Source organism: Peromyscus maniculatus, chromosome 1, assembly GCF_049852395.1.
Source record: "Peromyscus maniculatus bairdii isolate BWxNUB_F1_BW_parent chromosome 1, HU_Pman_BW_mat_3.1, whole genome shotgun sequence".
Taxonomy (NCBI): domain Eukaryota; kingdom Metazoa; phylum Chordata; class Mammalia; order Rodentia; family Cricetidae; genus Peromyscus; species Peromyscus maniculatus.
Genome location: NC_134852.1, coordinates 185,134,019 through 185,278,197, shown reverse-complemented (window position 1 = coordinate 185,278,197; position 144,179 = coordinate 185,134,019). Strand labels below are relative to the sequence as shown.

General features: G+C 43.6%; 1 protein-coding gene and 2 long non-coding RNA genes across 4 annotated transcripts; all 3 read right to left on the bottom strand.

The window, feature by feature from the left end:
• Positions 1 to 32,893: 32,893 nt before the first annotated feature.
• LOC121825913 (uncharacterized) lies at positions 32,894 to 58,453 on the bottom strand. Of its 2 annotated transcripts, none has more exons than XR_013048144.1 (3): positions 57,535 to 58,453; positions 54,966 to 55,138; positions 32,894 to 33,550 (listed from the first exon to the last, which is right to left on the bottom strand). It is a non-coding gene; the product is annotated as an uncharacterized LOC121825913 (long non-coding RNA). The 2 variants fall into 2 exon arrangements; XR_006068284.2 differs by having other exon boundaries at positions 54,974 to 55,138; positions 57,535 to 58,451.
• A 3,467-nt stretch (positions 58,454 to 61,920) lies between these two features.
• On the bottom strand, positions 61,921 to 65,968 carry LOC143270954 (uncharacterized). The gene is made up of 2 exons (XM_076562357.1): positions 63,399 to 65,968; positions 61,921 to 62,973 (listed from the first exon to the last, which is right to left on the bottom strand). Exon 1 carries the CDS (start codon positions 64,336 to 64,338, stop codon positions 63,838 to 63,840), a length of 501 nt encoding a protein of 166 aa, XP_076418472.1. The 5' UTR covers positions 64,339 to 65,968; the 3' UTR covers positions 61,921 to 62,973; positions 63,399 to 63,837.
• A 47-nt stretch (positions 65,969 to 66,015) lies between these two features.
• On the bottom strand, positions 66,016 to 142,022 carry LOC121825902 (uncharacterized). Its single transcript, XR_013048143.1, has 8 exons — positions 141,686 to 142,022; positions 129,444 to 129,573; positions 129,140 to 129,286; positions 121,090 to 128,734; positions 83,486 to 83,639; positions 81,847 to 81,948; positions 81,625 to 81,692; positions 66,016 to 70,232 (listed from the first exon to the last, which is right to left on the bottom strand). It is a non-coding gene; the product is annotated as an uncharacterized LOC121825902 (long non-coding RNA).
• Positions 142,023 to 144,179: the final 2,157 nt, after the last annotated feature.

The window sequence follows — 144,179 nt, the reverse complement described above, 5'->3', positions numbered from 1 at the left end:
CAGGAGCCTATGATCAAGGTGCCATCAAGATGGCTTTCTGGTGATGGTTCCTCCCTTGGCTTGTAGATGGCCAGCCCTTCACTGTACACTTGACTAGCTTTTCCTCTGTGCTATATCAAGGGGAAAAACAGAAAAAACAGGAAGAGAGAGAGCATGCTCCCTAGAAGGCCATCCATCACATTGAATTAGGACCAGACCACACACTTATGAATTCATTTAACCTCCTTAATTATCTCCTAAAGTCCTTATCTCTAAATACAATCACATTGAGGGTTAAGACCTTGTCATGAATTGCAAATGAGATCACCCATATAAAGAATTTGAACCAAGAAAGCATCCTGTGACTGACTGTGATTGTGCTAATTGTAGTGGTTGCTGCTGGTTCAGGAGTACAAAGCATCATCTATCCAAGATGGCCAACTGACTGATTGACACCTACCATGTGAGAGAAGTTTGCTGAATAGGACCTAGGGAAGAAAGACACAGAATCAGACCCAGACAGCCAGGTCCCAGGAAGTAACAAAGGAAGATGCCATGTTAGGCTATAAGGAAGAGATGGCCATAGAAAGGAAACCAGGTCGTCTGTAATGAAGGAAATAGCATGCACTGATCCAGAGACAGAAGAACAGCTCCCATTTATTTAAGACTTAGTACATGTGAAACACTTTCTTTTTTAAATTTAATTTTAATTTTTTATTTTCTTGAAATTAAAAAATGATTAAATCATTTCCCCTTCCCTTTCCTCTATCCCATGTAACCCCCACATTGATTGTTCTCTCTCTCTCTCTCTTTCTTTAATTGTTGATACAATATGTGTGCACATGTATATTCCTAAATATAAACACTAACTGTTTAGTCTGTATAATTTTACTCATATATAAATTATTCCAGGGCTGACCACTTGGTATTGGATCATAAGTTGGGAGCCTCTTCCCTGGGGAAGACTATCTCTCCTGCTCCCAGCATTCCATAGTTGCCTATAGTTCTTTGTCTGGGGTTGAGGCCCCATGAGATTCTCCCTTCTTCATTAGCATGTCTATTGCCGTCATCCTCGTTCAGGCCTTGTTTTGGTAGTCATGTTCACGAGACTTCACGAGTGCATCTTCTCTGACATTTCTGGAAGACACACTCTCACAGAAAACTTCCTGTTTTTCTAGCTACAAACGTTCCACCTACTCTTCCTCTATGACCCCTGAGCCTTAGGTACAAAGTTGTATTGTGGATGTATCAGTTGGGGCTGAGCACCACATGGTCATTTGGTCTCCGCAGTTTGGTCTCTTGTGGTTTTCTGTCATGGTCTCTATCTGTTGCAAATGGGGAAAAGTTGATGAGGGGTAAGACCTACACATATCTGAGAGCATAAGGACAAATGTTTAGAGTGTAGTTAGGAAATAAAGTGTCAGTTGTAGCTTCTTTTCCAAGATCCATAACTTCACTAGCCCTGGGTAGTTGGCTGTATTTACGGTACCAGGAGTGATTTCTCGGGACTGGTTTTAAGTTCTATTAGAGAGTTGTTGGTTACCACCAAGGTATGCACGCCACTCCTGCACCCTTAGGGATATGGGGCCATGCCACTCATTGCTGTGGTTCATAGGCATCATAGCTGGGTAGGACTATTGGTTGATTCCCTCCCTTGGAAGCTTGCATGGTACCTTTTTGCACCATGAAAACTAGTCCTCAGAGAGGAATGATTAAGGGCAGATCCAGCTTCAATCCTCTGGGACTTGGGTCTGAAGGACATGCTGCCATCAGCAGGAAGGATTTGTCTTCAACCTTGGAGAGACTTCCGAGGGCAACAGCCATAATGTTTGAGGAACCTCTTGGACAGCACTGACTGGCAATTCAATAGGGGGTATCTCATGCCTAGTAGTGGGGTTTTTGTTAGAAAGTCTATGGCTCTCAGGTGAAGCATTGGCAGCCAAAATGGGAAATTTTCATTTAAACTATATATACATACATAGTTATATGTGTATTTATGTATGTATTACAGACTTACTTGTATTATATGCAATTTTAGGTAAATAGATTTAAAATATGGTTTCTTATGACTTTTCAAGCGTTCTTACTGTTATTTTACCCTCCATCTTCTGTATTTATCTCCCTCCCCTTACCTAACTAACCACAACCCCCCATTTTTCCCATTTCCTTCCTCAAGTTGTTTGTACCCTGCTGTTTCCCCCTCTATTGCTCCTCCCCCCATGGTGTCTTTTCACTGTCCTGATTTCTGCAGTTACTTCAAGTTATATACCTCTCATCTAAAGGTTTGGAGCTAGGAACCTCAAATAAGAGAGAATATATGACATTTGTCTTCCTGAGTCTGAGTTTCCTCACTCAATATGGTCTTTTCTAGTTCCATCTATTTACTTGCAAATTTTATGATTTCATTTTTCTTTACAATGGAAAATGCATATTCCAGCATATATGTACCACATTTTCTTGACTCGCTCGTCTGTTGTTGAAGGACACTTCGGTTGTTCACTCTCCTAGCTATTGTGAGTTGAGTGGTAATGAACACAGCTGAGCCTTGTCTCTGTCACATTTGCGCTCCAATAATGCTCTCCCAACAACCTCAATACGTGAGGGAACAAAAATTCCGAGAAATTAAGTGACCTGACCACAGCTGCACAATGATGGACAGAGGCTTGGCTTAATTTCAAGTTGTATCCCAACTTAATCTCACATACAAGTTTGGTGCTGTAAACATAGAGACTGGAATCCATGTCTGTTCCCTAGAGTCATCATTAACTAGAAAGAAGAGCTAGCCTCCATAGCAACAGGCTTTGGGGTGGGGAGTTGTCCAGAATCGGCTCTCATGGCAGTCTTTAGAGGCTAGAAAACCATCTACTTCCCTATAAACACAGTAGGCTGACAACTACTATACAAATCAATTAGAAACCAAGAGTAAGGACATTGTACCAGTTAGTTATTGCTGCATAACAAGAAATTGGCTCTAAAATTTGGGGAGTTAAAACAATAGCCACCTGTCCTTTCTCACAAATCTACAAGTTGGATATATCATCACAGCTAGGCCCAACTGAGTGTCTCTGTCTACAGCTGTATATCTGGGTGCTCTAAGTTCCTTACAGAGCCATCTGGACCTCTGGCTGAAGGGACTCAACTATCTAGGGAAGAAGACCAGAGTGCAAAACCGGCATGTGGCCACTGCTGCCCACGCTCTGTTGGCCAAACCAAGCCACAGGGCCATGGGGAATGAGCTCTGCTGTCTTGAGGACTCTAGTGGTACATGGCAAAGGATGTGGATGAAGGAACTACTGAAGAACCAAAGCCAAGATTTCTGTCTACCAAAGACATTTTCTCATGGAAGGTTGGTTACATAAAGCGGGTGGAGTGGGAAGAGAAGATCTATAAAATCCCACTAGCTGTCAAAAGATTTGCTACAGAGGACTTTGTCTAGGAATAAAACACCACATTTCCTCATTTCTCCAACTGAGATAATGAAGGACAAGCCCTCCCACCCTCCCACTTCCCTCTTCCTTTTCCTTAAAAAAGTATACAAAATTGTAGGATGCCAAACATTAGGCAAGCCCGGCTATAAAGAGATCCCTGAGTCTCCAAAGTTCAGCTGTCTACAAAAGTAGCATTTGGCAAGTCACCGAAAAGCTCTGTCCCTCTGCATTTGGGTCTCATAGTCTCCAGTGATGTTTGACCTACACATCTGATTTATAAACACAGACAGCAGCCTTGCTGCTTGACCAATAGGAATGAATGTTCTAAGCAAGCAGAAACGAAAGTCTCTAGAAACATAAATCAGAAAGCACTGGGGCCGAACTGTATTGCAGAAAGTCAGGAGAGGTCTCCAGAGGCATGGGATCCCTGAATATAGCCGTATTTACTTTTCCTTGTGTTGGCTCAGCCATTGCAATGAAGGAGTTGTTTTTATTGGGGAGGTATAAACTTATTCATTTTAATTTTTATTGTATTAAACTGGGATATATACGGCCATTTTCATTCAAGTATATCATTATTTTGAGCATCACCCTTACCCCCTTTCTCACTACCCTTCTCCCTCCTCTCTGTTAGTGTCCTTTGTTCCCCTAAAGAGTTTCACTTCTACATTTGTGTCATATATATAGGACCACAAATGACAGAAAATATAGTATTTGACTTTCTGAGACTGATTTAATTGGCTTAAAATACAATTATTTCCAGTGTATCTATTTTTCTGCAAATGACATAATTTCATTCATATTTAAGACTAAAAACACTTCACACACATATGCACACACAATTTCTTTATCCATTCCTCTGGTAACAGGCAACAAGATTAGTTCTATAACTTTCCTATTGTAAGCTGTGCTGCATAAACACTGAGATGCAAGTTTTTCTTTGATATGTTGACTTGTAGTCTTTTGGATAAGTCACCAAGAGTGACATAGATAGGTCTTATGTTGGGTTTGAGTTTGGTTTTTTGTTTTGTTTTGTTTTGTTTTTGTTTTTCTGGGGGTAACCACTAAACTGATTTTTATAGTGACGGGACTAGTTACATTCACACCAGCAGTGTATATTAACTCCTATCATTCCACATCCTCATTGGCTCTGGGTGCCATTTGTTTTCTTAATGACTGCCACTCTGATTAGGAAGAGATAGAATCTCAATGCAGTTTTTCATTTGCATTTCTCTGATGGCTATCAAAGCTGAGCATTGTTCCATAGGTTTATTGTCCATTCCTACTTCATCTTTTGAAAACTACCTCTCCTTTCATTAGCCTTGTTGGGTTATTGACTATCTTGTTTAGCCTTTTTAGTTCTTTCTATAGTCTAAATACTAGTTCTCTACTAGATGGATAGCCAGCAAAATTTCCACATCCTGTAGACAATGTCTTCACTCACGTAACTGTTGCTTTGCTGTGCAGAAGCCTTTTAGTTTCATGAATCCCCGCATGTTGATTGTTGGCTTTATTTCCTCTCCATTAGAGTCCTACTCAGAAAGTCCCTGCATATGCAGATCTCGTGTGCTTTCCCTGTTTTTTTATAGGAGAGTGTGGGGTCTTAGAGTAAGATCTCTGATCCACTCGGAGTTGATTTGCATACAGAGTAAGAGACAAAGACCTCATGTCATTCCTCTACCTGTCCATAGCCAGGTTTGCCAGGATCCATTGTTGAAGACATTATCTTTTCCCAGTGTACATTTTTTGGCATCTTTTTCAAAAACTAAGTCTATGTGGGTTTATATCTAGATTCTCTCTCCTATTGCACTAATATAACAACTGATTTCACGCCAGTATCATTCTGGGATTTATTATTATTATTATTATTGTAACTGTAGTAACTTGAAATTAGGTATTGTGATACCTCCAGCATTATTCCTTTTATACAGAATTACTTTGGCTAACCAGGATCTTTTGTGCTTCCTTATAAATTTTAAGATTTTTTTTTCTATTTCTATGAAGCATCTTAATGGAGACCTCCTTGACTTTGCAGATCACTTTTGGTAATATAGCCATTTTCACAATTCTTAATTCTTCCAATCCATGAGCATGGGAGGTCTTTTTATTTTCTATTATAGCATCTTCTTCAGTGTTTTAAAGTTTTGACTGTAGAGGGTTTTCACTTCCTTGGGTAGGTTTATTCCAAGGTTTTGTTTTATTTTGTTAGACAGTCATGACTAGGACTGGTTCCCTGATTTCTCCCTCCACATACTTGTTACTGTTTAGAAGGCTCTGGGTTTTCCATATGTCAACTTTGGATTCTGCCACTTTGTTAAAGTGTCTATGAGATTGGAGGTCTCAGCATCTCTCACATATAGAAACACACTTTCTGAAAACAGAGATACTTGGACTTCTTTCTTCCTATTTTTATCTCCCTCTTTGTCCGAAGAATTGAGGACACACAGTTCCAACGGAAACCGGATTGTCTATATACCCCTTGGTATCGTTTTGGTTCTGCTTTGTTCAGACAGCTCCACAGTGCCAATTTCTGCAATTCCTAAGAAGTAAAGAAAGAAACTCTTTCGAGGGATCTACGCAGCATGTGGGCATCCTCCTATTCCCAATTCCTTAAGCAATAGGAAATCTTTCTGTACCATGGTGCACAGCCCAGTATCCAGATGCCTTCCCAGCCTGGATTGCAAGCCCTTTCAAATAGCAAGTGCATTGCACATTGCTGCCACATGATGAAGGTAGAAAAAATTTTTTTTAAAAAAAATGCATTCTCTCCACAGGAAGCGTTGGCCAGCTACCGAGGGCTTCAGGGCTCTTACCGGTTTAGTTGCATTTCAACTGGGAAGTTAGGGGTTAAGGGTTTGGGCTTTGCTTATAAAAACACAGACCTAAATCAGATAACTAATTTAGAAGCAATTGCAATGCACTTTACTCTATTCTTTTGCCAAAGATCATCTTATCATAGCTTGCTTTCCTCTTTGGTCTTTTCTTTTAAGTCTCAAAAATATCTTCTCTTGAGCCAGGAGAGAAAGTAAGCATGCACCCTGCACACTACAAAAGGGGGTGATGCATGAACTGGGTACCCACATTGAACAAAGGAGAGTCTGGGTTTCATATCCAGCAGGCCCCACAAACTTACTCAAGTCTGCCTGCTCAACCTCCCAGTCTATGGGGATATTTTCCCCCCATGAACATATGGACTGTGTTAGTGTTTAGTTTAAAAAAGAAAGAAAGCAAAGCTAAAGTCCAGTCCTTTTTATTACAGCAAGGTCTGCTTCCTTTTTTGTGCTAGTTAGTACAGTATACGTGGTTATATGAAAATAAACAACCTTAACATAATTAAGCCCTCCTGTCTAATGCAGTATTCTCAAGCTCTACAGTGAGTGCCCAAATAGCCCAGATGTATCCATCTTCCCCTGCACAACTGAACAGCACTTCCCTAATAATAGTCTTTGGTTGTCCCTTTACATTACATGGCTAATGGTCTATTTCCAACAGTACTGTGAGTGAAGTCCATTAACTATGCCTACTTTTCAGGAAGTATGTCCTGCTACCTTCCTTTACTGTGAGTTCCAAATGACGGACACACATCCTGTAAGTTAACAAAAGAGACGAGCTACTGGAGTCAGTGAAAAACACTAGAGACCTCTAGATCCATGCTTCTAAACCAGGAGTGACTTGGCTGTCTGTGTTTCAGAGTGTCTGGAGACATTTGAGTTATCAATATTGCAGGGTGGGGTGGCAAGGAAGAAGAGTGACGCTGTATCTGGCGGTTGGACAGTGAATGCTGCTACACCTAGTCCCATACACAGGCTAGCCCTCCACAACAAGAACTCCCTTGGATGAACTGTTAGCCATGAAGAGACTGAGAAATCCTTATAGAGATTCTGCTGAACTTCAAAGGAAACTCGGGCAATTTATGAGCATCACCATGTGCCCTAAGGATACAATGATCTCTGAGGATGAAGAATCTTGATTGCCATTCTCAGACATGTTTACACTATTCCATGTTTGGTAAGCTCAAGGAAAGAAAATCACCTATGTTTGTAAAGCAAATACCCCAGAGGAGACTAATTATGATGAATGCAAACTAAAAAGCATTAGTAGATGTATGTACCCTCAATTCTGACACTTTAGAAACCTCACCATAGTGGATCAATGTGTTGAATTCATTTTAAAAAAAAAAATTAGTACAGATGTATGATGTTTTAACTTGTGGCTGAGAAGTGTGATTAAATCAGCACACTTCCCACCCTCAAATATATTAGTCTCTATGGGAGGATGAAGAAAATGGGCCTGACTGCCAACTCAAATTTTCTAAATAAAATAGTTTTATTTGAGGACCCTTTATTTATCTATTTTCAATAAATTGTCCACGAATATTTCGTTAGGACCCGGGTATTATGTATATGTGCACTGTGTATGCAGATGCACTCACCCACGTGTAAGTGTGGGGAGTCCCGGGGTTCATATAGCATTTCTTTCTGTATTGGCCTTCCAACTTCCTTTTAGGAGCAGGCTCTGTCATTGAATCTGGAGCTTGGCGTTTCAGCTGGACTGGCTGGCCAGTGAGCCTCTGGGGTCTGCCCCACAGTGTGGTTACAGATGCCCCACCACACTGGCTTTTACTTGGGCGTGGCAGTTTCTTGTGTTTTCACAGAGAACATGTTACCTACTGACTCACCTCTCAAGCCCCAGTTGGTACTTAAATATTTTAAAAACACTTTCTGTGGGCTGAGTGCCGTCCTCAATACTTAAGAAACATTAATTCACTTGATCCTCATACCGTACCTATGAAGCAGATATTATTGTGTGTTTGTGCGATTTTTGAAACAGGGTCTTGCTCTGTAGCCCAAGCTTTAATATAACTTATCATCTTTACTTTACAGATGAAGAAAACTGAGGTGAGCGGCAGACCTGCCGAGGTCATTCTGCAGTAAGGTTTCATGGTGTGTAGTTTTTGCAACTGATATATAAAGCCAAGGTTCTCGACCTGTGGGTTGCGAACCCTTTGGCAAACCTCTATCTCCAAAAATATTTACATTACAATTCGTAACAGTAGCAAACTTACAGTTATAAAGTAACAACAAAAATACTTTTATGGTTGGGGGGGTCATCACAAAGTGAGGAACTGTATTAAAGGGTCTCAGCATTAGGAAAGCTGAGAACCGCTGATATCGAGTATTGTATAGGAAACAGTCCCCAGACAGGCTGAAGAAACCTGGATGGAGTCAGGTTCTGTTTGGAAAAATCCCTTAATCAGCGTGTGCTTATTCTAGGCACCCCATTGACATGTGTTTCCAGGCTGTGGATCCAATAAAGTGTTTTGTTCAAACGATCTGGAGGCAAAGGTAGGAAGAAGAGCGTCCTGGGCTGAGAGTGCCACCTCAGACACTGCAAAAACAGAGCACATATTAAGAGATGGTGTGTCCTCGGGTATAGTACAGACACAGTCAAGACCTGTAGCCCCAAGGGGATTTAGAGAGTACAGCTCATGCTTCGCATTTTAAGCACAAGTGAGAAAATGGAGCCTGAGACAAAGTCTCCCTGAGAGCTCGCAGAGGTAGTCGGCTCCTCTTCCTTCTCCTGATGTAGATATGTCCCTCCTTACTCTATCATTGCTCATCCTGAAGACTGAACAAGTCACACCGTGCTACCCTGAGAGTGGAAACAACCAAAGTCACTCCCTATTGCCAGCAGTGACCTTGAGAAGTCCACAAGCACCCCACCCCCACCCAAGCCATCTTCCAGCTCGACTCTCCAACCCCGGCGTTTGGTTTGCTTAAGTGAGGTGAATACTTTTTTTTTTTTTTCCAAGACAGGGTTTCTCTGGGTAGTTTTGGTGCCTGTCCTGGATCTTGCTCTGTAGACCAGGCTGGCCTCGAACTCACAGAGATCCGCCTGGCTCTGCCTCCTGTGTGCACCACCACTGCCCGGTGAGATAAATACTTTTTTAAAAATATATATGTTATTTGAGAGAGAGAGAGAGAAACAGAGAGACAGAGAGAATGCATAGGGTGTCTTCGGAGGCCAGAAGAGGGCAACAGATCCCTTAGAGATGGGGTTATAGGTGTTTGTGAGCACCCTAATGTGGGTGCTGAGAACCAAACCCCAATCCTCTGAAGGAGCAGCAAGTGCTTCAAACACCGGGCCATATTTTCAGCCCCACAACCACTTTCCTAAAGAGCAAAGTACCCTTCATCCCACTGAATTCTCTGGGTTGATTTTCACTATTTAAACCATCTTTAATCCATATATGAATCCAGTATCATGGGTTACATGATAAATAAACTCAATTTTTATTTGTCAAAAAAAGAATTAAAAGTAAATGAAGGTATTTAGGGAAAAAAAAAAAAAAAAAAAAAGAGCCTGGTAGCAAAGTACAAGTTCCAAGTCTTTAATTTCTCCAAAATGCTCCTGCTTGCCATGGCGGGTAGATGTACTGTACAGTGCTCTGCTGAAGAAGGGAGCTGCTAAAGATGAGCACCCTTTGAAGGTTAGTGTGGGAGGGAAGACTCAGGAGCCACCCCACAGCTGCAGAATCTGCCAAAGTCCCTGGAAAAGTAGCATAAATCCTGCCCCCACACATGTCACTGTCGCTGAGCCCAGGCGCACCAGGTCTAAGAACAGGAGCCCTCAGAGAGAGCTCCTGACAGTGCTGTGTGTCCTCCTCCAAGCCCTGGATCAGGCAGGCAGAGAGGAGCAGGTCTGCCGCGGGGCCCTGAGAGCTTTCCTCCGGCCTGGTCCAGACCCTGATGCTACCAGACGCCTGTTTCCTGTGCCGTGTGTACAGCTGCACACCACACAGCAGGCACAGCTGGCTTGCTTCTCCCCAAAAGGAAATGCAGCTAAGAGATGAGCTTTCTGGACCATGAACCCTGATCTAAGGAGATGGAAAATAAGCAAATACAGATATGCATGAGCGCACGGGACAGAGGAAAGGAACTCAGGAAGGATCAAGCAGGTCAAGGAAGCAGCCAAGTGCTTAGAGCGTGCAAGGGAAGTCAAGAACACTCACAAAGAGAGAATCAAAAGGGTAGTGTGGAGGATGACGAGCCTCAATATTACAGCATGCTAGAGAAATTCCACTTTGTTATGCATAGGCTCATATAGCATTTTTTGATGAACCCTAAGGGGCAAACAGAGTTAATCAACATCCAAGTCCCACCTCTTCCCTTAGGAAATCCTGCCTAACCTCTCTAATTCACAAGGACCTCTCCTTTCTGTGTCATGCTCTTGAATGGTTTGCCTACTATGTTCATTTGCCTGTCTATCTGCTTTTGGGTTGGGGGTGCTGCATGGGTGCCGGTGCACAGGTGTAGAAGTAAGAGGACAACTTTCAGGAATTCTCTCCTTCCATCATATGGGTTCCAAGTATCAAAGTCGGGTCATCAGGCGCACCCACAAATGCCTTTACACACTGAGCCATTTTGCTGGCTCCGTCTATGTTTATCTTATATGCTGAACTGGACATAAGCAATTTGAGTCAGGTCAAGGGATGCACTAGAACACCACAGCCACAAGTTCAGACCGTGCCTCACAGTCTCTGGCGGGCTTCCAACAGCAAAATGGAAAGAGAGTCAAAAGTCCAGGTAGGAGACGTTGAAAGAATGAAGTGGGTCCTTTAAGTCAGCTCAGACGTGTGAGCCTGATAGGGGAGTGTGGTGGAAATGAAGCAGACTCAGAGGGCAACGTATCAGAGAAGCTGAAGAGAGAAAACCACACAGCAGGAGCCGCAAACACAGGGCCAGTGTTAGGGCAGAGCAGGGATGTTCGCTGCTCTGACCTTACTCATTTGGGCTTATTGTGTGACTTTCCTAGGGAGATGTGAGAACACATCTCTTCAGCCCAGATAGGGGAGTCAATGACTGCCCAAAGACATGATTCCATTCAAGTCTGGCTTAGTGAACCATTAAGTTGATTGTGGTTACTCTGGGAATATGGCTTGGGGGATACTCACAGAAGCACCGATGACTCAAAGACGGGTGAGTCCCCTGAAAGCCCACACCAGCGTGGATGACAACTACCAACCACCTTAGCCCTAGAGTCCCCTGCAAGACTGACTCTGAACCCTGGATGTTTCAACAACTTCCTAAGCCTTATAAATTTCATTTGCTTTTATTTCTTCATGTGTGCACATTTGTACGTTTCCATGTATAATGTTTATTTCTTGAGTCTTCCAAGCCCGTCTCCTCCCTCTAAAGAGTGTTTCAATTCCAAGAAAAACAATAATTCAACAGCAGTAGCTGAGCTTCCCGCTGTCACGGAGTAGTCCCTGGCCCCCCAAAGAAGACAGATTTTGGCTACGATATTTTGAAAAGGAGTACTGTGGAAGTACAGTTAGTATTTACATTTTCCTACCATCCTTGACTGGGATAGCTGAGGGATCCAAAGAATGGACAGAAGAATATTCTGACCTTTGATATCCTTCGAGGTGCAGTGTAAGGCAGTGTGAACACTGGGGGATAAGACAGAAGTGACCCCTGGCTTTACCAAACTCTCCACTCAGCCTGAAGATATCTCTTCTTTCTATCTCCCTGTTCCTCTTCCTCATCCCCTCGTGCTGTCTTTCCTACCTATCTTTCTTGTTTTAAAGGAGTAACTTCCATAGGTTCAAGTAAAAGCCCATCATCTATTTCCTATGTAGTAAAACTCTGCTATATCTCAGTAGAGACCCCAAAATTACTCTTCTATAGTGTTCAACATAAAATATGTAGAATAAAAGAACAAGCTCTTGGCTCTTTCAAAATTACAAATCTCAATAGTTGTAAGATGACTTACTTATGAAAATAGCATTTGTGTTAGCCTCCCTTAGTCTGTATAATATTATGAATTAATATCTATTTCATATATCTATCCATAAACACACACACATACCATCAATGGTTCTCTTGATATCTACAGAGTGTACACTAACATCGGAAAAGCTTAAGATGTCAGAACTTTATGCTCTCATGCTGGTTAACCCTTTTGCCAACTCGACACAGACTAGAGTCATCTGAGAAGAGTGAACCTCAACTGAGAAAACACTCCCAACAGAATGGCCCGTAAACAAATCTGTGGGGCATTTTCTTGATTGATGATTGATATGGAAGAGCCTGGCCTACTGTGAACAGTGCCATCCCTGAACTGGTGGCCCTGCGGTATATAATAAAGAAAACTGAGCAAGCCAGGGGAAGCAAACCAGCAAAATGGCATCCTTCCATGGCCTCTGCTTTAGTTCCTAGCTTAAGGCTCCTGCCCTGCTCGAGTTCCTGACCTGACTTCCCTGCTTGATGGAATGTAAGCTGTAAGGGAAAAGAAACCCTCCCCTTCTCCAAATCATTTTTGGCCATGGTGTCTTTACCACAGCAATAGAAAGAAAGCTAAAGCAATGCTCTAGAGCATTGCGATAAGAAAACTGACTTTTGGCTATGCGTCCAGTCATAACCAATCAGATTATGAGCTAGACCTTATCTCTGAAAGCCACTGAGAAAGGAACAGTGCATGAAGACCGTTTTAAAACTCTAAATTACAAGTGAGACCCTGGAATCTACCAAACTCCAGAGCTTTCAAAGAATTGTTAAGAAAGACTGTAAGTGTGTCATCATAACTAATGACACAAGGTCAGACGATGCTAAAATACACTGTTCTTCCTAGCATATTGTTCAGCTGGGGACTCCAGGCATAGTGCCTATTGTGTATTTCCTAGAAATGGGAGCTAGCTTTTCGAAAAGCTAAATAATTCATTTTACAATAAGCCCCCAAAGGCACACCAGCTAGCATTTAGACTAAATATGTGCGACGTCACCCACAGCTGCATTGTCTGGACAGTTTACACAGGGCTCCCCCTCAGTGTGAGTGCTCTTGGGGTCCAGTCCAAAGGCAAGCTACCGAACCACAACCTCTGTCTGACAACCCCCTGTGATATAATAGTCTGTGTGGGAACCCTCATTGTTTGAACAGCCACTGTAACATAACACATTTAAGATCAGAAATGTCCTATGAACAACTTAGTAAAAATAAATAAATAATTTTAAAAAGCTCTAACATTGTCATAATGAGAAGGGATATCATACCTGAGAAGTTTATAAAAATAAACAAACAAACAAACAGAAGGAAGAGAATGAGATCCACTGAGTTCTCAGTGAGCTGAAGTGAATTTCTAAATAGCTTTCAGATAAAGAAATAGCTGAAATGTTTTCTTGGTTTTTACTTCTTTTTTTAAATAAGGGTTACATAAGGCCATTTTTGCCCACATGTATAGACTACCTTAAGCATATTCTTTCCCAGAGATTTTTTTTTTGAGTGAAGAACATTGCATGTCATGTAAGAGCCAATATTGCAAACATACAATCTTTGGTTTTATGTAAATTTAATTCTGAACATCCATGAACACAAAATATGCATTGTTAGTGCAAATGTCACTATTGTCTGTGTGAAGGACCCTGGGCCTAGCAGTGAGAAACTGAAAAATAATTTGGATTGGGGAAAAGATCACTCAGAACTACTCGGAGTCTCTCAGAATGAAAAGTTATTTCAACCCAGCTTGTGTTGGCCTAGGTAAGGAAGGGTACAGTCTGGTAGGTAATACTTCCTTTATTCTCAATGTTTTAACACACAAAGACTCATTTCTCAGTCTCCTTTAGCATTAGCTCAGGGACACAACCTGCCCACATGTTACAGGTGTGAAACCAGGAACACATCATCTGACATGGTACAAGCAGAGAAAGCAGGGTAGTTCATCAGCTCTGAACTGCTTCTGCCTGCTGGCCACCTCCCTACCAAGGGGCCAGAGATAACAGCACCACCTCTGAATCATCTTTGAGGAGCAGATGTCTGTCCTGTCTCAAGCTAGGACACCACCACCCTCAGAACGTACTGGGCGAAACCAAATGTTGAACCCAATCATTCTCAGGCAGTTTTCTCCAGGCTCCTTCTATTAGGCAAGACTCCAATTCCCACATAAATGCTCATTGCCACAGCAAAAGATTCTGGAGCCTTGTGACGTTTGTGGGGTGGTTTCTCCCCATAAAGAGCACACATCAGTGTTCCACCTGCTGAAGGACCAGGCTCTGTAGATACACATTTCCTAGCCCCAGGAGGGCCTGGTGAGGCAGCTACCAGTGTTGAGTGCTCAGTGTGGTCAAAGAAGTTTTGTTCTTTCCCACACAGAGTTTGCTTTGTGTCATTGCTTTCTATTTTAGGACATGGGTGTGCTTACATTAATTTGATGATTCTCTCTAGAAGGAACACATGGAATGTGTAATACTGCCTTCGTTCTTAACAGCTTCCGTAAAGTGAGGCTGCTGGGTCCCCTACTATTCCCAGAAAAACGGGGGTGGAACATTCTGGGATTTATATCTTCTTTTTTGTTTAAACTTTTTTTTTTTTTTTTTTGCCATGGAGAAATCTCTATATAGCATTTTCCAAAAGGGTTATAGCCAAGAACACATCCTAAACAGGAAGTGTTACATGTGTTACCATTTAGCATTGATATATCACTTAAACACGCGAGTAGTTAGAGTGCACTTCCCCCCAGCAGTGTGAACTCATGCACATGGCCCTGGACAGGTGTCTGGGGTTCACCTCCTAAGCACTTGCCCATTGTAACCTGGATTGAGTTCCACAAAGAGGGAAGAGATGAACAGAGATGTAAAATCACTTTCTTGGAGGAAAGCAGGATAGGAATATGTGCATTGAACAGTGAGGCGTGAGTAATTGGAGAAGCATTTATATGCTATGTCGCTGACGGTAGACATTAACTCCATTCTGATGGTTTTTTAAGTGGTGTAAGAAGGACTAAGAATGTAGCTCACTTGGCAGGACCCTTTCCTTGCATGCAAGAAGTCCTGGGTTCGATCTCCAGTATGTCACAAATCAGATATGGTGTTACACACCTTTCATTCTAGCAATTTAGTTCTTACATCCCTTTAATTCATATCTTGCAGGCAGGAAAACCAGCTGATCAATGCCATCCTCACCAAATAGCCAGTTCAGGGCCAGTCTGAGATACATGAGACATTGTCAAAAACAAGATGATATGAGTAGACCTTACCTTGACTGTTCTGATAATGAATCAAGAGTGGTCTACTAGGAAAGGGTAAAAAGATGGAGAAGGAAGGGTGAGAGAGGGTAGCAGGGACCATAGATGTGAGAAAGCATAGTGTCTACATGTATGGGAACATCATACTGATGTCTATTAATGTGTATAATTAATTGGCAATCATAATTATAATAATAAAAGAATAGTCTTACAACATTCTCTTTTATCGCCCTGGATTGCTTACTTGATTTCTAGCCTCTGCTCCTCTATTAGAAAGGGCTGGGTTTGTTTCAAGTCTGTTTAAATTTCAGCTTATGTCTGCAGGCCAAATTGAAAAGTGCGCTCATTTCTTTTAACAGCAGATTTAATTTTACTTATTTGCTTTCCTTATCTCCTCTGGTCATCACCCATGATCTCTGGCTTCTTTCAATACGCAGTTCAGTAATACTTTCCAGAACAGAAGAGACGGTCTTCCTGGAAATATTAACAGACCTATGGTAAGAAATGATAACTCCATTAAAACTATGTGGACAAATCGAGATCATTGTGATATTTGTCAGGGTGCTTGGCAAAGTTTTATTCTAAAAGATGTTGATTTAAATTATATTGGTTTTGAAGGTCAATGATGCAGTGACATGGTATTTTATCTTTCCGTGTTACTAACAACTATCCACATTACTTCCTCTCTCTCTCTCTCTCTCTCTCTCTCTCTCTCTCTCTCTCTCTCTCTAAGTCCTTATGCTATATCAGGTCTTGAAATATCTATGATAATTTTGACACCAAAATATTTGATCAATTCATAGGGCTTTGTCATAAAATGAGTTCATTAGATTTTTAAAAAATAGTCAATTTACAGAAGGTCCTTAGATCACAAACTTGGCCAAATGAGTTGTAAAAGGTGCATTGGAATCAGATCACAAAGACGCCAAGATGATGGTGAGGAGTCCAGCAGATGTCAAGTAGTAGAGTGTGACAAGCCATTACAAGCTCTGGAGCAGAGGTAACATATGCTCAACTGTGCTAGTAAAATGACCAAACCTTTGTGAACCATGACTCAAACTCGATAGTGACATGACAGAGACAGGTGAATGACCATTGAAACTGGCTCTGTGAGTGACCAAAGGAAAAAAACAATACTTCCAGATCTTCCTTCCCAACATTTGTTCGGGTTTTTTGTATGTTTGTTTGTTTGTTTTTGTCTTACTTTAGTCAAAATTTGACAATCTGTTTTTATGTATGGCAACAATATTTCTAATTACCTGATGCTAATCAGGGAATGTTTAAACTCTAATTTCTCCCTTACATTGCCTTAAAAAAGAACTCAGGCAAAGCACCAATGAATGAAGAATACAGGGTTGGTGGAAACACTCTAATCATCTTCCTGGACTCTGAGCATCTGTGCCTCAGTCTCCAACAAACTACTCAATCAATTAAGACCCATAAAACCTGGGGACCACAGAAGAGTACTTCCCAAAAGCATTCCAGAGTCAAGCTTGAGAGAAAAACTTTGATCCCACTAGATTAGCTTGGAGTCAGATACACACACACACACACACACACAGAGAGAGAGAGAGAGAGAGAGAGAGAGAGAGAGAGAGAGAGAGAGAGAGAGAGAGAGAGAGAGAGAGAGCTATCTTATCTCAGCGGACTAAGGCTACATACATAATACAATAGTAGTTCTTGTAAATATGTGGAAAGACTTGGTAATCACACCCTTACCCTTACAGCTCAGTGGTCTATACAGAAGATGAGGCAGAAAGATTGTAAGAGCCAGGATGACAGACGACTTCAACACAACAGGGCAGATGGACATATGAACTCAGAAACTGACAATATGCACAAGCTCAAACCTGCTGTGGGATGTTCTGTATGTCCTGTGGGAGCCCTTCTTGGGTTCTTTGTGGCATTACCCAGCAGGTCCGCATAGAGGATGATTAGGACCATGGGCCTGAGTGCAGGTGTCTGAGATGGTCTGCACTTGGCTGTGCTGGGGGATGGTCTGTATGTCAAGTTGTTCTGATTGATCAATAAATAAAACCTGATCGGCTGTGGCTAGGCAGGAAGGATAGGCGGGACTAACAGAGAGGAGAAATAAAAGGACAGGAAGGCAGAAGGACTGACTGCCAGATGCCGCCATGACCAGCAGCATGTGAAGATGCCGGTGGGCCACCAGCCATGTGGCAAGGTATAGATTTATGGAAATGGACTAATTTAAGCTATAAGCACAGTTAGCAAGAAGCCTGCCACGGCCATACAGTTTGTAAGCAATATAAGTCTCTGTGTTTATTTGGTTGGGTCTGAGCGGCTGTGGGACTGGCGGGTGACAAAGATTTGTCCTGACTGTGGGCAAGGCGGAAAACTCTAGCAACACAAACCAGACAAAATCCCACTATAGAGGAGGGCAGGTGGGCACAAAGTACCACCTCCTAACCAAGGAGCTAATCATTGGCATTTGATTGCTGCTACATGAGGGAATGTCAGATCTCTTCAATGGAGTGACACCTGGTATACTGACTACACTCCAGGGCGGATGCTATATCCAGGAGTAGTTGACCAACACAAGTTGGACTCCATGAGTCTTCTGTTTTATTTTGATATGGGGGGGGTCATTAGGGTGAGTGGGTAGGGAGTTAAGGGAGGATCTGGGGGAAGTGGAGGAGAGGAATGATAATGATCAAATAAAATATGAGATTATCAAATAATAAATAAAAACATTAAAAAAGAAAGGGAAGGGAAATGTTTCCCTTTTGGAAGGAAAAATAAAGGGCAAGGGAAGGATAAAGGAAAAAAGGAAAGAATGGGAAGGATGGGAAAAAGGAAAGGATGAGAGAAAAGGGAAGGGTTTTTTTTTCTGATTGTTCCAATCAAGCCTTCAGAAAGACACACACTGATTGCCCAGCTCTACTGTCTTCCCAATAAGGGCCCATTACTGAAGAAAATAAAGATCCTCAGCAATGGGTCCTTATTACTGGAGGAATCAGAATGCAAAAACCATGCTTCAAGAGGTAAAATAACTTGCAGACAATCTACACTAATTGTCTCCATGTGTTACAGGAAGTGAGCAAACCAAGGTGGTTGAGCAAGGCATCATCAAGGAGCCAAAACTTGAATAAGGCCTTCAAGGAAGCACAGCTTTCTATTGGGTAGAGAAAAAGAGAACGTGTTTGGGGTATGAAAAGCTCCAAGCACAAGCTAGTAGCTCTCTCTCTTTCTCTTCTCTCTCTCTCTCTCTCTCTCTCTCTCTCTCTCTCTCTCTCTCTCTCTCTCTCTCTCTCTCTCTCTGTAATTGGGGGAGAAAAAGTGAGAACAGAGACAAACAAGCCTTACTGCACACTACTTACACGTAATTCTGATTTTGTAAATTATGTGTTACGTCAGATTCCCCAGACTTCCAACACTTAATAAAAGAAACACTGGAATGAGTCTATTTTGTAACATGAACAACTTCTTAATGTGACTACTCTCTGTGTTAATGATTCATAGCTTCAGCTATGGTATTTTAAACCCTAATCCTCAATGCATTCTGGATTTTTTTTAAGTGATCAGCGTGTGTCTCCAAAAAAGAGTAAACACCCAAAATGTTAAATATGTTATCTGAAACCTAATGTTGTTTTAAACTTAAACCATCCTAAACATGAAAGATGAGAGTTGGTTCAGAGCTGGGAACACAGCTCTGAACATCCGGTACATCCGGTCACCTGGGGTGACACTTTTTCTAAACCTCTCATTCCCATTAGTCTTGGGGTCAACAATTTTGAGTTCTGCTGTGGTCGAGTGTATTTGTGTACAGTGACCCTTGAGGTTCATAAAAGAGGCAGCTCACTTCTCACCAACTCTGACTAATGTACATGGAGAGAACCCCATAAAATAAACATACTCCAAGTTGTTTGCACAGTGATGGAGATCCCCACCCGCTGCCTCCCTGATGCCAATGCAACTGGTGTTTGAAAAGCTAAGCAAATTCCATTTTAGTCCGAAGCTCGGTCTGATGTCCTTTGACTAGCGCTCTAGACTTTAGGACAAAATGTCACCAAAGAGATACTCTGGGACAGCTCTTGGTTTGGTCATTATTCCACTAATGCAGCAACTATTTCTGTCTACAGAGAAAACATGACAGCTTCTACGGGCGGCCGAGAAGAGGGATGCACCATGGGAAACAAATAGCTAGAATGAAAAACAGCCTCCTCCTGTCCTCGGTCCCATTCACAATCAGATCACTACATTCCATAAACAAATAGTTTTTGTTTTTGTTTGGGTTTTTTTGTTTGTTTGTTTTTCACATTAAAAACCTGAAATTCTCCTGAATTGAACTTATCCTAGAGAAATAATTAAATGTGCATCAACAAGGAATGTTGATGACCTAGATAATCAACTGTAGGTCTACTAGTTTCCTGTTACTGGTGAACTATGGTACCACAGGCTCAGGAACTGAAAGCACCATAAAATTATTATCTGGAAGTTCTGTAGGTCACAAGTTCCATGGGTTTGCCTGGTGTCTCTACTTTTAATCTTTGCCAAGCCAAAATGGAGCCATTAGCTGGGTTTTGATTTCCCTGTGGAGATTATGGGAGAGAAGAGGTCTTTGTTTGCTTTGGTAATAAGACTTGGATCTCCATTTTCTTGCTTGTTTTCAGCTGAGGACTCTGGCCAGCTTTTACAACCTCACGTTTCTGACTAGGGCCCCGTTCTCGCTCTTGAAGCTTGAAGAGTGAGGACAGTCCTTGCTACATGATGTCTCTCTGCCTCTCCTAGCTCCTCCTCCTACCACCTTCATCCATGTGATTGTGTTGGCCCTACTAATAATCCCAAATGAAGGCTGCTAACCATAAGTCTATCCTTTGCCACCTCTTAATACAGTCACAGAGTTCTGGGTTAGGGCATGCTGATCTTTGGGTAGCTACCACAGTGGGATACCAGGGAGACACAGAATTTACATGGGAGTAAGTTGGATTTGAATAAAAGCAATGACATTAAAAATATTTACTAGTGTGGGGAAAATGCTAAGTAAAATATCACATTGACAGAAGTCGGGAGATTGCAAGCTTGAGGCCAGCATGCACTCCGGAGTAAGACATTATCTTAAAAAAGAAAAATACTGATATTTTCATCACATTTTCAATAGTGAACAAACTCTATAGTTTACAGGTCTATATATGCACACCTGTGTCTACATTTACTTAACATGTGTATTTGTACTTAATTGTAAATATCTATTCAAAAATGTTTAGTGGTTATCTCTAAGGTAAGAAATATCTGGTGAATACATTAGATTAACAAATACTTTTGAACTTAACTAAAATGGGTATGAATAGCATCTACCACATGCACACTCATTTAAAAAGTCTCATTTGCAAAATACGTACACGTTTAAAACTAGCTTTCTCTTACGAATTGAATGCATTAGGCAATCCTTTGCTCAAACAGTCCAACATAAACACCAAAAAATGCCTTTTCTGTCCTCAGTATCGTACTCATTACCATGGAACTGAACCCAGTTCCCATGGCGACCCAAACCCAGGCAGCCTTCTGAACGTTTTAGAAACCCGTTCCCTGTAGTCCAGTGTCCCTGTGGTTATTAAGCCATGTTATAACAGAAGACTCTTCCATATCACTGCTCTTGTCATCTCTGAGAAATCCTCTGACATGATGTAGCCTGAAGCATCTACGTGCCTGGATTGGGTTGGGTTTAAATTTCACACAGCTAAAAATAACTCTTTCTCCTCCTTTTGGTTTTAAAGTATAAGCAGATCAAGCTTTTGATGTACAGGGCTTATAAATGAAACAATTTGCTATCTCCACCCAAAGACAGCTCACACAACTCCAGAAGAGGCTATCTTTAACAGTTTACTCTGTGTTCTAACTGCTGTTTCCGTAAGAACGCACTGTATACAAACTTTGTTCCTAAGGTTATTTCTGTTGGTGCCAAAATGAATTCAATTCACAAAAATCATGTGGTGCATTCCATGTAACTTGGATGTTTTATTCTAAAGAAAACAAGGAATATTTTCCCCCTTCAGCAACCATTCTTGTTTATGGAAGATCCACCTCCACCCTGTAGATGATACTTGGGGCCAGTTACCAAGTGGATGTCACAAGACTTTGCAAAGAGTAAAGACTACAGATTATATCCCGTCTGCGCACCGTTGGAACACCTGAGAGCATTAGGGTATAGAGTGGAGTTCTCTACCGAAGTCCTGGAATGCAAAATCAGTGGGCCCTAATTCTATCTCTGACCCTTGCTGTCTGTGTGGCTATCAGTGACATTGAATTCTTTGTATAATGAAGATAACGGAACTGTCATGAGGTTTGCATGAATAAAACAGATGGAGTCCTTGGACTGCATTCTGTGGTCTAGAAATGGCATAGCACTAGTTGTAATAGAACAAGGCAACAATAATTGTAAGAACCATGGAAGGGAGACAATAACAGTGTTGAGAGAGAAAGGTGGGAGGAGGGAAAGAGAGAGAGAAAAAGAGACCAAGACAGGCAAAGAGAGAAAGAGACAGAAAGACAGACAGAGACAAGCTCCTTCTATGGCCTTTACACTGCCCTGGAGCAGGTCACATGCCCTCTCATAAAATACACATGGTCTACTTTTCCTACTTTATTCAGGTCTCTGACATAATAAAAACTTCTCAGGAAAGCTCAATTTAAAAGTCTAATGCCTGTCTAGCATTCCACATCTCTGTTCATTTTTCTATTGCATTTTAGCATATCATAGGTTAATTGTAGTTTATTTATCATGTTCCCTGTATATAAATCTCAGGAAGGCATATATAACAGCAATTCGTGAGACAATTCCACGTAGTTTATCTGGTAATCAAAACAGGTTTATTTCAGGGATAACTTACAGCCACTAAGGGATCAGCTACAGGATCTGGGAAAGATGAGGTGCAGTCCAGTATAGTTCTCTGGATAACTCTGCCTTGATCTGCAATCCAGCCTACAAGTCCACGGAAAGCCAAGAAAGCAAGCACATGTCTCATCAGGGCCACACCCCAGGGGCAGGTCATAGGCAGGTGTGGCACTGTTTCAAGGTCAAAGCTGGAACAGCTACCCACTACAGACAGAGATGTTTTTCTTGTTTATATATCTTTAACACCTATGAATAGTACGTGATTCATCACTGAGCTCTGTAAACGCATTTTCAACAAGAGAGTGGTCACTTTCCTCAAGAGTGAAGGTTTACCTAAAACAGGGCGGTGGGTATGGCAAAGCTCCAGCCTGAACTTCCCAAGCAATCCTAATGGGAATCCCAGCGAATGTGCATCTCTACCCTAGCATGCTTCAGTAGAAGGTCTAAAGAAAGAAAGAGGCAGGACAAATGTGTTAAGGGGGGCAAGAGACAGGGTTTTTGCATCTCTTTTTATTTAAGAATTACTAGGTAAATTTTTCAGTTGGGGACTGAGGGGCACTTGGATCTTTGTTGGCTTTCTCTAACAGTATTGAAGTATCAGCTTGTAGGCCATGTCAGGAAGCAGCCTTGTGACTTTTAACATACAAAAATTATCCACATTTTTGGACAGCAAGGTTCCCATTGCTTTTTGGACTGCTTTCAGGACAACAGCTGTTAGGGCATTATTAGCATCTCTGCTTCCTGTCTGGGTTTCTGGGAAATAGAAAACCCATGGGAGATCTTATCTTCTCATCTGCTCCTTGAGATGTAGTGTTGATCTTAGGTCTCTTGTTCAGAAGCCTACCTGAAGATTCCTGTGAACCCACAGATTGAGCACTAAAGGTTAGAACTTGCACTTCCCAGGGTTCAGTAAAAGCAGCTGAAATAAAATGACTCAGACAAGATGGCAGATCAATCTTTCTCAAGTAACGGTTCTGTGGTTCCCAGAACAAGGAAGGTATGGTGACGCCTCACAGTCCAGCTTTCATGCCTGAGTTCTGGCTGACTGATCTAGTGCCTACCATGACATCTGTCTTCCAGACAGCAGGAAGAAAGAAAGCGCATGTGGAGCACATGTCCTTGCCTTAAAGTCACAATGTGGATGTGCCATGTCTGCTCATATTCCAGCTCCTGGAACATCTTGCGCGACACAACTAGCTGCGAAAGAAGCTGGGAACAGGAGGGGGTTTGTTTGTTTTTTCGTTCGTTCGTTCGTTCGTTCGTTTGTTTGTTTGTTTGCCTGAGCTGTTTTAAGTCCAGCTTCCAAGGAAATTCTTTGATCAAAGGGGAGAGAAAATACAAGCTGGAGCACACCCACCAGGCTCCATCACTGTCCCCACCATATGCCACCTTTCTAGGCACACAACGTCCATTCACACACTTCTGGCCAATGGAGCATGTATGCCTCGTCCCTGGGGATTCAACACAATGTCTGAGCTACTTACTGAATGTAGCTCCAGACTCTGGTTCCCCTGTGAGGAACTGTCTTTCCACTAAACCCAAATATGACTCCTAGCGATCTATTGAAGAGTGACCTGCCACTTCTATACACACACTCAAAGGAGCACATGCGTACACACATGATCAATAATGGTAGAGGAGAAACAAATTTTAAATTTTTTAAAACTCCTGTTTGAGGAAACTGAAAATGCTACCTTTTAAATTTGATGGGAATACAAGGACATTTCAAGGCGAGCATAAACTAAGGTCGTTTATGACTACCCAGTCAACATTGCAGAAGATACTTCGATACTATCTACATGTGAAGAAGAAAGACATTCTTAGTCATGAGTATAAAGAAGGAAAGGATAAACTTCATAAGCAGAGCTAGGAAATAACCCATTGTGCCCAATACAAATCAACAAATTCTCTGAAACTAATAGAAAAGAAAATAAGGAATAAGCAATAATCCAACTAACCAAAATAACTATCAATGAATTTACAGGAACTTGATAGCATCTTTCAATAATCTCCCATGTAAATGGCCTCAACTTACCAACAAAGAAATTCATATTAGCTAATTAAACTAGCAAACGAGGTCTAACTATCTGTTGTCTCCAGAAGACAGGCCTCACTGATAGAAATGCCCACAGACAGAGTCATAGAATAGAAGTCAATCTATCAAAAAATCAGAAGCTGAAAATGGGTTGACACAGACGTTAAACAAAAATTAAAAGAGATAAAAATAGCCACTGAATATTAATGAAGGGGATAATTTACAAGAAGATTTAACAATTGTTATAAATGTGGGACTCTCAGTTTCATAAATCAAACGCTAGTGGTTTAAAAGGTCATGTAGGTCTTGTTTATAATGGGTAACTTCATTATCCTGTTCTTGTCCTTAGATAGGTCATTCAAACTAAAAATAAAAAAGAAACTGTATAGTGAAACTACAACACAGATTAAATGGTCTCAAGAGATACCCTCAGAACTTTCCATACGAGAATATGAAATCCCCTTTCTTCTTAGCAGCCCACTGTACTTTCTGTAAAATCTAAAACATCTTAGACGACAGAACAATATTTTTTCTTCCATATATCTTTATTATTATTAATTAAATTTATTCATTTATTTTACATCCTGACCAAAGTGCCCCCTCCCTCCTCTCCTCTCATTCCCTCTCCCCTCCCCCTAACTTCCCAATCCACTCAGAGAACGATTCTTAAAAACTATAAAAGAATCAAAATAACTTTTGCGTCTAACCAGATCATTGTGGGACAACACTCAAAAATCAACAGCAAGAGAAAATACACAAATTCACAAAGACTGAGCGGTGTGCTCTTAAATGACGAGCGGATTACTGAAGAAATCAGGGAGAGACATTTTTTAAAACTCTTTCTGTTCGTTTGTTTACTTATTTTTCTGTTTTTACATCCTGGCCAAAGTTTCCCCTCCCTCCTCTCCTCTTTGCCCCTCCTCCCACTTTCCCTCTCTCCCCTCACCCCTCCTCCTGTTTCTCTTCAGAAAAAGGCCTACCAAAAGCAGGCGACAGAGTCAGAGACAGCCCCTGTTCCCATTGTTAGGAGTCCCACAGGAAGACCAACTTACACAACTGTAACATATGCACAGTGCCTGGGTCAGTCCCATGCAGGCTCCCTGGTTGCCGTTCAGTCTCTGTGAGCCCCTAGAAGCCCAGATCTGTGAGTTTTCTTGTGGAGTGCTTGACCCCACCCCCACTGGCTCCTACAATTCTTCCTCACAGAGGGAATTTTTAAATACCTAGAATGAAACAAAAGTGAATCACAACTTATCAGTACCTGTAGGATACAAATAAAGCAGCTCTACAGCTCTAAGAAGAAAGTTTACAGCTATGAGTACTTATGTTGGGGGAAAAAAAAGCTGGATCTCAAATCACTGAAGGATGCAACTCAAAATCTTAGAAAAACACCAAGCTAAACCAAAAGCAGTAGGAGGCAAGAAATAATAAACACTGGGCTGTAAATTAATGAAATTGAGACTAAAAGAACAATATGTGGAATTAATCAAACAAGAGTTGGTTCTTTGAAAAAATAAACAAGATTGACACATACCCCCAGACAAATTAATCAAAAGGAGAGAAGTCTAAAATTAATAAATTAGAGAACCAAAAAGGGATATTACATCATAGTCCAACAAAATTCAGAAGGTCACTGGCAAATACTTTGAAACTTTATGTTTTAAAAATTGAAAAGAAATAATTTCATAAATATGTGACCCCAAAATTTATTCAAGAAGATATAATTTAAATGGTTTAATAACAACCAATGAGATTAAAACAGTAATAAAAATCTTCCCACATTCTATCCAACTGTGAAGTCTGAAAGCTACAATAATGGCTGGTCTGGCAAGACACCATTGTACCAGTATGCGTGTCTTGTCCGGCCAGTCATTATTCTGCATGAAGTATAATAGAAGTTCCTTGGAACTTCCTGAAAGTAACCAAGCACTTTCTGATTGGATTTAAGTCCTACTCCAGAAGACGAAAACCATATCTGGTACCAAGATATTGGGCCAAGAACTTATGGCTTGATAGGTCATAGGCCCTAGTGAAAATCTACTATTAGCTACTTGGAGAAAGAGCGTCAGTTTTCTCTAAGAGTGTAGCCTCTGGCATGTGAACCATGATCTCTGTTTTAAGTAGAAGGCTACACCACCACCACCAGTCTGGTGTTACAAACTGGTCTTGAGAGGTGGATGGGGAGGGGGTAGATCCTGGAACAGCTGTGAGGGGAGAGTAAAGGTGACTGTGATCAAAATACATTGTATGCAATTCTCAATAAACAACAACAAAAAAAAAGTTGTTTCCCACAAAGAAAGGCTCAATATTGGATGTATTCACTGTTGAGTTCTACCAAAACTTTAAGGAAAAGCTAAAATGTTTATCAAACTGTTCCACAAAATAGAAAAAAAAAAAAGAGCACTATCAAACTCATTCTATGAAGGTAGTGTTATCCTAATATCAAAACTAGAACAAATTTTGAACACAACAAACAGAAAACTATACACTTTTCCTGATGCACATAGACACAAAAACTCTCAATAAGTCTTGTAAGCCACATTCAAGAACATATTAAGAAGATTATATATTATGACCAAATTGGGTTCATCCCTGGAATACGAGGTTGGTTCAACATACAGAACTCAAAATAAATGTAATACAGCATATTAATAGGTTTAGGAACAGAAATCACACAATCATCTCAATAGAGGAAGAAAAGGCATTAGTCAAAGTTTAACATCCCTTCTTGATAAAAACTCTGAAGAATCTAGACAAAGAAAAAATACATCTCAACACAATAAAAACTACATATGTCAAACCGATAGCCAGCATTATACTAAATGAGGAAAACAACAAATTCCCGCTAAAATCTGGAGTAAGACAAGAGTGCCCACTGACTGCTCTTAACATACTCCTTAATGTCTTAGCCAGAGTAATAAGACAAGAGAAACAAATAAAAAAGATGAAAATGGGAAAGGAGAAGGTACAAAGCTTCTCTGTTTGCAAATGACATAATACTATTTATAAGAAACCCTAAAAACTTCACAAGGAAATTCTTATATCCGATAAATACTTTCAACTAAGTAAGCAGCAAAATACAAAATCAATCAGCTTAAAAAAAACTGGTAGTTTCTCTATGTGCCAATAATAAATGCTGAGAAAGAAATCAGGGTAGGAAGAAATCTCATCCACAATAGCTTCCCAAGGGAAGAGAGAGAGGAAGGAAGAAAAGGTAACTGTGGAATAAGATGTCAAGTCCTCAGGAATGTGCTGACGAGTGGTATTGCTGAGTCATATAGTAGATTTATTTTTATCTTTTAGAGGATTCTCCACACTGATTTCCTGAGTGGCCAGATCAATTTTCAATCCCACCAACAGTGAATGAGGCTTCCCTTTTTCCCACATCCTCTTCAGCATTTGTTGTCTGTTACTTCGTTGATCTTTGCTATTTTGACTAGCATAAGAGGAAATCTCAAAGCTATTTTGATATGCATTTCCCTAAGTGCTAGAGATGATGAACAATTTTTGAGAAATTTCTTAGCCATTTTTATTTCTTCTTTTGAGAACTATTCAGATCTCAATCCCATTTTTTTAATGGGTTAGGGTATTTTTGTTATGTTTTTGGCTGTCTGTTTTGGAGTTCTTTGTATATTCTATATATTAATCCTCTGTCATACGTTTAGACTCACTCCTATTCTGTGGCTTCTTTGTCTAGTGGTTTTCTTATGTGTGGAGAAGCTTTTTAGGTTTATGAGGTCCCACTTGTCAATTGTTGACCTTAAGCTTTGGGCAAAGATTTTGGTCATGTGACTACATTTTCTTATAGGAGTTTTGGTGTCTTCGGTTTCACATTTAGGTGCTTGGAGTTAGTGGGGTTTTTTGTTTTTCAAGACAGGTTTTCTCTGGGTAGCTTTGTGCCTTTCCTGAATCTCGCTCTGTAGACCAGGCTCCCACTCGCAAGGTAATAGATACAGATCTACTTTCATTCTACTGCGTGTGGACTTCCAGTTGTCTCAATACCATCTATTAATGTTTTCTTTTCTCCAGAGTATGGTTTTGGTATTTTTGTCAAATATTAAATGACTGAAGTTATGTGTACTAATGTTTGGGTCTTTGATTTTGTTCCACTGGTCTATATGCAAAAAAAAAAATGTACCATATGGTTTTTTGTTTGTTTTTTAACTGCAGCTCTATAATATATCTGGAAATCTAGAATGGCAATCCCTCCAGTATTGTTCTTTTTCCTCAGAATTATTTTAGTTACTGGGGATCTTTTAGGGTTTAATATAAATTTTAGCATAGTTTTTTTTTCTATTTCTGTGAAGAATAGAATGAGGATTTTGATTGGGATTTCATTGAATCTATAAACTGCTATTTGTAGAAGGGTAGTATACTGGGGTGGGTATGAACATGTGTCATTACTATAGAAGTTTGTATAGAGGGTCCACAAATTTATATACCATATGATTCAGATATACTCCTGGGTACATTCTCAAAGGACTCTAGGTCAACAAATCACAGGAACACTTGCACATCCATAGTTATTGTTCAATAGCTACAAAATGGAACCAGCCTAGATGTCCATCAATAGATGAATGAATGAAAGAAACAAAACAAAAATATGTTACATATACACCAATGGAATTTTATTCATCCCTAAAGAATGAAATCATGACATTTGCAAGGAAAATGGATAGAATCAGTGATCATTATATGTAAATGAACAGACCATGATCAGACTGAAAATACTGCATGTTTTTTTCTCACATACAGAATATAGATTTAAATTGATATGTGTTTATGTTTGTAAGCCTTGAAAGCAGACCATGGGGAGAGAGTCCTAAGAGATGGGGGGGGGGGAGGACAATGGGATCCATGTACATGAAAGCAGAAGGGTGACTTTTTGAGGGAAGGACCAGCCACCAGAGAGATGAAGAGGAAGGTAGTTGGGAAGGGGGATGAATAAGGACACATAAAATGACAGATATGTAGGGGAAATGCCCTAACAAGACCTATTACTTTGTTTGCTAACTTGAGGAACTAAAATAAATAAATAAACAAGCCTTGCACTAAGAAAGGTAAAAGAAAAACCATAGCAGTAACGTGTCTATACCAGTCACAAAAGGTCACAACTATGACCTGAAAAGCCCCCTTGACTTCATCCCTCTGTGGTCTTCCTTTCCCTTTACACATCCCCCCTGGAACCAACATGGCTTTTGCAACTTTCTTCCCGTTTGGGGCATATTGGGGAGTTGGAGTATTTTTAGATGTGGAAGAATTCCAGGCCTTTAGAAAGAAGAATTGTGGTTTCATTGGCAATTAAAATTTTCAAAAAATATTTTTTTGGTTTCTGACTCTTTAGTTCCAGTTGTTTCCATCCTTGTATACACAAGTGTAGCTAAAGAACTCATGTGACCAGAGTTGCATTTTGTGTACAGACGCACCACTCCAAATGTGCCTGATCTTGTCTGATCTTGTCTTTTCTTAAAGATTTGTGTGTGTGTGTGTGTGTGTGTGTGTGTGTGTGTGTGTGTGTGTGTGCAGGTACCTTTGGGGGCCAAAAGAGGGCATGGTATCCCTGAAGTTAAAACAGTTGTGAGCCACCAATGTGAGTGCTAGGAACAGAATTCAAGCCTTCTGAAAGAGCAGCAAGTGCTCTTAACCACTGAGCTGTGGTGATATTTTATTTGTATGTTAATAAATAAAGTTTGCCTGGAGATCAGAGGACATTGATAGCCAGCCATAAACAAAAGTCAGGCGGTGGTAGCACACATCCTTAATCTGATCACATGGCAGGCAGAGTCTTTGTGCACCAAGCACGGTGACACACGCCCTTAATCCTAGTACCAACCATAGAGACCTGGAGGTCTGTATAGATAGGCAGTGACAAGGAAGTGAGGTGGCTGGGCTAAGAGCCAATGAGAAGGCAGAACAGCAAGGCAATAAAAGCACAGCTTAGACAGGAAGAAGTCGGCTCTTTTGGGAAGCTACTGCAGCATGGTGAGCTAAGGTTAGTTGGTGGCTACCACTATTTCTCTGATCTCTACAGCTTTCACCCCTGTATTTGGCTCTGTGTTTCTTATTTAATAAAACTGTTTAGAAATTCGTCTACACTGAGCCATCTCTCCAATGCCCAGAGTTCTTTTCTAATTGGTCTACATCCCTTTTATGATAGCTCAAGGTCATCCACCTAAGAGTAGCAAGAAGTATCTAGGATATATTAATATTCTGAGTTTTCCTGGTCAGTTTCACTGAAGTTTCTGTATCTAATGCCATGCAATCTATCTTTCAAAATAAATAACATTTTTTTCTGAGTATTTTTCTTAAAAAGAACAAGATTACCAGCTTCCTAGTCCACAACATTTACCTATGCTTCTCAAGACCCAATAAACTATGCCATTTATTTTGCATTTCATTGTGGTGGGACTCCTAGAGGAATATTCGCTGTTAAGTAGGAAATACCATCAGCTATTATGGTAAGAAGACTCAAAGTGCAAGGGCTTAAATAAGATAATTTATGGGTCTGGAGAAATAGCTTGGCAGTTAAGAGTGCTTGCTTCACAGCTGTCTTAGTTAAACGTCTATTACAGAGATAAATACCATGAGCACAAACAACTTAGGGAGAAAAGGCCTTACTACACCTTACAGGTTACAGTTCTTGATGGGGAGAACTCAGGGCAGGAACTCAGGGCAGGAACTTGGAAGCAGGAACTGAAGCAGTGGAAGAATGCTGCTTGCTGGTTTGCTCTCTGTGACTTGCCCAGCCTGCTGTCTTATACCACCTAGGACCACATACCCAAGGATGTTACTACCTACAGTGGGCTAGGACCTCCCACATCAATCACTAATCAGGAAAATGCCCTACAGACTTGACTGTGGTGCTCTGATGGACAGATTTCCACAACTGAGGGTTCTCTTCCAGGGTAACTCTAGCTTGTGTCAAGTTGACAGAAAACCAAGCAGGACAACCATCATGAGACTGGAGTTTGGAACCCAGAAACCATGTAGCAAACTGGACATTACATATACCTGCAACCCCAGCTCCAAGTAGGGCAAAGATAAGAAGATCAGTGGAGGCTGCTGACTTTCAGGCTAGCCTGGGAAATCTAGGCCGCAGGTTTAGGGAAAGCCCCTACCTCAGAGTAGTCTGATGAAAGAATACCTGACGTTCTTCTTCTGGACTGTGTGCACAAGCACCTGCACACACACACACACACACACACACACACACACACACACACATTCATGTACACTCAGATGGACACATACACAAACATACACAAAAGTCAATAAGTAATCTCTTTAAAAAGACAATTTCTCTATTTCATTTCATTTAATTATTATTCCTTAGACACCTATTTGTTTTCTAACAAGAAACAGAAAGAGTTGATCCTGATGGTAGGGGTGTGGGGAACTGGGGGGAATTGGAGGAGGGGAAAGTATAATCAGAACATATTGTATGAAAAGAATCTATTTTTATTAAAAAATTGTTATGTTTTCTTGATTTTAGGGCACAAATTTTTCATTTTTAAACAGCTGTGAGCTGAGGGTGTGACTTACAATCAGTGGCGTTTCTGTGTTGTGTTAATAATTGGCTATGTATGTTTGTCTTCTTGAGGTTACAAGAAATGTGATTTTGAAACTTACAGTGTCTTAGCTTTTGTTTTTCTCTTCTTAATAGTCCCGATGTTGGCAATCCAGGCCTGCTAAGGAAGTTCTGTCTTCCTCAGCATAAGAAGCCTAAGTTTAGGTCTAAGGTAGTTACTCCATCTCTTGTGTTATTCACTACCCAGTCAAAATGGGAAGACTGGCAGGGACATGCATGGTCTTTCACTTTAGGATGCTATCTGAAAATAATAAGTGTCATGTTTTACCATGCCTTGAGTTATCTTAACTTGCATGTTCACGTGTACTTGAATGGCAACATTCGCATAAAGAATTGAACGTTTCTTTAGTGGGTAGAAAAGAATTAATGCTTAGCAATTGCTGAAGAACCCTCCTCTTTTAAACTTCCTATTCTTTTAGCGATGCATGCTCTCCCAAGTCACTATTTCCTCAAATCCAATGTGAAACCCCATCAGTTCCTAGGACCCAACAAACCCACTCAGTCAAGGACATTCATCTCTCTAGAGATGGACTTTATTGAAGCCACGGCAAGGGAGGGGCAAGATTCCCATTGCTGCCTCCGAGAAACTTCCGACTGGGTAGTGGACATCTGTTAGTGGGAGCCTTTCCATGCCCAATCATCCACGTTCCAGAGCCTTTTCCAGATCCATCCTAAGCTTCCCCTCTGCACCTCCTGTTTTCTTCTCCCTCATCACACATTCTCCCCTTTCAGCCTACATTCAATGTGAGGCAGCCTTGCCTTCTCCTGCCTGTTAGCCAATGCTTGACTGGGCTCATTCTCATCATTAGCAGCTTGGAAAATATTTTTCCTAAGTAAAGACAGATACCCACCCTGAAAGGAATTCTCATGGAGCCAATGGCAAAGATGGTATTATCATGTTACTTCAGAAGACTATCAAGAACCTCAGAGAAAAATGTAGAAATCAAGGCCAAATGCCCAAAATCCTAGTAAATGTCACTTGGCAGAAACTTAGCATGGAAAAGGTAGAATTCCACAGAGGCACAGAGCTGAGTATTGTCTTAACACTTTCAAAAGAAGTCACAAAGTAACTTTCCTATCTCCTTGGGCTCTAACCACATAATCTTCTGTATGTGTCTACCAGTTTCCACTCTACGGTCTATAATAATGCCACCATGATCTACACATCAGTGATGGTATCTACTCAGTTAGATGATCTGTACAGTTCCTTTTTAGATGTCAGCAATGGGTATTGATGAACCCCAGCTTCAGAAGGGGGTTCTGTCTTCCCCTTGGCTCCCTATTCCTGTACATCAACTGTTCATATGATCCTTCCCAGTGGCTGGTCTCTGTTATTCGTATTTTTCTCTCTATATTGGTTTAAACTGAACAAGTCTGCCAATGCTAGCCTTGAAGTCCACAGGATCCACCTGGCATGTACTTGACACTAACAATGGTTTCCAGCCAGCTTTCCCAGCATCTGCAACTCACCACCTTCTTGGGATTTCCAGATGGGACAGATCTCAGATCTCACCAGCATCTTGGTCCAAACATGGCAGATTGTAGCATGCCTTTGATGGTGCTGTCTCACCACAGCCATTGGAGGTGGAGGAGAGTCTAGTGGCCTCATACCACTCACAGACTGCCTCTAGGTTTGGATCAATTCCTATAATGATAGAACGAGCAACAACTCCTTTTACTAAGAAGTAGACTTTCAGGTTTTGCTTTCATGGAATTATACATGAATACCTCATATGGTCAAAAGAAGGAAGCTCTGCACGCCTATATTTAAATGTTGCAAGTAATTCCCACTCGCTCTAACTCCATCCAGATGTGGGTACTCAGTGCCCATGTAAATTAGATGGCTTCCTTTTCGGCCTTGTCAAGAATCTGCACTCTGACTCACACAGGGGAAAAAAATGGAAAGAATGTGTGGCAACTCCACACAGGACATGCTATTTTAATAGTACACGCTCTGTTGAAGGGAAAACCAGGGCTTTTGTACTGCAAACAACAGCATTTGCATTTCGAGGGGCTAGACACTATTGCTCAGTACCAATCATGTCAACATGGCCTTTCGTCCTGGCTGACAGCTATTCCCGTAGCTGAATTTCTGGTTTGGGTTCTAAGTATTCTTGACTAAGAGCCACATCTGTTCTCTGTCCCCAGCCTTGCTGCAGGGACTTTCTAAAAGGGAATAATTATTTTGAGATAATGGGCCCTCTGTAGTGCCTACAGCACTTTCCATTCTATTCTCTCTCTCTCTCTCTCTCTCTCTCTCTCTCTCTCTCTCTCTCTCTCTCTCTCTCTCTCTCCCCTTTCCTCCCTCCCTCTCCCATAGTGAGCTTAAGTTGGGCAAATGTGGGCACCAAAAACTCAATGCAAGAAGCAATTCACATTGCCCATCATGTTTTATGTTTCATAGAATGTCTCATTATAATGCATGCCACTAAACTACATTTTGCTAAATTTGGCTCTTAGAAAATGGAGAAGGAATGGAGGGAAGGAAGCAGGAAAGGAAGAGGAAGGAAGCAGGGAAGGAAGAGGAAGGAAGGAAAGAAGGTGGGAAGAAAGGAAAGAAGGAAGGAAGGAAGGAAGGAAGGAAGGAAGGAAGGAAGGAAGGAAGGAAGGAAGGAAAATAGAAACCCCTCTTCTTAGCTTTTCTTGGCCACTTCCTGGCTGCTCTTTGAGAAAGCCTGCTCCCTGTCTGACGGAATGGAAATAGTTTTCAGTCTTTACCCAATGCACCTTTTTTTCAGGAGACAGCAGGGAGGAGAAGATCCACAAACGGTGGGGGTGCCTGTCAATGCCAGAAATTTATTAGTATTTAATCACATTGCCAGGATGGCATGCTAGCAGTCCCTGGCCCTGCTCCAGGTCTGTTACCCACAAGTCTTGCCCTCACCCATCCCAGAGTCTGCCTGAGACACAATGGGGGCCATTGTGCGTGTGTGCTTATCCCCAGCTGAATGTGTTGATGAGAAGTGGGAATCGGAGAAAAGAATAACTCATAACCGAGCACGTGTCGTTAAAGCACAAATGCCCTAGGATGATAAAAGCTCATGCTGCTGCCCAGGTTCTTGGCACATTCCAAGTGCTCGCTTATGCAACATCACAGTTGATCCCTGCAGCCATTCCATGAAGAGGGCCTGGAGAGCTGCACCAGGTTTCACAGATGAGAGAAATGAAGCAGGAGTGTTAATTTGCCCACGATCACACAGCTCTGAACAAGAGAAAGAAAGGAGCTGAGTCCCTAGTCTCAAAGTTCACGATGCCTCCTGTGCACTAGAACACTTCAGCTCAGAAACAAATAGGACCTCTATTCTCTGTGCTGTTAATGTTAATGGCAGCCCAGTTAATGGTCTGCTTCTGTGTATTCCAGATGTGACCATGTGCATCAAAACCCTCAAAAATATGCATGTGCTTTATAAATAAACTTTTAATTTTGAGAAATTAGATCTCAAAAGAATGGCCCGTGTGCATGTACATATATATCCATGTAAATAAAATATTAGTTTATCATAGCCAGGAAATCATGTTGACATGTAACATTGATTGATGGAGATTCAGGAAGATCTGAGATGTTTTCAGCAGTGACATTAGCTGCAAGATAACTTACGCTGTGCTCAAAACTGAGGTTAAAATGAGAAGGGTGTATGTGGAACTGATAAGGTGGTAGAGATGACCATGTCTATGTCAGGGGTGTGAAGAAGCAGACTGAGGACCAAAAGTGTCCCAGGAGGTGTCCTACCCACAGAGTAGAAGCCAGGCATGTCAAGGTTAGCCTTGGGCAAGTAGTAGAAAGATGCTGAGGCAAAATGAAGGTGTTTATATGGAATCAATCACAACCCCAACCCTGGAGGCATGAGTAAGGAAGAGAGAGAGAGATGGGCAGGGCAACTAAGAGATTTATCTCAGTAATTCTGCAACAGTCTGGGACCCAAGGAACACTTTGGGAGAAGGCAAGTCATATGGAGGAAAGACATAAGATTGCATAGCTCTGGCTCCATGTGGAGCCTGGTCAGCCACGGAGAGTGGGAAACTGGGCTGGAGAAGCAGAGGGGACGACAGTGCTGCCCAATGCACACACGGGCTACCCTGATAACCAGGGCAGCAATAACTGAGGAAGGGTTCCTGAGCACAAGTATATCAGCTTTCAGGCATACAGGAAAAAAAAATCTTGGGGACCATGAGGGGTGGAACTACAGAGAGGCCACTGGAATGGAACATCATAGTTTATAATATACCATAGCAAATGCCCACCATAAGAGATGCCTTACAGAAGGGAGAATGTGGCCATCTGAAGGAATCTTATAGACAGGTGTGCTAGCAAACACTTGGGAGGCAAGATCATCATTAGTTAAATGCTAGCCTGTGATACACAACAAAACACAAAATAACAAGGAAAAACCTGAGAGAATATTTAAAAATATTAAAACACTGCTCAAGGATGACATTTAACTATAAAAATGTGACAACACATTAACTTTGTAAGTTCAAAACACATAGGTATATATACCCTATGTATACATACATTTATATGTATATGATCTCTATATGTGTATATATAATATATACAGAAATCTATACAGATGTGTAAGACCCTTACAAGATAATGACCATAATAATAATCAAATATCTCTTGATTTCCCTGTTAAAGGTCCTTAATAAGAAAAACTTAACCCCCTTTATTTATCTTAATGTTCTTTTTTCTTTTTACTTTTTAAATTAGTTCTTTGAGAATTTTGTACATATTTGCCACCTTCCCCCGTCTCCTCCCAGATCCATCCCCTCTCATTCCCTACCACGCAGTTGTTTTTGAAGATCCATGAAATACAGTTTGTGCTGCAGTTATGTTCTCAGGTATGTGGCCTTACTCTGCAGTTTAGCACAGCTGTTGATGGCTTCCCTGAAAGGAAACCGACTCTCTCTCTCTCTCTCTCTCTCTCTCTCTCTCTCTCTCTCTCTCTCTCTCTCTCTCTCTCTCTCTCTCTCTCTCTCTCCAGCAGCTACCGTTTAGGGAGCTTCCAAAGAGATGTCTTTGGTAGTCCTGCAGTGGTCCAGTCTCAGCATCCCGGTTCTTCCTGCCATGGTCCACCTGTCCACATCCTCTGACTGAAATGCCAAGCTCACGGCTGCTTACAGTCAAAACCCACTCATCTGTGTTAGTGATTCACTTCCAATTTGGGGGGGAGCCAAAAACACCCCTGGGTTTGGTTCTGAGGTTGGAAAAATGTCTCCCTTTCAAGTTCTGTGCCACGCTTTGACACCTCGCCCAGAGACTGGCAGCCTCACTTAAAACAGCTCTATGAGTTTTGGCCTTCGGTCCTCTCACTGTGAAAGTTGAAATTCAATAAAAGGCCTGGGCAGGGATAACACACTATGCTATTTACTCCACCCTTCTGCTCTCCTCATCAGTCCAGATGCCCTTCCCTGCTATAGACAAGTGACATTTGCAAGGAGAGGAGAGGCTGGAGGGTGTTTTCAGCACTCACAGAGTCTTTAGTCCTTGGCTCCACCCATAAAAACGCCAGGCTGTAAGAAAGAAAGTTAGAAAGAGAGTCGTGTAAGGGTGGAGTGGGAAGAGCCTTTGGGGTGACTGCTCAGTGGTAAGAGCACTGCAGGCCTGAGGACTTGAGAACGAATCCTCAGCACCCATGGAATAACCCGGGTGAGGTTGTACTGCCAGTAACTCCAGCATTGGGGGGGGGGGGGGGGCAGGGACAGGTAGAACTCAAGGGCTTGCTGGCTGACCAGCAAGCTAAGCAGAAAGGATTCAATAAGAGACCTCTGTCCTCTTCATGTGTATCCACAGACATGCACACTTGCACACTCACACATGTGTGGACACATACACACACTAGTTCCAAGAGGATGTAAACAGTTCCCTTTTTTCCTAAGGTCTAGACTAGGTTAAAGACAGCCCTCAGGAGGAAGACAGAGATGATCCAAGACCCAAACTGCAATCCTCATGGCCAGCAAGGGCTGATCAATATGGAATTCTTGTGTGCTATGGTTTCCATGTATGAGAAAGTACATTTTCTGACCTGCAACTCCTGTTCAGCCATATTTAACTTCCTCACCACTCCACGGCCTCCCATCAACTTAACGCTAGCTTGCTGTATGACCAAGGCCAAGTAGGACACACGTTCCAGGGCCAAGCATGTGCCATTAAACAAAGAACAGGAGCTGGTACTGCCCATGCCTACTTCCTCTCCCAAACTTGCCATCTAGTAATATTCTACCCAGTATTCACATGAAGAAGGATATGGACCGAGACTTAGTGGTCTTACTGGGATTCATGGTTCTTTCTCAACATAGGAAGATCAGGAATAAAAAAGATGGCTCAGCTGTTAATACTGCTACTCTCACAAAGGGTGAGTTCAGTGCCCAGCACCTACATTGGGTGGTTCACAGCTGCCCATAACTCCAACTTCAGATGACTGTATGGCCTCTTCTGGCCTCCTTAGCCATCTGCATTCACCTGTACATCCTCACATTCAGATATACACATACACATGTAATTTAAGTTAAGGAATGGAAAATAGACTCTTGCCCCCAAGACTCTAGGTAAGGAATGCTGCCAGAGTTGTTTTCCTTGAGTGGTAAAATTGTAGGTCTTTTGTTATTGTTGTTCTCTCTCTCTCTCTCTCTTTCTCTCTCTCTCTCTCTCTCTCTCTCTCTCTCTCTCTCTCTCTCTCTCTGAGTGTGTGTGTGTGTGTATTCTCTCGGGTGTGTGTGTGTGTGTGTGTGTGTGTGTGTGTGTATGTGTGTGTGTGTGTGTGTGTGCATGTAATTTTTCACATTTTTTTCAAGACAGGGTTTCTCTGTGTAGTTTTGGTGCCTGTCCTGAATCTAGCTCTGTAGTCCAGGCTGTCCTCGAACTCACAGAGATCCGCCTGGCTCTGCCTCCCTAATGCTGGGATTAAAGGCATGAACCACTGCCACCTGGCATTTTTTCACATTTTATAAGTAGATAATATATTTGAAATCAAGTTAAGCATTTCAAGTAATTATTTGGGATCATATTTTAATGAAACCAAAAAGGAAAGAAAAGGAAAATCCCATCCCAGCTCCTACCTAAAGGACTGTGCTCCTTGCCGGCTGATGATAGCTAAGTTGAAGGCCTTTAGGAAGTAGTGCTTTTGTGCCACAGAAAGGAACTCTCAACCTTCAGCCCAGTGCAAAAAAGAACAGAATAAATTTTCAACAAGAAAATGTTTTCTTCCAGCTTTCCAAAAAACAGAATGAGGCCACTGGTATACCTAAGCAGCCACTGGAGACCCCACAGAAAATCAAATCCATAGCAATAGGACTCTGGTGGGACACCCTTGGAGTATCCCTAGAGGGTTAATTTGAGTGAAAATGGTCTCCTAGAGGCTCATATGCTTGAATGCTTAGTCCTCAGTTAGTGGAACTGTTTGGGAAGGACTAGAGGGATGGCCTTGTTGGAGAAGGTGGGTTGCTGAGGGTGAGCTTTGAGGTTTCATAAGCCCATACCTAGTCCGGGCCCAAGAGCGTTCTCACTTTCTCTTGCTCTCTCTGCCTGTTTCTGTCTCTTTCTCTCTGTCTCTGTCTCTCTCTCTGCCTGATACCTGTGGATCAGGATGTGAAGCCCTCAGCTTCTGCTCCAGCTCCATCCCTGTTCGCTTCCTGCCATGATGATCATGGACTCACTCTCTAAAACTATAACAAGCCCCCAATTACATGTTTTCTTTTATAAGAGTTACCTTGGTCATGGTGTCTCCTCACAGCAATAAAACAATAACTAAGACATCTGGTAAAGGGGAGGAAATGGCTGAAACAGTATTTGCCAATGTGTTTGTGAATATCTTTGGCCATGGAAGCTTCTATTCATCTTGAAGGATTAATGGTATACAGATGGGTAATTCTAAGATACAGAGTCATCACCTCAGTCTGAATTGGTGAATTCCTCAAACGACCATGCTAGTGTTTTCTATGGCCGTGGCCCTCAGGACTGTACTCTGTGTCTTTCCAGAGAAATTAAGAATTTCGTTCAAGAACATTCCTGCACAATCACATGGCATGAAGGACCACACCTTTGTTTATTTTCATTTTGTTAATTTCTTGTTCTTTCATCAGCCATCCCAAAACCATTTTTATAGCATTTATTTTTATCATAAAATTTTATTTTTAAAAAATACTTCTCATAAGAAATAATGAGTTTCAATATGTGGTTTTCATATGTATAAACCATTGTACCTTGCTCTTATCTGTACCCCTGCCCTCCCCAATCCCTCCACTTGGGATTCTGTAAATCCCTTCTTTCTGCCAAATAGCCCTCTTTCTGCTTACTACATACATACATACATACACACACACACACATTGATTTAAGCATAAATTCTGCATATTTTGTCTCACTTTTACCTCACCCTCTTCCTTTACACTTCTCCCCTACTCATATTTTTCCTTTTACTTTCATGCCCGTGTGTGTGTGTGTGTGTGTGTGTGTGTGTGTGTGTGTGTGTGTGTGTGTGTAGATATTTACATGTGTACCTATTTAAAGATGTTCCTTTGATGGACTATGGAATGGTGCCAGATAAAACCAAAAGAAAAAAATCAATGATGACTGACAAGAGATCTTAGGAAATCAAACAGCTTCAACAATTCCTGCCAATCAGCTCTGAGTGACAACAATACACAAAGGTATGAGATACTGATTTTACGTTTCCAGTCGGTTTTATACTTCAAAAATATATTTATTTAGCAAAAAGTAGATTGAAAAGGTGTATGTTAACTGGAATGAGCGATGGTGTTTCAGATATATCTTTATATGGAACAAATAGGTGGGGAATTAAATGCTACCTACATAAGCACACAATCTTGTATGCTGGCTTTTGCTGTGAATGGGCCATTTTCTTAAAAGACAACAAATAAATTTGGTAAGCATTGACCTCAGTTATTAAGGTCTGCAGAGCAAATACCTAAATCAAGGCACAAAGAAAAGGTGAGGCTAAAGAGAGACAACACCTAGATGTGAGACGATCCAATTTGCCCAAGAGAGGAAAAGAGAGAATGTCCTTGAAATGACAAAATAGCTTTCTTTGTTTCAAACCTATTTCTAGGCATAATAGTATGTGTGATGGATGGGCCTTAAAATACTTTAATAGCAGTCATGAAAAAGGTAAGTCATCCGTGTATCTTAAGTGTGTCCTCCATAGTAATGACTTTAAAACTCAACACATGTAACTTGTGACAAGATGCTTTCTCCTTGTGAGAAAACCCCACAATTCCTTGCCTCAAATGAAATTCTAAACTAGAGCTCCTAAGGGGAAACCCACGGCCAGTGAGTGTCATGGCAACAAAAAGGGGGATACTTGAGTGTTTACATGCAAGCAAGTGTGCAAAATGCTTCGACTGAACCATGGCACAACTGTAACGGGCAAGAACAATCAACAGGCGACTACAACATAGTCTCTTCTCCCAAACCTGAGTTTCCCCCTTTCCTTTGGTGATGTCTTGATGACTTGCCTTGCTGTTCTTATGGTCATCCAAAGACATTACTGACCTTTGTCCTCTCCAAACCTTCTCTTGCATAAACAGGAGTCAGTCTTACCAAATCCTTCCTGAAGAAGACATAATTAAAGAAATCTTTGTCCTTGAAGGCAGAAATGTCAACTGAAGCATGATTAATTGATCTTCTACCTACTGTGAAATTTAATCTGCATTTGTTTTTTAGAGAAGACTTTTTAACGCTGCTGGGGATAAGAAGGGTGAAGCTTGCCCTGTGCTCAGGGGTGGGGCATCTGCTCTTTCAAAACTATAGGTTAGAGGAACAGTTCTTGTCAGGTAGCACTGTGGGAAGGAGGGTGCGGCTAAGTCTCCCTGTGTCTCACCTACCCCCCACCCCCCACCCCCCACCCCCCACCCTCCTCCTCTGAATCTCCAGCCCCATTTGGGTTACATTCTCTTCCAGGAGGTTCCTGAACTTCCAACTCTGGTTCCTCACTACATTCACGGGGAGGGGGGTTGCATTTACTATAAAGTGGCAAGGCTACTTCATAGCAGGTATTTTGTTTAAGATGAGGTATATGTGTGATTTCTGGAACATAAGACACAATAGGATGCAGATGGAAGGACAAAGGGAGAGAAAATGATAAATCTACCAATACCTACCTGGCAAAAGCTTATGAAGCTGCATGTGTGAGTTGAATGTGCCTTGTCTGAAATGCTTGTGACCTGAAGTGTTTGAGTTAAATTTTCTTGCATTTTGGAATATGCAAATTCCAAATAAAATATCTTAAGAGATGGGGCTCAAGTCTAAACCGAAAATTTATTGCTATCTTCTTCTTGTGTGTGTAAACATATATATACAAACACATATACATATGTGTGTGTGTATGTATGTATATTACCTCCAGGGATTATATACAATATTTTAATGTGTGTGGGCTTTTACTAGGATCCATCACACAAGGTTAAGTACCTAATTTTCCACTAGGGATGTCATGTTCTTATTCAAGAAGTTTTGGATTTATGAACATTTCAGATTTCAGATGAGAGAGAGAGAGAGCATATTTTAATTTAAGGGAATTAACCTCCATAGGCAAAATGAGCAAATTTAGGGGTCCAAATTGAACAGGTTTAAGCAAGAAGAATTTACAGCACATGCCAAGGACTTGGAGCTTTGGGCAGGGTAAAAGTAAAATAAAGGTTTCGAAAAAGAAAAAGCAAGAAGAGACCTTGACAGCCAAAGGTACATTTTGAGGGGTGGAGCAGAGCATGTCACTCTCTTCTAAGGGCAACTTGGATAGCTGAAGCTGGTGAGTCAGTTCTGGAGTTCCTGGTCATGACAAACCTCTGCACAGGAAGAGACGTGTCTGTGTGTGTATGGGTAGTGGCTTGTTCGCTCAGCATTTTACTCATGTGACAGAAATGTTTTACTGCCTTACTGTCTTTGCTTTCCATTAAGTTACAGGATTCAAACAATGTAGAATCCTAGCTTACTTCCATTCATGCAACGGCAAGTCAAAAGCCACAGTGACTGTGTTTATGAAATGCAGATACATTTCAAAACAAAACAGGAGCCATGCCTTGCCTCTTGCAAAAGCAATTGCGAAGAATCGTAAGTAAGTTGACACAGTCTTCACTCAGTAAGATGCTTTCATTTTGTTTGGTCTGTATCCCAAATTGTGTTTTGTTTTAGAATTCTGCTCATTTTCTTTCCTTGCAGAGGAGCTATTTAAGGCCAAGTCTCAATTTCCCCAAACACACTGGTTAAAAATGAATTATTGATTAGAGAGAATGAAATGCTATCATCCTAGATATCTCGTTTTATTCCCCGGTTCCAGCTGTGGGCTTACCACTAGTCCTTTCTAATTTCTGTCTAAAAAACAAATGTACTGAAGGAAGGAAGAGACTGAGCTTGCAGCCAGTGGGTGTGGACGGCAAACTGCAAGACTGTTGATCTGGTGGAATCCTTTCAAGATGGCGTTGCAACAGAAATTGGTCATGGCAGTCAGAAAGCAATCTATCATGCCACAGGCTTATATGGGTGGTGGCTGGTGACGGACTAATATAATAAGAAGTTTTAATGAGTGAAAGTCAAGAAGGACTGAAAGAAGAAACGGACGCACAGCTCTGACTGCAGACGCTTTGGCTCCAGAACTATACAGAAAGCCATGCTGGGAGTCGGGAATGTTGTGAGAAATACAGTGAGGGAAAAAGTCCTATCTGTTTACAAGCTGGATAAACTTGGATAACATGGAGATGCTCTGAGACTGAGTCATGAAGCAGGGCAAGGATTACCAGGACTGACCATTAGAAGGAAACAAGAAGTAGCCAGGAGGAACCTCAGCTTTTTATTTTTATTTCCCTTATGATGTAGAGAAGATAGACCAACAGACATGGGCATTAAAGAAGCCATGTGGAGATAAAATATTCATAAATCCTAAAATTAGTCAAGCCACCTTTAGAGGACCACATCAGTATAGTGCTTCCAGCATGGCAGGTCAGAGCTGGGGCAGTGTGCCCATGCAGGCTGCGGCTGTCAATCTCAGATGGTCATCAGAAAGGGGACATATTATTCAGGAACAGAAAAGTAGCCACCATTAGGAATCTAGGGGGTGTCTTTTATGTCTTTTTGATGTCATGAAGAGGCAACGCTTCCTTAATGGGGGAAAAATGGATCCTGCCTTAAACAAAGATAAGGAGAAGCAATACTTTCTGGTGAAGTTTCAGATCAACACAAATGATCAAGCAAGTCATAAGAGCTTTCACAAACAAGTCCCAAATGCCATCTCTAAGAGCCTGTGGGGATGAGAATTGGAGCTGGGAGATAAAGGTAGGAGGTAGATTCTAATGTGGTACTATATAATAACCCTAGAAATAGTATTCTATATTTACATTGTAACTTGCTCATTATGTTATGTATTTCTAAAGGTCTTTATAGATGCAAGCTTTTGCAATGTTCTTTTGAAGGATTATCTCATTTAATTCCTAGAATCAAAATACTTACTTTCAAATTCCACCTTCTCCAACTCTTACTCATGGTGATCTTTGGCCAGTTATGCCTCTGAGCTGAAGTCTCATCATCAGTGAGACAAGGATAATCAAAGCTGTAACTTTCAAGGTGAGGACAGTAAAGCTCACTATGCAGCTTGCCTAACACCAAGAGTGCAGGCCCTCACAGATGGAAAACAGAAAAGATATCACCTGACTGGGCATGGTAGCGGGGCACACTTGCAATCCCAGCTCTCGGATGCTGAGGTGGGGTATCGACATGTCTGAGGCCAGTCTGGGCTACACAGAGTGTCTCAAAAGAAAATATTTTATCCAACCAAACCCAAAGAGTTTTGGACAGCGGTGTCCTGGAGCCCTGTGTCCATGTGTTTACACCCCATCAGAGGAACTAATGAGTTTCAGGGGTTTGTTTTGTTTTTGTTTGTTTATTTTTGTTTTTTTCCCCAAAGGAAAAATCTGACAGAAAAATCTTCCAGTGTTTGTTTTGTATCTCAGAGGCAGAACCATGTTGATTGACATCCAGAAAGATTCAGGTTTTATAGTGGGGAGAGATAGCCAGGTCTAAAAATACAAGAAGTGGGCACTGCTCATCGGAGAAAGATTTGATCCAGAAGCCTGGACACATCCACTCGTGCTAGAGCCAAGTGTACATGCTGTCCCCGGGGTCACATCACACAGCCCACCCCATCAAACATCGATGTTCTGGAGTCCCCCTGGACTGACTCACCGTGGAGAGAGTTGAAGATCTACCCCTTAAGGTGCCTAAGCCTCCTTTTAGACCACGGCTGTCAGTGCCCGGAACATGTGCTAATGGATTGCAGGCAGCCTTGCCTTTCAAGTCAGAGAGTACTGGGCATGGCAGCCCTTCCCTGGCACCTCAGGGGCATCCTCATGAACAGTATTTATCGGGCTGTGTGTAGTCATCCTCCTGCGGTGTTTCAAAGCTTCTCAGAAAAGGATTTCGAGTAAACCAAAAGCTTCTAGTCTTATTTTTACCTCTTACCATGAGTGGCATCTGGCCACTGCCCACCAATCTGTCTTGTTCCCTCCAGACCCTTTTAACTTGCCTTTTCTCACCTACTATAGGAGCCAAGGTTTGTAAAGTGGATTGTAAAACAAGTATAAATAACACTTTAAAAGGGTGAGTTTTATGATATGTGAATTACGGCTCAATAAAACTATTTTTAAAGTGCATTGCAGACTATAAAATCTTGGGAAAGGTGAGATCGCACCTTGGTCTGTTTATATTGATAATAAACTATTTCACTCTTTTATGTAAAAATTAAGAAGAACAAATGGGCTCTGATAAGACTTAGAATCCTCTGGACAAGCAGTATTCTTCAGAGCTAGTGCCTGGTCTGCACCATAGCTTTTTATTTCCATAGTTTCTTCTTCAGCTTCCTTCTTAATGCTGAAAGTGAAAGTGATTTTAATGAGATGCAGCACACACCTGCACTCCTTGATTAGAGACCCCAGAATCTTTTTCACTCATGGCATTTGGGGATGTGTCAGGTCCTGGGAACCAACATGAATCCCCAAGTAACTTGGGAGCAAGTCAGTCCCCGTATGGATTCTATATGCAAATCGCTATGAATTTGAGTTTTTATGCTTTCTTGCATTTTTTTCATCATATCTCCATGACTGTCAAGTCCAATTGGGCTCCAGAGAAGCATGTAAGAGTCCACTTAGTCCATCTTTGGAAAGCTATCTGTGGTGTGGTGGTTCTTAATAAAAGGATACAGCTTTCTGTTGCATTCTCTAGCACTTTCCCATGGAGAAAGTGGGACCTCAAACTCAAAGTGTAATTGCTCAGGACACAACAGCACCTGGTAATGTATTAGAAACTTAAAACCTTAGACTCTGCCCGGCAACTATGACATTAGAAGCAGCCTTTTAACAAGACTCTGGAGTGATTCGTGTGCACATTAAAGTTTGAAAAGCACTCATCTAGATAGTATTGTACATCAGAACACCCAAAGCACGTGGCATTTCATCCACTGTAATAAGCTTGGCCCTCGGAGCCCTTAGCTAAATGATTCCAGACTAAGAGGCCACTGAGAGCTACATCTCGCTAGCCAAGGCAGAGCTGTGCCAAGGGCTGCTGAGCTAACCTTCAACGCTCTCCTCAAATAGTAAGAGACCATTGCTGCTCTCTTCACCACGGTGGTCAGCTTCAATATCTCTTCTCTGGTAACTCGGAGCTTCATCCGCATGTGTTGTAATGATCAGCCTGCCAGCAACATTCAAAGCTGGGCCTTGTTCCTGGGTTGCAAAACTTCATCCACGTTCTTGTAAAAACCCTCCAGTTCAAACTCAGCTCTACTCATCTTGACATCGACTCATCTATCCCTTCGTTCCCAAGAACAACGTTGCTGTACTTTGTGCCAGGTACTCCTGGCATCTCCTGCATTTCTCATTCACCAACCACTATGTAAACTATTTCATTCCTACCACGCCCATTGGCTTACTTGCTTCCTAACAGCTACCCCTTCTTACATTGTACTGGAAACCTTGTCTAGATAGATGACTTCCATTTTGAAAGAACTAGTACTGGAATTAAGAAGACAAGAGTTAGAATTTTTGAAATAGATGAAGAACAAGCTCTCAAGGCCACAAAGGAAGGATGGATACTCCTAGAATCCACACTGGATTGTGCTCAAGTCCAAAGTCTGTTGACACACTTCAGATCTAGAAAAGTTTTACTGTCTTCTACACTTCAGTCTTCTCAATACTTAAAAAAAAATAAGAAAAATTGTCCAAAATCCTATCTAGTCTTTGATAATTCAGATTCCACAAAAATGGCATCCCAAACCCATTCCCATACAGAAATATTAAAGAATATATTCTTTAGAGATTTGAACTAAGGAAACTGTATACAAGCGTGATTGAGAGCTCTGGTTTTGATACCAGACAGATCTAAAGCTAAGACCTCTTTCAGCCTTGATAAGAAATTTTATCTTTTTGATCCGAAGTTTCATCATCCGGAAAGCAGGGGTGAGAATAGCATCTGTGTTGTGCTTTATAGAGAAATGGAATAATTCGGAAGACACTCTTAGCATAGGACCTCACATAAGGAATGTGTTTAAAGAGAAAATGGCCGTGGTGGTGATAACAGTAATTTTCAAGGTCCCAGTGAAACATACAGGTCTTCCCAGGAAGGATAGCTTCATCCCTCGTATGGGGGAACTAACCAGATATGTGAGATTAGCTGTAAGGATACAGGCTGGCTGATACCAAAGAAGGAATGGTGATAGGTGGGAAAGATGAGAACATTGTCAAGTTGGTGGAAAATGGCACTAAGGGTAATGACTAGAGAAGAGGACTTGGTTTGACAGAAGAAGCGGCGTGGAGTGAAATCCTACCGTGGACAGTGTTTCCAGCATCTTCATGCAGGTGAGGAGGGAAAGAGACAAGACATCGAAGGCATCTCTGGTGAATATTGGCACCTAAAAGAAAGACACATCGTATGTAGCTCCTCTTCAAGATCCACCATGTGGGCCACGGAGATGGCTGAGTGGGTAACGTGCTTACTGTGCGATCATGAGGATCTGAGTTCGATACCCAGAACTCCCTCCCTCCTGTCACCCACATAGACACACACAAAGCAGAGCATGATGCTACATTGCAACTGAAGTGTGAGAGAGGCAGAGAGAGGCAAATCCCTGGAGTCTGGTGGACAGCCAGGCTGAGCTAATCAGTGAGCTCTAGGCCAGTCCTCTGCCCTGCCTTGCATGCTCACACACACAGACACGCTACATAAACATGCACATATACACACTCAAGGATCATCTCAAGAGGTTCCTATTATACACACATGGTTAGCATTTCTTCCCACCCTAATTAAACTGGAGGAAACATGTGATAGTGCTCCTGTGCCTGGAAGATATGCAAGGAGCTAAGATCATATCCTATCCATGAGTTCTGACTCAGATAATCCAGTAGAAACACATTGAGGGTTGTTAAGCATGCCATGTCACTGTTGATCTGGCTATAGTTGAAACTCATATTTTAAGAGCAAAGATCAAGCCCTCCAGGCATGTCAAGGTCTCTGCAGAACTGTGTACTGGTTATTACTCAGACTAAACAATAGAACGAGAGTCCATACAGCCTATGTCCATCCTGATCTCCTTCAACCTCAGGGTTATTCAGAGCAGACAGTGCTGCAGTGTTAACCATTGGAGACAAGCAGTATTTCTAAGAGACCTTCCAGAAGTGGACATAGGGAAGAACTTTTCCTAATTGACTAGCATTTCACCGTTGCTTGGCACACTTCACTTGAGGCTGGGGCATCTGGGGCAAGAGGATCACCTCTGCAGCTTTCTACATTGCCTCAGGCCTGTACCCAAACAAAGCAAAGATTGAATGACAGCAGAGTACTTGGTGTAAGGTGGATTTCAGCAAGATGCCTCAGCAATACTCACATAATACATGCCCATAATAGGAATCGGGCATAATTTCATCATCTGTACTACTAGCAATTTACTAGAAAAAAAAGGAGAAGAAGAGATGGAAGATGGATGCAAACCTTCAGAGCAAACATGTGGTCATGTCCCCTAAGCTGTCACCAGATGGAGAAGGAAGGCAATCAGGCTGGTAAAGAGTGTGGTTTCTTTGAGACAACCACAGGACTTTTTATTCTCAACCTCCTCCTTCCCCTACCCACCCGTCAGAGGTTCAGCAAGTGATGACTGAGTGGTAAGAATATCACCAATCACCCTATGTATTTCTTGGTTTCCAAAGTCCTGACCATCTACTCAGTAAGAATTGCCATACGGGAAGAAGAGACAGGGACCTGCATGGGGTCATGGATGATAAGCAGGTTGCCCATGACATAACAGCAGTCAGCCCTGGTAAAAGGAAGTGTGTTTCAGGGACTCACCTGAGGAAGCCCTTCCCACAGACCTTTGCTGCCCATGCAGCCAGCAATTAGGAGTAGTGAGTGAGGGTCCCTCTCTCTAACTCTTATCTCTGTGTCCTGTTTTCCACCCCACTATTCCAGGAGATATGCCCTGCAGTGGATGTGAATGGCTTTCCTGGAAGTGAGGGGCTCTTGGCCATTCCATGGCTGTCTTGGTTACTTTTCTTGTGGCTGTGATAAAACACCCTGACAAATACAACTATCCTGGCTCACAGTTCCAGAGGACAGTCATCGTGGCAGAGAAGTCAAGGAGGCGGGAACTCAAAGCAGCTCTCCAGGCCACGTTCACAATCCAAAAGTAGAGAAAGGATGGAGGCAAGCTAGTGTTCAACTTACTTCTCCATTTTCCACACTGAAGGGCCCCATCTGGGAAGTGGTACTGCCCATGAATAAGATGGATCTCCCCACAGCAGTTAATGTGATCAAGACAATCCTATACAGTCATGCCCAGAGGCCCATCTCCCCCATGATTCTAGGTCATGTCGAGTTGACGATTCACCCTAGCCACCACTGTGGCTTTCCCTCTATGTTCCTGGTTGACCCCAACCCTTTCCCTTAACACTGTCACGGAGACCACTAACCCACCAACACTTACATCAGCAGAAACTGAGATCTTTTTCTGCTGCTTCGGGACTAGAATGTGTAGCAAGAAGCACTAAATAAGACAATGTCAGGATAGTGATGTGGAGGTAGGTTTTAGCAATGAGCTGGGAGATGAGTCCTGATGTGTAGCATTCACTCATTTCTGGGATATAAATATTCCAAGCACAGTTGATTTTAAATTACTAACAATGTTAATGGACCTGTAGAAATGCCTAAAAATTTAACAATCAAAAGCTACTACTCCAGGGACATTAGGAGCCCCCTGAGAAATGCAGAACTTGGTTTTCTAGTACTATGGTATCTAGGATATGGGAGGAGTCACTCAAATTCTCTCTCAGAGTGCTTATAGGGTAATAATATTCTGGAATGGCTAAGACTTCCTATGGGCTGAACTTGATGACCCTGAAGCAGGCACTGGCTTATTTTCAGGATATAGAAGGTAGCTAGTTTGACCAAAGGTAGATTTTTCTTTCTTATATGTCACTTTAAAAAAAACATTTTTGATGTTTTATGATAACAATCTCACTATGCAACCTAGGCTGGCCTCCAACGTTTGGTAATCCTCCAACCTCAGCTTCCTGAGTGCTGGGATTACAGGCTTGCAACATCACACCTGGCTTTCAGTCTGTTCTTACTTATCAAGAGGGGGTATTTTTAGTTTTATTTTCCAAAAAGATATTAACTAGTCCACAGAAGTTTGGGGTGATGGGCATCGCCAGGCAAGGATCCCAGTAGCAATGTCCTGCACCATCAGGAACTTGACGTGGCACCAGTAACGGCTGGTGGGGAATGAACCAGATATCCCATTACAGGGTCTGCCCCAGGGTGGCCTCTGCCAGCAGTCTGGCTACTTCTACAGACTGAAACAAAGATGAAATATCCACAGGGAGGCCGGAGTGTAGTGCAGGATTTTGATGCCAATACAGAGGAAGCTGACCTAAGCTCCGCTTATAAAGCAAGTTCTAGGCCAGCCTAGGCTACATAGTAAAGCCTACTTCATTTAAAAAAAAAAAACGAAGCAGGGGCGTGGGGGGGAAATAGAGCAGGAAGAAGAAATTCTATACAAAACCCATTTGTTCTGGGCTCTCTTGTAAAGGCATGACTTGGATCTCAGAAAGTGTGTGATTATCAGGGACGTGAGTGGGTCCTGTACCCACCTCCTACCCCTGCAGGAAAGTTTGGGTTTGAGCTCTGCACTAGGGTAAGGAGAATCATAACACAGACATTTTCCAAATAGGAAAGTTAGGGGTAAGCATCATAAACGAAATGTGGTGTGAATTAACTCCAGCCCTCCTCCTTCATAACAGAAAAAAAAAAAAGTTGGCCCTACAATCTGACTTTGCTGTTTCTTAAGTTCTTTCTGCAAAGAAAATGCCATCTTCCAGGGGAGGAATGTGTTGCACATTCTGCCCATTGTTTCCCTGTCTTACATCGCTGTCACCAACTCTGGCAGTGGGGAGTGAACACAGTCATGGCTCCCAGTCCAGCCTACTTGCCTACCCTCTCTCTGTCTCTGTTTTGGCATCTGTAAAATGGGGCACTACTCCTAACACCTTGCTTCATTTGGTTGTGATGAAGATTCAATAAAATCTAGGTAAAGAAATGTGTATGGCATGGGAATGAAACCCTTGTCAAAACTCTTTATGTTGGGCTGTGTGGCAGTGGAAGAAAGTGCCTTCTAGAGTCTGTTTTCTCTTTCCTGAAGATTATGGGTTAGTGATACGGCACAGCAGGCAACGGTGTTTGCCACGAAGCTCAAAACCTGAGCTCTATCCCAGAAACCCACAGGCTGGAAGGAAAGCCGACTCCCACAAATTCACAAGCTGTCCTTCGACCTGTGCATGGGTAATATGCAATGCTTACCTTCCCTCAACACACACCCACAAATAAATAGCAAGTGCAGTAGAATGGTGGTGGTGGTGGTGGTGGTGGTGGTGGTGGTGGTAGTAGTAGTAATAATGGTGGTGGTGGTGGTGGTGGTAGTAGTAGTAATGGTGGTGGTGGTGGTGGTGGTGGTGGTGGTGGTGGTGGTGGTGGTGGTGGTAATCGTGGTGGCGGTGGTAGTGGTAATGGTGGTGGTGGTGGTGGTGGTGGTGGTAATGGTGGTGGTAATGGTGGTGGTGGTGGTGGTGGTAATGGTGGTGGTGGTGGTGGTGGTGGTGGTGGTGGTGGTGGTGGTAATGGTGGTGGTGGTGGTGGTGGTAGTAGTAATGGTGGTGATGGTGGTGGTGGTAGTGGTAATGGTGGTGGTAGTGACGGTGGTAGTGGTGGTAATGATGGTGGTGGTGGTGGTGGTGATTCATGTTAGCATGGTTGCTGTAGTGATTTAATGCATTGTGACAGGCTGGGAATACAGCTAAGTGGAAATATGTGAGCAGTGAATTCCCTGATTTCAATCCACAGCACTACAAGAAAAATAATAATGCTGATAATAATGTAACCTGGCTACATACCAGCTGACTAATAATAATTGCTCAGAAAATGATAGAATGACTTATGCCAACACACAGCATAGCTTACATGAGAATGTAATCCGGTTCCTTACTACTTTTGGCTTGGCTGCCTTCTCAGAAACCAGTATGTATCCTGGCTAAAAGTTTAAAGAGTCACCAAGTTTTCCCTTTTTAACATTTGTATCATATAAAGAATCATTTACACATAAAACCCCTTCCCTGTCTCATTTGCCCCACACCCCAGTCTTTTGAAGCAATCAGAAGAACACTCCATAAGGGAAGTCTACCACAGTCTGCCTGACGAGACCTCGCTTCAACTGCTAAGTGACTGTCAAGGTCCCACAGCAAATTAGCGACAGGACTGAGACCAAATCAGAGGACCTCTGGCTTTGTGTAGTGAGTCCCTCAAACGACATCTGCACTTCGTGGTTTGTTCCTATTTTTCTTCGAGCCGGTCACCCATCCCCTTCCCTAGCCAGCCACTGTGCTAAGTTCTGCTGATGTGAGGGTGAATTAAATAAGGGTTTGCCCTCTAACCAAAATAAGCCAGGAAAATATTCCACCCCAGCCCAGATTCAACAGAAAATGTTTTTACCCATTATGTGAGCCTCAATATTTCAAAACCTGTACTTGCAAGCAGAATAATCAAATTTTAAAGGAGACAATGAATGATTCTCACTGGGGCCATACCTTGTAAAATTAAAAAGAATAACAAAATATGAAAATCACTAAAGTGAAATTTCCAAAGCTTGGGTTTTTTTAACTTGCTGAATTTTTTCTTTTTCTTTTTCTTTCTTTTTTTTTTTTGAAATTAACTATATTGCAAACAAGGTTGGTGAGTTTGCCAAAAGAAATCTAAATTTGATGCCAACATGTATTATTTTCAACACACAAAATCTTTAAAAGCTCTTAAATGTCTTTGACTTGAGGTATCCTTAGACAACTCACCCTCTGGCTTTGCTTTGACCCCAGCCTCTATGAGAAGAAGATATAAAACATTGTGGGTTCCAGAATGTTCTGTCCTTGGAAGATCTCCATTTGATGTTTTTGGCCAAAAGTCCCATTAATTCCCCTATGACTAAGGCACTTTGGGGTCAGCAGAACTTGGGGTCTATGGGGATTTCAGAAGAGGGACAAGCTTGGGCTGCCTGGTCCAGAAACTTGGGGTAAAGCCAGACCCTACTACAAGGATTTAAAAGGGAATTAGCTCAAAGCAGCCTTTCCCTAATAATTTTCCTGAAATTAATACCATCATTCTGCTAACCCAATAATAACAGAGGCTCCCACTTCATAAGAGTTAAGAAGGACCAACCACTTTGCATACAGTTTTTATAAATCCTTATGAATAATAAAGGGGTCATAATTCCTCCTTCAGAGTGATACACTAAGGACACAATGGTTAAGAATGTCCACTAGGGTCATATAAAAGGCAAAGGGAGGGCTTGCCGAGCAATCTGCTCTCCTGACCTCTCTCTTCTCTGCCTCTGTTGCCTCACCCACTTCCCCTTAGGGTGGTGAGACTAGCCCTGAAGATTCTGATACACAGGAATCTTCCATTCTTGTTCTAAACATATTTTCTAATTACCACCTACATACCCAGCACTATATTAGGCACTGAGGAATGTTAACGAAGAATTCTGGGTTTGGCTTCATCTTTGACTTGGGGGAAAAAATGCCTCTTTTTCCAATGATCTCTTTCTTGAGCCACTAAAAATTAGTAGTTCCTTTCTGAGGCTATTGGGTGGAGAGATAAATACTTTTTTTAAAAAAATGCAACTACATTCATAATAGTTTTGAGTCTCATAGATCTCATTTAAGATAATCCCCATCAAAGTGATAATTCAAAGTGTCTGTTCAAGAAATTTGAGTCACCTCATGTGCACTGTATTTTTGTTTTGTTTTTGGAACACCACGAATTGCCTTCTTTCTGTACGCATCTACGTTTCAGCATTTAGTGGTCCCAAAAAGAGTGGGGATGTAGCAACAAGACTGGACCCACTGATGTAAAAATGCTATGACACAGAGCTCCACCAGTTCCCTGTAGAGGGTTTGAGAAGCAGCGACCCTGAAACCTGAGTCCGTAGGGTCAGGGCCTCGTGTTCCAGCTGTCTGTCAGGCTCCACAACAGACCTGACGGGTAACCAGGGTGACATTGGTGTCAGGGCAACATTGAAGAGGTTCAATGTGTAAAAGTGATTATGGGGAAAGGAATCGATTCAGAACCTTGCTCTCTGCATAGCCTTTCTCCAGGCATAATCACCAAGGACCCTGGGAGCTGGCAGGGTCCAGCTGTGCACTGTGATTTTAAAGAATACCAAGCCATTCTTAAAACCACAAAGACTGGTGCTGGCCTTTCTGTTCAAATGTCTTGAGATTCTTGGTTATAATTAGATGTAGATTCGGTGTCCTGAGTAGGGCAGTCAAAATTGCATTGTCCAGGATGTAAAACTAAGAATTGGGTATGGTAAGAGGTAAGATGGAGAATGGGCTTCTAACAAAATGTCTTCAATATTGTATATTTCCCGATATGGACTTTGGAAGTAAAGCTTGACACAATGGAACATTCACATGAAAAGATTTACTTTGAGAAATGGAGACTGATAAAAAGTTCAGTGGACATACACTGGTACCTGTCAGCTTCAAGTCCATGGCCAGTCCTCAGATCCATGCAGATCTGTCCTCTTTAAACTCTAAGCAATATTTCAGTGACTGGATGTCATCTGTGCATTTGATTTGTTTAAATTTTCATCTTCTTTTACTTAGAGAATTAGACCACTGTCTTCTCCCTAAATGACCTAGAAAGGAAAAATACTGTAACAAATTAAATTCTAATGAGTTGTCAAAGATTGTTACACATCCACCTGGATACTACTCAATTTGAGAGGCTGAGTGTTGGACACACCCACTCCATGAAGCAAGATTGTCTGGTAATTCTATCTCAGATTTCACACAATTGAAAGATGGTCTCGTCCATTAGCTCTACTGAGTCAAAGCACTCTCTACCCACCCTTGTGACCAAAGAAAGACTTTCAATTGGCTCATCACCATTAAAATAATTCTTCATCTATTATTTTATACAGAGCCTCAGAGGATGAAGGGTGTATCAGCAGTTCCCAAGCAGCTCGTGAAACTAATGGCAAAGTCAATATGGTGGTGGCAAAGGGATGGGGAATAGTAAATATGAGACCAGCAAAAGATTATCCTAAGTGATCAAAAGCTCAAATAGGATCAATCAATGTAAATTAGGAACAGCCCCAGGCATTTAGTTTTGCAGGAAAATCAAAAGGTGGGCAAACACTTAATTTGTTAAATAATTTAAATAAGCCATAGTAGTTATTATTCCGTTTACTCCTCAGTGCCATTAGCAAGGTGGACACTTACATGTCCCAGCCATGGGACTCTTGTCTCCCCTTACTGATCTTCTCCTCTTCCTGCTCCCTCCTCCTCTCTTTCTCTTTGTCTCTTTTTACTGACTTTTACTCCCCCCCAAAAAAAAAATTTACCCCAATGATGCTGGTCTCTTGTTTAATCACAGCTGATTTCTCAGTCCTAATAAAGCAGAGATATCACTTCCATGATTCCTTCATTAAATTACATCACAGCCCCAAGAGAGTCTTTGAGGGACCCCCAAACTTCCTTCTTAAATTTTGTAAGGCTTCCCATGTCTACATAGCTCTCTGCACTGCTGTCCAAGTTCCCACAGCACCTCATTTCTTTCTGAACATTTCCAGCCTGTTCCCACAGTTTCCGAGGGCCTCCCCCAAAAGCATTAGGGTCAGATCTACCACAGTAATATCTCATGTTCCGGATACCAATTCCTGTCCTGTTACTGTGAGACCACACTAACCAAAACCAACTGGGGAGCTTTTTATCTTATACTTTACAGTCCACCATCAAGGGATGCCAGGGCAGGAGCCCAAGGCAGCAGCAACCTGGAGGCAAAAATGAACTAAAGCAGAGACCGTGGGGAAACACTTCTTATTGGCTTGCTTTCAGGCTCACATTCAGCTATCTTTCCTCTACAGCCCAGGACCACTAGTCCAAGGGTGGCATTGCCCACAGTAGGTCAGGCCCTCCTCTATCAATTACCAGACAAGAAAGTGCCGTACAGCTATGCCAAGAGACCAATCTCATGATGGAAATTCCTCAGTTGAGGTTTCCTGTTCTCACATGACTCTAGCTTGTGTCAAGTTAGAAAAACAAAACAAAACAAAAAAGCTAAACAGCACAGGACCCCAAATACACGTGACCAAATAAAAACCTCTCCAAATATATATTCAAAATACCAAAAATACAAAATAAAGAAACAATATAAAGATGCCAGGGAAAGGCACCATTCACAAAGGCAAACCCATCAGAGTAACACCAGATACCTCATCCACAACCCTAAAAGCTGGGTAAGCCTGAAGGGGATAAGTGGATAACTGTCAACCAAGACTGTAACAATACCCAGCGCAGTTTTAAAACTGACAGAGAATAAAGGCATTTCAAGAAAAGCACAAACCAAGGCATCATAACCAGCAAGCCAGTGGTATAGAAGATGCCTAAATGAATACTGTGTACAAAGGAGGAAGACGGTGGCCTCAGACATTGGAGGAACAGATGAATAAAGGAGACTTTAGAAAGAAAACCAGTATATCAGCAAACACACAGGAAGGAGAATATATAGAATAAAGTTGGCTTTATTCTAAGAATTCAACATTGGCTTAATATTAGAAAATCAATTTTTTGTGTTTTTTGTTTCTTTGTTGTTATTGTTGCTATTGTTGGAAACAGGGTTTCCCTGTGTAGCCCTGGATCTCACTCTGTAGACCAGGCTGGCCTCGAACTCACAGAGATCCGCCTGCCTCTGCTTCCCGAGTGCTGGGAATAAAGGTATGTGCCACCACCACCCGGCTAGAAAATCAATCTTATTCATTCCATTCAGGGGTTTTAAAATTATATTATCTATAAATAAAAGACACATTACTCAACATACATTCATAAAATTGGGCTTTTGGTGTGTGTGTGTGTGTGTGTGTGTGTGTGTGTGTGTGTGTGTGTTTTCTTCGTTTTGAAAAACTGTACATAGAGGGGATTTTCTTACTATGAGAAAGGATAGCTAAAAGAAGACTCTATATAAAATGAATGGATAGATAGATAGATAGGTAGATACATACATACATACATACATACATACATACATACATACCATGCTTTGTGGTGACATGTTGACTCTCTCTGTAGTTTGTATATTTCATTTAGTCTCCAGGGAACTGAGTGGGAAAAGCAGAGCCCATTTCATCTGTCACATGATCTGCATTGTCAAGAGTCAAGAACTAGAAACCTAACCACTTCAAACTTCAAATTCACAGGTTTCTGAGCCTAAAAATAGAAAAAAATCCCCCCCCCATCCCAGAGTGTCCCCAAAACTCTGCTCAGATAAATAATTCAGTCTTTGGGGCCAAAATAAGTGTGAGTTTTTCCTAGGGTATCTAGAGCCCGGAGACTAGGCTTTAACACAATCCATCTCTAAACACCAGCTGAATGTCCTTTTGAGGAAATTTAAAAATAATAGTCCCTTGTCAGCACAAACTCTCTTACTAAAGCTCTACACAGAGTGGGAGTAACAGGTGGTCAAAACAGGAGGTCAAATCCAGCTCCTGTTAGGGCAAGGAGATGGTATGTCCTTAACAGGAAGTTACACAATGCAGACTGGGTGTATGCCAGAGGCTTAGGTTCTCACCACAGTCCACAAGCCCTCAGGGAGTGGAAAGAGCCTTGGGGATGTGGCTCAGTTGCAAGAATGCTTGTCTAGTATTTACAAGGTCCTGAGTCAGTCCCCCAACACTACACAAACCAAGTGTGGTAACATACATCTGTGGTCTCAGCACTTGAAGGGTGAAGGCAAAGGGATCAGAAATCCAAGGTTATCTTTGACTATGTATGGAGTTTGAGGCTATCCTAGGAATCATCAGACCTTGTCTCTAAATAAATGAATGAGCAGAGAATACCATAAACTAATTGATTCAATCGGCAACCACTCAGCAAATGGTATGAGTTAGGTACCTTTGTTAGCAATTGGAGTAACAACACTGAAAGGCAACATCCTAACTTGAAAGATCCTTGAACGTAGTCATGGAAACAGGGCCATCAACATACAACAAAAATAATCACTTCACAGACTTTTAAGTGAAGGCAAAGCCCTTGAGAAGTAATCGAGACAAAGAAATTATCATCAAAGAAGTAGCATATGTTTGATGATCCATGATGTTTGAGAATGGCCAGTTAATTGGATGGAAAGTTATAAATTTTTTAAACTCGGAAAACAATGCCTTTGAAATCTCTGACAGATGTTGTCAAGATTCCTATGAACAGATGTCTATAAAACACCAAAAACAACCTATTGAATAGTTCTCAGTGGTACCAGTTGCTTTTTTCATCAACTTTATGCGAGCTAGAGTTATCTGGGAAGAGGAGCCTCTTTTCAAAAATGCTTCCATGCAGATTGACTATAGGCAAGTATGTAGGGCATTTTCTTGATTAAAGACTGATGCAGGAGGGCCCAGTGGATTGTGGATTGTGCCATCCCTAGGCAGATGGTCCTGGGATATATAAGAAAGCCTACTGAGTGAGTCAGGGAGCAAGCCACTACACAGTCATCTTCCATGGTCTTTGTTTCAGTTTCTGCCTCTGTTTCCTGCCTGCCTTTCCTCCATGATGAACTGTTGCCTGGAAGTATGAGATGAAAAAAATCCCTTTTATCCTCAAGTTACTTTTGGTCATGGTCATGAAAAAAGAAACCTAAGATACCTGCTCTCTCCATTGGTTGTTATTTTACTGAATCTATAGATGAACATGTTGACAGTAGATCTGTGGGGAACATGCATCTTTGCCAATGGTTATGTTTTAAATCCTATACTTAAGGGGGAAATTTTACATAGTAAAGAATATGCTTCAAAAAAACCTGTTCACTTTTTATAATTTGCATATATATAATAATTATTTAATAATTATTAGGCACAAATTGCAAGGATCATGAAGCTAAACTCAAGAAAGAAAAAAAGAACAATCTCATTGATGATGTCTGGGCCCTCATAATACTCCAACTATAGAATAATTACAAATTTCAACAATGAGTGGAAGACGGGTAGGAGTTCCTTAGTGTTGTGTCTCATCTACAAGGTTCATTGCATTGTTTTACACTTCCCTTCGCTAACCTTAATTATTTTCTGTTGTGAGTTAGGTTTATGAGGGGGATTGGAGACCAAAAGCAGCATGTGGTGGCATATGGAACCCATGCTGAGGATGCTCTTTCTGTGGCACCTTAAATACCTGTTTTCTTATCACTTCCCTCGAGTGGTGACAGCTTGGTGCATTAAAAGTCAGTTTCTAGAAAGATATGCCTATTTTTGAAATATGAAATTTAAATAGACTTAAGATGACACCTAAATCTTATATTTACTTGACTGCAGAGCTTAGAAGCCCCCTCCCCCCGCCCCGTTTGGGATCTGAGGAGATGGTTTACTAGTTAAGTACCTGCTGTACCAGCTTGAGGATTCTACTTGAGATCTACAACACAATGTAACAATTCAGGTGTGGCAATCTACTCCCCTAATCCCAGCACTTTGTCCCTTGCAGGCAGGACAACAAGATCCCTGGCGTCTACTGATCAGTCAGTCTAGCAAACTGGTGAGCTCCAGGTTCAGAGAGAGTCCCTATCTAGAAAAATCTAATGTGGAGAGAAATTGAGGAAGACAGTAATCTTAGGCCTCTATGTGCATGTCACTCACACATGAACACACACACACACACACACACACACACACACACATTTTTTAAAAAGTTAAATCACACATTCTAACTCCCATCCAACAAAGACAGGAGATACATGTGCTTCAGTCTCATCTCCACTGGGAAAAAAACCACCCTGCCTTCTTGCAGTCCTAGTTTATCTATTTATCTACTTATGAACTGAGGTGTGAGTGTTTGAAAAATATAATCCCATGGAACTTGGGCTTGTACAACCATAGCCAAGTCATTCAGTATTGCCATGACTTGATTTCTTCATTTGTAAAATAAAGATAACAGTTTCAGCTTCACAGGGTGTTAGAAAATTCAACATTATAAATCATTGGATAAATAATTGTGTTTACACATACACACATACTATGAGAGAAAAAGAGAATGATGGGAATTAATCTGCCATATAGAATTCACTCAGTGCAATTAGTGCTGTGGATGACTGATTGATAAATAAAACATTGATTGACCAGTAGCCAGGCAAGAAGTATAGGCGGGACTAGCAGAGAGGAGAATTGAGAAAACAGGAAGGTGGGGAGGAGGAGATGCCAGCCTGCCGTCTAGGGAACATGATGTAAAGGCAGCAAGTAAAGCCACGGAACACGTGGCAACATATATATTAACAGAAATGGGCTGAGTATAAGAGTAAGAGCTAGGCAATGGTAGGCCTGAGCTAATGGCCGAGCAATTTAAATAATATAAGCATCTGTATGTTTATTTTATAAATGGGCTACAGGACTGCCCGGGCTTGGCGGGATCCGGAGAGAAAATCTCTAGCTACAAATTAGCTTCCATATAAACATATCCCTGTTATCATAATTAGGATGTGATTCTTTTTCCCCCTTATGAGATGAGAACCAAAGAGTTCAGCCCAAGAGAGGGTATCAGAAGTTACAAGGTGGTTACCAGTTAAATCAGCATTTTATTAGCTTCTGATGATCATATATATCTGGGCTAAGCCAGATGTCTCCTCCAAGCCCACCCCAAACACACAGGGGGTGGAGAGTGAAAGGGAGAGAGAGAGAGAGAGAGAGAGAGAGAGAGAGAGAGAGAGAGAGAGAGAGAGAGAGAGAGAGCAAACTATTAGGTGTTAACTTTGCCTATAACTGAACCATTTCAACTCAAAGGCAGATAAGTCACTTAACAGTGATAAACAAGTACTTTTCCACACCACAGTTGGTTTTATTCTAATTGTATGCAGCCATGCTGAAGTGTCAGTCGGGGCTCTGGAGGAGCAGAACTGAATATATATTACAAAGGGTGTTTACTAGATTGACTTACACAGTACAGGCTGAGTCACTGACAGTGGCTCTCTGCATACTAGAGGCTGGATATCTCAACAGCCATAATCTGGCACAGAAGGCCTGGGAGGTTCCCAGGGAGCTTTACACTACCTTAGAAGACTGGAGTCAGCAAACAATGTCAGCATCAGTAACAACAACAGAGTAGATGTCCTTAACAACAAGGAACTAAGGCAGGCAGGCCAAAAGCATCACTGTTTTCCCCTCAGATCTCTTGATATGTGGGCCACTGTCAGAAAGTGTTCCCACTCTGAAGAAAGCTCTTCCCCACTCAGCTAATCCTTCCAGAAAATTCCCTCACAGAACTACCCAGAGCCATGTCTCTTAGATGATTTCAGATCCAATCAGGTTGGCCTTGAAGATTGCCCATCACAGCTGGAAAGACACCTAGTCAAGAAAGACTTACTAATTTCCACTGTTGTCTGTACATGTCATTATAATGAATATAGGTAAGACGGAACCCCACCCTTATCTGCACTCAGGTCTCAAAAATAGTCTTATCTGGAAATCATCAGACCAAGTGGTTTCCACTGTCCTTTCTAAGCCGGGAATTCTATACTAGCATCCCATTGCTTCCTAATGCCTTCAAAATGTAGAAAGTGTAATAGAAAATAATCAGTGGAGGTCTATTCTGGCATTTGCTCAGGGTTTTGTACTGAAGGTCAAAGCTGGAGCTTTCTGTTTCATAGCACTTTCACTGCCCAGCACTTTCCCCTGGTTGATTCCTTTTTCCACACTGACTTAGACTTGCTCTTCCTGGAGTCTTCATTTTCAGCTTGCTCAAATAAATGACTTTCTTGCCTTTCCAAACCACCTCGCCCTCCTTCAATAGAAGTTTGGTTTTTCAGAATCTCCTGAGTTTTAAGATTGCAACTACCAGCTACCCTGTGCCTTCTCCATTTTAATTATAGCCTCCATTCAAATAAAGGAGAGGGAGAGAGAGAGAGGGAAAGAGAGAGACAGAGACAGAGAGAGAGAAATGGCTGTTAACCCTTATACACATGTTTCAAGAACCACCACTCCATGCCTTCAGTCTGTGTGAGGCTGAGGGAGAAATGAAGGGTCACATTACATCACATGGTGGCTCCAAGAAAGGCTTGGAGCCATATCACTGGGGACAGTCCTTACAGAACCAGAATGTCTAGTCACTTTGACCTACAGCAAAGGAGTAAGGAGTAACCAGCACAGATGCTCCTGCCAGCATCTGAGAAAGCCATGAGAGCAGCAGAGCCTCTGAAAAGCGGGAGCATTCGAGGCTGTGGCCGAAAAGCAATCCGGGAAAAGAGATCAGGGAAGAGCTTTGTTTGTTTGCTTGGTTTTCCTTTTCCTTTTCTGTTTTTCCAGAAGGACCTGAGACCTGCTCAGTCAACTGGCAGAGTTCCTTACAAAGTTAGCAGAAGCGTTTGTCCGAAGTAAAGAGAAACCACTTACATATTCTACCTCAGGAGCTGCTGCTGCTGCTGCTGCTGCTGCTGCTGCTGCTGCTGCTGCTGGGAACCAAGCTCATGGCAACCAGCTGGGTGAAGCCCTGTTTTCTGCCAGTGTGTCTATGGTTTGATGGAGAAAATGGTAGCATTTTAGTGGTCAAAAGAAAACCCCTTGTTAGCAACCAAGCAGCCTTCCATGAAAGCGGTCAGAAAATTGCAGATGATGAACGCAAGCTCACAAGCTATTCCAGGTGTGGGGGTTATCAAGTGGACCAAGGCAGAGATCAAGAAGAATAGAATAGCTAACATTTCTATGCCCCTGCGGTCATAGGACCATCCCCCATGTTAAGGACTTGGCGAATATTAGCATATTTAATAGATCCAGTAGCCTTAAGAGTGGCTTCTATGAGAAGCTTCATTTTTCACACAAAGAAATAAGAGTGGACTAGCATCAATATCAGCCCAGGGTCACAGAATCCAGGAACTACTGTTGTTACTTAAGAACAAACCCGATCATACATTTCACTATGTCAAAATGTACTTACTTACTCGGGGATGTCCTGGGATTTGTTCTTTAAATAATATTGTCTCAATGAAGGTTTCTGTTGCTGTGATAAAACACTGTGGCCAAAAGCAACTTGGAGGAGAAAGGGCTTCTGTACCAGCTCACCATTCCACATGACCATCTTCTTAGTTACTGTTCTACGGCTGTGAAGAAACTCTTATAAAAGAGAGCTTTAGTCCATTATCTGTAGGGAGCCGCCATTCTAAGATGGCGCTGGCTTCCTGGTAGCCTAGCTGTAAACAACTCCATATTTGGCTATGATGCACGAGTATGGTAATTGGCCTTATGTCCTCAGCCTATCCCGTGGCTCCCCGTGCTAGCATTCTGGCGGGACCCAATCACAGTACGGCACGTTTGCCTGATTCCCTATATAAGCAGCTGTAGTTTAGTCCTCGGGGCCCCTCACCTCCCGCTCTCCCTTAATCAAGAGGCGCTCCAATAAAGTGTGTTCTGAGAAGGATCCTCGCATGGTGGTCGTTCTTCCTCGCTAGCCGAGGAGCGCGCCGCAACTGGTGCCGAAACCCGGGACGGGACACCAGGTGAGGGGTCGAGGAGGATTCAGAACTCAGCACACGGAGCGGTGACGTCGGTAAGTTCTCCAGGAACGGTGACGTCGGTGGGTTCGCCAGGAACGGCGGTGACGTCGGTGAGTTCTCCAGGAACGGTGACGTCGGTGGGTTCGCCAGGAACGGCGGTGACGTCGGTAAGTTCTCCAGGAACGGTGACGTCGTTAGGTTCGCCAGGAAAGGCGGTGACGTCGGTAGGTTCGCCAGGAAAGGCGGTGACGTCGGTAGGTTCGCCAGAAAAGGCGGTGACGTCGGTAGGTTCGCCAGGAAAGGCGGTGACGTCGGTAAGTTCGCCAGGAACGGCGATGACGTCGGTAAGTTCTCCAGGTATGCTGATTGCTGGGATAAATCCATTTGTGCTTGCTCTTGTGTTCATTCCTATGACAATTGTTGTTCTTCTTTGCTGTTTTGTATATGCATGTCTCAAGGAAGAACGCAATGTGGAAATCATTAGAAAGGGACGCAAGGCATTAATTAAGCACCAGGATAGTCTATCAGAATCAGACGTTAAAGGGGAGAACTTAAGTAGGCCTAAAAAGGAAGGATATCCAATATTAGATGATGAGTTAGACCCTGATGAGGAGGAGGATTTAGAGGAAGCTGCCGCTGAATATGAGGAAGAGAGACATGGGCGGCAGCGAACTCCTCCTTATAATGTTTCTGCTGGGGTGAATGTGGAACCAACGGCGCCTTCGGGACCACATCCACCCTCGGCAACACCTTCGTGTCTGCAAACAGGTGGAGGTTGTCGTTTTATCAGGAGAGACACCTGGGCGCGGCTAGCGTCCTCGTTTCCAGTCTCTGAAGATCCGCAAACAAACAACAGATATCATGAACCTGTGCCTTATAAACAATTAAAAGGCCTGGTAGAGGCTGCTCGAGCTTACGGAGTAACAGCCAGTTCTAGTGTGCAGTTTCAGAATGGTTCCCGAGTAGCAAATTTGTCTAAACGATTGTCCAGTTATCTTATAGGAAATTGGTCCGGAGAATTTGAAGAGACGCTGGAGAAACTGAGAGTGGCAGTGGTGACCATCAACTCCACCTGAGTGGATCTCAGCGTGGCGGAGGGACTGTCCTCCTGGATTGCTTCTACCTTTTCCCTGTTTAGAATGGGTGGGGGTAGGGTATATTTTTGGCATGCTGCCTTGGAGGATGCGTGTTTTGTCTGTGGTTGGTCTGCCGTTTGCGAGCACGTACAAAAAGGACAAGGGCATTATCACTCAAGCATTAGCCACTTTGGAGTGTGGCGCCTCCCCCCAGATACCTAATATCCACACAGCCTTTGCACCCCCAGGACTGGTTAGTCCATTGCACTCCGGAAGGTGTGTGGACAATTAAGCACAGGATGCCAGGCTCGTGCACTGCACTTGAAGTGTAGGACATTTTCCTTCCTTCAAGGAGAGCAAGTCTGACTGCATATGGAGTCACATAGCCTTTGCACCCCTGGGACTGGTTAGTCCATTGCACACGGGAAGGTATGCGGACAATTGTTACATGCATAGCCTTTGCACCCCAGGGACTGGTTGGTCCATTGCACTCGGGAAGGTATGCAGGCAATTATGCACAGTTAACTCATCCTCGATCGGTCAACACATCATGAGGTGGGGACCTGATCGGATGAAATACTTGTGCTGCAGAAATCAGACCTATACTCTCTCCTGCGGCTTAATTAATAAAGAGGGGGGAGATGTAGGGAGCCGCCATTCTAAGATGGCGCTGGCTTCCTGGTAGCCTAGCTGTAAACAACTCCATATTTGGCTATGATGCACGAGTATGGTAATTGGCCTTATGTCCTCAGCCTATCCCGTGGCTCCCCGTGCTAGCATTCTGGCGGGACCCAATCACAGTACGGCACGTTTGCCTGATTCCCTATATAAGCAGCTGTAGTTTAGTCCTCGGGGCCCCTCACCTCCCGCTCTCCCTTAATCAAGAGGCGCTCCAATAAAGTGTGTTCTGAGAAGGATCCTCGCATGGTGGTCGTTCTTCCTCGCTAGCCGAGGAGCGCGCCGCAATTATCATCATATTGGGAAGCACAGCAGCAGGCATGGCACTGTAGCAGTAGCTGAACATTACATCTTGATCTGCAAATGGGGGTGGGTGGGCATGGGGGCTAGGCCTAGCATGGGCTTATGAAACCTTAAAGCCCACCCCCAGTGACACACTTCCTCCAAAAGGCCACGCCTATTCCAACAAGACCATGCCTCCTAATTCTCCTCAAAAAGACACCACTTCCTGGTATCTAAGCATTCAAAAGTATGAGCCTACAGGGACCACTTTTTTAAACTTTCTCTTTATTTATTCTTTGTATCTTTCACATCATATCTCCACATCATGTCTCTCAATCTCACCCATCTCCCCCCCCCCCAAATAAAACAAAATAAATTTTAAGAGAAGAAAGGGAGAATCTTGTCATGGAAGCTGTAGTGTGACACAGTGAGTCACACAGAAATTCCTTTATCCATACATTTTTACATGTGGGCATTCATCCCAAAGAATCGTTGGTCTGATTTGAGGCCCGTGGTCTCTGCTACACCATCATAGTTGGGCCCACACTGGGACTCTTCCTGGACATCCCATTGTTGGCCTGTGTCATGGAGACCTTGCAGCCCTGGGTCTGCAGGACTGACCCTTGCCCACCCCCACTGCCTCCATGTTCCAGATCGCTGACGGCATGGATGTTGGGGGTGGGCCAACACCTAACCCCAGTTCTGGACCTGGATAGTTAGATGCAGGGTTGGTCCGCCCCCCAGCTCTCCCCTGTCCTCATCACCAGGGTGAGCTCTCCAGCATTGCTCTGGCTAGTTCACCCCTTGCGGCAATGAGCAAGAGGCAGAGGGTGGGAGCCATTCTTCCTCAAACTCCCACACTGTCTATCATCAAGGAAGTCAGGCTGGCACCCAAGCTGCTCAGGAACCTGAAGATAGGAACTGACACAGGAGCTATGGAGGAATGCCACTTGCTCCTCGTGGCTTGCTCCTCCTACTTTCTTAGGTATCCCCAGGACCATCTACCCAGGGGTGGCACCACCCACAGTTGTCTAGGTTCCCACACCCACCTCACGCTTGCCCACCGGCCAGTCTGCTGGAGACGCTTTCTCAGCGGAGGTGCCCTCTTCCAAAAGCTTATGTCAAGTTGACATAACACTAGCCAGGACAAATCTTGTTTAGCGTTTTAATAAACAACTTAAGAAACAAATTTTGTAACGTTTGCCAAGAACAGAAAGAGATTCTAGGCAATGAAATACTTAGCAAAATGATAAAGCTAAACATCTGGCCTTACGTTTAAGACTCTTGAGAGACCCAGTGAAATGCTTGCTTTCTGGGCTAAGCAGACTTGAGTTGGAATCCTGCCCCTACTTGGAGGCACTAATAGGGCAAATAATTCTTGCCCCCATGCCTGTATTTCTTGACTTTTGAGTTGGAAACCCTAAGAGAGACTGCTTTATAGGTTGAAAAGATTACATGATATTAGGCAAAGAAGTCCTCCCTCAGTATTATGCCTGTATGTGGCAAGTAACAGACCCATGCCAGCCAACAGGAGCATTAGTAATCCTGGCAGTAAGGTAGTCGTAGTGGCAATGGAGATGATGACAGTGGTGACAGAGATGGAAATGGTGTTTATAATGGGCACTGATGACCGGGGTGGTAGAATGACCATTATTATTATTCCAATAGAAATAGTCCCTCCCAGGCTTATTGTTTGGGGGCTTGCTTCCAGCTGATAGAACCATTTTGGATGGTTTTGGAAACTTAAGCAGGTAAGACCAATTTGGAGGAATTTCTCCCTGGGGTGTGGCCCTCTTTTTCTTATCCCCTTTGTGACACTGATTCTGTCCCCTGTCCACCATGAGACCCTTCTTTACCCTTTCTTCCTACACTAAGATGTTCTTCTGAAACACATGGAAGTAAGTCAACACGACCCAAGCGCTCTGAAATTGAGAGAAGAAATAAATCCTTCCCCTGCGGAGTGATTTTTTTATAAGGTACTTTGGCCACAATGATGAAAGGTTAATATAATCATAACATGGTGGTGATGGTAATGGGAGTGGTGGTCATGATGATGGTAGTGGTGACAAACTCTCAGCCACGATGTGATGCAGGGCCGAGGGCAGCAGTACTCTCCTCTTGACAGAACCCCACTCACATTTCCACCTGAATCTAAGAAATATCTCTTTTGTGAACACTCTCTGGCTTTTGACGTGAAACTAACAGCTTCAAATCCTGAATGTCTTTGTTTCCTCTACAAATGCCCAACATAGTACCTATAATTCCATATTGCGTTTCATAGTCATGTTCCTAACTCTCCTGCTAGATTTCTAGTCTCTAGAAAGTGGGAAGTTCGTGTTTTATCTTTGCATCTCTGGTACCTAGTACAACATCAACCCAGATACTTAACAAGTGTTTAGAGACTTTGGTCAAAGGAAGAAGAATAATCAAGAGTAGTGCATGAAACAATGGGCTTATAAAAGTGTAACATCTGTCAGATCATTGTTTGTGAATTTTAAGAAAAATTTAGAACTACAGAAGGCTATATAAGGGCTCTGTGGCTTCAAAAATATTCACAAAATAACAGAACATTGAGCCTGAGTCCCACAGCCTGTATAAAAAAAAATCTCTAGGACAGTCAGATCATGGATACTTTTCTTGTTAATGAATGTATGAAACCAAGTGTTAATTCAAGTTGAGAACTATCAATGAGCCTCCAAAAGTTGGAAAACATTCAGTGATAGTTGACCTAAGTTCTTTCCTTGTTCCAATCTACTACAGCAGAAGATGAAGGTCACTTACTCATGAACTCAACACTGAGATATGAGCACACACACACACACACACACACACACACACACACACACACACACACACACAAATAGTTTTTACCATAAGGTAGCTTATACTATGGTGGAAATGCAGAGGTCAGTGATGGGTCACAAAGTGTTCTCAGAACACCTATGGGTAGAAAAGCATCTCATTGTTTTCCTTCCAGTGGACCGCAGAGGGACAGTTTTGCCAAAGAGTAAGAACAAACCACTGAAAAGAGTGCAGTTATGAGCTGGGGACATAGCATAGTGGAAACGCACTTCCCTAACACGCTTGGGACCCCAGGTTCAGTCCTCGGTACAGAAAGAAAAGGGGGGAGTGAAAGAAGGACACAATGCACAGATTAAGCTCAAATTTTTCACAATTATCAGTTGACAAAAAAAAAATCATCAAATCACTCTAATCATTAGTAAGCGCACCATGGATTTCTGTACATCGACCACTGTACATGAGGAATCGGCCTAGCAATGGGTAGAGAGCATGGGGCTCACGACACAAAGAACAGATACAAAGGGAAGGCTTGCTGCAGGTACTGATGGGTCTCTGAACTTAGCTGTTTGTTTTTTGAGGGGTGAGGGACACCTCATTTTTCTTTGGGCAAAGGCGAGGCATAGGCTCCTTTTGAGAGCTCTCAGCTCTGAAGTGTCACATCTTCTGGTTTCCAGACCCACATCTTGCCTCGGGGGAACTGACAGCCATCCCACATGCAGTGGTCCACAAGCTATGTCTTGAGACTACTGATATATAATACAAAAAGTTTGCTCTTCTAAAGAGAAATGACAACAGAAAGATAGGACAAGATGATGGTAAAGGAACACGTTATTTAAGAGCCAAGCCTGCTTGGTTGGGATGTTTTCTCCATGCCTAGCCCTTGAGAAAATACTAGTTTTCTCTTCCTCCACCATAGTTCACTTTCTTAGAAATATACTCCATATTTGTTTCCTCTTCTCTAAGCCAGAATCATTTTATAGCCTGGAAGTGGGAAAGAGTTTCTGTAGTTTGCCAGTTTGCCAACTTCTGTTGTCATATTTACACCCTGCAGTGTGGGCTAGCTTATCATCTCTCCCTCATTAGATTTCAAGCTTCACCACACTCCCCTTAATAATCCCCACAACACCTATGAAAAGCTCTAAGCAGGGTAAGTCCTTAGTAATTGCTTGCCAAACTAGTGAAAAAATGAAGTAATGAATGAACAAATGAACTAGCTTCTACTTGGTGTCCCCTGAAACAGGTTATTACAACGTCCTATGTTTTAATTTATTTAATATCAAAGGTTAATACTTGCCTTCTCTTCAAGCTGCTGGAATCACTTCATCTCTCTGTATTTGGTCCACATGTGAAATTTCAACCAACATCAAATGAAAGTTTGATTAAACAGACCAGGAACAGCATGTGGGATGGCTGTCAGTTCCCCCGAGGCAAGATGTGGGTCTGGAAACCAGAAGATGTGACACTTCAGAGCTGAGAGCTCTCAAAAGGAGCCTATGCCTCGCCTTTGCCCAAAGAAAAATGAGGTGTCCCTCACCCCTCAAAAAACAAACAGCTAAGTTCAGAGACCCATCAGTACCTGCAGCAAGCCTTCCCTTTGTATCTGTTCTTTGTGTCGTGAGCCCCATGCTCTCTACCCATTGCTAGGCCGATTCCTCATCTTAAGGGATGTGGCAATGGAGAATTCAGTGCTATTGCAAAATATTTACAAGCTAAGAAGGCAAAAATGACAGAGCAGTTTCCTTTCTGAGCTTCTTCTAGTTTCTCAGAAGCCCTTGTTACCCTTGAAGCTAGTTTCCTGGAGTCGGAAAGGTTCCTGGGAATCTGCAAGCAGCCACAGTTATCTGGTTAGCCATCAGAAGGCTCCTGGTATTGCCCCAGCTGGGATTCCTTCCAAACCATGTCTGCACCACCTGTAACTCTTCACCCCACATGCTTGCCAGAAGACCGTCCCAAGCCTGGGGGAATGTGGGGAGCTGCCACTCCACAAAGAACTGCCAGCCAACTTTGGCTGCAGAAGGGCAACCTTGTACATTGCAAAGGAGTTGGGGCTTCCAGCTAAGGGCATCTGGCCAGTCCTGGTATGCAAATCTGGGATTTGTGCCCAGGGAACCTGCCCCAACTTGCCCAGGAGAAAGCAAGTCCAGGGGAAGATGGGAAAGATTCTCTTTCCCCACCTCCTTCCACTTCCAACCTGCTCCAGCCAGCTCCAGCCAGCTCCAGCCAGCTCCAGCCAGCTCCAGCCAGCTCCAACCAGCTGCAGCCAACTCCAGGGGCCTTTGAAGTTCTGGACTAGGAGGCATGGCCAATACAAGTCTGGGGATGTTTGTTTGTTTGTTTGTTTGTTTGTTTGTTTGTTTGTTTGTTTGAAGTTGTCCTGTTTTTCAGTAAGCCTCTGAGATTCAGGGTCTTTCTTGGTCTCTAGAAGGCACAGACTTTGGAAATAGATGAAGTCCAGTTCCAATCCTGGCCGTGCACTGGGTTTATAAGCCTAAGGAAGCTATTTGATGTCTCTGAACCTTTGTGTTCTTATCTGAAATTTTTAATAAACCTAACCCAGAGATGCTCAGCGCTATTGAAATTTTAGACTAGATATTAGTTTAAGGGTAGTTAGGTTCCTGACCACTAGAAACCAGTGGAACTCTCACGCACCCACTTGTGACAGCTAAAACTGATTTCAGACATTGGTAACTAGCCCCCAAGGGAGGAGGCTAAATTCCACCCAGCTGAGAACCAGCTACCTAACTTGATCTTGTAGGTTTACGTTGTGCACATATTATTGCAAATTCAGAGCCTGGTTCCTGTGAGCAAATGCAAGGAAAGCACTCGAGGCTTCTTAACTGGTGTTGCACATTCTCTCACTACAGGCCTCTCTACCCCTTCAGCATTCACCTAAAGACACTGGTGCCTGCTGTCAGGAGGACCCAAGACTCTGGCACAGCAGTACAGTGAGGCTGAGCACAAAGCAAGATGAAAGTTTATTCCTCAAAAGCAGACCTGAGAGACAATAACCCAGCCTCGTTGTCTCTTAGATAAGCCTGTGGTAGATCCACCCTCTTCTCAGGGGTCTCCAGTGAGATCAGATTCCTGCTTCCCTGTCCTACCTTCTGCTCCCCAACAGATATCTCCCAGGCTTGCTTCCCAAACTCTTCTTACAACTTCCTCTGTCTTTCATGGTTTTTAAAATAATAAACTAAGAAATAAAAATTATACATTTTATCTCTCTACATGTTGTACTTTACTGATTTGTCAGACTTATTCTTAGCTGGGTTGTGGGGTTTCAGAGTTGGATTTTGATATTGTCTTTCTAAATTTGCACAATAAGTTAAAATAACTGATCTAGGGACTGCAAAAATAAGGGTCTCCACAGAGGTAGGTGAGAGTCTACAATTCTGACTTCTCAGCTGACTTATACCTCATCTATTCCCCTTCCACCTCCACCTGAAGCGCGTGTGCGCGCACACACACACACACACACACACACACACACACACACATCAGTTGTTGATTTACAGGAATAAGGATAACACAACCTCTTGGAAGAATTATTGCAAAGGGGGGAGAAAAGGTCTTTGTTAATGAACAGGTTTTTTTTTTCTTTTCCTGAATCCCTAAAATGAGTTGGGCATTGAGGGCATGTTCAAAATGATGACCTGGTCCGTTAAGTCAAGCTCTCCACTCTCAGGAGATTAATTAGCAAACCCAAGATAACAGAAGTGTAGCAGATGCAGACAAGGCCTACTTTCACTCGGAGGGATCCCGGAGACCACACGGAGGAAGTCAGGCTCGAGCAGTCTGAATTTAGGACTCAGAAATGACACCCAGATGCAGATAGATAGAAGCATGGGTACTGAACAGTACACTGTTGGAACCCACAGGTAGTATAGGGTGGCTCTAATACAGGTTGAATATGTGTCTTTGGGGAGAGATCAGGAGAGCTGGCTAAGTGGTGGGAGAGGAAGCTGCAGAGAATAACAGACTGAGCCATGAAGCCTCTGCCTTCTGTGCCATTTTGAGAAGTTTGATGTATATCCTTGACTGATTAAGTGGGGAGGCATCTGAGTTAGTGATCTTTCTGTGGCAGTGACTACTCGAGATAAAAGGCCTTATTTGGCTCATGGTTTTGGAGGTTTTAGTTCATGGTTGCTTGGCTATGTGGCATCTGGGCTTGTAGAATGCTGGAACACTACAGAGATGTGAAGCAGAGCAGAGATGCTCACCTCACGGCAGCCAGGAAGCAAAGAGAAGCAGAATGACAGGAGCCAGGGTTCCAACAGCCCCTTCAAAGAACCCCCTTAATGACCTAACATCCTCTAGGACCCACTTCCTGAAGGTTCCATTGTCACCTGAACAAGCCATTAGCACATAGTCTCAGAGAGACACTTAAGATCCAAACCACAACCATTACCTAAAGATCTTAAGTGTGAGAGTGACATTCACTTAGTGATTTAACAAACACTACCAGGTTCTGCTATGCAGAATCTGTGGTCTTAGGTCCCAAAGTCATAGCAAGAGAGAAGCCAATTGATTGATGTCAGACATGATCTGGTGTGCTTTTTTAAAGAATGCTGTATGACAGCAGCATGTGTGTGTGTGTGTGTGTGTGTGTGTGTGTGTGAGAGAGAGAGAGAGAGAGAGAGAGAGAGAGAGAGAGAGAGAGAGAGAGAGTTATCCTTATGCTGACTCAAGTATACAACCTGCAAGTATTAAGTATCATCTAGTTACGCAGCCAGTTCATGCATCAGGAGCAGCCTGTTTGACCCCGGAAAATAACATTTAAGGTAGGAAGGCCCTCTGAGACAAAGCATCTTGACAAACACCAGATGTGGTGTCTGAAAAGCTGTAGATACAATGCACATAATACTAACTCACTTGCATCTGGCAGGAAGGAGGCACTACTTGTAATCTATCTCATGGAGTCTCTCACTAAGAATCAGCTGATACGTCTTCTTAACAAAGAAGATAAATAGATTTTTTTTTTCCAGGACCACCTGCAACCGTCACTCAAACTTCCCCATCCTTGAATAACCTGTTAATATTGGTTTATTTAACAAGCAGGCCCATTCTACAACTGCATAATTAGCTCCAGTTCTCCTTCAGCCATTACATCATCTACATCCCACACCGAAACCTGAAAGGATATGAATGCTGTCTTTTTCTCTCTGGCTTCTGAGATGCTTTCTCCTTGCCAACCCATGATAATATAAGCCATGACTTGAAGAGGGTAATCTAACATCACAGAGGATCCCCTCCACTCAACAGGTGGTTGCTTGTGATGAGGTTATGGGAGTTGCTTCATTGGAGGCCATGCCAGATAGAGAGCTAAGCCTCCCTTAGGACGAAGTCAGAGAACCACCAAAAGCCCAGACTGAAAGGACTTTCCAAAACCAAGACACCAACCAGCTCACTTGGCAGCTTAGCATCTCTCTTTAGAGGTCAGAGAAGACAGTGCGTAATCAGGGATCAATGTCGGGCATCCACACTGGGCATGCTCCACTGTACCACAGGAGATCCATGGCCATGGAGAAATTGCCCACATTTTGAACAAGCTTGCCTGGCATTGGTGGCCCTGGGCATTGATGACATGTGTTAGCCAACTGTTTGGAGAATCTAAAAGAACGAATGCCCTTTTCTGTGCATGCACCATGCCTTCTGATGCCACTTCCCTTCCAGCCAACCCATGTGAAATTTATCAGAAAACTCAAAATGCTGTTTTTCCCCAAAGCCTTGCAGAATACAGTGAAATAATTAGGAATAAAGTTAGAAGCTAATTCCTGGTTCTCCTGACTTGCTTCACAATAGACTTCCTAACTCTCATAAAATCTCCTGTGCTCTCATATTCCAGCAAAGAAATCTCAAAGAAGAAATGTTGTATTTCAGCATTCAAGCCTTAAACCATGCTGATGCCAGTATACCATATCACTCATGTATTGCTGGGCAAGACAGTCTCCTTCAGCTCAAACCTCCCTAGTGTCAACTCTCATGTTAAACATGAACACACTCAGCTCCAGTAAGGGACAAAGTGCTCTAAATATAAGGTAGGAACTGCATTATTATTATTGTAGGGCTGCACAAAATGAGGGGCCTTTCTCTTTAATCTGCAACAGTGATGAGGATGTTTAAATGTCATGTTGATTTTTGACAGCATTTCAGAGGAGAGTGCTAATGCCACAAAGGCCACTGCTTTTCCAAACTGGATTCTCTTAATGGGCCAAATGGTGCCAAAGTGGTACCAAAAACAAACAAACAAACAAACACCACAGCTATGACTTTCATGGTAAAATTTTTAAATTCTGACATGAAAGCACAGGGTAGGGCAGCTTGGCAATGTTGTGTTGAGGTGATGTAAGCTTGCTTTTGTTGTAGTTCATGTCCCAAGGCTTTCCTGCTCCAAAGCCTCTTGAGTTTCCATGTGGTTTCCTTACTTTAGGATAGGCTAAAAATACAAAGAGCAGCTCAGCCACTAGACCAGTTGTGGAATGAATTTACACAAATGGTGTGTTCAAGAAATGATGCTTTGGCCAAAGATGGGAAAGGACAGAAGGAAGGACTAAATACTAGTTAGTTCTTATCATGAAAAATGTTACTTAGTGATGGGGGAAAAGAGTGTTGTTTAGAAAGCATGATGGGAGACCAGTTAGGGCCCCGAGACTTTCAGTCCCTTTGCTATTCACTCCTAAAAATACCTTTGTGAAATACAGTGCACGTATAAGGCACACTGCAGTGACGGCCAAGGAGGGGAGCAGGGGACGCGTACACAGGGAAATAAAGGTGGCTATTGTCGTGCAGACTAAAGCCCGTCAAGGGTTTGGAGGAGCAATGCCTAATAATAACCTCCATGTTCGACACTAAAGATAGAATGCACAAGGATGTGAGGGCGATCTGGCGGCCACCTCTGTCACCCCGTTCATCACCAGGGCTGACTAGGCTGGTGTCCCCTTCCTCCCTCACTGCTCCATGGGCATCCCTCCCAAAGCTGAGTGCTCAGTGTACGAGGACGACCTTACCCAATAGAGGAGGCTCTCTCTGTCTTTGGTCAAGGGTATACAAGTAGCTGTGCTCCCCTGCTGGAACCTCCAAACAGGCTCTCGAGATTTTATTACACACTAGTGGGCATGGGAGGGGAATACAGGGCGTAATGAGAAGTGAGTATGGCCGAAGTACATTGTACACATGGATGACATTGTCAAATAAATAAAAACAATTTTAAGAAAAACTACACAATGTAGCAAAACTGTTGGTGAAATTAGGTATACAGTAATAATTATAAAATGTGGAAGCAAAAGATTGAATTTAAATGCAGTTTGGGAGAACAAAAACAGTACGCCTGTTTCGATGACGATAGCTCTCTGCCTCCAAGCTTTTTGGGACTCCCTCTTGCCCCAGAGTCCTTATCAAGGTCACTAGGCCTTTCTTTCCCAGGGTTTGACATTACCAACCCTCACCCTACTCTCTAACCACCTTGGTCTGACTGTTCAGTGATCTTAAACACTGCCTAGCCATGTCACCTTCAGCAGTAAACTGAGATATCGCTTCTTCCAGAAGCTTCCCCAGCCTTCCCCAGGAGGCTCCCTAGCCCAGCATCTCAAGCTGCATCCTAAGAGCCTGAGAACTTTCCAGTTGTCCCAAGTAGATTGTGTTTGTCTTTTCAATAGAGATCTTGCCCACTTTTCTAATTGCTTTGTCCCAGAGCCTTGCATAGGACCTGGCATGTGGCAGGGCCAGGGACACACACTGGATGGATGAATAGCTAAAAGCATGATTGATGGGTGACTGAATGAAAGCCTCTGAATACACATCTTGCTCCTGGCCTCCCTTTCCACTGTCAGTGAGTGACAGTGTCTCTATGGGTCTCCACAATACAAGTGACCAGAGACCAGGAGAGAAGAGAACCAGGAGAGCCTATGGCGTTAAGGTTGACCCCCTCTTCAAATTTGTTTTAAATACTGTGGAGAGTTTGAAGCATGAGAGAAGGGGATAACAGCTTTATACATAGAATTCACCCATCACAAGTTCACTCATTTAGAGTATAAAGGCCTCTCTTTTGTTCAGAGTTGAAAAGTGGTCACCACAAACAATTCCTGAGCACTGTCATTGCCACAAAAAGATACTCCACACTCTTTAGTTATTGTCCCCAACCATCTTCCCATATGTGCTCTCCCTAAGTAACAACTGATCTGTTTTATGCCTCTATATGATTATTTATTCTGGACCTTTTTTTTTTATAAAGGAAATCATCTAAAATGATCATTCATGTCTCACTTTCACTTAACATAATGTTTTTAAGATTCATCCATATTGAAACCTGCATCAGTACTTCATTCTTATGAATGACTGAATAATATTCCCTATATATAACCATGTAAATATTCCATATATCATATTTTGCTTATCCATATATCACTCACAAACAATGGTGTTTTTAATATTCATATATAAATTTTGTATGGCCATAATGTTTTCATTTATCCTGCATATAAACTGCTGGGTCATACAGTAACTCTATTTAACTCTCTGAAGAACTGCAAGTCCATGCTCTCTCCAGTAGCATATGGCCATTTAATACCTCTGCATGCTTGCCAACACTATTGTCCTGCCATTTTAATTATTACATCCTAGTCAAAACAAAATGGTAGTATGGTTTTGACTTATACTTCCTGAGGACTAATGGCATTGAACATGTTCTAATGTAGTGAATGTACTTATTGGTTATGTATATTTTACATTGTTTTTATTTTTTACTTATAAAAAAGTTTATAATGTAAAATAATTTATTTCAGATAAATATAAAGCATTTATATCTCAGATTATGGTAATAAACATCAAAAACAAAATGTACAAGAAAAGCATTGTAATGACTATAAGAGACTAAAGAAATAGTGGGCTAGGAGCCAGAGACATGGCTCAATGGATAAAGCACTTTCCATGCAAGTATGAGGACTAGCGTTTAGTTCCTAAGAATCCACATAAAAACTGTGTGGGCTATCCGGGTGGTGGTGGCACATGCCTTTAATCCCAGCACTTGGGAGGCAGAGGCAGGCGGATCTCTGTCAGTTCGAGGCCAGCTTGGTCTACAGAGTGAGTTCCAGGAAAGGCTCCAAATCTACACAGAGAAACCCTGTCTCAAAAAACAAAACAAAAACAAACAAACAAACAAAAACTGTGTGGGCATGGCTGCCACCTGTAATCCAGCATTCATGAGGCAGAGACAGAGGACCCACCACCCCCCACCCCAGTCCCTCCCAACCCCCCACACACTAGGCTAGCTGGAACCAATAAGCTCCAGAGAGACCTTTGCCTCAGAAAATAAACTGGAGATTAATTTCCATGCAACACACACACACACACACACACACACACACACACACACACACACACGACTGTCTCTTGGGGATAAACATGAACTTTGGTCCCAAAATCATATGGCAAAACTTTTTATTCCTCACTCTGAGCTAGTTACTCAGCCTTTCTGAGTCCTTGTTTCCACATCTACAAAATGGAGCATTATGAACACCTGTATCTTACAGGTCATTTGGGGAATAAAGTGTTCACACACAACACACAGCATGGTCACTAGCACACAGTAAGCTTTCCATAAGTTTTGGCACATGAAACTAGGCATTAAAATGAATCCCCTTTTAAATTCTAGGATGGCTAGGAGGTTTTATTATGCAAATGTAAATTATGACTTTCAAGGAAGAAATCATTTGCTTTCCAAACTTAATCAACCATGAAACCTTTCTCACAGGTCCTCTGACAGGGCAGGCAGTCCAGCAAAATGCTTTGGGGGATGCTCAACCTACCTACTTTGCTTCCCTCTCTTACATGCCGAAAGTGGAGGTCCTGGAAGGAAGGGACCCACAGTCTCCACCACTTGACAACAAATCCGAATGGGGAACTTGGGTTCTTGTTCTCTCCAACTTCTTCAGTAAGAGTTATCCATGAAGCCATTATCTTGGGAATAGGTCAAGAAGTCCTGTGTTCTTCCCACCACACTCTGTCTGTTCATTCCATCGAGTATAGCTCTGGCCCTCTCAGCCCACCCTTACATTGCCATAGGGGGGAATAAAGAGCGCTGGTCTGCTGTGGGATGTCTTTCTGTATGCTGTGAACATGTGTTGCTCTGATTAGTTGGTAAATGAAACCATTTGGCCTATGGTGAGTCAGGTTATAGCTAGGCAGGAAACTGAAGAGAGAGACGCCAGCACCTCCAGGAGAAGCAAGATGTGAAATTACCGGTAAGCCATGGCCACGTGGCAACTTACAGATTAATAGAAACGGATCAAGTTATAAGAGCTAGCTAGCGAGAAGCCTGCCATAGGCCATGCAATTGGTAATTAATATTAAGCTTCTGAATGATTCTTTTATAGGCGGCTGTGGGACCTGGGGGCCAGGCAAGACCTGAGAAACCTTGCAGCTATACTAGTCACATGTATTCTAGCAAGCTTACCAATGACCAGGCAATATGTGTCGTGTTCAAGCCTCCTTTGGGAGGGAACCGTCACAACAACCTGCAAGGCTACTTTATAGTTCACAACCCCTCTGGACTCAAGAAGAAAGGGAGCCATGGGCATTTGCGGTGCACGCCTTTAATCCCAGCACTTGGTAGGCAGAGCTAGGTAGATCTCTGTGTGGCCAAAGATACAGCCAGCATTGGAGATACACGCCTTTAATCTCAATACCAACCATAGAAGACCTGGAGGTCTGTACAGACAGGCAGTGACGAGGCAGTCATGTGGTTGGGTTTACAACCAATGAGAAGGCAGAACAGAAAGTCTATATAAAGACAAATACACAGGAAGTAGGTCTCTCTTGGCTGAAGAGGATCGCTGAAGCAGGAAGGGCAAGGCTCTTAGCTCGGACCTCTTGGGCTTTTATTTTTACATTGGCTCTGTGTTTCTTATTTAATAAGAAGGTTACTTCTACAGAGCCATCTTCCCACTGCTGGCCCCCTTGCACACTTCAAAGGGGAGGGGCCACAGATCCAAAATTCATCTGGGATTGCAGCCAGCCAGTTCCTTCTCAGAGCTGGGGGTGTAGAGGCCGGTGTGTGGCAGACACTCGGGGAGTCAGACTCAGAAAAGAAGTTTAGGTGGAGATGGAGGAAAGGCTGTTTGAGGAGGAGTGTTAGAGGCCGTGCACCTCCACACATCACTGCCCTGTAGAATAATTGCAGAAAGGAGGATGCTAATGCACATGTTCAAGGGCAGTACTTACCACCCAACCCGCCGAACACCACCACGACTGTTTCCAAGAAGACACATGAGGCTGTGAAGCTCATTCCTGAAACAGCTTCCCAGCCCTGGCTGACCAACGCTGGCCCCGACAATCATGTAGCTGCCTAGGAAGATTCCAGGTGACAGAGGCATCACAAGGACCACACCAAGGTGACCTAGGAGCTTCTCCTCTCCCCTCCTACCCCCACATGGTAAATGAGAGAAGGTGAATCAGAACCAGAAGGAGACTCAAGGCTCCCATTAGCTGTGGCTGATTTGCTGGTTATAATGATCGGGGCTGGCTGGCAGAGAGCAGTCTGTCCATTACGATTAGTGTGATTCCAGCATTTACAGCTCCTCAGCTCGTTGAGAACATATTTTTAGTTCTAATATCAAAACATGTCAGAATTTGTTTTGCCAAAGCTAACAGGATGGTCCATGTCTGATCTATTATTATGAACAATTTAACTGGGAAAGCAGAGTGCATGGTGCTGTGAAAAGCGGATGTCAGCAGCTCGGTGACTAGAGGACCCAGTGGCTTGGTCCCCTGCACAGGCATACTCTTCAATCCCTAGCTACAACAGAAAGGGAGGTGCCCACTTCCTTCTCCTTTCAAGCTTCATAATGTCCCTCTCTATATCTCAAAACCTGCTGGCCTTCTTTGGAACCCCAACCCAGAAGACCTAGAAAATGTCCAAATTTCATTTTTTTGTCTACAGTAAACTAGGTAAATAAGATTTCTGGTATTACACAGAATAGACCTTTTTATTTCATATATGTATACCATATTTATATCATTTTCCCCCTCCTGTGTCCACCTCCCTACAACTCTTTCTCAAATTCATGGTTTCTTCTCTCTCTGTCTCTCCCTCTTCCTCTCCCTCTCCGCCCCCCTCATGTCTCTCTTTCCAGAAGTTGTCCCTCTTGCTGAAGATGCCATACACTTCAGACTAGACTTAGAGGAATCCAGCTGGAGTTGAACCAGAAGGCTTCTCCCAGGGGACTGACTTTCACAGTAACAAAAGGTGCTGTGCAAGGTGCCAAGGGATGGAGCTAACCACTAGCCTGACCCAGCTGTGACATCTATAAAACACAACGACTTTGTTAGTCCATGGATCTTTGAGGAAGCATTATCACCCCAAGTGGCTGAACTTCATTTAAACCGTGTGTATGTGTCTCTCTCTCTCTCTCTCTCTCTCTCTCTCTCTCTCTCTCTCTCTCTCTCTCTCTCTCTCTCTCTCTCTGTGTGTGTGTGTGTGTGTGTGTGTGTGTGTGTGTGTGTGTGTGCTGTATAGTTTTAGGTAAACATAAAAAGAATACAATTCCCTATAGCTGTTCAAACATTGTTAGTATTATTTAGTGCTCCTCCCCTCCCTTCCTCTATTTCTGTATAGCCCTTTCTCCCGCTCCCCAGTTAAAGCCTCTCCCTCCATTTTTCCCATCCTCCCCTTTATAATATCAATAAAGCTTAATGAACAACTGAAAACAGGAGGCCAGTTTGGATTGGATGCCCCGCCTCTGACGGGTTGGGAGAGCACTCAGAAGTTAAGAACAGCAGCTAAGGTAAGATTAGCTAGGCTTAGCTCTTTACTTCCTGCTCCATGTGATGGTGAACCGACTTATTTCGCCTCTTTCTGCTTCCGTTTTCTTATCTTTCATATGAGGGAAATAGCAGCGATTCATGTGCCTGATGGGAGAACAAAATGAGATCATGTACATCAATGCAGTGCAAAGCATCTAGTGCTTCAGTGATTCATATCAGGTTATTATTGTTATTCTGATGTCGTAGGCAGGCAGCAGGTTTGCAGAAAAAGCATACACTTGAAGTCAGGAAAGCTGACCTGTCACTTGGGCTGCTCAGTTCCCATCTCTGGGCCTCCTGCTTCCTCATCCACAAAGTAGAGATGATCAGCCGCCTGAGAACTGCCTGAGGCTTCAGGGAGCTGCAGCATGGAACAAGTGTTTGCGAATTGTTATATGATACTCAATGTAATCTAATATGATTATCCTCCAACTGACCCAAGCCTCTGGAAATGCTGGACAGAGCCAGTGACAGGCGTTGACAGTCTGGGTAATGGATTAAAACCTAAAACCACACTTAGAGCCTACCAATGCAAAGCAAAAACAAGTCAGAAGCATTGAAACACGGACTCAAAAGGATGTGAGGCCAGTGCCAGAGCAATCTCTATAAAGTAATTGCCTGACTGATTCTACTTATTGGCTTAGTGTCCTTCAAATAGACTGGCTGTATTTTTTTTTTTCAATTCACATTCAATGGCACTAGCTTCCTTTGGCCTAAACTCTATAACGGTTTTGTCCCTATTCAAGTAAGCCTAACTATTCTGGCTTGAATATGGTTTGTCTCTGCAAAAACCCATGCTGAGATTAAATGCCAATGCAACAGTACTGAGTGATATCGAGGTCTTTAAGAGATGGTTGGTGTCATGGGGCCTCTGCCCTCTTGAACAGATGAATGTAGCTCCCACAGAGTGAGTTATACTCTGTAGGAGTGTGAGTTACATAGTGTGTTCTGCTTCCCCAGGCTCTCCCTAACTCCCTCTCAGTGTGTGATCTCTCTGGCATGGGGCTAATTGCCCTTCCTCCCACCTAAGGCCTTCACCAGAAGCCAAATGAAGCCAGAGGACTTCCAGAAAATGAACATCTTTCCTCTATAAATTATCCCGTTTCAGGTAGTCTGCTAAAGCAGTATTTCTCAACCCATGGGTCGAGACCCCTTTGGGTCAAACAGCCTTTTCACAGGGATCACCTAAAACCATCAGAAAACACAGATACTTACATTATGATTCATAACAGTATCAAAATTGCAGTTATGAAGTAGCAACAAAAATAATTTCATAGTTGAGGGGCCACCACAACACGAGGAACTATATTAAAGAGTCATGGCATTAGGAAGGTTGAGGACCACTGTGCTGCAGCAACAGAAAACAGACTGAGACATGAAGAGATGCCCACCTGGGGCTGAAAAGTTATATCCTAATGGCATTTGCCTTGGGCTAGCCAAGCCTGGCCTGAGGCTCCAGCTAATAGAGGCAGCCAGAGATCTGACCGCTTGGCTCACATCATGGAATTTATCCACCTGATGGGCCCTCTGAACGCCTCTGCAGCCCGATCATTCTCCAAGGCAAAGAGAACTGATTCTTCACACAGAAATCTTCCTCCTTGAACTCTTGCGTCCTAGGGTATGTTAAAGTGCTTTCACTGATGGTCTCTTACTTCATGAAAGAATCAGAAAAGTATAAAACCGGAAGGAGGAATGGGTGCTGAAGAAACACGAAATAAAGAAGCAGGAAACTGTTCTCCCTGACCCTGCCCTGCTCTCAGGTAATGGAAAAGAATGGGTGTGTTCAAGGTTGCTCCAGAGCAGCTCTGAGGAAGAAGCCATTTGGGGAAGCAGTGGCCTGCAATGCTCAGGGAAGTTGCCAGGGCCTGAGGGAGGAGGCCCATGTCAGAGAGACTCACCTCAGCTGGCCTCAGGTGAACAGCTCTCCGTGGACACCTTTTGCCACAACCTGGAGCCCAAGAGAAAAAAAATCACAGGCACCATGGAGGGAGAGACAGAGTTGAATCTCCTGCTTCTTCCATGTTCTGGCCGTCTTCACCCATTTCTTCTTAGCTGTGGTGAAAGAGAAAACATCACGTTAAACTAGGCCCCTCAAACAGCCTCCCTTCTGATCCCACCACAGGCCGCCTGCAGCTGAGAAGACACCGCCTGAGCTTTGACTCCCCCTCCTCAAGCTGCTCCCTGCCCCTTGGCCCCTCTTTGTGTCCTCTTCTCTGGTTTCGTCCTCTGTCACCTCTCTCTCCACCCATGCCTCCCATATCCCCTCATTCAGATGCCCAATTTCCCTGCTTCCGTCCATGGACCTCACTATCTCTGCCCCCCTTCTCCTCTCTGCTACCCTCATCCTGCCCTCCCCTCCCCCCCACTTCCTCCTTTCTCTTCTCCTCCTCCCTGGCCCTGCCTCCCCCCACTTCCCTTCCTCCTCACTCTCTTCCTCCTCCCTGGTCCCCCACCTCCCTGGTCCCCTGTGCTGGTTAGGTTTCTGTCAACTTGACACAAGCCAGGATCATCCAGGAAGAGGGAACTTCAAGTGAGGGAACACCTCCATCAGATTGGCCTGTAGGCGAGTCTGTGGGTCGTTTACTTGATTAATGATTGATGTGAGAGGGCCCAGTTCACGGTGGGGGTGCCACCCCTGAGCAAGTGGCCCTGGGCTGTATAAGAGAGAGAACTGAGCAAGTGAGCAATCCAGCAATCGGAACAAGCCAGGAAGCAGCAATCCTCCATGGTTCCTGCCCCTGCTCCTGCCCGAGTTCCCACCCTGACTTCCCTCAATGATGGACTGTGATGGGGATGTATGAACCCAACAAACCCTTTCCTGCCAAGTTGCTTTTGGTTGTGGCATCTTTATCACAGCAATAGAGGGCAAACTAAGACACCTCCTCTCTTCCCTGCCCTTTCTCTCTGCTCCCCTTCCTTCTCTTCCCTTCTGTTTGTCTAGTCTGTCTTTCCTGAACCTGCCCATCTCACTACGGACTTTCAGATTTCCTGGTTTCTGGTTTCCGTCAGGTCCAGAGGTAAATTACAGTTTTCTGTTCAGTTTACTGGAGGCTCTGCTATGTATTGGCAGCGGCAGAACAAGGTAAGCGGAACGGTGGTTCATGTGTCAATAAATAAGTAATAATGAGTGGAATAAAAAAAACATTTTATCATAAAATTCCCAAGCATGTGTACTCTTGCTCTGTAGCCTCCCCAGAGGCCAGCACACTGTGCCTAACGTGTAAAAAGAAATTCATAAATGTCTATTGAATAAAAGCCCCAACCAACAAGCGAATGAACGTGGAAACAGGACATCCCTTTACTTCCCTTGAGCAATGTGTCCATGGTGTCTGCTGGATGAGAGACCAGAGACATCCATCCCAGGACCCTCTGCTGGAGACACATTACCTTACCAGACACATTGAAAGGAAATGGTGCTGCTACAGACCATCGTCTCTTCAATGGACAGCATTTCCCTTGTGGACTTCATTAACTTTCCTGGCAAATCCTCTTTTACCAACACAGGTAGATAGACCCCCAGTCCACAGTTCTGGACACATAGCCGCTGGCCCTGCTTGTACCTCAGCAATGCTGGGGTGCGCTCCCTCTCCCCTTCCCCCCTCACTGGTTCATTCCTGGATCCTTCTCACTCATCTATCCAGCAAACGTCGGTGTTATGCCTTCCCTGGGACAGGCTGTGTGCTGCAGACTTTATGTGGATTCTCATTGAATCCACGTCAGACTCTTAGGAAGGGCCTTTTTATTATCTTTTCTTTTTACATGAGGAACCAAGGTGGAAGCTGGCCAGATGGTTCCCCCCAGTCGTCCTGGTTTGCTCACTACAGAAGTAGTTCCCTGGACACTGACCTTGACGTTTTAAAGTCAGAACAGTCCCAGGCAAGCTGCCCCAGCTTTCCCGGGACTTGGAAATTCCCTGGGGCATGAGACTTCCAGTGCCAACACTGGGAAAGCCCCGTGCAAACTGGATGGGTTGGTTACCCTGCTCCAACCGCATGCCTGGGGCCATACAACTGGTCTACATGAGAGCCAAAACCATTTCATCAGATCCCAGGGTCCCACTTGGGCTCCACCTTGCCCAGCTGACCTCTAACCCGATGTTTCGAGCTGCTTCTAAACCACACTACGGTCACACCCAAATACCGCTGGACTAGTCAGTTCTCCACGGCTGTGATGAGTACATGAGGCAGTCAGCTGATGCAGATCAAAGGCTTATTTTGGCTCACAACTTCGGAGCTCTCAGCCGTGATTCAATAGACCCATCGCCTTAGGCCTCTGGTGGGAGTGGGGGCAACTCATCACGGTGGATGCCCGCAGCAATGCACAACTTTGCCTCCGCCAGAATACCAAAGATCAGGACGGAGGGTAGCGTCCCCTGCAGGGCAGATTCTCGTGGCTTAAAGGCCCCTGCTTCTCAGTGTTCCTCGCCTCCTAGTAGCATCAGCTACAGACCAAACACCTGGGTTTGAGGGAGAAAAACCATTCTGACAGCTTTCCCTAGGCCCTGCCCTTGATTCTCCTGTGGTCCTCTTTGAAGACAGGAAAAAAAAAAAAAAAAAAAACTCTTCATCTACAGCCTTCCAGCCCTCATGTCAAATTGGCCCTGTACTCTCTGGCTCGGTCATGGTGCTACAAACTTCTAGATTACCTCTGTTCTTGCCTCGTGCCTTCCTCCCATCACTGGAGAAGTGCCAGACTAGCGTCTACTTGGGGTTAAGGTTGCTCTGGGGAAGACAAAGAGGAGGCAGACACAGTACCCCAAATCAGCATCTGTCGCCTCATTTCAGGGGTCACTTCCTCCCAACCCCTCCTTGACCCCTTTCCTTGTATCCAGCACTTCTATGGTCAAGTATCGTGACTCCGGGCACTGAAGTCATCCGATCTCATTTTTCACCCGGCCCGTGTTCGTGAGTCTCAGTTCACTAATGAGATTGTCAGGGTGTGGGGACAGCGATGCTGGCGAGCCTCTCTCCTGCTTCCCACAATACATCTGACCTTGTGACAGGCGCATAATGGCTGATTGAGAATTCCTCATCAAGCTAAATTAAATTGGTTAAAACAGATTCTCTGACACAAGAAATCCTATGTAACAGTTGGGGTTTTGTTGGCTTTTTTTTCCCCCTGATCCCTGAGTACAGAACAGTTACTCTGCCAGAGAAAGCCTTCACTTCGAATTTCCCTGCCATCTGGGAGGACCAGAGCCCATCAAGTTGACCCATTTACATCTCTTATTCCACCTCTGCAGAGGAGTCTGCCTCCTTCCCTTCCTCTTCCTCCACCCCCAGACATCTTAGAACCTAATCACCACCTTCCGAACCCTCCCTGTCAACTTCCACCCCCTCAACCAAACGCACACACCACCTCAAACACTGAACCCCGTCAAATTTTTAAAGTTCAAGAACTGAAAAAGAGGAGCAATTGACTCATTTTCCCTTGATTCAAAGTACTGAGGCTTTTCTAGAACACCTCTGACATCCTTTGTGTGAGCCTGTTCCTGAAGCAATGCAAGCCCAGGGGTCTCACCACACTGCCCAAGGTGATAGTGGGGGATGCGGCACCTTTCCTGCAAGTAGCTGGAGTCCCCGGGTCACCAGGTCACTAGGGTCACCTTTCCCCACACACATGCCATGACACTGCTTTCCTTGCTGCTGGCCTCCTTCTGGTGTACAATCCGCTTCAGAATCAACCCCAGCACTGATCAGTTTTCTGTCCCCAGCACGATTCTGCCTTTGCCAGTATGAGAAGTGGAGGGATGTGTCCTTTTTCTTTCTTTCTTTCTTTCTTTCTTTCTTTCTTTCTTTCTTTCTTTCTTTCTTTCTTTCTTCCTTCCTTCCTTCCTTCCTTTCTTTCTTTCTTCCTTCCTTCCTTTCTTTCTTTTTCTCCATAAGTTCCATGTTGAGAAACTTTGTAAAAATCTCTAATTCACCCAGGATGGACGGCATCCCCAATGGAAGGACAAACAGGCCTTTGCTGTCTGTTGGAGCTTTCGACTACCCTGTGGAGTAAAGCTATTCTATAAATTTGATGTGTGGAGTCCAGCAACTCATCCCAGAAGACAGCAAAGAGAAGATTGGTTGTAGCCTTCTGACAAGCCAACCCCAGCCCCAGTATTTCAGGGTTGTCTTTAAATGGCTGGAGGACTTCGGGATCCCACCGGCCCTTCCTTGCAATAAAAGGAGTTCTGTGTAAACCATAACTGCCTTCTAAGGAGAGTGGGTCTTAGGAAACACAGTGAGATCCTTGGCGCGTTTGAGGATGAAAATGCCCTGGAGTTAACTGTGGGTAGAGGCCTGGAAGGGGTGAATGGCTTCAGACAACTAATAACAAAAAAAGGATGGATACACGGAGCAGCCAACGAAGAGGGATGGAGAAGAGCAGAAGACAAAGAAAGGCAGCAGCTAACCAGAGGGGCTGGGGCTGCACATGGGGTTCAGTGGCCAGGCATTGGAGGGAGCAAAATGCCCACATGAAGGTGTGGACTGTCAAAATACAAGCCCTTTCATCTCCCTTTCAAATCTACTACAAACCTTTTCCATGAACTTCCATGAATGAGTGGGTTTTATGGGCTTGTGTTGGTGGAACTCAGGGAAGAGGCTGGGTTGCAGGTATTAGTCAACTAGGGCTAAACCATCAGCAAGAGAAGAGCCACAATGGGGGGAAAGCAAGAGTTCGAGGCCAGGGTGATTACCAGAAAACAGCTGCCAGAGAATGTGGAGAACTGTTAATATTCAAGTTCATCTCTCTAGTTATCATTAGGAAAGATTGTGTGCGAACATGTACGTGTACATATGTGAACACACACACACACACACACACACATACACACACACACACACACACACACGAACATTTGGCCAAATCCAGGGTATGCCTGGTTAGCAATTGGCTGGTGCGTCTGGAATCTGGGAGCCCTTTCTTAAAAAGCTGGACAAATGGAATCTTGGCCTCTGACTGCCAGTAAAATGTCACCACCAACACAAGAGATAGTTGTGACTACAGTGGGGTGCAGAGGTGTACCTTAAGTGTCCCCCGTAGTAAAGAAATTTGACCAGGAGCATTTGAGGTGATGAAGTATGGGTTTTGCTCGATGGTCCAAGCTTTTATGTAGAGTATTTGGAAGTGTCCAAAAGCTGAAGTACCTCAAAGATGGCAGTTGGGTTTCTCATCATCACAGCCTCTGCTAACTCTGCTAAGAGTGTGTGAATGAGCCCTGGGGGAAACCAGCACAAGAAAGAGAGTGAGGAGGGCTAGCAGGGGGGAAGCCCCTAATTCCTGGGGACCAGAACAGAATCCCAGAGAAGCATGGATTTGAAGTGTTCTAATTTCCTTGGGGTTACTATAATAAAACACTATGATCAAAAGCAACTCTGGGAAGAAAGGATTTAACTGGCTCATACTTCCAGGTCACAGTCCATCACTGAGGGAAGTCAGGGCAGGAACCATGGTGGACTGCTGCTTACTGGCTTACTCTCTGGCTCAAGCTTCATTGGCTTTCTTCTACAACCAAGAATCGCCTGCCTAGGGGTGGGACTTCCTGGCGGTCCCATATCAATTAGCAGTGAAGATAGTACATTGCAGACCTGTCCACAGGCCAACCTGATGAAGACAATTACTCAACTCAACTGTCCCTTCACCCCAGGTGATCGCAGGCGACGTCAAGTTAATAGTCAATGCTAACTACGATACCAACTGCAGAAGCCCCCTTCCATAGATTATTATAAAAGAACCAGCAAATAAGGCATCCCACACAACCTCCGACACACCACCTCAAAAACCCCATGGTTTTATGTCTTTGCTGTTTGTCTTTTTCATGCTCTGTTTCTAAATGCCCAATAAAAGCCAGGACTCCTGACTGCATGCTGGGGTACAGAGATGAAACAGACAGGGCAGCCCTACTGTCCTGGACTTCATGCCCACAGCTTCTGAGAAAGACGCATGAATAAGAAGGTTGTTTCAGGTCTTGCCAAGGGTCCCAAGACTGAAAGAACGCAAGAACCATGGTGGGAACGGCCTGGGGTAGAGGGACTATTTAGCAGCCAATGATTGAAGAAAGAAGCTGAACAGGAGCAGTGAACCCAGGCCGACCTAGAGAAGTTGCCGGAGAGAATGGCCAGTGGATGCAGCTGGAGATGCAGGCCAGGAGGTCCTACAGGGGCCCCAAAGCCACACAAGTCATCAGGTGCACTGTCATGAGGGCATCTTCATGAGCTGGAGGAAGCCCTTTCTCCAAGAAGCAGAAGCTGTGCTTTCAGAAAAAATCCACCAGAGGGCTCTGGGGGGAGATTGCCCCACCCCCCTCTCTCCTTCTTCTGCTGACGCTCTTCCTGTTGGAAGGTAGAAGCACTGTTTCCCTCTGAACAAAAGCTTTTCTACAAACAGCCACTGTGCTCTAGTGAAAGGAAAGGAACCGATAGCAACCAACACAATAGAGCAGCCCAGATGAAAGATGTAGTTGCCCTCCTGGTGGTTTAGCAGAGAGACAGAGTATCACTCCTCCACTACTCAGGTCCCCCATCTGCAAAGTCTGTGCTCAACCCAACTGACCTGGTCACGCTCCCTTCCAACTAGGCTATCTCAGGTAGTTGTCCCGACTACAGGCCAAATGCCAGTTCTTCAAGGAGCACACTTGCCTGGGAAGCAACGGCTTCAAGTAGTTAAAAAAACAAACTAACAAAAAACCTGTAGGATGGTGTAATGTGAAGGTAGAGTTGGGAGAGTGTGGGGGTAGAGAGAAAGAGCAACAGGATTTTCTATTTTGGCCAAGACTGTCTACAGGAATTACACTTTTTATACTTAAGCATCATTAAATAAAGGCAAGAATTGCTCCTGCCTAGCACACCCTAGAAATGTGTGATCTGAAAGGAGTAGGGTGGCTGGGATCAGAAGCAGAATGTTGCAGGACCATTCTGTGTATCAGCTAGGTTTGTCAGAGAGCCACAGAGCCCAGGGATGCTGTGGGATGTCTTTTTGTATGCTGTGAATATTCGCGCTTCCCATTGGATAATAAATAAAGCTGTTTTGGCCTGTGGCAAAAAAGCTTACAGCCAGATGGGAAATCCAAGCAAAGATACAGAGAAAAGAAAGGCAGAGTCGGAGGAGTTACCAGCTGGCCCGCCCAAGGAGCAACAAAATGCCAGGAGATCTAAGTAATGCTACAGCTTCATGGCAAAACATGGATTAATAGAAATGGGTTGAGTTAAGTTATAAGAGCTAGCTAACAAGAAGCCTGACCCATAGGCCATACAGTTTGTAAATAATATAAGCCTCTATGTGTTTACTTGGGACCAAGCAGCTGAGAGACATGGGTGGGAAAAATTTGTCCTGACTTTGGGGCCGGGCACGACCAGAGAAACTTCTGGCTGCATTTTGGCGCTCAACATGGTAGCAAGAATTTCCACCCAAAACCCAAGAAAGCTTAAAAAAAAAAAAAAAAAAAATTCTAAAACAGAGCTAAAAGTAGCTTCCTAGTTTTAGGTATACAAAGGTATATTTCAATTTGGTAGGTAATCTTCAAACACTTCAAAGATCTACAGAATATGGTAGTTAAAATATTTAAAAACTTAGACTTTTCTGGACAGTGAGACACATCTGCTCCTGGCAGCACCAATTACTTCAAAAAGGATTATGGGCATCAAAGAAACCCATTAATGGAGTTTGCTTTCTTTATGCCAAAGTTAGCCACTGGGCAAAAAAAAAGTGCCCTCACCTCAACTGCTTGACAGGATATTATATAAACTGGACATACAGGACCCATAGGAAAATGACCGCTGAATTTTGCCAAAACAAGGCAAGATGGTCCTTCAGATTCCTACTTCGCAGAGAAGATTGCCAGATATTCTACAGGACACAAGGAGAAGCAACTGAGAAACTCTAGGCCTATAGGCTGAAGATGAATGCCCAACATTACAGAGGAAATTTGGATGACTGCAACAGGCAGCCAAATGTCTCTGTCATTTCTGGAATTATAGTTGCTTGCAATGCACTTCTTGTTTTCTCAGGTAATATTATATCCTTCTGGGATCTTTGAGGTAGTCGAAGACTAGATAGTTAGGATTATAATTTTCCTTGATTATGATAAAAGATAAATTAGATATGAAACTTTAGACTCACAAATATAGGATAGTGACAGAATATTTTCTTTAAATTTGCCAAATACAAATAGACTTGATATTGTAACTGTAATTCTTGCTTGATAACAGCTCTATTATATGTAATTTTACTATGTTAAAGCTTAAACCTTCCTTTTTGATTAGACAGTAATGGGGAGGTGCTGTGGGATGACTTTCTGTACACTGTGAATATCTGATTGGTTGATAAATAAAGTTCCATTGGCCTATGACAGGGTAGGATGGAGTCAGGAGGGAAAATCCAAGAGAGACCGTGAAAGGAAAAAGGAGAGTAAGGGGAGATGCCAAGGAGCAACATGTAATGGGATGCAGATAAGGCCACGGAACACATACACAATACATAGATTAATAGTTATAGGTTAAGTTATAAGAGCTAGCCAGTAAGAAGCCTGAGCCATAAGCCATATAATTTGCAATTAATATTAAGCCTCTGTGTAATTATTTTATAAGCGCTTGTGGGACCCAAGGGTAGGAGAGATTCATCTGGACTGCTGAGCAAGGCGGGACCAGAGAGATTTCCAGCTACATTTGGTGCCCAATGTGGGGCATGAACCCACAATCCTGAGATGAAGAGTCTCATGTTCTACAGACTGAGCTAGCTGGGCTGGCTGCAGAACTCAGGGTGGGATCGGAGAAATTTATGGCTACATGGGGACTTTGAGACCATTCCCAGGGACAAGAGGGGGAAAGGTTAGCCCTTATCTTCAAGGCATTTGAAGTTCATGTTGGCCTTGGGCATTCTCGCCCACTAGGCTTCTTTCCCATCCGCTGGAAGTAGCCTGTTCTCCTGAGTCCTCAAATCCTAAACAGACAAGAGTCCTGTCTAGTCCTTTGCTGTTCGCTAAAAGGGGAACTTCCCGGGCTCCGGCCCCAGTGTCATCCACATCTGATGCCCTCCACCTGCCGCTGCATCCCAGCCACAGAGCCTGGCACCTGCCCAGCCCTCAGCAAATGCTTACCGAACAGAAGTTTGACAAGGAAACAGGAAGCAGAGCCATGGAGTTCAAAGAACAGTCTGTGTAGGGAGAAAGCCAGTGAAAAGGGGGTGAATGACCTCTCTGCATTGCCTCTTCCCAGTCAGCCCCCCCCCACACCTCCACATTCAGCCTGCACCAAGGACACGCTATCAGCTGGATTTGTTCTCTCCTCTCATGAGGTAGAATTCATAATCATGGTCCCTTTTGCCTCAAATCCCTCCCCATTTCCAAGATTGTGCTTGTGACCCCTGAGGGCCTCAAATTACACATTTCAAAACACAGGTTCCAGAGTCCCATGCACACCTGCTCATAGGAAGCTGCCAATGGGTGGTGCCTTGACAGATTCTGACACCAGAGCTTGAGGAGATCTGTGTCTAGAAAAAGGTTATGAACCCCAGGCTCTGGAAGCAACTGGTAGACAACTTGAGTGGACCCTGGGCCGTGAGTCAGAAGGGCTTCACAGGGAACTGATCTTCAAAACTAGCTATCCCATTTTACATCCCCACCTGCAATGTATGAGGATTACAATTTCTCTTTATTCTTACTAACCTCTGTTATTATCTCATGGTGATTGTGGTGATGATGGTAATGATTGCCACTGTAGTCGATGGGAAATGGTTGCTCCTTGTGACTCTGACTTGCATTTCTCTGATGGCTTCATGTTAAGCATCTGCCATTTGTTCATATATATATTTGAGGAGATTGAGACAGGGCACCATGATGCAGCACAGGGCAGTCTTGACATCACAGTCCTCCTGCCTCATCCTCCTCTGAGTGCAACTATAGGCATGCGCCATAATCAGCTTTGTTTGTACATTTTATCTGGAGAAATATTTACTGGGATGACGTGTCCAGTTTGAATTGGGCTATTTGTCCTTTGGTGTTGCGTTCTGAGATTCTGTGCTTATTCTGAGTACCACACTCTCATCTGAGATTCTGTGCTTATTTTGAGTACCCTACTCTCATCAGATGTGAGATTGGCTGACATTTTCTACCACACAATGAGGTGTCCCTGAAATACAAAATTTAAGTTTTGACAGAATCTAGTTTATTTTTTTTGATTATTTTTACTTCAAGCACTGTATGTAATATTGCCCATTCCAAGGCATATTAACACAAAGATTTACATTTTTGATGTTGTTTTCTTCTTTAAGAGTTCATAATTTTAGTTCTTGTATCCAGGTCTTTTACCAAGTTGAAGTTCATTTTTCTATATGGAGTAAAATAGTAACAACAGTCTAACCATGACAAAAATAACCCATAGTCCAGTCTGAGGTATGACAGTCAGGAACACAAATTCAGTGCTAGGTACTGTGTGTATGCTCTAAGAGTGCCTCTACTTCTATACAGATGAGTTTATTTAGGGTAAGTAATATGAAGAAGTTACAGACTTCTTAAACTACATAATAATCTGCCTACAGTGCATTCACAGATGCCCACAACCAAGAAACACATTCACAGGACCTACATTAAAATTCTATATTCGTTCTTCCTTCCCACAAAGCTTAACTCCAGCCAGAGCTCCAAACAACTCCTGGCAATGCCATGGGCGCATATTGTAGCTTATTTGTATGTGTGTAGCCCACCCCACTTTCCTGAGTGCCGTATCTCCACATAGCTCTGGGATATAGGTACCCAGGAGCACCTCCAGCTCAAGGTTGGACCGTCTTCCCCCTCCCCCAGCCCACTCAGACTCCAACTTCCTCTTCTCTGTGCAGCACGGTTCTTCCCCTCCCCCAGGCTCAAACTCAATGTCTTCTTCACTTCTTCTTCCTCTCTCCACCCCTCCCCCAACATCTGATCAGTTTTACATCATCGCTCCTTGGCCCTGGCCACCTGGCAGTGTCCTGCTTGGCCCATGCTCTCATTCGGAGACCTAGCCTGATACAGTAGATGTCACCATGGCTTGCCTTTGCAATCTTCAATTTCTAACTTATCAGAGCACAAGACTTACCAGCTCAAAGAGCCGTTCCTAAAATTTACTCTCTGCCTCAAGAAATCTTAATGTCTCATCATGATTTTTCCCATTTATTTTAGTAGTAAAAAAACTCCAAGGTCAGGGAGCCAAGGCCAACCTTCTCTGATTCCAAGCAGCCCTTAGTCCTCCTCTCTCTGCTCTCTCCAGAGTCAATGCTGCAGCCAAAAGTATCCCCACTGGCATTCTTTGTACTTCTGGGCTTCCTGTCTTCACTGATTACTCGGCTACCATCTAAGCAAGGTGGTCCTGCTGAGACTCTCAGCCCTGTCCAGCTATGATCACCTCAGTGAAACTCCCTGGCAATCAGCCAGAAGGAAGAACAGCCTCCCCTGACTTTAGGAGTCATTTACTCCATTATTCATAGTGCATATTACACTGCCTTGAGCAAGCCTGTCCTTAGTGGATGTGTGTTACAGTTGGCCGTGAGTCCACCAGCAACTTCGAAACTCAATCACTTGAGGAACTTTTTCAGAATATCCCACAGGATGTTCGCACTGAAGATCCTGATGCATATCGCTGTGAACTTCAAAGCTGTGCATGGTGGTGCAGATCTATAACCCCAGCACTTGGGAGGCCGAAGGAGAATGATCATTGTGAGTTCAAGGCCAGCCTCAGATACAGAGTGAGTTCCAGGCCAGCCTGGGCCACTTATCAAATTAACAGCTGACGATTAAAATATACTGAAAACTTGTTGTGGGCCAAGCACTGTGAGTGCCTCATCTCATCTGTCCTCAAGGAAACTTTACACAGTAGGGAGCTTTATTTTCCCATTCTTAAGATTAAAAAGTGCAAGCCTTAAAATGAAAATCATTCGCCTAAGATCTTTTATCGGCATTATAGATGAAATAAAGGCCACTGGGTGTGACTTAAAGTAAATTTATATGGGGCTGGAGAGATGGCTCCATGGTAAAGAGTGTTTACCGCTGTTGCAGGGGACATAGATTTAGTTTCCACCACCCCTGGCATCTTACAACTCTCCACAACTCCGGTGTCAGGATATCTGATGCCCTGTTCTGGCCTCTGAGGGCACTGCACTCACATAGTGCACTTGATGTATGTGGAGATAAAACACTCATACAAGTAAAATAAAAATAAGTTTTTTTTAATATATAAATAAATTAGGTGAAATGATAGTCATCACTGAATGCTACTTAACAATATGTGGGAGATAGATGAGATCTACATGAGCAAAATGGGCGTGGGGGTGATGGAGGGCAAGGGATGGGGGATGAGAACATAGGGAAATGGGAGGTTCAAGATGGAACAGGAACAGAATGGGAGAGCACAGAAAGAGATACCATGATAAATCATGGGAATAAGAAAAACAGGGTGCTAGGGAAGTTCCCAGGAATCCACAAGGATGAGCCCACCTTAGACTACTGGCAATAGTCGAGAGGGTGCCTGTACTGGCCTACTCCAGTGATCAGATGAATGATTACCCTAACTGTCGTCATAGAGCCTTCATTCAGTGACTGATGGAAGCAGATGCAGAGATTCACCGCCGGGCAGCAGACCGAGCTCCAGGAGCCCAATTGATAAGAAAGAAGAGGGATTCTATGAGCAAGCGACATCAAGATCATGATGGGAAAACAGGCCAAACTAGTGGAAACACAAGAATTGTGAACCAATAGCTGAGGCCCCCATGATACTAGACTAGGCCCTCTGGATAGGCGAGACAATCGTTTAGCTTGAACTGTTTAGGGGGCCCCCAGGCAATGGGATCAGGATCTGTCCCTGGTGCGTGAGCTGGCTTTTTGGAGCCTAGTGCCTATAGAGCGACATCTTGTGTAGCCTTGGTGCAGGGTAGAGGGACTTGGACCTGCCTCAACTGAATGTACCGGGCTCTGCTGACTCCCCATGGAAGACCTTGCCTTGGAGGAGGTGGGAATGGGGGATAGGAGGCTGGGAGGAGGGAGGAGAGGGGGATCTGTGGTTGGTATGCAAAATAAATAGAAATTTTTTTTTTTTTTTTTTTTTTTTGGTTTTTTCGAGACAGGGTTTCTCGGTGTAGCTTTGCGCCTTTCCTGGGACTCACTTGGTAGCCCAGGCTGGCCTCGAACTCACAAAGATCCGCCTGCCTCTGCCTCCTGAGTGCTGGGATTAAAGGCGTGCGCCACCACCGCCCGGCTAGAAATTTTTTTTATAATAAAAATTTCTTAATAATAAAAAAACAATATGTGGGAGAGCTATAACAGTGATTTTTCCCGAGAAATCCCATTCAGATCTAGTTCTTGAGAGCTGCATTCTCCTGTCCTCAGCTTCCTGACTTTGGATAAAAATCACTTGCCCTCTCGGAGCTTCTGTTCTTTCTTCTGTAGAATAAGTATAAGTACCTGCTGTTGCACAATAGAAAAGATTGTACGAGTTAACGCGTGTAAGATGTACGTAGTAAATGACTGACAGCCTAGCTGTACTATTTATACCTATTTTTCATTCAAATACATACGTCATTCCAAGGCACTCACTCATTCTTAGATTCAGTCAACAGCGGTAGGTTGAGTGTCTTGATAGCTTGAGTGACAGGCAAGACTGACTCTCAGGGTAGGACCAGAAGTAGTACTAGGTAGATTTTTTTTTCCTGAAGGGCTCCTCTATGCCAGGGCTTAGACTGGAGGGGTAAGAAAGGTAGGTCTTTCCCTACAAGTAGCTACAAGGAACTTTTGTTATTCTATCTACAAGGGAGTTTGTCCACTTGGTAGAAAGAGGTCTGAGGTTCTTGGGAACAAGCTGTGTCAAGGGTCCTCTGCCTCTGAGCTTAGGTGTGGACAGTCTCTACAGCATAATCTTTCTCAGGCTCTCCTGGAAGAGCAGAGACAGGACTCTGGAGTCCTGGGCCTGTGAATCACTTCTATGCCCATATGAGGTTCAGGACTTTCAAACTTCCCTGTTTCTTAACAAAACTGAGCTCACTTCCTTTTTCCTTCCTCCTTAATGTGCTTTGGGGTTGGGGAGAGGAGGTAATTTTAATGTTTGGATTCGTTTTTTTTCTACAGCAAGAGTGCAAAAATAGGAAATATTTCAGCTAGTCAGCCTACGTGGGACCACAAGGCTGTGTTAACTCTTGAGCTTGCATAATGCTTTAGAATTTGCAGTTTTCATTCACACAGACTCTGGGAGGTAAGAATTATTGCTGTGTGCATTTTAAGGAAAAAAGGCTCCCAACATAGCTAAGAAGATGCTTTGACAAGGAACTTCCAAGGAGCATCTTTAAGGGGGAAAACACATTGTGGGTGGGCACAGAGAAAGGGCACTTGCCTTTTCCTCTGCTTTCTGCTTCTTAGTGAGAAATCAGACACTTGACCTAGACTGTCAATGTTCATTCTGTGACTTTGAACTTGGAGACAGTGCATAAAGGATGGCAAAGCAGAAAAACAAAAGACCACAGCACTGCATACATGCAATACTCAACTGGCTGGGTGTGTGTGTGTGTGTGTGTGTGTGTGTGTGTGTGTGTGTGTGTGTGTGTGTGTGTGTGTTATGTTGTGTTTGTGGTGTGTGTATGTGGTATGTGGTGTACATGGTATACAGAGTGTGTGGTATGTGATGCTTGTGTGTGTGGTGCATGGTGTGTGTGTGTGTGTGTGTGTGTGTGTGTGTGTGTTATGTTGTATTTGTGGTGTGTGTATGTGGTATGTGGTGTACATGTGGGTAACACATTATAGTTCTGTCTCTGAGTTTAATAGCGATAAGCACTTTTTAGTTGCTTTTTAGAATCATTTACAATTACATGAAACTGTTAATAATCACCATCAGGGATGTGGTCTAGCAAGAGATGTGATGTTATTCTAACTAGTGCCTGGATGCCACTCTCACTCCTGTCCTAAGAAGGCTCTGCACAGACCTTTCTCTGTAGTTAGCACTACAAACAATCTTAAGAGCACAGACACATCCCCGGGCCTATGAAATAGAAGTCATGTGCATGCTACGAGTGCAACCGTACAAAAGGAATCTGTATATGAAGGGAAACACGAAAAGCCAATGCACAAAAATAAAACAGAAATTCAAGCTGACAGAGTCATGACCGTTGCTTTCTTTTTATCCTGTTTTCAAAAGCGTTCGTGCAGCTCTTTAAATGGTGAGTATCCCGATTCACTTTGTCGCTTCGTTATCACAAAGCATACTAATTCAGGGCAGAAACCAGAGTCAAAAGCTGTGAGAACACGAGTGAAATTGTCCCACACTGGCACCAGTCAAACTGATAGCACTTGGGACTGACCGGCTTAAGAGAAATTCCTTCTGGCTCATCCGTGTGACCTGGAGCCGATGGGTCCACGTCTCAGAGGATCAGCTCTCATGCTTGACGTGGAGATAGCGTGAGCTTGCCTGGCCCACCTCGAAGGACTGTGGTCAGTGAGACACAGCCACATAGACATGATGGCTCCAAGACAGACCAAGAATGACACAAACTCCTGGGATGCTTTTCTCTCCCAGTTTAAGTTATAAACTCAGCTCCAGACTCCTGGGATTAGATGGTTTTGAAGAAAATTGTTTGCTTCAGAGAGACAGGAAATGCTGGAGGTTCACACATTTTCCCCATTAAGTAAATAAAACCTGAGTCAATGGTTTGTTATGGTGAACAGGAAGTTGGTTCTAGCTTAAGGATCGGCATCCAGAATTCAACTAGTACTGAGAGGAGTTTGATTCTGTCTGTCCTTTCATTCTGGGCAGAGGCCACCTTTGCCAAGTCACCCAGGTGGCATTCCATTGTTAGAGATTCCAAAGGAAGTCTCACAGACTGGCGATTCTGTGCATGTCTTCCATGTCTGTGTCCCTAGGAGGCTGAATCCATGAATAAACCTAGGACCCAGCCCTGGTCAGCCCTAGGACAGCATTTCTTACCAGTTTAGCATTTCATCTAAAAGCTGGGGAAGCTACTAACCTAAGCCTCAGAGAAGTTAAGATATCTTCTGAGGTTACAGATATTCGTACAGAAATATAAAATGGTAAAGTACTTTGGAAAAACAGATTGGCAACTCAAAAGCAAAAATACAGAATCATCAACTGCCCTCCTAGGTACCTACCTGAGAACTGAACATACACGTGCAAACAAAACTTGTACACAAATTTTCATAGCAGCATTGTTCATAATAGACAAAAGATGGGAAACAATCCAAATGTCCATCAACTGATGAAAAGATAAACAAAATGATATATACATGTGATAGGATATTATTCAGCAATGAAAAGAGTAAAATACTAAAAACATTAAGTACTTCATTATATGAAATACCCAGAATAGGCAAACTCACAGGAACAGCAAGTAGATTAGAGTTGACCGGGACCTATTTACTGGCTACATAGATTCTGAGATGGTCAAAATGTTCTGTAAGTAGATTATGGTTAAGGTTGTTCAAACTAAGCCAACTTAGTAGTATAAGTAAGGGTACAGTAAAACCACCAAACTAGACTGCTCCGTGAGTAGAAAGGTATTTTAGGGATCAAACAGCCAAGGCTATATCTTTTGGGGGGGGCGGGGGTTGCAGAGAGCAGAGCAAATGCTGGAAAAGCAATCGGATTTCATGTGTGACCGCCAGCAGGGTGGAATCTTTGAGCTGATAACAGGCTGCTTCAGTGCCCGAGGTAGTTGACCTTTGGTCGGATTAAGGGAGGTTCTGGTGGTTTAAGGGAGGCTCCAGGTAAACAGAAACCCACCTCCAGACCTCTGTTTACCCAATAATAATCCTTCTGTTTACTGGGCCAAAGTCCTTCTGTTTAGGATGCTGTTTCCAGCACTACCATTTTAGGGTGCTGCTTTGGACCTAACAAGTAGATGAACTGAAAATCATTGAAGTACATAGGTTAAGATGGTAAGCTTTGTGTCTTATGTGAGTTATATTAATGTTTCAATGTAAAAATTTAGGTGAATAAATTGGTAATAAAAGGAACATCGAGGTAGATTCCACCCAAACCAAATCAGTCAGATGGAGTTATACTCTATCAAATCAACCTTAAAGAAATGAGTTTGCCATTACCTGCTCTAATTTCAAAGGCCCCTTCTGCCCCAGCTTTAATAATGTGTGTTGAAGCTATGGCACTCATTGGTATATATGTCCAAAGGACTCTAAATCAACATACCACAGACATGTTAAGTCATTAGAAAATGGAATTATGACATTTTCAAGGAAATGGATGGATCTGGAAATCATTATGTTAAGCAAAATAAGCCAGATTCAGAAAGACAAATTCTACATATTTTCTTTAATATGCACAAACTAGACTTAAAATTATATACATGGAAGTATATGTGTGGGGTGGTGTGTGTGTGTGTGTGTGTGTGTGTGTGTGTGTGTGTGTGTGTGTGTGTGTGTAAGAGAGGGGAGGAGAAGTGAATTTCATGAGACGAGAGGAAGGGATCCTAAGGGACTGGATGATGAAATACATGTGACATGAAAGCAGAAAATGGGCTGTGGTGTGGGGGATAAAAGAGAAAGAGCTAGAGTCAGGCAGTAGGCTCACAGGACAGAGCAGGAGGAAGGGGGATGAATTAGAACCAAGTACAGTAACACATATACATGAAATGCTGTAACAGAACTCAGTGTTTTGTATGTATAAAATTATGTATTATCTTGTTTGTGATATTAATAAATGTGTTTAAATAAATACAATTTGTATTAGTAACTTTATTCCCTTCACAGCTCTTAGTAGATAATTTATACTCAATGAATGAATACATATGAAAAGTCCTAAATTCAGTTTCCTAACTGACAAAATGGGTTTCTTAATGAATCAGTTTTGGGAAGCAGCAGGAGAGCCTGCCTGGCTTCGTTACCAAAATCACAATCAACAGGAACCAGAGAGGGGTCCAGGCACAGTCCAGGTAAGCACAAGGGCCTCTGCAATGTTCAAGTCTTGAGGCTGTTTTCCAGAACACTAGTTTCACAGTGGAATCAGAAAACTTCCACCCTCAGTACTTCCTTACTCATATCAAAGAAGAACCTGAGATATTTTTAAAGGTTGTCAAAATAAAATTAAGTGGATATCCTTAAATGCTTAAAGACAATCTACTTTCAGCAATATATTTAGGTAGAAAGAGATAATGCTGATCAGGCCATAGCCGCATGAGTAGGAACTCCAGAAAGATCTGGAAAAACAATATTGAAAGGATTTGACCTGAGCCTGACTCAGCTCCAGTGAACAGTTCCAAAGACCCGGGCAACTGTGTCTAACAGATGCTTGATCTAGGACATGGTGCCCAGCTCCTCGTAAGTCACATAAGCCAAATCCTTGATTATAGGGGAGAATCTGAGAGCCAGAGGCAGAGAGGCCAGTCTGAGGCAGCCCTGCAAATAAGGGTCATCCTTGGCCGAGAACCCAGGCTTCTGGATCTCTGGTTATGTTTTCCCACAGCCTTTTCAATCATCTACTGCCAGAATGTGGTTCATTATGCGATTTCCAAACCATAAGGAATATGCTAAGTAAAAATTTGGAAACGTAATGCAATGAAGGTAACCATAATGGTTTCCTCCAGGGTCATAAATCTTATAAATACCATAAGTGAAGGTCTGCCCCAGTTTTAGTGACAAGAAAATAAATAAATACAAATTAAATCTTCCGTGCCTCACTGTGGCTCTGGTAGCTGGAACTAGTTGAAAAAATTGAGATCTAGTTTTTTCCCTTGTGAATTTAGCTGTCCCCTTCAGGTGGCAAATTCATCTGCAGACACAAACCTCAGTGAATGCCACTCATTTTCTGAGTTAAGGAGGAGGAGGGAAAGCCAGCTTTGACTTCAGACTCTGCCAACATCGAGTCACATAATTCATAACAGAACTAAGGAAGATATAATCTGAAAATTGGCTATATATTTATTTTTCTAAGACACAAGTGTTCTTTGGAGCAGCACATGATAAAATACAAGTGCTTTTGGAGGCAGGGAGGAGCAGACTTCACGAGGAGAAACTGCAGAGGCTATTGCAGGGCAGAGATCCCTTTTGGCCTAGCAAATATTCATCTTGCATTCTCTCTCCCTTTCTCCTCTACCGTGTGTGTGTGTGTGTGTGTGTGTGTGTGTGTGTGTGTGTGTGTGTGTGTGTGTGCGTGCGCGCGCGCACATACTCATGTCAGTATCCACAGAGGCCAGAAGAGGTTGTCAGGTCCCCTGGAGCTGGAATTATAGGCAGCACTCTTAACCAATGAGTTGTCTCTCTTGTCCTGGGTCTGTTTTTAAAGCTGGTTCCTCCAGCATCTGACCCTGTGATTGTGCACAGAGTAACCATTGACAGATGGCTCTGGAAACATGCTGCCATATTATTTCGTTATATTGAATCCAACTGCCCTACTTTGGAAATACAACTCAGAGAACTCATTACCTTGTGGTCCTTCCTAGACCTGCTGCAGTTGGGAAGGGGGATGTGCCCACTTTTGGAAGTGCTGCAGACTGCTACCAACTTGAGCACTGAAAAGCTCCAAGAACCCTTCTAGGTATCTTCCCTCATATCAGTATCCCCCAAATCACAAGCTGAGAAGGGATTGCCAGAGGAAGTGGCCATCATTGGGAGAAAGCTGCATCATGTGAGCAAGAAAGGTATGTTGAGGGGGGGTGGAGCTGGAGAATTGGCTCAAGAGTTAAGAGTGCTTGCTGCTCTTGCAGAAGGTCTGAGTTCATTTCCCATCACTCACATGGTGATTCACAACTGTCTAACTCCAGTTCCAGAAGATCTGATGCTCTCTTCTGACCTCTGCAGACTCCTGGACATGTGTGGTACACATACATTCACTCACACACACACACACACACAGGTTTGTTTGGATTAAAGGCTAGTTTGTTCCTTCATCATATTCTAGGCTGGCCAGTCTAAAGCACACACTTTCTGACAGAGACTGTAGATGCCAATCTTGTCTTTCTTTATTCCCAACCAAAAAAGTCTTGGGCAATATACCAAGTTTAAAAAAAATTATTACATTGTGTTATACACATTATATTACATCTTGTATCAAGTAGGAATGGACAGTGAGATGAAAGAAGTCAGTAGTTAGAAATAGAGCTTTTCCAGTAGGCTACCATCCTATCTCCAAACAGAACTCAAATACAAATGGAGCTCTTGGGGCCGTCTTAGACTATGCGGCCATCTTGACAGTAGAAGCTGTAAAGGAGAAAGATTGATGAACCCTGGTACTCAGTGACGTACAGAGTTGACATAGTAAACCAGCACTATTCTACTTCATTCCTTGATTTAGAAGGGTCAAGTCTATCTGGTAGGTGTACCACTAGATGTCTTTTGTATGGATAATTAATTAAAATTAATTCTTCATTGAAACAGAACTTATGTCACAAAATCCATAACATTGTCTTTGAACTAAACAATAAACAAGATGAAAAGGGAATGTCATTTAGCATGGAACGTAGGAAGAATTCTTTCAATTCATTAAGCTTCTGAGGAACTGAGGAATAACAATTTCTCATAAAGTCTGATACCTTTTTTAAAAGTTCATTTTTACATTAGCAAATTCTAAAGGAAACATAACCAAAATTACATTCTCCCAGCATAATTCTAAGAATCTTAACTGTGAAAGTCTTATTCAGTGTTAAAAGGGGGTCTTTTTCAATGTTACAATGAAAAAATTAAAAGGTGTAGAAGTGACTTGATCTTTCACATTTTTAACAGAGGTTTTAAATATGGAGTACCCTTCGGGACCTCACTGCAAGAGGCTGGGAGGATTTAGACACAGGAAATGTGTCTTCTTCAGGCTTCACTGAAGCCTTCATTTGCTCCCTTGGGGATTCATCCACCTCTAACAAAGTTGCATTACCAATGTGTCTGTTATTATTTTTAATAAGAACTGACATAAAAATTACAACTGCTTCCAAAGAAAAGATATAATTTTAGGAATCATCAAGGGATTTGGTTTTTTTTTTTTTTCTTGCATTTCTTTTTGTGACCAAAACGTTGGCTCACTTCATCTCAGTTCATGCTTCTCAAAGTCTCCATTTCTATGAAATGAGAAGGCAGATTGTCAAACTATGCTGCCACTACTCCCCACCAGGTTGGCTCTTCAAACAGACACAGGGTTAACCCTAACCCTAACCCTGAAAAACCATGATGGCCTGGACCTCTGGGGGTGGACACAAGTCTATCTCTCGAGGTCATGTAACCCGTCCCTGTAAGAGCCTGCTCTGCACCGCTCATGACCCACCTGGGAGGAGAAATGGCAAATATCCTCAACATCAGAACTTTTGAGTCACTGGAGTCAGCAAAAGCGACAAACACAAGGCAGAGATCATGTGCCCAGAAGAAAAGATTTCACTATCTGCCTTGAAATACAGCTGGCAGGATTACTTATTGCCACTGTGAAATTTCACAGGAAGGCTTTGACCCACCAGCATTCCTAGAAAATGCTGTCCCACATGTGCCTTGCACATCCCCTCTCATCAGCAGCCCTAAAGTGGCCTTTCAGGACTGAATACAATTAGGACCAAAGAACCATCATTTTAAATCTTTAAAATCTGAATATTACTAAATATTATTCCAGCTGGAACCATGCCATTCTTAAAACCATCCTCATTGTAATGGAAAAAAATTCATATGGCAGACATCAATTCCAGGGGTCATTTGTAAATCTGAAAGACTTCATTGTCCTGCAGATTTAAGTGTGTTTGTGTGTGAATGTGTACATGCACGTGTCATGGTGCATGCGTGAGGTTCAGAGAACAGCCTCACCTTTTGTCTTATTTAGAACAGTGTCTCTTCATTGGTCACCACTGTGTATAGCAGTACTGCGGGCCCATGAGCTTCTGAGACTTCTCCTGCCTCTGATCTCAGCACAGGAGCAACAGGATGACAGATACACGCTACCCCACCCAGCTTTACGTGGGTTCTGGGATTGTCATTCCAATCTCGCAGTTGTGCGGCAAGCGTTTTCCTCACGGAATCATCTCTACAGCCCATCCTTCACACTTTTAATACCAACCCCTGCATAGAAGGATCCAAAGTGAAGAGTTATAGGAAAAGGCAGGCCTGGGCTCTCCTGACCACAGAATTTAGACAAGTTATCTCAGCTCCCATTTCTTCACCTCCAATGGAGCTACTGCAACAGTTCCTACCGTACTCGGGTATGGAGGGCTAGATAAGACTCAAGGACAGCCCTGGGCAGAACGTTTCAGCACACAGGAGGCCCTCGGTCCCCCTGCTTTTGCTTCCACTCCTCTTTCTCGCCAACAGACCGGACTCTGGGAAGAACCGGCAGAGGATAAACCCAGAAATTCTTGGAACTATTGCCAAACAGAGAGTCACTAGGGCCTCTGTGGGTTCTGGCTGTTCTAAGAAGCCACACTTGGTCCAAGTGGGTAAGCCAGGCATAAAGCCTGGGCCTGGGCTCTGAGACCTAGCACAGGAACTGAAAGCTACAGCTGGCAGAGGAATGCCTGCTTCCTGTCTGTGTCTACCTCTCAGAGTGACTGCATTCTTTTAATTAACTTTTCAAAATTGAAACAGAATGACGTCACTTTCCCCCTCCATTTCCTCCCTCCAGGCCCTCGCAGGTACCCTCCCTCCAACCCTTCCCATGCCCCCCTAAAGTTGATAGCATCTTTTTTTTTTTTTGCTTATTATTGTTCCTTACATACACGTGTATATGTTTGTGTGTATGTATGTGTTTACACACACACACACACACATATATATATATACACACATACATACATACACACAGCCGGCTGAGTCTGCCTTTGTTATGTGTGTGTATATGGTTTCAGAACTGACCACTTTGCACTGAACAACCAGTAAGAGGGCTCATCTCTGGGAAAGGCTAATTCTCTCTCTTCCAGCAGTCATTGGTTGCCAATAGTTCTCTGTCTAGTAGTAGGGCCCCCTGAAATTTTCCCCCTTCCCCTTCATAGGTTACCATTGATATTGTCGATGTTCAGGTCTTGTTTATGCAGTCATTTTCAGAAGATACTGGTTTGTGGAAGACTTCCTAATATTCTGGCTTTTACAATCTTTCTGGGTCTTCTTCCCAAGCCATAAAGGCAGGAGCTGGAATGCAGATGCATCCACTAAAGTGGGGCTCCCCATAATCTCTGCATCATGTCCTTCTGGACACAAATTGTCTCCATTTTCTTTTGAGAGAAGTTTCTTTGATGAGGAATGGTCGCTACATTTATCCAGGAAAGGTGGCTCATGCACATAAATATGGCCACTTCTGTTCTCCTACCAGACGTGCATAAAAATGAAATCTTATATGATGGTAAGCCAGAGCTGCAGAAAGAATGGTGACCGTAGATATTGTAGGACCACGGGACGGGAGATGCCATTCTAGATAAGAAAGTTTGTGGAGACATTCACTGAGGAAATGAGATTTGGACTGGGTTAAATGTGTGGCTGAAAGTGAGCCGGGGCTTTGCATAAAATCTAATAAAGCTGCAGAGAAAGTAGTGGGCAATGGGACTATACACAAGGAGTAGAGTGAAGAAATATACGGGCAGGCAAAAAGAGTAGACTGTGATGGTAAAGGAACTGGAGACCACTGAGTACTAGAGGGACCTGATAGGGTCATGTTCTCTGTGGGACTGTAAGAGAACAGTGCCTGGCCCGGAGTGGTGCTCAATGAACTCAGGAATAAATGGGTGAATTATTTTACAGTATTCCTTATTCTCTTAGCATCCCAATACACACATTTTAACTGAAAGGGTGAGGGTATGGAAAGGAAAGTACCACCCTCTAATATTGGTCCATGAAGTGACTGGGCTGGTAGCCAGGTGTACCCATCCTCTCGCTGTGGAGGTGAGAGTCTACAAACAAACCAACAGACATGGGAGCCAGGGAACAATGAGCCTGACTTCAAAAGCTTGTGTGTACGATTCTATGCCTTAAACAGTGCCCCACCATGTTCAGCAGCATGAAACGCTAAAAATTTGAGATTACGAAAGTTATCTGGGAGACGGTACGTGTGGCATCACACTGTAACTACGGGCAGACACTTTCTCAGGGGCTTGTGAAGAGCCTAGATCGTATCACAGTGCTCCAGAATGACAAGGAGGAGGGCCTGCAAGCTGCATGTCTAATTTGCTCTTTTGAGTCATGCTGATGCCTGGACCTTAAAAATCACTGGCAAGGGAGAGGGAGACTTCGTAACATATTCCACATGCACTGTCTACTGACCATCACCCGAAAAAATTCACCCACACTCATGGGTTCAACACCAGAACCCTGGAGCAGAAGAGCCAGAGGTCAAATCCCAGGATTTTCTCATGTTCATGCTCCAGGGAGTTAACTTCTATGTCATTGAATTTCTAGTATCCCCTGACCTAAAAGAAGTAAATAGTGACAGTCCTAGCTCATAAGGTTTTAAGAAGAGGTTTTTCATTAGCATATTAATAAAAGTTGCTCGTGCAGACCTAAGGGCATTGGGTGTTGTAGAGAGCATGCCTGTGCATTGTGGGACATTTAGCAACATCATTGGCCTCTGCCCACTCAACACTGGTTGTAAACACCCCCAAATACTGACAATTAAAAGTGTCTCTAGATATTGCCCAGTGTTCTCAGTGGGGAAGCAAGCTCACATCCCAGTTGGAAACCACTTATGTGAAAACAGTGCCTGGCTCTCAGCTTTCAGTATCTCCAGACCATTTGCTGGAAGTAAATGGCTTGTTCATTCTCCCAACAATCCAGTCAAGTAGGTATCCTTCTCCCCAACTTTATAAATCAAGAGGCTGAGAGTCAGAGTACTAAGTATCTTACATGAACTCATCTCTGTCCAGAGCTTGCTCTACCAGCAAGTTTCTCCCATCAAGACCAGCCTGCCCCTCTGTCCAGAGCTCACACTGCACCTGCTCAGTGAGAAAGAGAGGCGCTCTCACCAGGCAGCTAGTGGAGACACAGTCCTTGGCACGGTTTTCCCCATGAGAAAAACAGAAATGCAGTCACCAGTCCCTGGGGCCTAGTACCAGGAGTTATGCCATCCTCCTGCCCTGAGTCTGAAAGCCCATGGGTTTTACTCCATGGCCCAGGATAAACCTCAGCCCAAAGGTCCTGCTCAACCCCCAGTCTGAGTTAGGGTCCACCTCTTAAAATCCATCTACCATGACTAGATCAGCTCAGATGTTCTCCTTTATCTCTTTAGGAATGTCCCCTCCTGGAACCATGTACTCCTAAATCTCTGTTTTCAACACACACACACACACACACACACACACACACACACACACACACACACCACACACACGCACACACGGCATGGCTACAGAAGAATGTAATATTCAGGCTGTCTAATGAATGAATGATGAATGGTTTTCTTGTACCTCGAACTCTGGGACACAGACATCTAGGACTGACTCATATGCTCTGTGAGATCATGGCAGCTCCTAGAGGATTCCAGAGGCCCATACAGTGGGGTTTTCACATGTGCGCAGAACAAGGAAGACAAGAAAGTGGATCGTGATAACTGTATCATTGAGTGCTTTGAGTTGAAGTACATAAGGTAGGTGCAATATTTATAACAGTGCCCAGCACATAATGGACACCGTTACCAGCAATGATCTTTTTATTGTCTCAGAGAAAGAATATGTTACCTAATTGAAACAGATGTTTCCATAGAAATTTGACGCAGGTACATTCCACAGAAAGATGCTAGGTAGATATCATACACATAGTACAAATTTCAGAGGCAGCACTAGCAGCCTAGACCACTGAGATAACTACGCTTACAAGGACACACAAGATTCAAAGATAACCTGCAAATGGCAGTCGGACAGCGCAGGCCCCAGGTCCCAGCAGAACACAGGCAAAAGGTAGAGGGGGGAGATTTCAGACCAGAACTCAGACAGAGCCCAGACAAGCAGCTGCAGAGAAGTGTGAAATGTGATTTGTGACCTGGCACTTCCTGCCGCAACGTGGTCGTGGTTGGAACGCCAAGGCCCTGGGGTGTCCCCCTCCACTACCGGCATGACTTGCAGGGTGTTGAAACAGATGTGAGTGACTCCTTCCTCTGAACTCCAGTCCCCTGAAGACTCAGGCAGAGTGCATCCCCACAGAAACTGTGAAACAGACACTTTCCAAAGATAAGTTCGTGTGTAACCGCACAACCTGTATCATTTCCTAACTCCAAACTTTCATAACCTGGGTTCCCAGGTAGCTGCAATGATGACCGTGCTAGGTGACTTACTCAACAATGTCCTAAGGCGGAACCTGAAAGCTCTGAAGGGAGTGGAATACAATTTAAAGATTTGTTTTTATTTCTATCGTGTGTGTTTGTGTATGTGTGTGTGTGTGTGTGCGCGCGCGCGCGCACCAGAAGAAGGTATCAGGTCCCCTGGAGCTGGAATTATCTGGAAGCATTCTTAACCACTGAGCCATCTCTCTTTGCCTGGGTCCGTTTCTAAAGAACTCCCAGTGTTTCATCTGGAAATGGTTGAAGAACGTGTGACTGGCTTCCCTTTGAATTCTCTCTTTGGTCTGTTCCTTCTACCACCCAGACCTCTCTCCTGTGGTCTTGTTTGTTCACCTCGCTAGGCTAACAACCCTCTGCTATTTCCTACACCTGAGGTGACCTGAGTGCCCTTTTCTCCTCCTCTTCCCCCCTCCTCCTCCTCCTCCTCCTCCTCCTCCTTTTTCCTGGTAGGGAGCCTAGGAATGTGTGCTTTTTTTTAATCCCTGCAACTGATCCCACTGTGCAGAGATGTTTAAAAGCTGCTAGTCTTCTGTCCTACACTAATTTCAGCACACCCGCTCCAGACCCATTGAATTGTGTTCTCACATCACCCAGGACTTCCGGCAGCCATCTTCAGTGGTTGGTTGCTTCTCCGTGCTCACTCTTAGCTTTACTGAGGCAGTCTTGAAAGGCACAGCATGCTTCGCTGTATGAAATTTCTCTGTTTTCTGCCAACTGAGACCACTCAGGCCAGCACTCCAGGTCTCTGCTCATGTCTTCTTCCCCCATCCACTTCTGATTGTGAGCATGAGCAACAGTCAAGCTACAGTTTCTTTGAGAATTTCAGTCAGTCACATCGTCTTAATGGGCCCGCAAGTGACTTTAGATATGTTACTCTAGCCTCAACTGCCCTCAAGCTAGACAAACCCTCATGTGTTCTCGTCATCGACTTAGAAAGTCCCTCAAATCATGTCCCCCAAACATTTCCACAAATGCCCACTTCAGTCAGTTGGCATCTCTTCCCCCTAAAATCTATCTTTATGGCTGGACAACGTTGTTGCCTCCCCTCTCTTTCCCTGACAACAGTCATGCTTTTCTATTCTTCCTTTGTAATATTTACAGAAACCCTTCTTTCATGCCCCCCTCTACCCCTAGGACCCTCTCATCTGCCTAGCATTCCCTTACCTCTATTTATCTTATCTCAGCTTCTCTTAGCTTCAGCTCCTTTTAAGTTACACACTACATTGATTTTTCATGAAACTTTATCTCGTGTTCACCTTAGGGCATGGAACTGTCTCCTCTCTGAGCACGTCCACCATGTATGTCCTATTCTGCTCATGCAGTGGATACCACTTGTTGCCTGGAGATGCCATGTTTTCTTGCACATTCTGTCCCTGCCATTAGATTATACATTCTTGAAGGGAAAGTGCTCTTTCCAATAGCTCTTCCAACTCCCACCTTATAGCATTATTCTTATGTTTTTTTTTTTTTTTTTTTTTTTTTTTTTTTTTTTTTTCTTTTTTTTGTTTTTTCAAGACAGGGTTTCTCTACATAGCTTTGCGCCTTTCCTGGAGCTTACTTGGTAGCCCAGGCTGGCCTTGAACTCACAGAGATCCGCCTGGCTCTGCCTCCCGAGTGCTGGGATTAAAGGCGTGCGCCACCACCGCCCGGCTTATTCTTATGTTTTTTAAATATTGTTGATCACAATAGTCCAAACAGGCTTTCTTGCTGCCTGAAAAGCAATAGTAAGTGTACTACTAAGTTTTTTTATTTTTTCAACAAAGCCTGGAGAACTTCATCCCACTCAGCAGCAAGAGCAGGGCTTCCCCCTGTCTTCCAGGTCTGTGTCTCCAACACCATGTCCTAAATAAGGGAAAGAGTATCAAAATAAACACCCAACACAGCTATGCTGAGAGAGTCTGAGTTCCAATGTGTATGGGGCCCAGTTTCTCCTACTGGGAGAAAACACCCATTGTCTGTGTCTCCTAATTTGAATATTCTGATGCAACCTTTCTCCTTTCTTTGAGCCTCAGTTGCTCTCCGCCATGCTGATCAGCGAGCTGCCTTTCACTATAAGTGAATCAATACAAGAGGAAGGCATGGTTATGCCTTCTTGTGAGCGGGCGCGGTAGAATAAACAGGACAAAAGCTGGTGACCTTTGCACCTTGTCCCACGTGTCTGAAAATAAACTCCATTCACTAGAGTTCTCTGTCATTATAACAGGGCTCCCTGCACACAGGGACCCCAGCACTGGAAAGCACAGCCCTGGAGGTGGTTTTCCCATAGACTGTGTCTGGTTTCCCCTCCTGCCTGTTGTGTGGAGTATTCAAGGAAGAGAGGAGAAAGAAGTGAGCAGCAGCTTGTACTGTGATGACTACGTAAATCTTAACAGCCTGTACCTTCAGAACAGGGGAAGCTAGATAGACTGTAGACATCTTGTTCTTATAACCATGAAAATAGTGCTCAGAGGTGGGAGCTTTCTGGTGATGAACAGTAAGTCCTTTTGTTTCTCATAATGCACTGGCCGCTGTAAGTCTGTGTATTGTTGATATGAAATCATATCAAAGACTAATAAATGCAGTGATCTAATAACCAAGGGAGAGATGCACAAAATGATCCCTGTTCTATTCACAGCGCTTGTTCTTGCTGCAGCCTCTGCTTCCTTTTGGTTTGGCCAATGTGCTTACTTACCATCCAAGGCCAGGCCATCCAAGGCCAGGCCATCCTACACCCGGCTCTTTAACTTTTGTTAGTGAGGGGGTATGAGACATGCCGAGAGTGTAACACAGCAGAGGCATTTTCAAACAGAAATGATCAAGGCAGCTGTGACCCCGCCAGAACAGGAAGGCCATTTCAGGAAGGTGACTGTGCACGCTAAGCTCATTCTGTGAACCCTTAAATGTCATCTTGTGGATGCTTTCTGGAAAAGAGACTCTGCCTAGGGCATGTGCGTGGGTGTCTGTCTTTGATTCCCTAATTCAGGGAGTGATTAGGAGAGAGAAGTGAAATGAGTCAGATGCATTTTTGAAGGACTCCCTGGGCAATTTAGCAGAAGGAAGTGGGTCTCAGTGTTCTGATATGGAAAGATCTTCAAGATATTTGGATTAAAAAAATCAGTGTGAGATCATGCCTTCATTTTCATATCAAAAAACCTAACTCTTCAGCTTTATGCTATATGAATGCCATGTACAGGCACAGGAAAAAAAAATCAAAACATCTTAGGAATGAGCTCTTTCTTGGATAAGAACTACAGAGGCACAAAAAGAGATTTTCCTTTTGCTCTGCATAATATTTTACAAGAAGGCTAGAATGATGGCTTACTTGTACAATTTTTAAAAATTAAAATATCATTTAAAGAATATAAGAAATATCTAGGACAATGAATGACCGAGATGGCCTGTTACATGTGCCGGAAGATAGCCAAAATAACTTCCGGATGGGAAAATAAAATTACTTCAAATGGTCTATTTTTGTTCATCTATCAGCAAGGCCCAAACATTCTCTCTTCCTCAGCATGTCTGTAGAATCAGCTGAGCATTGTGATGCACACCTGTAATTCCAGCACTTGGGAGGTAGAAGCGGAAGGATCAGAATCCAAGGACATCCTCAGCTACATAGTGAGTTCTAGGCCAGCTTGGGCTACCTGAGCCCTTGTATCAGACAGACAGACAGACAGATAGATGTGAGAGAGAGAGAGAGAGAGAGAGAGAGAGAGAGAGAGAGAGAGAGAGAGAGAGAGAGAGAAACAGAAGAAGAGAGAACGTTCAATTACTTCTCACAGCCTCCCCTGACCATCCATGTCTAAGTTTCATCCTTTCTCCCACACAGGACTGCAGTGAGTCCTCACTCTTCTGCCCACCTCTAGGCCTGCATTTGCACCATCATCCATACTTGAAACCTGCTGCTCCTCTACTACAAACCCTCACTCATAGGGAAACCAAAGTGGCTACAAAGCCTGCGAGTCCCAGTTATCTCTCCAACCCTGTCTCCCCACAGTCCCAGCCGAAGCACTTTGCTGTTCCTTTTATGCTCCAGGCCCAACCGTGCCTCAGGCCCTTTGGTCTAGCTGCCTGCAATGCTTAGAATGCTCCCTCCCCAGATTCCTTCACTTCCCCCTCACTTCCTGCAGGGCTCCAGTTCAGATGCCACCATCCTGACTTCCTTGAACACTCTCGTCTCATTTTCCTCCTTACTTTGTGCTGTCATTAAATGCATCATGGACTGTAAGTCTTACTTGGTTGTCTGTCCATCTTACTAAGATAAAGGCTCCATTTGATCAGGGATGCTCACTTGCTTGCTTGTGTATGCCTAGAACGTAAATCTACCTTGGGTCAGGAGACGCTACCTGCACATAATCATCCCTCACCACTGAACTGTTGTCTACAGAAATGGATCCAGTTCTACTCAACCAAATAGAGATGCTAATGGGTCTGCAAAGCAGAAAGAAAGGCTGAAGACCTAAATGGATGAAAGGGGACTGAGAAAAAAATGGAATTATACACATGGCTTTGGGACTAGCACATATTGGGGGAAATAATTAGAGAGTGACACTGACCAGTGTCTCAGTTAAGTATCACCTACCCGAGTATGGTTCCTGATCCTTGGCTTCTCTCACAGGCATGAGTGAATCCATTCCTATCTACACCCATACTGTTTTACCCATGCTCACCTAAAATCATCTGGCCTCTACTTACCAGGCACAAGTGATGACAAGAACATACCAGTGCTTTGAAATCAAGCAGACCTGTGCTCCAAAATTAGCTTCTCAGCTGTAGACAAGCCATTTAACCTTGGCATATCTCTCTTTCATTACATATCAAATAAAATGGGAATAATATCTACATCGTGGGCAGGGTTTTCTGTGAATTAATTACACACATGTATAAATATATACAGCTAGAAAACAATAGGCCCTGGATAAATAATAGCTGTGGTACTATATTCTTAGTGGCAGCATTATCTTCATCAATTTCTGTTGCCATAACTGAAAACTACGGACAAGGTAGTTTACAAAGAATAAAAATTTATTCGACTTATAGTTCTGGAGGTCTACGGTCAGGGAGTTGCATCTTGTGAGGTCCTTCTTGAGGACGGGGACACTGTAGCAGAGGGTAGCACATGCTGAGACACAGCGAGCTTGCTGGCTCTCTCTCTTCTTATTCAACCACTAATGCAAGCATGGAGGTCCCATGCCCATGACCTCATCTAATCCTAATTACCTCCCCAAGGTCCCACCTCCAAGAGCCACAGTTAGATTAAGTTTCCAGCCTCTTAATAATGCACAATGGGGATTAAGTTTCAACAGGAGTTGCATGTGACATTCAAGCCACAGCAAGCACCACTAACGATAATATAAGAATGATGAGCCTCGGTTCCTGCAGACCTGATTATAATTGGAGCTGGAACATCCCAATTTTATTTCTGGGCTATGTTATATGCATTCCTTCTGAGCTCTAAAACTGCTTCTGTCTTCAGTGTCCTCGTGAACTGCTTCTTTCTCAGAACTTGCTGGAGCCTATTGCTGGTGAGTCAGCAATAACACAAAGGTACCATTTTTCTTCCCCAGTCATTTCCCACTGGGGCTGAACCTGAGGTGGCAATCACACAGAAGATCCGCAGCGACATGTCATCTCATAAAACCCCAAGGAGGAATCCTGGGGGAGCACACGCAGTTCGTTATAGCTCTCGGTGACCTCCAGTCTATAAGGATAAAGACTGAATTCCTCCCGGAGGCCTTGAAGCTGCTACCCCTCTCTCTCTGTCCCTCCTAACTGATCACACTCTGGTTGTTACTCTTGATTATACTTGTGTCCCTGATTAAAAACAAAAACAAAAAACATCTCTGCCACTTCTCACTCCCCAAACCCACCAGAGCCCAAGAAAAACTTCAAATATTTAAAGAGAATTCACCAAAACGCCAGACTGAATTCAGTCCCTAACTGTGTGGTCTCATGAAGAATAGCATTTTATATTAGCATGCTGCTACGTATTCATTGCCCATACGATTAGGTTCAACGTCCCCCACTTCTAGATATCAAGTTTTATGAAGACAGTAACCCTGTGATCCTTTCTCATGGCTAAAATATTCCCCAGAGTTTAGCAAGGTTGGACATCAAAACTTGTTTCATACCTATTTGTCAAGTGGACACACAGTGTCATGGGTGGATAGGTGCTGTTTCAGTCCGGGGGCTCCCAGTTGGATACCTGTAAGTTCCTTCTAGAGAATATGAGCCATTCTGAGGGGCAAATGGCTATATAAAGAAGGACCCCGGAGAGTGCAAGGCAAATCATGTGTGCTGACTGAGGAAGGGCCTTCCATCATCTTCACAGGATTCGTCTTCCTGCTGGGACTCCCTCGACAAGGAACACACGTAAGCTACCAGTGGCAGGTGTGGGAATAGGACTTCTGAAAATCCTGTGGATCAGCAGCCTTCACCTGAGTCTGGCCCTGACCTAGCTATCACAATATAGACACCAGAGGCTAGTGTCTACGGGGGCTAGAAATGACAGTGTGGCCAAGGAAGAGATGCTTAAATGTTGTTTTAGTCTCTCATGGGCATTAAAACTGAAAAACTGAAAATCAGGTCTCAAGAAAATTTAAGACTGTTTGGGCCAATGTGAAAATATGTAAAAGCTGCAAGTTTTGGAACCAAAGACAGGCTAAGTATTTCCTAGTGAAAATTCAGACCACACTGTAATTGTTAAGATTCCTTACATTTTAATGACAATAACAAAAAAAAGACAAAATATCTCATTAGTAATTCTAACATCAATTATATTGAAAGGGTATTTCAGAAATATCTAGGTTAAATAAAATACATGATTAAAAATTTTTTTTCATTTTATTTTTATTTCCCATCCACATGTGTGTTGCCTGCATATATGTACATGCAACACATGCATGCAGTGCCCATTGAGGTCAAGGAGGCATTCAAATGCCCTGAAATGGGAGAGATGGACGGCTGTGACCTACTATGTGAGAGCTAGGAATTGAGCCCAGGTCCTCTGGAATAGCAACCAGTGCACTTAACTGTTGAGCCATCTCTCTAGTGCTGGGTGAAATTAATTTAACTTTTTAAAACTAGTGCTACTATCTAATTAAGAGCTGAGCTGAAGAGACGGTTCTATAGTCAAGGTTCAATTCACAGCACCCACATGGTGGTTCCCGACACCGTTGGCTCCAGTTTCAATGGATCTGATAGCCTCTTCTGGCTTTGCAGGAACCCACACATGTGTGCACGTACACACAAACATACACACAAATAAAAAAATAAATCTTTAATTGTGTATATAGACATACTATATTCCTATTGGACAGAGCCATAAGAGTGCTGATTTAGAAAAAGTATATTCCTTTCCAACCAGCACCAACTAAGTTTTAAACAGACATTGCAGCAGTCTGTATCCAAAAAGGACAATTAAAAGAAAAAAAGTTTTTCTTCCTGAAGTGAAGAAATAACCATACTAAAACCAGAAGCGGTATCTGCCTGAGAAATACCAAGAACTGTACAAAAGAAGCATAATTTATCTTCTTCCACAGGGAGCTCTGATGTTCCTCACAGTATTCTGAACCATGAGGGAGTCGTAGATGATGGAGACAGACTTTTATGTGTAGCCTGGCAGATCAGCTGAACTCAGAAAGAAATGATGAGAGTGACTGTAAATTGCCTGGCTCTTCGGAAATACCTTTCCTCCATAGATCTTGCTGCTTTCACAGGTTCTAACTCAATCTTTCACAACAGCCTGCAAGGTCAAGAATTCACCTCCAATAGGCTGGTGGGGAAATAGGAGACCTTGGTGACTAGCCTAGGGTTACAGAGACGACAGGCAAGAAGGATCCTGTCATTCATACTCGATCCTGGGAAAATGCCAACCAGTCAATCTCTCTCTCTCTCTCTCTCTCTCTCTCTCTCTCTCTCTCTCTCTCTCTCTCTCTCTCTCTCTCTCTCTCTCTCACACACACACACACACACACACACACAAAAGAAAAAGAAAAAACACTTTCTTCCCAAAGTACCAACCCCATCACCTCCTAAATAGCCCCTTGTCCAAGAGGGGTGACATTCTTTGGTAAAAGACCCAAACTCCTGATTCTGTGAGGTACTTTGCAACATGGAGCAAATTGTCTAAAAGCTAAATTGGGGCTGGGAAATCATGTCCAATTCTTTGGAGAAGGTGTAGATCAGACTTGTCACTCAAGATGTGTCCAAGTGATTGGAAACACTGATATATTTGGGACCCTCTGAGTGAGATGGGCACCTTCACACCACCCCAAGAGTTTGAAAATCACTGACTGAAGGGCATAGGCTCCATTCCCACATCTTTTGCTATCAATGACTTAGGAAGGTCCACTTACACTTTAAACAGTTTGTACCCCCATTTCTCTCTCCCTCTCCCTTTCCTTCTCCCTCCCCCCGCCTCTCTCTCTCACACACACACACTTTTCAAGTTCTCTGTACTTACTTCTCTATAAGGTCTTTAGTTCTGCCTCTCCAGTAACACCTTCTACACAGGCCACCATACTGTCTCTTTTGTGCAAACTGAGCACTCCACTACTCAAAGGCCTTTTGGCTGGGAGGACTGAGCACATGAACATTCCTACCCACGCCATGGCTAAGTGTGGGGCAGGCGTTTGTTTCAGGAAACAGTCTGAATGTGGATCTTTTCAGTGCACACCCATCACAAAGCACCATACACCACTAGCAAACTCATTCCTTTCACCAAGCAATATGTTGGTTCCTGTGTTTCAAATCATATGCTGTCCGGGTTTGCTTTCTCATGCTATGCCAAGCACCATGACCAAAAGCAACTTGGGAAGGAAATGGTTTACTTCATCTTAGAGTTCACAGTCCGTCGTGAAGGGAAGTCAGCGCAGGAACTCAAGTAGGAACCTGGAGGCAGGAGCTGAAGCAGAGGCCATGGAGGAGTGCTGCTTCCTGGCTTGCTCCCCATGGCTTGCTCAGCCTGCTTTCTTATACCACCCAAGACCACCTGGCCAGGAGCAACATCACCTGCAGTGGGCTGGGCCCCCCCACATCACTCACCCGTCAAGACTTGCCCAGAGTCCATTCTGACAGAAGCATTTTCTCAGTTGTGTTTTCCTCTTTCTAGATGACTCTAGTTTGTGTTAAGTTGACAAAAACGACCCAGCACACAGGGTCCACACACATCCCGACAATTTTTATATTTTAAAAAAGTACAATACAATCCTTATGTCCTTTATTGCTGCTGTGTAGGCAAACTAAGAGCCTGGCAGGGCCGCTGGAGGCCTCTGTGCAAAACTGCAGCACCTCAGAGGTGGAGGGCACAGGCCTGCTGCAAGGGTCAGGGCATCTCAGCCCCGGTTTCCATGTAGAATTCAGGTCCATTTTACCAGATCCTCCTGCTTCTTAAAGAGAAGCTGTAAATCTGGATTTTTATATGAAATTTCTCATTTTTTAATCTTGGCAACTAATTGAATTTCTTTAAACAACTATGCAGGCCAAGAAAAACACAGCTTCGGGCCAAGAGCTGCATATCCCCTCCTTGGGAGTATGCTTTCAATATCCCTAAGAGTGAAGTCTCAGAACAGTAACTTAAGGTTTAATTTCAGTGCCAGGGCTATAGCTCACTTGGGAGAGTGAGTGCCTACCACACTTGAGACCCTGGAATCAATTCCTAACATTGCATAGACTTGGCATGGGGGTACATGCCTGTAACTCTGGCATCCCATCGTTCAGGAGGTAGAGGCAGGAGGAGCAAACTTTTAAGGTCACCCTCAGCTATATACCAGGTTCAAGGCTGGGGATACACAAGACCCTGTTGAAGAAAAGAAAAAAGGAAGGGAGGGGAGAAGGGGGAGGGGAGGAAGAAAATCAGAGAAGAAGGGAGGAGAGAAGAGGAAAAGAGAGGAAGGGAGGGGAAGAGAGGAGAGGAGAGGAGAGGAGAAGAGAAGAGAGGAGAGGAGAGGAGAGGAGAGGAGAGGAGAGGAGAGGAGAGGAGAGGAGAGGAGAGGAGAGGAGAGGAGAGGAGAGGAGAGGAGAGAGTCTCAATTCAGGTTGCATGTGTTCCATGATCCCAACAAGTGAGAGCTGGATAAGGAACCACCTAGAAAAAGCAGACCCTAAGCTTGGACTTTCAACAGGTGCTAGGGAGACAAGGAATCATCTCCAAGAACACAGGTATAAGTTGGGTGGCCACACCAGTGGGTACTTACACGGACAAATGTGAAGATAGGAGATTCTGAGGAACACTAATACATCATTTTTAAGCTAGGCTTATTTAGATCTAAATTTAACCCCTCTGCATGCCCAGTTGTATGAGTTTTGACCTATCTACAGAGTCCTATAAAACTACTATCACAATTAAGATACAGAACATTGTTATTACCCTCACCCCTTCCTGTATCCCCCCTTTATAAGATAGCCACACTCACAATCTCTGGCAATCTTTGGCTTATTCTTTTTCTCTAATAGGTTCTTCTGTTCTCAGAATATCATCTGAGCCAAAGCATTCAGTCTGTAGCTTTCTGAATCTGACTTCTTTTGCCTAGCATCATGCCTTTGAAGTTCGGTCTGGTTTTCATGTATTTTCATCCTCTTCTGTAAGTAGCTTTCAGCTCTGTAGAAGCATGAACAGTTCATCTACCCATTAAGTAAAGGGCACTTGGTGATTGTGAGCTAGACACTAGGAATATTCACACAGACATTTGTATGTGAATATAGTCTCCATTTCTCTTGGCTACTCCCAAAAAGTCGGATTCCTGGGTCCCATAGCAAACACATGCTTAACTTAGTAAGCAACTCTTTTGTGGGCCTGAGGAGGGGGCTCAGCAAGGAAAGTGCCTGAAGCACCAACAGGAAGACCGGAGCACAGATCTCCAGCACCCATGTAAAAAGCCAAGGCTGGCAGTGGTGGCGCACGCCTTTGATCCCAGCACTCGGGAGGCAGAGGCAGACGGATCTCTGTGAGTTCAAAGCCAGCCTGGCCTACAGAGCGAGTTCCAGGGCAGCCAGGGCTACACAGAGAAATCCTGTCTCAGAAAAAAAAAAAAAAAAGCCAAGCATAGCAGCTCATGTTTATAACCCCAGCAGCAGGACAGGGGAAGGGAGAGAAGATTAGTGGTGTTTGGAGCTCATTGGCCAGCCTACCAGTCCATGTACTACAAGTTCAATGAGAAACTCAGTCTCAAAAAAGTGGAGAGGAGACAGACTTTAAGATAGACACCCAACGTCAACATATGTGCACACACATGCACTCATACCCGCTCACATCAGTGCACACATCCACACTAATAAGTACATGTACTACATGCACAACACAACACACAGACACAAAATGGTGAAGAAGAAAAGGCACTCACTGTTTTGCAAAGTGGCTCAACAGTCTCTGAGAGTTCGCCCCAGCCCCGGTCGCCATGCTGTCTTGGTTTTGTTTCCTTGTTTTTGAGCTCTTCTCATAGGTATGCAGCCCACACCCACTTTTGATGGATTGCAGTAAACATGTAGAGCGTTGTCCTCTAAATCCGGGGTCTCTGCAAAAATAATTGTGATTTCCGATACAATGCTCTGCCCTTGCACACACTGCCTTCCCTGTCTTCAGTACATGTACATGTGTCATTAGGTGAATTTTTAAATTTTTAACCCTGTTCAAATCCCCCAACATGACTGATTGCCACTCTGGTAATTGGCCTCATGCAATTACGGTAAGTGCCAAGGGGATGGAGGGACACTTGGAACTGCTCTTTCAGCCGCTAAAAATGATGCTGAAACCAATGTAAGCATACAAGAAGTGCTCAGACTCGAGTTACATATTAGCAGGGTTTGGTCTGGCTGGAGCAGAACACAGCTCAGAGAACACTTCCATTTACAGCTGTTGCCAAGCCTCCCTACCTGGACCAGGCGAGACTGGGCTTACAAGAGACCTTTTGAAGAGATGCAGGAAAGCAAGCAGCATACACTTCCTGGCAATAAATGTAAAAGTTTGCTCCAACATTCCAGAGATTTTCATTCAACATTCCTCTGGCCAACACATCTGCCACCTGCCAGCCCTTAAATATCAGTGTTTTTACATCTTAATCTCACAAACATCTTGGAAAATGCTCTCTCTCTTGGCCTTCATATCGGACACATCTGGCTTTTTTTTTTTTTTTCCATTTTGTAAAACCACAGAAACATAATGCTGTTTACTTCCATCAAGACCGAGCTCACTGGAGTTAAGATATATTTTCAGAGCTCAGTTCATTCTGCCTTTCCAGTTGATTTCATTCTCGAAGTGGTATTGTGCGGATATTCTCTCATTATGGAGGCCTCTAGCAAAATTAAGGAGCTCTGGTGTTAAATTACGCAAAAGCAAAATATATTGTAAAGGGAAGGGTTTTTCCAGGTCATATCCTTGAGTACAATTCTTTACTCTTTCCAGGCTAAATCACCTTTTGCTAGATGGGCTAGTACAGTGGTTCTCAACCTTCCTAATGCTGCCACCCTTTAATATGGTTCCTCATGTTGTGGTGACCCCCAACCATAAAATTATCTCATTACTACTTCATAGCTGGAATTTTGCTACTGTTATGAATCATAATGTAAATGTTTTTGGAGATAAAGTTTTGCCCAAGAGTCCCACAAGTTAAGAACCAGTGGGGTAGTACTTCCCACTAAGGGATGGTGCATGCATCTTTCTCCTGTTAATGTCCACCACGTGACTTGCTTTGGCCAGTGGGATGATTTCAGAGTCGATGGTTGCTAGTTCGGTGTCTCAGCTTCAGGAGCCCTTGTGTGTTTCTGCTATCACCACAAGACGAGCATGACCTGAATTGCCCACTAATCCCAAGACAGTGATGAGAGGGGACATGGACATCACAGAGCTCATTCAGTCACTGTCGGCCCAGCTAGTTCAAGACCTACATCTAGAGGTGGAGCTGCCCAGCCAGCTCAGTCTAGATCACCTGACCCACAGCCAACACAATACATGAGCAGTGACAAATAGTTTTTATCCACCGAGCTTTGGATTAGTTTGTTAAGTAGCAAAAGATAAACGGTATGAGCACATGCTGGAATTACTTATTTTAACTGAAGAAAACTAATATCAGCTACTAAGTGTTGTAGAACACTGTATGCTTTTCATATAGGGCTAATTCTTAAGGTAGAGTGTTCTTTAAGACATTTGTAATAAGAAGTCCAGTATGGTGATGGATGCTTAGAACCTCAGCACTGGAGCAGCTGAGGCAGAAGGCCTGTGAGTTCAAGACTAGCCTGTGCAACATAGTGACATTATGCCTTGGAATGGAATAAATGTGAAGGAGGAAACTTAGGGGAGGTCCAGGGTTAGTGGAGGAGGTCTCATTCAGCAAACACGTCAAGTCTGAACTGTCATGTTCACAGGAGCTGATGTCACTGTGCGGCTGTAGCCTGCCCTGTCTCCAACTCCCCCTCCCTTTCTATAACTGTGGTTCTCAACCAGGGATGACTTCTTCCATCAAAAGACGCTTGACGATATGATGATGACAGGACACTACTGGCATCAGCTGGATAGAAATCAGAGGCTCTGGTAACCCTGGCAACACACAGGGCAACTCACAGTGGCAAATAATAGTTGGACCCAATGTCAATAATGCCAAGAAACGCTATCCTTTGGTTTAAGTTCAAATATTGATTGTTTCTTCCCTCTTATAAGAATATGTCAGTTAAAGTCTGGGGAATTGTATAACAAAATTTTGTTTCTTAAATGCATAAAAAATATCCCCTTATAAAAGCCCCAGCCAACTTTTCTGCATACAATGTGCAATGCATATAAATGCTTACTTTGTTCAAAGTGTAAATGACTTGTTCACAAATGTCCCAAGCAAGAAATAGTTGACTGAAGAAAACCTTTGTTTAAATATGTCTATACATCTACAAGTCATTACTAGTATGTCAAATTATCTGTCAAGAAAATCTCATTCCATTTCAAACATCTGTAACTAAGTAAACAAATTGGCAAAGCCATCCATTGCTGCTGAACCTCCCCTACCTCCAGGGCACTTCAGACGTACAATGTAGCATTTACAGCAGGCTGGGTGCAAGGCCATTGAATAGAATTGCTATATTAGGACAATATCCTCTGGTGTCTCAGTGACCAAAGCCCCGTCATGATGTTCTAGAGAGTCCAGTTTAATGCTGAATTCTACCCTCAACGTTTTGGATTTGTACCAAGAAAAACAACTGATCCTCAGAACCAAGAACTGATGGGGGTCCTCAGACGGGTGAGTCAACTGTGGTTGAAATGTGTCTGTTCCTGAGGAAAGACTGGATCTGGTTTGAAATAATGGCACTGGCAAAGATGGCCTACACACTCAAGAGGGCTCTCAATGCACTGATGCATGGGACACACTGAATGAAGGTATTTCGGAAGATGTGGGGAATTGAAAAATAGGAATTGGCAGCAAAGGAGACCCAGGATAGCCTGCTCAAGATGCAAAGGGGTGGCGCAGTTCAAATCACAGTTGCAAAGCCAGGAGTAGGCTAGTATTGGCCCAGAAAGGAAAGCAATGAAATCAGAGAGTTTCCATAATCAGGATCCAAAGGACCAATGATTGCTAAAAATTGGGTTCTGTGATGACCGTTCTTCAGCCATGTTCTGTGGGGAAGTCAAAGCAAGCAACTAAATTCCAAATTCCCACCGGTTTCAAGAATTAAGATATAATCAAAGCGTATAGCAAAGGAGGTCGCAGACCCCAGGGAGGAATTTACTACTGATAGTCTGCTAAATGGGCACGTGGGTAGACTACCTTCTAAATAGTTGTGTCTATACCCATAGATCAGTGCTGTTGTCAACCTGGGCCAGAGAGGCTTCCTTTTGCAGAGAGCAGCTGTTAGTGCAAAAAGTCATAACTGATCAAAGTGCCGAGAATAAGTTTGATTGCTGAGTACTCAAACCCTAAAGCAGAAATCTCTTTCACCTTCCCCAGGGACCATCATGGAAGAAGAAATGGAAATTCTGCAAGAGTCAAAGGAAGGAGAGGAGCACTGTGGAATACCATCTTAACATGACATAGTCACTGTAATCATGAACATACCGCAACAGTGACTACCTTCATACACACACACACACACACACACACACACACACACACACACACACACACAGATGAGAGGGACATGTTGGAAACAGGAAGGAGGTCAGCAGAAGTGGGAGGGGAGAAGAAAGTGTAACAGGATGAAGATGATCATAACACATTATATATACATATGAAATTGTCAAGAATAAAATTAAGACTGTGGGAAGAGCCTAACATAGCATGAAGGCTGAGGCCTTCTGGGTCTTTTAATTATTAACCTGTGGTCTAGCTTTGCTAGAAACTAGGTGTCCTTGAAGCATAAAGTGGTGGCACTTTCGTGTGGTGGTGCAGTAGACTCTGACCATGGCACTCATCAGGAAAGAAACGAAAAAACCAAATGACTTAAACTCTCCACTCCCATTTCAACCAGGAAAAGCTCCATTTCATCTGTCTTAACCATTGTGACCCTAACTGTTCATCTCCAAAAATAAATTCTGCTGTTGAATGAAGTTTGGAAAACAACTCATTAAGAGTTAGTAATCCTGGTTGGGAAGGCATATATATTGCTGAAGCAATGGAAATGATCCAACCATGGCCCAGGTGACAGGGCTCTTTAAGAGAGACCTCACAGTATATGCCTATGTGCTGGAGTGCTTCTCCCTGACTGTGTTTATTTTTGGACCCTTGTATAACTTATACTTTTAACTGGAACATTTTTAAATGAAATGGGATTTTAATGAATATTTATTGCCTAAAGCAGTGGTTCTCAACCTTCCTAGTGCTGAGACCCTTTAACAAAGTTCCTCATGTTGTGGGGACCCCCAAGCATAAAATTATTTCGTTGCTACTTCATAACTGTAATTTTGCTACTGTCATGAGTTGTAATGTAAATATTTTTGGCGATGGGGGGGCTGACAGAGGGGTCATGACCCACAGGTGGAGAATCACTGGCTTCAAGTGGGAGTCATGGCTTTGATGGCCTGAAGCAAATCAGAATAGTCATCCTGATTAAAGAGGCTACTTGGCTATGTTGACATGAGATTTAGCAGAAGCTATAAGCCTGGTTTGTAGCATTGTCATTGATGTAAATTGCTGTGGCATTCACTAAAAAGAAAATAGGAAATAAATTTATATAATTGGATTGACCACCCATACTCAGGTCTGTTTTATCCACAATGTGGGAGAGAAGGGCAACTGTGCCTTCGCTGTCTGTTTATGGCTGGCACGGCATTATGTTAGAGGCCCTCTCTACCCTCAAAGTTGAAAGCAGAGAGGGGGCAATTGGAGATGTTCCAAACGAAGTCACTAAAGAGACAAAGTAACCCAGTTTTGTGCCATTGCTTGGGGACCGTGACCAGGAACTGGTTTGTTGACGCTGTCAACACTTCTCCAGGCCTGTCACACACTCTGACTTGTAGATGTGTACATTCGTAGCCCTCCCTTTGACCACTGTTGGCCGTCACTACATCCCAATCCCAAAGCCATCCATATTCTGTTTGAGCGATAGTTAGCACATCTAACCACTTCATGGAAAAACCAACAAGAGGAAACCACCAAGTCAGGGAGAAAGTTGGCTTCTTCCAAATTCTGGCCGCCTCACACCTCGGGTCTGTTCACCGAGTTTGCCACAAAGTTCCCTTCTGACAGCCTCATTTACAGCTTTCCTTGGGCTGCCAAGTCCCCGCCCAGTAGACGTCTCCTGTTACTTCGACTCTGCTACCCACCCACAGCCTGAAGAATTCAACAGAAACCCTCAGCCCAAGCAATAGGGTGATCGGCACCAGGCCCAAATACCTGTCTACCTGTCATTCCGTGGCCACACTTGGCAGTCAACAAGAGCCAGAGCAGCCAAGTAATTATAGAGAGGGGGTGATGCTTTTCTACCTAAGTGCTTGGCGTGTTGTGTCACTGGAGAACTAAGCTCCTGGAAGTCAGGAACAGAAACTGTAAGAGGTATGTGGACTAAGGCCCCTGAGTATCAAATAGTGTCTTTACTGGACACTCATATCTTGTTCTTGAATGACAGCTGGATACTTCACAGAGGGCTACGCAAAGTCAGAATAAATGTTGCAAGCCAATAAGCCTCCAGCATCAGAACCAGACTTAGGTGCAAATGCAGTAGCCATCTCCACATGGTAGAATCAAGGTCACTATTAACATTCTGCTGGTATTCCTTATTTTCTGCTTAAGTATATCTGACTTTTATAATTAGATAAACATAAATATTGATAGAAAAGTGCTGGGGAGTCAGGACTCAAATCAACCATGTCTAGTGACAAGAATCGTGTTCTTTCTGTCTCTCCCATTTACTTTTATTTAATAAACAAGTAAGCAGGGTTTAATGTGTGACAAGCACCTTTCTAAGCATGGGAAATCCACTGGCTTGTTTAAGTTTTACGTTGTACAAGGCCTGCTCACCTTATTCTATAGATGAGAAACTGAAGTGTAGAGAGCTTAAATTACTAACCCAAGATGCAGAGCTGATGAGCAGCACAATGGGATTCCTTCTAAAGCTGGCTCGATTGTGTGTGCTTCCTGGCGCTGCTAAGCTGCCTCTGCCTTCCTCTACTTCAGATAGGTTTTCTGTAGCCCTTAAATCCTTTTGTAACTTTGCCATGCCCCACAGCCAAGCCAGTGTCAGCTCAGGATAGACAGCCTGTGTTGCTTTGTTGGAGATGGTCTCACATAGTCCCAGATAACTATGGAAATCCTCCCTTTGCAGCTCAGGCCAGCCTCGAACTCCTCCTCCTCCTGGCCCCTGCCTCCACCTCCAAGTGCTGGATTATAAGCCTGCAGTCCGCATTCAACTCAAAGAAGCATTTTGAGGGAGACTACACTGGATGAACAAAGTAATCAGTTCTTGTCTCAGGGTCCTAAGATAAACATGTTGAGACCAACACACTCATAGGTATCCATAATCACAAGAAATAAAAGATGAGACAGACCCTGCTGCCTGGAAAACACAAACCCCAAACCACTTTCCTCCTCTCATCTAGCGTAGACTCAAATAAGCTCCCTGAAAATGTTTCGTCTGCTTGCTTTGTCCCTGACTCCCCTTTGTCCCTGAACTTGAGCTTCTTGGCCACTTATCTCTCCATTCCACACAGGGCATTGACATCCAAAGGGACTCAACCACACTGAACTGGATTCCCAACTTCCTTCAGGCTCCCATCTAAGGTCTCCAATCATGACACTTCCTTGCATTTGCACAGGGTTTATGTGCTACATTAAGTCCACCACCTCAATCCATCCTCCCAGTAATTTCTATCAGTCTGTGATCATCGGCTATCCATGATTTCCAAGTGGATGAAGATGCTGAAGTTCCTCAGCAGAAAGGGAAGCCCTGGTGTGTTGATGAGAAGCCAAGAGCTGGGCTGGAGAGATGAGTCCACAAGTTAAGAACACTTGCTGCTTTTGCAGAAGACCTGGGTTCGTTCCTAGCACCCAAATGGTTGCTCACAACTGTCTGTTATTCCAGTTCCAGGGGATTGAACACCCTCTTCTGACCTCCTTGAGCACCAAGCATGTACAGTATGCACATATATACATGCAAGAGAGAAAGAGGGAGACAGAGACCGAGAGTGCAAGACAGAGACAGAAGCCAAGAGCCCCTTCTTTCCTTGTCTACAATTTCTCTGAGGGCCCTTTCAAGCATATAGCCTGTGATTCTGAGAAGCCCCTGGGTGTCTGTCACTTATTAGGGCAGCATCTTTGTGAAGCTGTAGCATTCCAGCTTCCAGAAAAACTGGAGCATTCCCTTGGTTCTTGAGGACAGCAGCTCGAATCAACTCCCTTGGATCCTGAGGACAGGAGAAAGTTGTCCCTTTATCTTGCATCTTCATGAGTCTAGGACATCAGAGCCGGACATTGAGCCCAGGAGCAGACGTCAAAACTGGGCTGAATTTCCTGGGAGTTGCATCGGTTTGACCTCTTCCCTGCCTGCTTCTTGCACGCGAAGCAGGTACCATGGAGGCTGCAGACGTGGTGGGAGTGAGGCACGAAGCATGTTAGGGTAGGAAACAGCAAGATTATCTGGGTTCTGGATTGACTCCCTCCCTGGCTTTCATAGCCCTCACCTGTACCTTGTGCTGTGCATCTTAACTTTCCTTCCAGATAGTCCTTGCACATGACAAGAATCATTAACCAAATTTAAAAAAAAAAAAACTGACATAATTCAAAATGCATGGAAGCTGGATACAAATAAAGCCTTAGAAGTTGCTCAGAGCTTAGGATCAAATATGTGTATTGAGTTTGAGGCAAAAATATAGCCAGTTTCCCTGAGACAATCCTTACTTACACCTGCTGCCTGGGGGTCATGTCATGTTATTTTACTTTATTTTGGATGTTTGAGACAGAGTCATGTGTAGCCCAAGCTGACCTCGAACTTTCTTTGCAACCACGGATGGCTTTGAACTCCTGATCTTCCTGCTTCCACCTCTGGAGTACTGGGATACAGGCCAGTGCCACCATATCTGGTGCCCGGTATGATTTTTTAATAGTCCTCCTTTTCATTCACAGACATTTCCTGTAAATAATAGGGATACCGTCCGTGACTATGATGGCAGACCAGGGGCTTCCATGTTGCAGAATGTATATGCTGAAAGACAGGCCAAAGAACTCTCAACTCATCCTGCCCAAGCTAGAAAAGCCCTCAGAAACATCATGACAAGATTGTCACTCACAGCTTCACAAAGATTTCAGCTGCATCATGCGTCCGTTTTTGCCTCTGTAGTTCACAGCCCTGGGACTCTTCATTGAGCAGAAGAAGGAGAATAAGTTGCCATGATAACTCAATCACGTATTGTAGAGATCCTGAAAGAAAGAGAAGGCTTATATTGCTGAACCCCAATTATGTGTCAGACCCCGAGATGAAATGCTTTCCCTCCTTGTAAGGACAATGTTGAGGAACGAGTTCTTCCCCCTTTTAAGAATAAGAAAACAGAAGGTGGAGAGGCACAAGCTACCATAGGCTGGGGTTCAAACTCTGAGCTTTCTGACCTAGAGGCCCATCACTTATTCTTATCAGAGCCTGAGGCCACGCGCCGCCCCCCCCCATCTTCTCCCCTCTATCCCCTCTTCACTGCTGCTTGAAGTGGGGAACCAAATGATGTGGCAGATAACTTTCACCCCTCACACCAGACATCCTCTCCCACAGCCTGTCAAATCAGGGGAGTGCACTTTGTCAGTGAAGGTAAAGACAGCACCACCAAAGAAATTCTGCTAAAACCTACCTCTCACACTCAAAGGCCTATTTTGTCCCAGCCCAGATTTAAAATGAAACGACACTGAAGAATGAACAAAGCTGTTAATCATTTTCGTGTTCTCATTCATTTTGAGGGAAAGGCAGCCGCGGTGAGAGTAGAGGAAAAGCGGGAGCTGGGGAGCTGCTGGCTGCCCTGGAGTGACACTGTGGGGGGGCTTGCATTTCCTGCCTGTCACGTCACTTCAGAGTAATTGTTCTCTTCAGCAAATACTCTCCAGAGAGAGAGTTTCAAAAGACACGTTCTCCTGTGACTGGCCATGGCGCGTATCTGATGCCCTAAGAAGAATTTATCCATCTCTGTAATTCTAAGAAGAGCTTCCCAGGCATGTGGCAGGTGGGAGTGGACAGAGTGCCAAGAGAGTTACCCCCAAAAGGGGCAGCAGAGGAAGCAACCGACTAGCTGACACCCACAGAGCTGCTCAGTGACATCTTGCTGAGGTTCAGGAGTGAAGTCAAAGGACAACGTGATGGAAAACTGACTTTGCTTCTTCTGGCTGTAACAAAATAGCTCAGGCTAGGTAATAATAAATGGAAGCTTATTTGACTCACAATTTTGGGTTCTGGGATAACCAAGAGCATGGTAGGGCTTCTGGTAAGTATATCTTTGCTATATCCTAACATGGTAGAGGGCATCACACGCCAAAACATAGCTTGAGTTTTCTTCCATTTATAAAGCCGCCGGTGTCATCACGGGGGCCTTGCCCCCATTACTTCATCCGACATCAGTTGCTTCCCAAAGGCAACATCTACAAATGCCATTAACATAAGTGTTTGAGGATTATGTTTCCAACGTAGGAACTCTGGAGGAACATGCTCACACCATAGCACCTTATTCAATAAAGTCTGAGGAGGACATGAGGGGCTGAGAGAGAGGCAGAATGATGAAGAGCCATACAGAAGTGTGAGGGGAGGGGAGGGAAGCAGAAGAGTGAAATGCTCAGGGTGGGAAGGGTCAAGCAGGAAGGGGTGCAGGAGCGTGGGAGAAACCAGAGAGCTAGAGGAGGGTTCACTCAAAGGAAGGGTACATGAAAAAGGGGTATGGAAACCTACTCTATCGTAACTCAGTTATAAAATAGAATTGGAAGATAGTAGAATATGACATGAAAGAAGAATAAGGAACGCTGGGGTTAAAGATCAGATAGCAATAAACATTAGAAGATGGAAGAGTGGGTAATTTAACCAAAACTCAGCATCTATGCTAAAGCCTTATAGAAACCTACTAGTTAGTAAGTGGATTTCTAAATAAAACTTTTGGAAAAAGAATTAGGAAAGTTTCCTTCACGGGTAGACAATGTTGCTCCCAGAAGGCATGGGTTACTAAGTGAAAAATCACAGTGAAGAGAAGGGATACCTCCCTATGAGTTATTGTCAGGAAGACCCAAGAGTGCTCCAAAACAACGCAGGCTATTGCCATTGTCCTTGGTTATTCACCATAACTACCCAGTAAGACCTGACTGGTGGAGACACCACACACTCTGGCTGCAGGACACAGAGAAATCAATCACAAACCAACCAGGACACGCCCTCCCTCTGACTAGCTTTCATACTGCCAGAAGGTGCTATGCCCATCACTAGGGGGAAAGACAACAATGGTCTTACCCAGCTCTAGACCCTGTATGCAACAATGCTGATCTGCCAGATGTGCCCAATGGTGCAACAGAGGCAGGCACCACTGAATAACTGTTCTCGATTAGATTTGAGGGCTGCTTGTCAGAAGGGAATTTGATGCCTGGTACTGAAATACTGGTCAAAATCCATGGCTAGGCAGGTCAGAGACCCTAGGGTAGAATCTGCTAACGCTATTTTGCTCACTGGTCATACCACCAAATTGCCTTCTAAACATGTATGCTTATACCCAGATGCCTGGGTTACTTTTAACGTTCATCAGAGAGGCTTCTTTTTGCAGTGGGCAGCAGTCAGTGCATAGACATGTAACTGGTCAAAGTGCTGGGAATACAAGGCTGTGGGTGCTTATCCCTAAGTAAGACATCTTTGCCAACTTCCTCCTCTTCCACCAAGGTTCAGGGAACATCGAAGAGGAGAAAGAAGGAGGAAGGAAGAGCTGGGGCATGGGAAAGAGTGTTGTGAAACCCTGTCTTCTGGACATGACAGAACTGTTGCGCTCATGAACTCACAGCAGCTGTGGTTACCTGCACAGCAGCTATACAAAACCAAGGCAGCCAAATTCCTGCACAGGTGCCAGGTGTGCTCTCCGGGCCCCACCCTTTAATGAGGAGCTGTTGACAGTTGATGGCTGCTGGAGAAGAGAGACTCTGCCCCCTTTGAGGGTGTGACCACTGACAGATTTCCCAAGCTTCAGAGAATCACCCCTCACCCATGGGCATAGGGACAACAGTAACTGGACTGAATGGGCTATCATATACACACAAAAAGAAGACCTGAAGTTTGTAGGAGGACATATTGGGTAGAATACAGGAGGATTTGGAGAGGAGAAATAGGGGATACGTAGGATCATATTCCATTGTGTGAAATTCTCAAATAATTTAAAAATATAATACAAAAATATACATGGAAGTTTGAATATATGCATGAATGGTTATAGGTTCTAAAATATGTTCTACAGATATTAATTCAATACATTATCACTTAGTACCTGCCACATGAAGGTAGGCAAGACAAATGTGGTTCCTAGCTTGATGAAATGTGCAGTATCATCTCAGACCCTGTATGTCTCATACCTAAGTCCCACCAGGAGGCAGGATGTGTAGTTGGAAGTTTTCCTGTGGCAAATCTCTCCCACTCTCATCCCCCAAGTAAACACACAGAGGTTTATATTAATTATAACTGCTTGGCCATTAGCTCAGGCTTATTACTGACTAGCTCTTACACTTAAATTAACCCATAATTCTTATTTATGCTTAGCCACATGGCTTGGTACCTTTTCTCAGTTCTGCCTTGTCATCTTGCTTCCTCTGTGTCTGGCTGGTGACTCCTGACTCTGCCCTTCCTCTTCCCAGAATTCTCCTTGTCTGCTTGTCCTGCTTATATTTCCTGCCTGGCTACTGGCCAATCAATGTTTTATTAAATCAGTATACAAAAGCATTATCCCACAGCATTTCCTCTTTTCTGGTTAATTAAAAAGGCAAGTTTTAACTTTAACATAGTAAAATTATAAATAACAAACACTTATCAAGCAAGAATTACAGTTACAATATCTAGTCTATTTATATTTAGCAAGTTCAAAAAAATATTCTATTTATCCTGTATTTATGAGTCTAAGGTTTCGTATCTAACTTATCTTTTATCATGACTAAGCAAAACTATTATAATTATAACTCTCTAATCTTCAACTACATCAAAGACCCCAGAAGGATGTAATATTACCTAAGTAAACAGGAGAGCAGTGTAAGCAATTTCCAAAAATCTAGAATGACAAAGAAAGCTGGTTGCCTGGACAGTCACCCAGTGTTCTTCTGTAACGTTTGGGCATCCATCTTCAGCCTATAGGCCTAGTCTCTCTGTCACTTCTCTCTCTGTCCTATAGAATGTCTGGCAGTTTCTTCTGTAAAGCAGGAACCTGAAGGACCATCTTGCCTTGCAAAGTTGAGTGATCACCTTCCTATGGGTCCTGCATGTCCAGCTTATATAACATATTGTCAATCAGTTTATGCAAGGGCACTTTTTTGCCCAGTGGCTAACTTTCGCCACAAAGAAAGCAAACTCCATATGAGTTTATTTAATGCCCATCATTCTCCTTGAAGTAATTGGTGCTGCCAGGAGCAGATGTGTCTCACTGTCCAAAAAAGTCTGTTTTAAAAACATTTAAATGCCATATTCTGTAGGTCTTTGAAGTGTTTGAAGATGACCTGTCTGTCTAAAATATATCTCTACTTGACCTTGAAAACATACCTAATATGACTACAAGTTTGATTATCATGGATGACTAATTATTAATCTGTATTTCTTAGTTATACATTACAATTTTAAGTCAGCTTAACATAATGCCTTAAACAAGAGTATAAATATATATAGTATAACAAAATTAACTTTAAATTTGTATCAATAAACTATAATCCATAGCAATATAAAACATTTTAAGCAAATTGTTGCTCTTTAAAAGTAGATTCAGGGCTGGAGAGATGGCTCAGCCATTAAAGGCTAGGCTCATAACCAAAAATAAAAGTAGATTCAATAATCTACCCTTTTATCCTATCATATCTATATCCTATATTTCTATATCATTTTCCCCCTTTCTTCTTTTAGAAAGAGATTGACTATGACCAATAACAATTTTTAACCAACAACCTAAACAAAGACAAACATCCATAATCCATTTTTTTGGGAATGTGGCCATAGTTTTCTAGGTCACTTTCTCCTGATATGGGGTGCTGGTAGTCTTATGGGGATCCTGAGAAAATTCGGAATAATGTCCTGGGAAGTCCTAGGAAGACCGGCTATAACCTTCTGTTAAGGTTCAGGAGGTCTGGCTTGATCAAATCTGATCCATCTTAACCTGGAACAAATCCATAGGTTCTCATCTTCTGTGGAAACAAAAGCAGAACCTCTTTTCCAAAGCAGCATATCCTTAGACATAAATTTTGAAGTCAAGATAACTTTAAAATATATATATTGAGTTAACTCAGTAGCCTTTACAATCAAATGTCTTTCTGCAATTAAAAATTCCAAAGACAATGTAGTCCAGACTTTTCATGTGATTTCCATCTTTATGTGGCTTATTTTTTATATTACTTTTACTTTCTCTTTAAAGACTTTATTTTTTAAAACTTTCTATTTCTTTATATAACTGTCTATATTCCTTTTCTTCTCTCTTCCAAGCCTACGTATATTTTTATACACATTGTAAACCATTTAGAGGTTTATTTAATCTGAATCTGACTTATTGTGAATCTATTGTTTTAAACTGTAGAATGACTAGGATTGAAATGGCAGCTTTGGCTGCTGGCTTTGCCCACCTCAGCTTTCCAACATGGTGGAACTACTGCCAGCTCTGGGGGAACTATGCTCATCACCGACTCTAGGAAGCAGTGGGTCCATGCTTCCATCCACAGCACGTAACCCAAAAACCTTTTTTTTTTTTTTTGTACTAGCAAAAGCTAAATTCACCACACAGTGCACTGCACATCTTGGAGACATCACTGTCTATTGTGGCGGTAATCTGCCATGCTGTAGGTCAAGCCCACACAACACAAACCCACCATACTGTAGCTCAAGCCTGTAGGCCTCAGTGTCTCTGTATCACAGCCTTCCTGAGAGACACAACTAGGAAGCTGCTCTTGGCTCCATTTTAGAACCCTTTTTTAAATGTTTTTTTCTTTATTAAGAAATTTTCTACTCACTCCTCATGCTATCCACAGACCCCCCTCCCCCCTTCCACCCCCAGCCCTCTTTCCCAAGCCACCCTACATCCCCACATCCCCCAAATCGAGGTCTCCCATGGGGAGTCAGCAGAGCCCACCTCACTGAGCCTAGGCAGGTCCAAACCCCTTCCCACTGCACCAAGGCTGTGCAAGGTGTCACACCACAGGCACCGGATTCCCAGAAGCCTGCCCATGCACCAGAGACAGATCCCAATCCCCATGCCTGAGTGCCCCTCAAACAGTTCGAGCCAAACAACCGTTTTCCATGTCCAGAGGGTCTAGTCCAGTCCCATGAGGGCTCCACAGCCACCAGTCCACAGTTCATGGGTTTCCACTAGTGTGGTCCGTTAGAACCCTTTTTTAAAGCTTTTTCAGGTTTGGGGTAGAAATTCTTGCCCCATGTCTGAGCGCCATTTGTAGTTGGAAATTTTCCTGTGTCCCGGCTGGCTGGCCAGTGGTGTCCCCCAAGGAAACACACAGAGGCTTATATTAATTATAACTGCTTGGCCATTAGCTCAGGCTTATTACTGACTAGCTCTTACACTTAAATTAACCGATAAGGGTGTACAATATTGCTTAGTGGAGAGAGAACATCCCGGGGGCCTGTTTAGGTCCCATTGGAGTCTCAGGCCAGCACTTTTCCAAAGGACAGTTCTTGTACTATTTATTATATTGTAAAGATGCTTATTTGGTAATCACTGAACATGTATATCATATCAAACCTATTTCTTTTATGGGATTTATGGCTTAAGACAAGACAAGGTAAAAATAGTCTATCCAAAGTAGTACTAAGGAAATTATGTTAGTAGCACAATGAAACAGCAATATTTATAAAACACCCAAAAAAAAATGTTTGCAGTTCACTGAAATAATGAATGCCAAAAATTAAAGTGTACATAGTCCATGACAATAGTAATAGTTCCACTGATCCTTCATTGGACTTTTGCTCACCCATCCATGCAGGCAATGAGCTAAAGCAGCTATGGCACTGACTGCAAGCAACCGCATGTGTTCTTGCCAAGCATTCGGAAGGCAATGTGTGCATGGAGGCCATGGGGGACCTCAGCAGGAACAGGATCTGGTGCCTGCTCTGAGGAAAGCATAATTCACTAGGAAAGAAAAGGCAGGCATACAAATAACTGTAAAATGGGATAAGCCCCAAAGAGGAGGGGCACAAAGCCCCAGAGAGGCGACTCAAAGGAGGGATAAGTCACGCCTATGGGGAAAGGTCACAAAAGACTTCATGGAGATTTGAGATGGCATTTGAGATAAGCTGGGGGAGAAGAGAAGAATTTCAAGGACACAAAAGCAAGCGTGGGGTGAATATGAAACATTCCAGAGAGGGATGAGTGCTTCAGCGACAGGACAGAGAGACCAGGAAGGGACAAGAGGGGAGAGAGTCCCTTCTGTTGATTCAGCTGGGGCATAGAAGGCAGCTCAAGCAGATGATTAGGGAGTTCAGAGTGTGGCCAGAGAGTAGGGCAGAGAGTGAGGTCAAAATTAGCATAGAAGGGGAGCCTGTGGGCAGAGAAGAACCCTTGAGCCTCCTCCTCCACAGCCGCCTACGACACAGAACAGCTAACACACGCACATGAAAAGGGTGTGCTAGGCAGGTGCGCTGCTGAGCACTAACCTTTCTCCCAGCTCTGGCCTACTTCCTCTCTTGCAAGTACACGCTTAATAAATTGTCTCTGGTTCTGCTACTAGCTGTATGTCTTTGTCTGATTTTTGTTGTTGTTGTTCTGGGGACACAAAACTCTGGAAACCCCAGAGGGTGCCAGCTAGAATCAGGTATTCGGCAACAATAATGTTACCAGCACCAAAGAGCAGACTGAATATATTCTACTTAAAGTAATGGAAATGGCAGGGTGTTGGGGTGGGGGTGGAGTGGGGGATGGGGGCCAAGGAAGAGCTTAAAAGATGAGCAGAGCTGCCTGCACTAGAGCCTGGAAATGAGGTGAAGGTTATCGCCACCAAGGCCCTAGTTACTGTGACTCCCTAATGAAAGTATAATACAAGTGTGAATTTGGGGAATCAAAGTGATTACACTGGAGGGAGGAGATTCTTTAAGACCTGGGAATTAATTTAGAGTGGGAGAGAGACAGGAAACTCCCAGGGAAAGCAGATAACTTCGGCTCTCTGACTTCTCAGACATGCTGAGGCTTGGGGCAGAGGGAACACTTGCAAGTAGTGTGATGCAAAAAACGTGCCTTAGGCATCCACACTGGCCTCACAAAGGCCAGACTTGGCCCCAAACCAGGAGTGACTAGAGGTGGCCAGGTGAATGATCCTTGTGTTATTTACACATGCAAATTTAGGGACAGAAGAAAAACCAAAACTAAACATACCAAACACCAAGGGTTAATTATATGTACAATTAAGAGTTTTTTAGTAAGGAACTTTATAATAGGTACTTAAATTACTCCCATAAGCAGCCACATAACATCAAGATAGAAGGCTATGTTGTTACTGCTGTTGTTAAGAACATTACGCATTGCAGAAGCCTGAGAAATGGCCTCTAAAATATATCTGATCATATAACTCCTGGAATTCATGGGTATGACCTTATTCTGGACAAAAAAATGTGCAAGTGTGGGCACATTAAGAATACTGAGATGTGATGTTTATCCTGGATTATTCAAGTGAGTCCTAAATGTCATCGTGCTTGTCCTTATTCAAGGAACATTTGACACCAACAAAGCTAAGGAGGTATAGGGAGAAATCAATACGAAAACCTAGCTGTTCTAGTTAGCTTTAATTTGTCAGCAAACACAGTCTAGAGTCATCTGAAGGAAAAGCTTCAGCTGAGGAAATGCCTAGATCAGATTAGTGGACAAATCCGTGGTGGGTTGTTCTGATTAGTAATTGATGTTGAAGGACCCAGCCCACTATGGGCAGCACCATCCCTAGGCAGGTGGTCTTGGGCTATATAAGAAAACCAGCTAAGCACAAGCCTGCAAGCAAGACAGCAAGCAGCATTCCTCCATATTTAATTCTTCAAGTTCTTGCTCAAATCCCTGCCCTAATTTCTCTCAAGGATAGGTGGTGACTGTGAAGTATAGGCCAAATAAGCCTTATTGTCCTCTAAGTTGCTTTAGTCTCTGTGGTTTATCATGTAACAAAGATGAAACCAGAACTCTAGCCTGAAGAGATCTGAAGATGCTGGCCTTGAAGATGGCTTCTAGCTTATTAAGCCATAAGACATGGATACCAGCAACCAACAGAAACTGGAAGAGGCAAGGCATGAACATCATCTAAGGCTCCAGAGGGACTTTGGAATGTCTTCTCGAAGTTGGTATCAGACTTCGGGCCTCTTGAACAAATTTCTACTACTACCAGTGGATTGGTAGTAAAGTATCCTAACTTCCCCAAGAAACCAATGGAAGTAGGAATTCTCTCTGAATCCCTACTTTTCAACTAAGATGCCACCAGAAGCAGCCATATAACATCAGAGGAGCTAACGTTTCTCTGGGTTCATTCTTTGTTATAGTATGAGCTGATAAATCCTGCCTTATGGAGTTACTGCCAAGTTCTAAGAGCGAATATATCTTGTGCCAAGTCCTGGAAATATTGTAAGGGATTGTTCTGGGTGTTCCATCCATCCAAGCAAGGCACAGGAATGATGCACAACCAAATCCAGAACTGATACAACAAATATCACAAGGACGCCAAGAATGTTTTAAAGCTCCTGAAGTAAGGCCTGAAGAATAGAGAAATTCAGTTCATGGTGGAAATATTTCTTTAGCCTTCATTGTAGGTGAGACACTTTGCTGGGACTCCAAGGTCTGAAGATGAGCAACTGATGAACTCACTCTGTGGAAGGCTTAGAGTCAAGGCTAGCTTGAGTCAAAGTACATTGTTTGTTTGAAAATCCTCAAAATTCCATTGAAAGACCTTAACGTGCATAGATGAGGTGCTGTATTCAATACCTGCCCAGTCCACTCCCTAGCCTCTTCCCACAGCTACACTTTTTGAGGACTTAACACAGTCCTTAATTCATTGCATTGAGTCCGGCTAAAACTGGTTTGACTTTAGCTGACCTAGCTTTTCCCAACTTCTCTATAGGCACTATTTAATCTTGGGCCCAAAACTAGAACAATGTTCTCCTCCTTAGGTTGTCATGTTACTTAAAGTGATCATGGAGTGCTTAAGAATTGTGTTAGGCATAGTAATCCCTCTGAAGGTGCATACATGTTCCAGAACCTGTGACTATGTTGCCTGACGTACAGAGGAACTTTGAGAAGCATTCATTCTAGACCATCTGGATAGGTCCAACTTGACCACAAGAGCCTTTCAGAGTAGAGACTCCTCTCCAACTGAGAGAGAGACTGACAAAGAGAGGAGAAGTGAGAGAAACAGGCTATGACTGGCTTTAAAGATGCGAAGGGCAAGCAGTTGCTGATGCTGGGGAAAGCAAAGGACGGATTCTTTCCTTGAACCTGGAGAAGGAACATTGCATGAACTTTCTAGAACTGTGCCTGCTACCTCCTCCTCTGGCAGCTTCTTGGGCTGATAGTCACTAATCCTGTCAAAGCCCCCTCTGCCTCAGCTGAAATAAATGAGAGCAATACTTTGCCATGGTTGGGAAGAGGGCGCCATCACATCTGGCATCCATCATCCCTTGCTCCTCATGCGTAGGCAGGTCAGTTGGAGGTCCCTTCTGCTTCTGCAAAAATAGCTAAAGCAGTGAGCGACTACCAGGTCACATCTCCCCTCAGCTCAAAACCTTCCAGAGGCTCCCCAGTTCACTCCCAGAACAGCCTGAAAGACTTCCTGTGTTCCCAAGTCTCTAGGGCACATCTGACCCCATTTCCCCTCTGACTGTCACCTTCCTCTCTGACCCTCGCTGACTGTGCTCCAAGCCCACTGGCTGCCTTGTTGTTCTAGGCACACCGGAGTTCCAGCCTCGGGACACTTGCACGTGGGGTGTTCTCTGCCTAGAACCCTCTGCCTCCCACCTACCAGCCTGCTCCCTCAGCGCCTTCAGATCTCTTCAACGTGGCCTTCTTCCTGACAATCCTGTTGAAACAGCAGTGTGCCCCCCCCCCATCCAACCAAAAGCACCACAGCAATTTCCTCTTCTATCATGAAACGTATTTTTTTTTTCACACAGGGTGGTCTCTTTGGAAATGTAAGCTTCATATGGGTTCTCCATGAAGGATATAATAGGTGTTTGATAAGTATCTGTTGAGTGAGCAAATCAGTGTACAATCAAACTCTAATCAAGAACTCAATCTCAGTGTTGACTCTCATTAGTGACCCCTCCATTCAGTTACAAACAGGAAATGAAAGACAGTAATCTGTCTGTGGTTGAACAGAGAAGCTGCAGCTACGATCAGACTCTTAACTGGCCTTGCTGAGCCCAGACCAGCCAAAGGAGTAGAAATGCAAAGGCTCTCAGCCCCCAGCCCTGTCTCCTGGACAGAGAATCCAGAAAGGCTGGGTCTTCTGAAGCCTTGGCCTTTCTGGTTTCAGCCAGCCTCTAAAAAGCGTAAGAACAGTTTGTCTCAGGACTTCAGTACTTCCGCTTCCAGGCTCAGGAAAGAGCAGGAAGTGCAGGGGCGTGTGAAAATTGAGAGAAAAGAAGAATTAAAGCCACTACATATCAAGAGCTCAGAGACTTCCTCTGCCTGCCACAGCACACGCTGTGCTTTCACAGCGAGGCTGGGGACACCATTCTCAGGCAGGAGAAAACCAGAATGTGACTGCTGGTTCTCTGATATCCAACACAGACTTATTCAGGGACAGCTGAGGGTGTGGCAGAAGACAAGCCTGGTCCCGACCAGTGTGAGTTTACCCTTCACAGGAGTCTAACATTTCAAGGGTCAACCTAGCTCGTCTCCCACCTACTCGGTGAGTGTTTGTTCTGAGCAGGCTGAGTTTCCAGCATGCCCCCAGGAGGTATCTTAGATTATAAGGAATTGCACATAGAGTCTAGATAAGCTCTAGAGTCAGGCCAACCAATGCTCCAGTCTTGACGCTGCTGCTAACCACAATTAGCAGCCAAATGCCAGCTCCCTACAGGAAGGGCTGTGTTTATCTCATTTCCCATTGTATCCACAGCATTGCCCACACAATGCCCAATATGCTCAATAATCCTTGCCTAGAAGAAAATCAATTTTAGGAGCATTAGTTTCTTCATTAGTAAAAGAAAGATATAAAGCCCACCTCATGAAGCTGTCTGGGGATATCGAGTGCCCCACCTATACAGGGCCTGCTGTTATGTCAGCATTTGCTTAAGGTAAACTGTCATTTTGGTGACGGGTGGTAGCATTCTAAAGGGAAAAGGTGTGGTTAGCTCTGGGTGAGCTGTAGAGCTCACCTGGAATTTTAGACTTTGCCCCGACCCGAGGAGTTGAGTCTCAGAGTGATCCCGTCCTCTGGAAAAGTCCGGTTCCACTTCTGCCAGAAACCCTGGAAAGGGGAAGAGTGCACTCCACATCCCAGCTGCTCGGGCGGTGGGCAGCAGAAGCGAAACAACGTGACTCAGCACCGCCAGGTCTCACTCCGTCACGGGGAGGGGGAGGGGAGAGCACTCCGAGTCTTCAAACCTGTAAGTGCATGGTGAAAACCCGGGGCAGACAGCTGGGCCAGTTTCCTAGTCTTTTCTCTGCTAGGTTCTCACAGCTGGAGGGAGTGTGGGGTGCCTTTTCCTTAAATGCAAGTCATCCTGTGCCCCTACCCCCCCCATCCCACCCACCCCGCGCCCCGGCCCCGTGATTCAGCAGCCCCGTTCAGCAGTAGGCCTAAGGAGCCACCTGTCAATGTTCAGAGATTAAAAATACAACCTTCCTAGAATCCCCCAACCCCCAGGAATCCTTAACACTTTCACTTCGGGAGTTCAGCGCACAGCCTAATCGGTTAAGAGGTTTGGCCCTCCGATTCAAGCCAAGCCGTTCTTTCTGCCTTTACTAATATTTCTCACAGTCATAATTCAATACGGGAGATCTCTTCCAGAAAGTTGAGGCACAGAGCCTCAAACTTTATCCCGACGATGTTGATCTAACAATGAGCGACCTTATTGTCAATCACCGTTTCAGAAGAGTCTGCCCATACCATGGGTTTGCCCTGAGCCACTGTGGTGGAAAAGGGGGGCTGTCCTCTCAAAGAAACAGAGAGTGCAATGACTCAAATGGTCTCCAGTCATCCCCACTGTTACTAGACTTAATCATTCATGCTGCCTTTTGACTTATTTTTAGACACCTAACTTTAACCGCTCTGATGAACAGCAGCCATTTGGTTAGTTCCTTTGATTTTTTTTCCCCCTCCTGTGTGGTAGAGGAGACTCGTGAGTGCCACTTCTCTAAATAACCAATAAATCTTCATAGTCTTCATATGAAGCCATCACAGCTATCCAGGGGGGAGAGAACACATCAGCAAGCTCTGGGGACCGAAGACGTCAAGATGTCGTCTCCCAAGCTGCATTGCTCACCATTCACAAATTCTTTCCCTGGGGGGCAAACTGTGTATGGTCACTGTGTCAGCACTGTGTGGGGTGGTGTTAGGAATAGAGAGGTGAAAAAGACAGGCGGGCTTTCTGGAAGTCAGCGTGCCCACTGTCTCAAACTAGAAACCTGCCAATCAGAGAAGTGAGGGAGCAGTGATCAGCACGTCCAACGTCTCAAACTAGAAACCTGCCAATCAGAGACGTGATAGAGCCGTGGGCCAGGTACTCAGCTTCAGCTGTACTTTGATAAAGAGGAAAATTACTTAATCGTACAGGGTGACCCTGCTGTCTTCAAAGGAGCACAACCACTCCCATCTTCCTGAAGTTACTTCTAGAACTAAAACTCTGGTTTTTAAAATATCTCCTAGTAAGGGTGCCAGTCAGCTACGATCTTGAGTCAGTGGTGCTGCAACCTGACTTCAGAAAGGAGAATGTGTACACTTCAACAGCCTAGCTGTAGGCAAGGTGACTCCCCCAGCCACTTCCCCCTTCCTAGGTGTGAATTGAGAAACCCAGAGGTGACCACAGGCCTGGGCAACTGTGTTCAAAAATGGGAACTGTCGCTTGACAGGCCCTCCCCTGTGCTTAGCCAGAATCATCAGCCTATAGATTCAGGAACTAAGTGGCTTGAGCATTTTGCACGTTAGCCGTATACCATCGGACTAAAGGAGACAAGTGAGCAACAATTCAGTTTAGAGTTCACCGAATCCTCCGGTTTGAGAAGGAAATTGCCAGTAATCAATTGCAGCAAGCATGCCGGCTCGGGGCCAGGAAGAGAAAAATCACTTTAATGGGCAAAGCAGATGTTGCTAAATTCATTGCAAAAGCGAGATGGGCACAGAGCCAGGCCTTGCATGAGAGATGCTGATCTTTTCTCCTCAATGAACAAAACAGAGACACTTCAAACAGGGGCTGAAGGGTTCCATAAGGAAGCCAGAGGTCTGGGGCCCCGTTAGGCTGAACAAAAGAAATGCAGCCAGGTGTTCAGATCTCCTTTATCACCACAGGACTTAAAGCTGTTAACATGTCGTGAGGATTTTAAACAAGTCAAGAATACTGGCTTAAAACTCTCTGGGAAGTCCTGTTCTATCCTAAAGGGCTATTTGGTGGAATGGCTACGAGACAGGTTTTCTCTACCAGTGTGTTGGTTCCTTCATCAGGGTGTTGTATAATTTGGCTAAAGCAATGAACCTACAGTATCATTGTTCTTATCTATGAAACGGGCTCAGCCTAGTTACTCTAACAGAGCAGTAGTGGAGGTTAGCAAGCCTGTGTGTGAGCACAGTTGACAGATGCCCCTAAGCAGTAATACACGGAAGGAATAGTAAGACTAGAGGAAATGCTTAGTGACCGAGAGGGAAGAGTAAAC

Excerpts from the sequence above, each read along its gene's own strand:
- LOC143270954 (XM_076562357.1), bottom strand. The coding sequence starts at position 64,338 with ATGGATTTATCCCAGCAATCAGCATACCTGGAGAACTTACCGACGTCA.